At 35.4% G+C, this 144,179-nt stretch overlaps 3 protein-coding genes and 1 long non-coding RNA gene across 11 annotated transcripts; 3 read left to right on the top strand and 1 right to left on the bottom strand.

The window, feature by feature from the left end:
• Positions 1-23,608: 23,608 nt before the first annotated feature.
• Positions 23,609-115,849, bottom strand: Trappc8 (trafficking protein particle complex subunit 8). 8 transcript variants are annotated; one of them, XM_021734656.3, is made up of 31 exons: positions 115,299-115,849; positions 108,521-108,715; positions 103,821-103,904; positions 100,746-100,835; positions 98,234-98,408; positions 95,563-95,716; positions 93,025-93,118; positions 92,095-92,354; positions 91,543-91,658; positions 90,632-90,782; positions 89,353-89,453; positions 85,833-85,938; positions 78,998-79,018; positions 77,990-78,121; positions 68,300-68,524; positions 67,254-67,362; positions 64,350-64,544; positions 63,814-63,944; positions 60,630-60,704; positions 60,008-60,134; positions 57,199-57,353; positions 51,309-51,751; positions 49,913-50,060; positions 48,370-48,466; positions 47,207-47,275; positions 47,058-47,116; positions 44,341-44,514; positions 39,960-40,061; positions 31,429-31,574; positions 25,311-25,400; positions 23,609-24,863 (listed from the first exon to the last, which is right to left on the bottom strand). In XM_021734656.3, the coding sequence occupies exons 1-31, from the start codon at positions 115,453-115,455 to the stop codon at positions 24,629-24,631; spliced, it is 4,416 nt and encodes a 1,471-aa protein (XP_021590331.1). In that variant the 5' UTR covers positions 115,456-115,849; the 3' UTR covers positions 23,609-24,628. The 8 variants fall into 8 exon arrangements, with proteins under 8 accessions (XP_021590331.1, XP_021590333.1, XP_021590332.1 ...); XM_021734658.3 differs by having other exon boundaries at positions 78,998-79,015; XM_021734657.3 differs by having other exon boundaries at positions 92,095-92,351.
• LOC101977599 (protein C1orf43 homolog) lies at positions 53,070-54,722 on the top strand. The gene has a single exon (XM_013363842.4). It carries the CDS (start codon positions 53,224-53,226, stop codon positions 53,830-53,832), a length of 609 nt encoding a protein of 202 aa, XP_013219296.2. The 5' UTR covers positions 53,070-53,223; the 3' UTR covers positions 53,833-54,722.
• On the top strand, positions 115,735-120,070 carry LOC144369827 (uncharacterized). The gene is made up of 2 exons (XR_013429614.1): positions 115,735-115,860; positions 116,092-120,070. It is a non-coding gene; the product is annotated as an uncharacterized LOC144369827 (long non-coding RNA).
• A 13,613-nt stretch (positions 120,071-133,683) lies between these two features.
• On the top strand, positions 133,684-134,613 carry LOC144369649 (CGG triplet repeat-binding protein 1-like). Its single transcript, XM_078029814.1, has 2 exons — positions 133,684-133,801; positions 134,042-134,613. The coding sequence occupies exons 1-2, from the start codon at positions 133,684-133,686 to the stop codon at positions 134,545-134,547; spliced, it is 624 nt and encodes a 207-aa protein (XP_077885940.1). The 3' UTR covers positions 134,548-134,613.
• Positions 134,614-144,179: the final 9,566 nt, after the last annotated feature.

Raw genomic sequence — 144,179 nt, 5'->3', positions numbered from 1 at the left:
TCTAAGTGGCACTAAAATAGAGTTTACCCTAAAACTTTTTTTTCAGGTTTTCTAAAAGCAACTGAGGATTGGACACAAAGGGCTATGAACATCTCTGAGAACAGAACAAGTGACCAGAAGATGCTGTCAGTGTGGAAGGTAATAAATGGGTACTGGTTAATGAGAATGGATTCACCGGGGTTCACTCAGGAAGAAGAAACATTGCCTCTGGAAAATTCAGTCACCAGAAAGTACTTTTTTGGGGGGCAGGGGATCATTTTAGGAGAAATAAGGCTGCATGTTTGAAAAGCAAGAAGAGAGCAGTGTTGGGCTAGGATGGGTCTAGGTAGATATAGTTCAGTGGTAGAACACGGGTTTAACACACACAAGGCCCTGGGTTCAATCTCTAGCACAAACACACACACACACACACACACACACACACACACACACACACACACAGAGAGAGAGAGAGAGAGAGAGAGAGAGAGAGAGAGAGAGAGAGAGAGAGAAAAGCTGCTTCCTACTGATACAGTGTGCCCACACCTGGATCCCCTCTAGTAAAGACTCTTGAAACTTAATATTACTAGACTTAATATACTACAGACTTGAAGAGAACAAATATGGTGTTATCTCACACTCCTGAAAGGAAACTGAGGCAAGTTCACATTGCAAATAAGTGGCAAGACTAACATCCCAAACCCTGATCCTGTATAAACAAGATTTGCACTTTCTTGCTCGGCTTCCTCTTGACATTCCTCTTTCCTCTTTCCTTCCAAAGCCTTCCCCTCCATATGCCTCCCAACTTGGTGCAGTTCTTCATGGATTTTATGGGGAATTATTTAGAAACATCACAACAGCATTTTTCTACCCTGAACCTTCTGGAAAACAAGCACTACTTATTTCCCTGGGGATTTTTCATTTAGGTAATTGCTGGACTGAAGAGTTACCATTCCTGTTTCTTTCCCCATCTGGCAAGGCAGTTCTCTGGCAAGGTAACACTCTGTATCCAAGGGTTCCGGGGAGAAAAGACTGAGAAGAAGGAGGAATAAGCAGCATTTATCACAACCTGAATTGTGAGGTGACGAGCCGACACCCTTTGTCTCTACAAACAGGTGTCACACCTGACGAGAAGGGAACCGTGTGGGAAAAGGTCCAAACTTTTGAAACATTATTTTCCTTGCTTATTTTCTTGAGTCTTCTTAACCCTGAAAACTTACTGGGGGGAAAACTGCCATGTTGAGAAAGGAGACTCTGAAAGGAAGCCAGACCAGAATACAAGATGAACATCCTTCACATCAGAAATCACAGGCAGGTCTTCGTTGTTAAGCAAAAGCTGGCTGATTTAATGGGGGACAGCTGGGTCAAAATGGGGTAAACTGTGCTGAAAGAAAACGTTTTGCATCTATCCTCCTTTCCTTTGGGTCTAAAACAGGACCTGACATTACCCATGCAAGCAAGACAAGCATTTAATGTCCTATATTTGCATAATGACTTTCCATTCATAGCTCTGGCTGTCCCCGCTAATTGCGTTAGAATACTTGTGCTACATCTGTTGGGTTTTACCACTTTCTAATCAAATCAAAATCTTCAATTCCATCCATGTCCCAGGTCACCTCTATGAAATTTTGAAACATGGGTGGTAAAAACCAGAATTCACAGGATTTGCCTGGTGAACTAGAGGATGTGCTATCAGGAAGAAGGTGGTAACCTAGAAAGGACAAATCTTTGTCAAAAAACTCCTGGTTTCGGGGGTCCTCTGTACTCGCTGGAATGAACTTTGAACAAAGCGTTATTACTCCTCATTGTGCTCCCTGGGTCTTCCTCTGGGTAGAATCTGCAATTCTGTAAGTCACCCCTCCAAGTAACCCTGAGAGCTGTCCCAGACTACTGGGAGAAAGGGTTCTGATACACACAAGCAATACGATTCAAATTCGGGACTAATTCTGGTCTTTTCCACTTGTGGCTTTCCTCTGTCCCTGTGGCAGGGCAAGCCGGAAGCCCTCTGCTCTGCTTAGACAGGATTAGTGCTCCTGTTCCATGATTTATAATCTGCACTATTAGGTGGAGCTGGGACTTGTCCCAGAAGCTGATATAAATGATTGTGATAAGGTGGAAAGCATGAGAACAGTCATCAGTTGGTCTGAACTCCAAACCTAGCTGGCTATGACAACGTGTGTGCACTTGGACATTTGGCTCTTGGGGTCATTTCATAATAATGACAGAACAGTAAGAAATAGCTACTGGAAGAGCTTAATATGTGCCAGGGCCTATATTAAACACCTTGCACATTTTAATCTAACTATGTGTACGATAATAAAGTAAGTGTAATATAATAAAAATTTAAAAATTCTTATAACAACTCCAATGAAGTTTAAAACATCAATTCTTATTCTCTCTCTTTTTCTTTCTTTCTTTTCTTTTTTCTTTCTTTCTTTTTTTGTAGAACAAATGAATGCTTTTAGCTATAAAAATGCCTAGAAAAACTTAAAATCTTCAATGGTTTCATTTTAGGCAATAGAATATAAAACATAGTTACTGTAATAACTGGAAACTTCTCAGAATTGCAAAGATTTCCTTACATAAATCAATGCCTTACTTATTGTTACAGATGAACTCCAGTAAGTACAATAGGAAAATAGCATCTTACAAAGCAGAATAGTGGGGCTGGGGTTGTGGCTCAGTGGTAGAGCACTCGCCTAGTGTAGGTGAGGACCTGGGTTCGATCCTCAGCACCATATAAAAATTAATTAATTAATTAATTAACGATATTATATCCAACTACAACTAAAAAAAAAAAGCTGAATAGGGTTTTACCTAGGACAGAATACAGTTCAGATTTATTTCGCTAGAAAAAAAAAAGACATCAATTTGAAAATTTAGTAGAACAATCAGAAGTATGTCATGCTCAGACCAAAGAATAACAGAACATTGTCTCTAAAATAAAGTGTGTGTGTGTGTGTGTGTGTGCATTTTTCCAGCAATCAATGTTGTCTGGCTCCCTGGGATAGAGAAATAATTTTAACTTTTAAAAATTAAAGTCTTGAAATTCAACACAATATACAAGTCCGGACTGCTGAAAAGAAAATGGCTAACCTACGAAAAGCTTTTCTAAAACTGAGTGGTTGGGGACATAGGAACAGAGAGGTGTTTCCTTTTCTCGCTCAACCTAAGGGTCCCAGCTCATACTCCTATAACAAAGGACAGGTTAGCAAGAGAAAAGCATAACACATTTATTCATCAAAGTTTGATGTGACATGGGAGCCTTAAAAAGATGCAGACCTAAAGATCCAGGGAAAATCTTTTTTATGCTTAGTTTTGATGAAGGATGGAACCCATGTTAGAGATGTGATTGAATAAAAGGGCATGATCTAACAGTGATGGGTGGACAGGGAAATCTAGCCAGGTCTGTTCGTTCACATTCTTCTTGGCATTTTTGTATAGTATTCCTTCCTCATGGCAATGAAACAAGACACAGGAGGGTTTTAAAGGGAGTTGGAGAGGGTCCAAGAGGGACCTTTCTCGATTTTATGGCTTACTTCAAGGAAGAGGAGTTCAAGTTTCTATGATCTGCTTTAGAAGAGAGGGGTTTTGTTTTCCAATGAATCAATTTCGGGGAGAAAGAACTGGAGACAGGAGGCCAGAAGTTTGGGAAGACCTTGCTTCTGTGGCCCTTCCAATCTCCCTCAGTCCAAAGAACTTAGCACTCCAGGGTACCATACTTCTGTACATTGTAATCTAAGCCCCAACAAGGATATGCAGCAAATTAATGTCCTTCAAGAGGACCAGGGTACATTTTCTGGAAAATATTATTTTACCAATATATTTGGGAATTTGATGTAGATATTTTGCTAAATAATTAGCTATAATAAATGAATTCAGCTAACTTAATGATAAAATTGTAATAAACTAACATGGGAGATAGTTCAATAATATATATCAAGATACTTTATAAAGCAAGCTAAGGAAGCTCATGTGGATGGATCCAGAAGAGTGGAACAGACAGGATCTGGGTTCATGAAGTACTGTCTTCTTAAGCTGGGAAATTCATGTGATTTAGAATCAAGCCTAACAAAATTAATCCTCCTTAACAGGAAAAGCAGACAGTTTCTTTTTTCTTTTCTTCCTCCTCTTCTCCTCCTCCTCCTCCTCCTCCTCCTCCTCCTCCTCCTCCTCCTCCTCCTCCTCCTCCTCCTCCTCCTCCTCCTCCTCCTCCTCCTCCTCCTCCTCCTCCTCCTCCTCCTCCTCCTCCTCCTCCTTCTTTGAAATGGTGGTGACTGATTCCACAGCCTCATGCAAGTGCTATACCACAGGAAAAGCAGACAGTTTCTTTTTTCTTTTCTTCCTCCTCTTCTTCTCCTCCTCCTCCTCCTCCTCCTCCTCCTCCTCCTCCTCCTCCTTCTTCTTCTTTGAAATGGTGGTGACTGATTCCACAGCCTCATGCAAGTGCTATACCACAGGAAAAGCAGACAGTTTCTTTTTTCTTTTCTTCCTCCTCCTCCTCCTCCTCCTCCTCCTCCTCCTCCTCCTCCTCCTCCTCCTTCTTCTTCTTTGAAATGGTGGTGACTGATTCCACAGCCTCATGCAAGTGCTATACCACTGATGAGCTATCCCCAGCCCAATAAGTTTCACGTTGTATGCTAAACCCTGATCATTGATTAACAGTTACCCAAAACTCAACTTTGAAAAAACTGAGGTTATGACTGAATTTTATGACATGCACTATATCCAACATGGAGAGGAGGTGTTGATTTGGCACCTAGGTCCTGTACACAACAGGCCCTCTGTATCTGTGGGTTTGACATCCATGGATTCAACCCACTGTGGATCAAAAATACTCAGGAAAAATAATTTGTGTCTGTACTAAGTGCATACAGAGTTTTTTTGGGGGGTCTTTATGTCCTAAAAAATAGTACAACTACTATTTATTTACATAGCACTTACCCTATATTAGGTGTTATAGGTTATGTGGAGATAATTTAAACTATTTTTAAGGATGTGTGTAGGTTGGCATAAAGGCTTTAATATAAAGGTTCAAGTCCTTTAAATTAAATGATATATGCACATACTATACCATCATGAATCTTTGTGTAGGTCGGTATTCACAAGAGGTCCTGGAATCAATCCCCTGAGGATGCCAAGGGATGATTGTATTTCTCTTCCAGATGACAAATTATGGACCTACTTTATCTGTGAAAGCTATAAAAAAAAATCGACTTTATTTGTTGAGACATAAAAATTAAATGATCTGATAAATAATTCAGTTGCCCAGAGTGGTAGTTTTAAAATGATATGATGATGATGTGAAGAAGCCCACACACATCAAAAGGTCATTTATCAATATTCCAACCAATGGCCCATCTAAGGTCTCAGACAATGCATAGCATCAACTACCAGATATAAGAGAGAATGAACTTTCAGCAATTCTAGCCCTCACCCTTCAAATCCCCCAGGTGAGACACCAGCCACTGGGAAGCAGAGACAAGGCATCTCCTCCACTCTACCTGAATCCCTGACCCACAGAAACTATGAACAACAGTATCTCATTATTATCCCCCAAATTGGGATAACTTCTTACTGCATATTAGTCTTGAACATTATTAACACTGGAAAAGAAGTTCCTGCCCTAAAAATGAATAAATTATAACACTAATTGAATTTGAACAACAAGAGTCTTTTCTACTGGAGACTAAATATCTCTGGAGCATTTATAATCAAGTTGCTGGTTCTATAAAGCTGAAAAATGATACTGGATTGTGATGATCACATGGAGGTTGTAGCACCTTGAAAACCCAGTGTCATCTATTATCACACTAAAACTACAAAAGTTTCCTCAAAAATAGCCAGATGGAGGCTGGTGCTGAGGTGTACACCTGGAAGCCCAGCAACTCAGGAGGCTGAGGCAGGAGGATCGCAAGTTCACAGCCAGCCTCAGCAAATTTAGCAAGGCTCTGGGCAACTTAGTGAGATACTGTCTCAAAAAATTTAAATGGTTGGGGATGTGACTCAGTTAAGTGTTCCTGGGTTCAATTCTCAGTACAAAAGAAAAAAAAACTGGGGCCACAAGTTAAATTTATAGTTTGGTCTATTTTTTTTAAAGTCCTCTTGTTTAAATAGTTTTTGTATGGTTTTATAATCCTCTATATGAAATCCCATCCCCAAATGGGTATGTGTTATGGCTAACTATTGCTTGAAAACAAAAACTGAGACAGAAAAATGTGGAAAGCTGCCAATCACTCCCAAATAAAAACTAATCATCTTTGAAATATTTGCCCAATAAATTAACAAAAATTTAATTTAAATGGAACTACCCATTTATTGTCAGCAGCAAAATGAGACTATAACACCAAATCTTACTCTATTCTTTATGTCCATTTTGAAAAGATTTTTGTTCAGTATTTTTATGTTCTTGAAATTGTGGGGGAGTGGGGAGGTCAAGAAAGGCCTCAGCGTTTCTCAGAACTACCCCAGGCTTTGGACCTCCACTGTACACTTCTGAAACTCCAATTTTCTGTTCAGCCAGAGGTGGTTAGACCCAGAAGGGAATAGTATGTCACAACATTCTGGCTCAAACAAGACTAATTTGATACAGAAAGCTGATTTTAACTTTTATAATTAGAAATATCTGTTTGAGAGTAAAGGTGTACAGCTCAGTAGTAGAGCACATGCTTCATATGTATAGGACCTACATTCAATTCCCAGCACCCCTGCCCCCCCACCACCCCAAAATTTCTTTTAGTGGAAAATCTACTTGGAAAATTGAACTGAAGATTTTAAAAAAATGGAATCAGAACTCAGAAATGTGTGTCGAAATCATATTCTAACCCCTGCTCATCTGAATACCCTCCTGTCCCTATCACTTACACTCATGCCAACTAATGTCTGAAAATATACCCAATTTCTATCAACCTCTTTCAGTATTTTAACTTGCTGTTTCTATTTCTTTGGTCACAGATTCCTAGTTGTTTTACAATAGAACTTCAAAGCATACCAATTGTCTTCTCATCTCCACGCATGAGCATAGGACTGTTGTTCCTACACAGGGAACAGATAGATTATTATGAACAGAAACTTCCAGACTCTTTCTGTTTCTCTTCAAGCCCAGATCCTGATACCAGTGTTGTGGAATGATCTGCATTTTCTTCTTTTGGTCCCTTTTGAGGCATCTTCTCACAAAAGGCTTACAATCTAGGTGATTGGCTATTTTAAAATTGGGGCAGGGAAAGGGAAGGGCTATAGTTATGATTGGCTTGTTGAGGACACTATCCACATTGTGACTGGAAGATTTAGGACAAAGGAAGAGTCTAATTGGGGGTTGTGGCATAGATATCAAAGTCTGCATTCCTGCCCCCAAAATGGACATATGGTATACGTGTAGAGGAGCTCAAAATGGCTATATTTTAGTCATATGATTTTGTAACTGAAAATGGCAATTTCATTTCACTCCAGTCATGATGGCAATTATCAAGAATACAAGCAACAATAAGTGTTGGTGAGAATGTGGGGGAAAAGGCACACTGATTCTTTGCTGGTGGGACTGCAAACTGGTACAACCACTCTGGAAAGCAGTATGGAGATTCCTTAGAAAACTTGGAATGGAACCACCCAGTTATTCCACTCCTCTGTTTATGCCCAAAGGACTTAAAATCAAAATACTACAGCGATGCAGCTACATCAATGTTCATAGAAGCTCAATTCACTATAGCGAAACTAGATGCTCTTCGATAGACGAATGGATAAAGACACTGTAGTATATATACACAATGGAATATTACTCAGCATTAAAAGAGAGTAAAATTATGGTATTTGCAAGTAAATGGATGGAGTTGGAGAATATCATGCTAAGTGAAGTAAGTGAATCCCCAAAAATGTTCTCTCTGATAAGTGGATACTGATCCATAATGGGGAGGGGGTATGGGGGTAGGTAAGATGGTGAAATGAGACAGACATCATTACTCTAGGTACATGTATGATTGCACAAATGGTGCAACTCTGCATCGTGTACAACCAGAGAAGTGAAAAGTTGTGCTCCATTTGTATACAATGAGTTGAAATTCATTCTGCTGTCATGTATAACTAATTAGAACAAATAATCTTTAAAAAAAATGATAGCAAGGAAAAAAATGGCTACATCTGATCACACATTGTGAAATTTAAGTTTTAGTTTATAGTAAACAGGTTTTTGTTACATATTGGGAAACTGGAGACTACAGGTTTAACTTTAATAGAAAAGAGAACAATTCATCTCATAAGAAGCACAAAAAGCACAAGAAAAGCAAAATGTCATGTTCAACTAAAATTCCACTCCTGCAGGGTGCTCTTATACATGGCACTAATACAAAGCTAGGTCTGCCAGTTACACCCGCCTCTTCTTGAAACAGTAGCCAAATGAGTTTCCCTCATATAGAAGCAGAGGGGACTCATTTATGAGGTGTCTTGGACTAAGACTCCTTTCCAGCAGCGCTGTGAAGAAATAGATCCACGTAGAGAAAAGGCAGTCGACAACAGCAAGACTCAGGGAGATGCCTGTAAATCCATAAGCAGAAGCCACGGAAGGATAGAGAGAAGTTTAGGCAAGGGTAGAAGCAGCTGGAGTTGCCGCAGGTGCTGGAAGCAGTAACTGAGTATATACCTGAGAACAGGAGGGGTGGGTGGGGCTACTAAGGGATGAGCTGCTTCCTTGGACCCCAAATGCAAGGACATTCTAGGTCCATGGGGCTACAGGGTTAGTAAGTGGCATGGTGTTGTCTGCTTCTTGACATTCTTGAGTTTCCTGGGATAAACCCTCATCACCTGAGATGCCCTGAGACGCTTGATTCAATCCCTCATTTCATTTCTTTAAAGACCGAAAAGATAAAAGGACAAAAGAGAAACATATCCTTTCAAGGACCAAAGCTTAGGCTTCTGTGGCAGGATTTCGGTCACCATCCTCCTCTAACATCCTGGGAAGTTGAATGTCCTTTATGTTTTTTATGTAATAAACTTTTTACCCTTTTTCAAAAGAGATTTCAAAATGTATAGTATCTTTTTGTAAATGTATTTAGATATGATAATGCAGTCTTAATCATAACCAGTTTTAATGGTGCAGTTAAATTTCTTATTTAATTTTCTTTCTCTCTCTTCCTTTCTTTTTTTCTTCATTCATTCATTTATTTTTGAACCCAGGACCTTGTGCATGCTAGGCAAGTGCTCTGCACTGAGTTGCATACCCAGGCCTTTTTAGTTTGAGACAGGATCTTGCTAAATTGCCCAGGCTGACCTTGAACTCAAGATTCTTCTGGCTCAGCTACCCAAGTAGCTAGGATTATAGGCCCACACCTGGCCCAATCAATTTTGCTTTTTTCCTAAAAATGTGATTTACATTAATTTTTATACATGTTTCTGATTAAGGAAAACTTAGGGATTGTTATTTTCTATCCAGCCAGAAAAATGACTTGGTTTTAGTTGTCCAGAGTATTGATCAAAATAGTTTTATACAGAAATTCCTGAGCTGAACCTTATTAAGATATGTTTCAGTCATGTTTATTTAAATCATTGTAAATTAGAGGAATAAAGCTGTCCTCAAGATCTGTACCAAGGGGCTGGGGATGTGGCTCAAGCGGTAGCGCGCTCGCCTGGCATGCGTGCGGCCCGGGTTCGATCCTCAGCACCACATACCAACAAAGATGTTGTGTTCGCCGAGAACTAAAAAATAAATATTAAAAATTCTCTCTCTCACTCTCTCTCTCTTCACTCTCTCTTTAAAAAAAAAAAAAAAAGATCTGTACCAAGAGATCCCTTTTTAGGAAAGAATACTCTTTAATATAAAAGGGATATTTTGTTGAGGGGGTGGGTAACTTAGAGAAATATTTATGATTTTGACATCTGGCACCAGAATCTCAAATCATGAAATTGTCAAAAATGCTAGGTATGGTTATTTTTTATTTATTTATTATTTTTTTAGTGAGGAAGCTTCAGAGAGGTCTGAATTTCATATCAAGGTTGATATCAATGGGATGGTATCAGGACACAAGGGTGCAGACTCCACGTGCCCATTTGGCCTCAGTCTGGATTTAGGAACTCCTCTTCTTAAACAGTGCTACCAAGCTCCAGTTCCTTGGAAACAAGTTGTACAGGTTTAAAATTAAGTCTCCTTGTGTTTAATCAGGTTCTCTCAAAAACCAGGCTTCACATATTTTGATTTTTCCTTTCTAAATTAAGATCACTTTCCAGTTTCTTGTTCAGACAACTCTAGATTGTAGGATTAGATATCTGTAAACTTTTCAGACACATTTTCAATCGTTAGTTTACCCACAAATTGCTTATTCTCTCTGTGTCTTCTTCCATGAACTGAGATAGGTCAGTACCATTAAAGATTCAAGTCAGAAATCCTCCTTTACGTTTTTTAAACATTTGGATTAGCATTTGGCTTCCTTTGTAGTTTGCCTGCAAGAAAGCAAAGGACTGATCTGCTGACCCCAGCATTCTGATCTACATAGGGGTATTGCTTTCTGTAAATTAATAAAGAGGTAAATATTACACATTCATCGAAATGCATATGCACATGCATACACACCTCAGTCTATACGGGTGATAGAGCTCAGTGTTTGGTCAAAGAGCTTTCTGAGAATTCAAGGAATTAAAACAGTGAACTTAAAAGAAAGGTGGTGGTGGGGATCTCATGAAAATTAAAGGGATGTCAGTAGAGCAAAGGAGAGGGATCAAGGAGTGGGTGGAGGGGAGGGAGCGGGGAGTGCTGAGAAGTGATATTGGCCAAATTATATTGTTATAGTATGCATGTACAGATATGTAACAACAAATCCTATCATAACGTACAACTATAATGCACCAATAAAAAATGTAGGAAAAAAAAAAAAGAAACAAGACAGTGAACATGACCAAGGGAAAGGCTACTTTATGAACGCTCTTGGCAGTGGCAGCCGGTCTTGCTCTGGCACCAGACAGCAATCCCTGAAACACCTGGCTTCATATTCAAAATGGCCATAGAAGAAGATTCCATGTTCTAAGAAAATTTAACACATGAAAACTTAAATTTAATTTAAGTCAATAAATTAGAGAACTTCATTTGTATAAAACTGCATAATCAGTTGCAACTAAATAGGGACCTTGTTTTGATCACTGAAATGAATTTTCATTTTCAAAATAGCTACTGTGGATCATGTATTTTAATATTACAAAATAGTAAATGCATATTACACACATATACATACCTGTATATGACATTTTCTAATTGGCAAATGGAAGAACATATCATTTTAATTCCCATCACCTAAAAATTGACTAAAATTCAGAACTTAATTTCTTCAATTCAGATCAGCTTTTCTCTTTCTTTTAAAATATGTGTCCTTCTATGTTATATCATTCCATCCCCCCCAAAAATGAAAAATACTGTAAAATGGTCTAGGGGTGTAGCTCAGCGGCAGAGTGTGTGCTTGGCATGTACAAAACACTGGGTTCAATCCTCAGCATACATTTAAAAACAACAGAAAAACCACCACCACCAAAAAAAAAAAAAAAAAGCCAATAAACAACTACAAAATATGAGTGTTTTGATATTCCTGTCCTAAATAAGGTACTGAAGGTAAAGCTACTTTACTTGGCAAGAGTTAAAAATCCTCAATAATATAATCCAGTCTCAAATGGGGAAATTTACACTAAATATAGAACATTTTGAATGCATGCAAAGCCAAAATGGTAAGTAAGAAAAAGGAAATAACAAGCTGTGAAACAGGTGTCAGCTTCTCCAAATAGAAAAGTTTCTGTGAATATTTGGAACCCCAGAATTGCTTTCTCGGTCATTTGAGGACACAGATTACAGAATGATTTTCTTTATCTGCAAAGAATTTCTGGTTATCATCAATTGTGGTTGTGGTCCCAACAAATAAATGCCCAGTGCAGACTTTCAGTTTATGATATTACACTACAGGGCATAAATGTGGTTCCCAAAGCTACTCATAGTCCTTGGTCCTTGGCTAGCAATCTTAACAATTTCCTGATGAAACACTTCCTTCTTCCTTAAAGATTATACTTTTATGGTAGTTTTCCAGGAGTACATTCTAAAAGTGTTCTTGCTACTCTGTTACTATTTGAAACAGGCTTTCACTACATTGCCCAGATTGATCTTGAATTCCTGGATTCAACGGATTCTTCTGCCTTAGCTTCCCAAGTGCTACTAGGTCTAAAGGAATAGTGCACACCACCAAACCCCACTATTTGCTACGCCTAACACTCATTAGTCAAGACAGCTGCTTCGTTTTCTCTTTCTTCTCTTTTTTTTTCTCCCTCCCTCCTTCCCTCCCTCAGTACTGGGGATTGAACTCACAGGCATTCTACCACTGATCTCCATCCAAAATCCTTTCTATTTTTTGTTTTGATAGAAGTCTGAGTTGCCCAAGTGGCCTTGATCTGTCTCAGCCTCTGGAGTCGCAGGTTTTACAGGAATGGAACACTGACACCACACTGGGCTCAAGACAGCTTCTTGAATGTTCAAGGGTGTTGTTCTTAAGGGACACCATAGCTGCGGCCTTGGGCCTTCCATAGGGAAGCAGTTCTCCACAGTCTCTTGTAATTCTGCAGGCCATGCAAGCAGGACGCTTACTCATCTTTTTGTTTCAGACTACCTTTTCCTGGATGTTCATATAGTGAGTAAACAACCTTGTAAAATAAGATATCTGTCTTCTGGAACTAAGAGCTGGTTGCTTCCTATCCAGAATAACAAAACTCACATCTCCCTCTGCAGTGAAATTTAGGCAGATTTGCTTATGGTCCATTATAGAAACTATTTTATAAATATATTATAAACTACAGTTGGACTCTATGTTGCCCCACAATCAACCCATAAGACTATTGAGACAAATGAATGGATAAAAATTAGACTTTAAACTTTTGTTTAAATTTGAAAATTTCATCATTCTGAATGATTTCATTTTATTATTAAAAACAGACTGGTTTGGGGTTTTGTCAACATCAGCAAGACTCTACTTAGTTCTTGTTTATTAATAAGGCTGACTGTGCTTTAGGCCTTATGAAAGGGGCTGGGTTGGTCCATCATGGGAAAAGCAACATGGGAAAAACTGCAGCAGAAAACTTACCTGCCCAATGGTTAGAGGTGGCCTTGAAGGCCAGAGCAGCAGCTGTCAGGACAAGCACAGCCAGGGTGAGCTTATGGTGGGGTATTCTTGGACGTGGTGAGGGGAACCCCATCAAAGATAAGATTTTAAAAAGCTGACTCTGGGAGATGGAGAATTCAGAGGTTAATTGTCTACAATTACAGCACTCTCCCCTCAACAAAATTAACTGCTGTATTAAAAACTGAAGACTATATATATGAAAAAATATTCAACATCTCTGACAATCAGGGAAATACAAATCAAAACTACACTGAGATCCCATCTCACTCCAGTTAGAATGACAATCATCAAGAATACAAGTAATAATAAATGCTGGCTAGAATGTTGGGGAAAAGGTATAAAATACATTGTCAGTGGGACTGCAAATTAGTAAAACCATTTTGGAAAGCAGTGTGGAGATTTCTCAATCATCAAATGATCCAGCTATCTTACTCCTTGGTATTTATCCTTGGTATTGATCTAAAATGAGTGATACATGCATACCAATGTTTTAGCAGCACAATTCACAATAGCTAAGTTATGCAACCAGCCTAGATGACCATCAATGAATGAATGGATAAATTGTTGTATATATACACAGTGGGATTCTACCCAGTTATGAAGAATAAAATGATGTTATTTGCTGTTAAATAGATGGAAATAGAGAACATCATTCTAACTGAAATAAGCCAAACTCAGAAAGACAAGGGTGGGATGTTTTCTCTCATATGTGGAAGCCCGAGCAAAGTGGGTGGGCAGGGAGAGCAGGAGGGCATAGGCTGGGGATAGGAGGGGTGCAGGGTTGATCCCAGAAAAATAGAGGGAAGATCAGTGGAGTAGTGGAATATTGAGAGGGAGGAAAGAGGGACAGGGAAAAGGAGAACATGCAGAATGAATTTGACAAAATTACACTATGTACCGATAAGATACCAAAGTGAATTCCACCTTAATGTATATCTATAAAGCACCAATTAAACAATGAATAAATAGAAGGAAGACAAGTAGAAGAAGAAGAATTGGGGTGGAGGTAGGTGTGAATAAAGGGAAAAGAAAAAGGAAACACTGGAGAATGAAAGGGAGCAAATTATATTTCATGCATGTAGGACTTTGTCAAAATGAACCCTATTAGAAAACTGGAAATCCATATGCAACAAAATGAAACTGAATCCCTTTCTCTTGCCATGCACAAAAGTTAACTCGAAATGGATCAAAGAGCTTGATATCAAATTAGAGACTCTGTGCCTGATAGAAGAAAAAGTTGGCTCCGATCTACATATTGTGGGGTCGGGCTCCAAATTCCTTAATAGGACACCCATAGCACAAGAGTTAATAACTAGAATCAACAAATGGGACTTACTCAAACTAAAAAGTTTTTTTCTCAGCAAGAGAAACAATAAGAGAGGTAAATAGGGAGCCTACACCCTGGGAACAAATTTTTACTCCTCACACTTCAGATAGAGCCCTAATATCCAGAGTATACAAAGAACTCAAAAAATTAAACAATAAGATAACAAAAAACCCAATCAACAAATGGGCCAAAGACCTGAACAGACACTTCTCAGAGGAGGACATACAATCAATCAAAAAATACATGAAAAAATGCTCACCATCTCTAGCAGTCAAAATGCAAATCAAAATCACCCTAAGATACCATCTCACTCCAGTAAGATTAGCAGCCATTATGAAAGCAAACAACAACAAGTGCTGGAGAGGATGTGGGGAAAAGGGTACTCTTGTACATTGCTGGTGGGAATGCAAATTGGTGCGGCCAATTTGGAAAGCAGAATGGAGATTCCTGGGAAAGCTGGGAATGAAACCACCATTTGACCCAGCTATTGCCCTTCTCAGACTATTCCCTGAAGACCTTAAAAGAGCGCACTACAGGGATACTGCCACATCAATGTTCATAGCAGCACAATTCACAATAGCTAGACTGTGGAACCAACCCAGATGCCCTTCAATAGATGAATGGATAAAAAAAAATGTGGCATTTATACACAATGGAGTATTACATAGCACTAAAAAATTACAAAATCATGGAATTTGCAGGGAAATGGATGGCATTAGAGCAGATTATGCTAAGTGAAGCTAGCCAATTCCTAAAAAACAAATGCCAAATGTCTTCTTTGATATAATGAGAGCAACTAAGAGCAGAGCAGGGAGGAAGAGCAGGAGGAAAAGATCAACTTTAAACAGAGACATGAGGTGGGAGGGAAAGGGAGAGAAAAGGGAAATTGCATGGAAATGCAAGGAGACCCTCATTGATATACAAAATTACATATAAGAGGCTGTGAGGGGGAAGGGAAAAAAAACAAGGGAAAGAATTAAATTACAACAGATGGGGTAGAAAGAGAAGATGGGAGGGGAGGGGAGGGGGGATAGTAGAGGATAGGAAAGGTAGCAGAATACAACAATTACTAATATGGCATTATGTAAAAAAGTGAATTTGTAATAGATGTGATTCTGCAATCTGTATTTGGGGTAAAAAATGGGAGTTCATAACCCACTTGAATCGAATGTATAAAATATGTCAAGAGTTTTGTAATGTTTTGAATAACCAATAAAAATAAAAAAGAACCCTATTATTATGTATAACTATAATGCACTAATAAAAGCATTTAAAAAAGGAATGACAAACTTTTGAGGTGATGAAAATGTAGAAATGTTGATTAGCCTAATTTGATCATTCCACATTGTATTCATATATTGGAATATCACATTATACCCAAAAAATATATACAATAACAATTTTAAGAGAGAAAAAAATGGAGGTTAAACTGGGGATTTAACTCAGTGATACCACATTCACCTATGTGTAAGACCTGGGTTCCAGCTCCAACACTGCAAAAAGAAGGGAGTGGGGGGCTGCTAAAGAATAAAACATGGCACACCAAATCAGTCTGTCTCCATATATGTATCAGGTTGATCTATTCATTGAACAAATATTTTTGAACATAAAATCTTTGGCCAGAATGTCTTATCCTTGAATAAGACACCTGCCTTCAAGGATCTTAACACAGGGAAGAACATACACAACTGATAATGGCAACAGAGTTTCATTAGTCAGGTTATGTTCATCAAAAGTACTCTGTGGCTTTAATAAGATTAAAGTCTAATAAGATTAAAGTTTCTTTCTTTTACACAAGAGAACAGGTAGATAGCCCCAGGCTACTATGTAGACTTTATAATCATCAAGACTATGGGTTTCACTACCTTGTTGCTCCATTCTCAACACTACTACTTCTTTGTGCCTAGAGATGGCTCTCAGCCATCTCAGACTGTGCTTTCTGGCCAATAGCAAAAGTTAAAAAAGAAAGCATACTCTTTCCCTTTTAAGACACTTTTCAGAAGTCACATGTTATACTTCCAATTATATGCCATAGGCTAGAATCTAGATACATGGCCACATATCAATAGAGTACTTCACTGTAACAAACCATGTGCCAACTAAATATATGGGGTTCTTCTACCAAGGTAAAGAAGCAAATGGGAATTGTAAGAGGACCAGCAAATCTCAGCCAGGCATGATGTTTCAGGCAACATCCTGGGCTAGAGAAGCTACTTCTGAGGATTTTGGAGGCTTCAGGAAGAGGCAGAGCTGGAATCCTGAAAGGCAACTAGGATTGGCTTGAGCTGTGTGTGTAGGAAAGGTACATTCCAGGGAGGGGGAGAGTTTATACAATGACCCAAAAGTAAGAGAAAGCATGATGCTTTGAAGAAGCTGACATTTTTAAAAGCCCAAGCACTGAACACCTGGTTGAGTTGTGATAAAAGATGAATCTAAACTAAATCCATCTGGCAAGAGTTTGGGACTCTGCTTTTAAGAAAAAGAGGGTTCAAACAAGGGAATTAACTTGATCAGATTTGCCCTTTGGAAGGATAATTTGAAAACTAGATTGGAGATGAAGTATCCTGAAAGTGTGTTCCTATTAAGTAATGTTCATAGTAAGCCTGATTGGTTGTCACAGAAACCTGCACTCTTATAGTGGCAATGGAAAAGAAGAAAAGTTGATGAATTCATGTGACAGGAGGTAGTATCAACTGGACATGGTAGTTAATTAGATTAGATGTAGAAAATGAGGGAGAGGGAGAAGTTAAGACCACTCTCAGTATCCTGGCTTTGGTGAAAGCTGAATGGTAGCACCAGGTACTGATAGAGAAGCCTGTAGGAGTAATAGGGCTTGGGGAGGAAAGGTAGCTCAGAATATTAAAAATACAAATGTCTATAGGACCTTTAAGTGGTGATGCCTAGGGCTAAAGATGAGAGGAGGGAGGGAGGGAGGGAGGGAGGGGGAGAGAGAGAGAGAGAGAGAGAGAGAGAGAGAGAGAGAGAGAGAGAGAGAGAGATGAATCGATCAATCTTGGTTGGGTATCTGTGATTGATAATCTTGTTCAATATGGTGGATCTAAGCTTATATATTAAAAATAATTATAAGTGGCAAATGTGTGGTATGCATGATATCCAATTCTAACTACCTATATTGTAGATCTAAACTTACATTTTAAAATAATTATAATAGGTAAATGAATGTATAAAGCATCTACTTCCAAATTCCTATGTATGTTACTTATATTACATTATTACATTGGCAATAATTATTTTGCAGAGTTTTAGTTGTCCATTTCAATTGACTTGATATATTCATGTGACATATGCAGCATAAAAATTTAGCTGCTAGGCAGTCTCAATTTTTCAAACATTAAACTTAAGAGTTTTAAATCTTCCCAAACTGTAATTTAGTTTAGACTAAGAGAGATTTCCTAGATGTTAATTAATCTCCTATGATTCTGTTTTTCATAATAAGAATAGCTTTCTAAAGAATAACATTAGGGTTAGCTTTCATTTATTACACATGATTATTTTAAAAATTCACTTTATCTTGTTACTCTGGAACTTTCTATTATATTGCCATTTCTTTGTTGTTTTTCAACCAGTCCTAAAGCTCCATTCTTTTGTTGTTGTTGTTTTGATTCTTAAATGTTTAATTATATATCCTAAAAATTCAGGAGAAAAAGCACTTTTCCTATGATTTTCTATGATCATTAATCCAAGAGTCCATGAAAGAACAGAAATAAAAAAGGAATAAAAGAACAGGAGCAGGCTTTTGGTGTACAACTGTATCCCAGCTACTTGGAAGGCTGAAGCAGGAGGATTACAAATGTAAGGCCAGCCTTGGCTACTATAGCAAAACCCTGTCTCAAGATAAAACAAAAAGGGTTGTGGATGTATCTTAGTGGTAGAGATTTAGCCTAGTAGAGCAAGGCCCTGAGTTCAATCCTCAGTATCAAGGTAGTATAATTAAAAACTACAACAACTAGTCTTCCTTTTTTTCCCCCCATTTGGGAACCTCATGTTGTGCCCAAATAATCAGACCTATTCATGGGTCATTAAAGAAAACTGAGTTTAAAAAGGAAACTGAGAGCACCAAAGATGTTGAAGGGAGCTCAGTGATAAAGTGCTTGCCTGGGCAAACATAAAGGCCCTGGGTTCAAAGCCCAGCACTGCAGTAAATGAATACGTTTTAAAAAGAAGTTTTGGAGAAAAATCAAAAAGCCACTTTCCTCCCTTTTCATTTCTATCATGAAAACCAAGATGAAAGTGTCCTTTATTGGAGTTTGAATCAGAAGAAAAACAGAGAAAGTAGGCTGGACAAGATATTGTACTGACCAGCCATTTTTCTAAGAAAAAAAATCTCAGTGAGTTTGGGTGAAGGCAAATATTCAGCAGCAACCTCTACAGCTGTTAACCTTGGTTTAAAAACAGCAAAGGTTAAAATTACTCGAGGGTTCTTGTATAAAACCCTTGGCCATGTTGTTTTCTTTTTCTAAGTATCCATTTCCATTCCATTTTTCTCTGATATTCTGCAGGGAAATTATATAAATGGTGTGGTCACAGAGCAGAGAGAATATAACAAAAGATACATTCATAAAAACTTCAAAAAACTTAGAGAAGCATTCCCATCTATGTAACAAGAGCACAAGACGGACATCACAGGGGCAAGATGATGAGACGGACCTGAAAAAAAGTGGAAAATAAAAATATAATCAGTGTATTAACGAAATTTATATTGCAAGCAACCCAACAAAGTCCTCGATGGGTCAATTGGTTTTATTACTTTTTTTTTTTTTTGGCCAAAATGCAGTAATAATGACACAAATAAACCTTACCTGTTTTGTAAAATAAATGGATAGTTAAAATTGGACTAAAAGAAAATTGGACTCCATCGTAATTTTCACTAATGTCCTAAAGTCCAAGACGGAAAATACTCCCACATTCCAAAAATGATGTACTATACAGCTGATGAAGGAATTGCAGAGTTAGCATCCAGCATCCAGGTGACTCAACATTCATCCCAAGGGTATAAAAAGGATGAAGGCTTAGAGGGCTTCAAAGGGACTTCACCAACAGTTTGACCTGGAGCCCATGGAGACTATAGAGAACAGTGTTAACACCTGGCATTCGGTTGGAAAGCCTCAAGAAACCAGCTAGTTCCTCTGAACAAGAGAAGTGGGTACATTTGGAATAGTCCGCATTTGTAGTTGCTGGGACTTTGTACTGATGTGGGTGGGCTACAAGAGAAAGCCACCCTGCAGTTGGATTTAAAAGGAAACTGGAACTCTAAGAGACAGAGACAGAGAGCCATAAACAGCCAATCTAGCAAGGAGGTACTGCCCACACTTGGTGAACTTCAGATGAGAGATCTCCAGTGACAGAGGTCTCCCAAGAACACAAAAAACATCCCCTGATAGTCAGCATTAAACAATTGTCAAGATCAGAGCGCTCAAGGTTGGTGGGTAAATTAGTACAACCACTATGGAAATCAGTATGGATGTTCCTCAAAAGACTGAGCATGGGACCAGGCGTGGTAGTGCACACCTGTAATCCCAGCAGTTTAGGAGGCAGAAGTAGGAGGATTGCAAATTCAAAGCCAGCCTTAACAATTTAGCGAGGCACTAAACAATTTAGTGAGACCCTGTCTCTAAATAAAATACAAAATAGGGCTGGGGATGTGACTCAGTGAGTTCAATTCCTGGAAACCCCCCCTCCCCAAAAAAAGACCAGGCATGGAACCAGCATAGGACCCAGTTATACTGATCCTCGGTATTTCTCACAATTAAGTCATATTACAGTGATACATGTATACCCATGTTTATAGCAGCACAATTCACACAACAGCCAAACTATGGAACCAGCTTAAGTGTTCATCAACAGATGAATGAATAAATAAAATGTGGTATGTATACACAATGAAGTTTTCTTCAGTAATAAAGAAAAATGAAATTATAACATTTGCAGGAAAATGGATGGAACTTGAGAGCATTGTTAAGCAACACAAGCCAAACCGAGAAGATCAAGTGTTGTATGTTTTCTCTCATGTGTGAGAACTAAAGTTTCTCTCATGTATGGGTACTAAAAAGGAAAAAGGAAAAGACAGGTGGGGGAGCAGGGGAGCTCATTAAAATCAAAGGGAGGGGCTGAGGTTGTGGCTCAGTGGTAGAGTGCTTGCTTCACATGTGTGAGGCACTGGGTTCAATTCTCAGCACCGCATATAAATAAATGAATAAAATAAAGGTCCATCAACACTAAAAAATATTTTTAAAAAACTAAAATAAAATCAAAGGGATACCAGGCTGAGGTTGTGGCTCAGCAGTAGAGCACTTGCCTTGCAGGTGCGAGACCCTGGATTTGATCCTCAGCACCACATAAAAATAAATAAATAAAAGTATTGTGTCCAACTACAACTAAAAATAAATATAAAAAAAAAAATCAAAGGGACACCAGTAGAGGAAAGGGACCAGGAAGTGGGAAGAGGGAAAGGAGGAAGTGCTGGAGAATGATATTAGCCATTATAGTTATTTTGTAATATATAACAAAAAAACCATCATTATATACAATTATAATACACCAATAAAAAAATGTGTGTGGGGGGGGAGTGCTCAGAGGCCATCTGTTATGGATCATCATAGTTCCAGTGAGGTAAGACCCTCCTTCACCTTTGCTTCTCCTACTTACTCTTTTTCCCTTAGTTCTGAAAAATTCAGAAGTAGCCAGATGTATTGAGACAGGAAGGAGAAGCACAATAGAAAAAGGGAGAAGCTGGCCACCTTCCTCCCCAGTTGAAGCTTTTCAATAGAGATAAAAACTTAACAAAATTCAGAATGCTATTTAACTGCTTGAAAAGATTAATCATTAAAATTAAAGCTTTTCTTAAATTGACTGGAAGACACTAGCCAAAAGAGTTATGGTACTCAATATTTCATAACAAGGCCTGGAGAATTTGGATGAGTATACTGGGGAGGGAAGATGCAAAATGATAGAAATTTTTTTCCTGCTGTATGTATTCTGTGGAGACCTGTGTCACATTACATTAAGATATGAATTTTCTGTTTCACAAAGCATATCAAGAGAGAGAGAGAGTGAGGTGTAGGAATCAAATGATGAGACAGAGACTGTGAGAAAGTAGGTCAGGAAATGATGACTAATGATAAAGGTCACCCAAGGACTTTTGGAAAACCTGGATGTCTGGTATTAGTTTCAGAAGCTTTGTGCGGTGCTTTGAGGCAGCAAACTTCCATCACCACAGATATTAAAGATTTTGTTAAATACAGAGTGGATCACTGGTACTTAACTTAACAGAGTAAAAGGAGGAATGGAAAATGCTTGGTCCAGGAGTCCAATAGGAATGATGTAAAATAACTACAAGATTCTCTGTGAGAATATTCCAATTACTTGTAATTAGGGGAAACTGACCCCCCAAAATGTCATTCCAAAACAAAAACTAGTCACATTTTTCTTGAATTACTAACTACAAAGTGTCACGTACTGCTAATTTTGAAGGCAAATGGTAATTACAGCATGGATGCCAAATTGCATTTCAAGTGCCCTCTAGTGGACATAGTTGGTTTCAGGAATCACTTGTCAGGTTTCAGAGTAACCTTCCAAAATTCAGAAAGGAATGTTCTGTCACTGTACTCTCTCCTCCCTTATTCTCACATTGTCCAAACCCCAAAAATACAACAGTAGGCTTTCTCTAGAGTGATTTTAGCTTACCCTCTTCCCTTTGCTCGTCTCTCTTTTCTGCATCATCTTTCTGGATTCCTGCCTTTCTGGCCTCCATTCTCTACAAAGGCTTGCAGTAGAAACTTGAGATAGCTTCTTGCAATTTAGCAATAAAATTCTCACGGAAAACTTGAAGTTTGTAGTATTCTTTCTCTAGTTATGCTGAAAGGATGAATTATGTCTGGTTTCATTTGCACTTATGATTTGTATAATCATTTTGAGAATGAATAGAAAGATTTAGATTTGGACAGCTATCCTAGGGCCACCTGGAAGTGAATGCTGGTTTTTATTCTTTGTCTGAAAATGTTACACTCCCATTCTTTTTTATTTTCCACGCCCATTCTTGAAGGATAATTTCTCTGTGTAGAACTGTGTCTTAGTAATTATTACCTTTCAACCCTTTGAAGATTTTCCACTGTCTTTTGGCTTCCATCATTTTTGTTAAGTCATCTATCAATTTTATTATTGCTACTGTTAAAGGAAGTTTTGGGGCTGGGGCTGGGGGTGTAGCCCAGTGGTAGGATACTTGCCAAATGTGAGTCAGGGGGTCATATCTATCTCCCCCTCAAAACAAACAACCAGGCACAGTGGCAACACAAACATGTCCCAACTACATGGAAGGCTGAAGCAGGATTACAAACTTGAGGCCAGCCTATATAATTTAGCAAGACCCTGTTGCAAAATAAAATTTAGAAATGTAGCTCAGTGGTAGAGTGTTTACCTGGCATGTGCAAGGCTCTGGGTTCAATCTCCAGTTTGCGGGCAGGAGAGGAAAAAGTAATAGACTTTATCTTCTGGATTTAAGATTATTTCTATCTTTGTCTTTCATTTCCAGAAGTTTCACTTGGATGCATCTGAATATAGGTTTCTTTTAAATTTATATTTTTGGGGATTTACTGAACATCTTGAACGTGCAAAATTTTGGACAATTATCAGAGATTCTCTCAATGCTGCTGCTACCCTATCCCTCTCTCTCCTTTCTTCCTAGATACTCAAACATTACAAGACATTTTTACTGAGTTCAGTATTCTCTTAACTTTTTCCCTATTTTCCATTTTTTTCTCTCCTTACGTCAATTTATATTATTTTTCCTGATATATACAGTTCTTACCTTCAAAATACGTGAAATATATGACTGCATCTCTAGGCCACTGCTTCCTGAATGATAAAAACTCCCAAAGCAAACAGTCCTAAATATGCTGGCTTCACCTCTCTGGCATTTCCTCCTCTGGATTTTGATCCACCAATGACTGATTATAATGGCAACATTCAGGAAGAGGTTTTCTTTTGTTAACTTTTTACTTCTCCTCAGCAGGAAGACAAAACTATCTAGTCTGTCACAACCAGCATCAGAGTCAGCAAGGTAGTTATTTACAATACGTTCAATAAACTTTGATCTTCCTTTCCACTAGAAAAAGTGAATTATTCAGATTTGTAAATAGGCATCAAACACAAAACATTTAAAGACAACATTCATTTGTTCATATATAATAAGGCCACCAAGGACTTTAAGAAATTTAAGAACAAAGACCATATTTCACTTTCAGAAACAATGACGATAAAGCTTTCACAGGAAATTGTGCTGGTACCTGCTGCATATGGTTGGCATTTATTTTAAATAAAGAATATATTAGGTCTTCAGAAAACCAGATTTTAAAAAAGGCATCTAATAAATCTATACAGTGAATAGCATGTCTTTATTCTATTTACAGTACATTTGTTATAAATATAATACATTTTTGAAAAGCTTATTTTAATTAACTTGAGTAGATTTATATTTAAACAGATCAACTCAATTTTTAAAGTAATATAATAAAATGATTTTAATGACAAAAATCTCAAATTGCGAAATAGTGCACTCTATACTGAGATGAATGAGGAAAAAAAGTCAAACTCCTTTCAAAACTATTTTTCAAATCATCAGGAAAAAAAATGTTTTTTTCTTTACAAAGTTATATATAACCCATAGGGACCACCAGATACTGAAATATGAAGACTCTATAACCAAAGTTCAAAACTGATTTTGGAGAGTTGTGTGAAGCAAGACAAGGAAAAACTGTACTTAACACTCTATAGAACTTCACAGTAAAGCTGGAATTTATAGACTAATGGCTTAACAGGAGTATTGCCAATAAGGCCTTTCCTTCCTCAAAATCATCTCTTAATATTCATACCACTGACAAGTTGTAACAGCAGACTTAGACATTGTTTTTTAAGACGGGGCATAATAAGGTGCATGGATATGTTGAAATCTGTATTATGAGCATGTAAATTATTACCAGGTTTAAAGAAAAAAAAAAAAGAATTTAAGTATTCTCAGTCCAACGTGCTTTACATCATCAACAAGGTGACAGGTTGAAGTATTTTGCAGCAATCAGACACCAACCTCCAAAAAGTTAGGTATTTCAAATACTGCTGTAAAAACCATTCAGCAAAATTAAACTGATTCTTGTGGATTTCAGTATAAATTTGCAAGTTGTCACATATTATTGATGATGATCAGGGCAGGCATGGAGTTCTGCTGACTGGTTTCAAACACTGTAACTTGGTCCGATAACTTGGCAAACACCCTAGGAGTTCCAAGGTTATAAACACCTGTATGAACAAAGCAAGCTTTCAGCTGCAAACTGTGAATTTCCTGGCTTTTAAGCTGAAGTTTATATTGTGTCTGTCCAAGCCATGTGAATGATCCATGGATTTCCAATGCTTCTGGACTAAAGGAGAAGGAAAATGGTAAGTTGCAGGGGTTTTTCTCCCCCCACAGTCCCATTACCATGATGTCTTTCATCTAATACTTTTATTTCTAGAAATTATTTCATGAAGACAACTGTTTATTAATAATACCAACACATTACTATAATGTTTACCATGTTTTAACAGTTACTACTTTCTAAGCACAATACTTTGAGAAGATTATCTCATTTAATGCCCACAAAAAGCATCTAGTAAATGATGGAATTTGATTTGAAAATTAGCGGGGGGAAACTTTAATGCCTCTGAAACTCTTCTGTAATACTAAACCACAAATTAGGGCATGATTGAGTAACTTTCTCTATCAATGTTAAGGCAATTATCTGAATAATTTAAAAGAAAAGTAAAATGCTCTAAAATTACATTAAATCTTAAGCTACAAAATAAACTTTCACTAAATAAATCTTTACCTTGTTGTTTTATGCCGGAGATCAACAATCACGTCTACATCAGCCTTAGAGCAGTTAGAAAGTAAAAGGGTGACTGGTACTAAACAAAGACTATAGAAGAAAAATAAACACAAAAAATTAGCTGTGTATTTTTTCTTAAAAGCAGCTTTCTTAAAAATAACACTTACGAATATCTAACAGGGCTGGGGATATAGCTCAGACTACAGAACTGGCCTAGACTTGGGTTCCATTCCTAGCACCACAAAACAAAACCAACACACACATTTGAATATCTTAACAGAACACATGCACTTTAAAAATTTATTCAAGAGCTGGGTGCGAAGGCACACGCCTATAATCCCAGTGGTTCAGGAGGCTGAGACAGGAGGATCTCGAGTTCAAAGCCAGCCTCAGCAACGGTGAGGTGCTAAGCAACTTGATGAGACACTGTCTCTAAATAAAATAAAAAATCAGGCTGGGGATGTGACTTAGGAGTTGAGTGTTCCTGAGTTCAATTCCTGGTACCAAATATATACATGTTCAAGTAAGGGAAAAATCAAGTTCCAAAATGATTTAAGATAATTTACTTTGTAAATAATAATATATTAATATAATGCCTCAATACTAAGTATCAGTATCCCTAAACAAAAAACTACCCTAGGTTGTGTTGGTGCTGTGCCCTAAGCTCCCCCACAAATTTCTCACATGGTGGGGAGGGTAACAAAGACTGATGTGTAGGTTTCCAGTCTATAGCATCTCATTAAGTTAAACCTCAACTGCATAATGTAGACCAAAGCAAAAACCCAGGAATTTATGCTATTCTGTTCCCATTTGATCCTCAAATGTCAAATTCTTTATGCCTTATTTAAATGCTACTAGAAGAAGAAATGTGAACAAATATCCAAATAGATATTTCCTGGTCTCTCCATTCCTTATTCTCTTCCTCCATTAACTACCTCTGTAAAGAGCACCCACGTTTATCCTAGCAAAATTTAGGCATCAGACTGACTCCTCCTATTGCCTCAATAGTCCCCCTTTGCAATCTTCTTCACTAATTCCTGTCAAGTCTGTCTCTCAGGCATTTCTGGAAAATTAATTAATTCACTCTATCTCATTTGCCTTACAAGTTCAAGTTACCATGTGTCTTGACGTATGCAGGAGCCTTTTGTTTGCAGTTCTGGGAATCAAACCCAGCACCTTGCAAATGATAGAAAAGTCCTCTACCACTGAGCTACATCTCTACCCCTATTTATTTTATGTTGAGACAGGGTCTTACTACATTGCCCAGGTTGGTCTCAAACTTGTAATCTTCTTGCCTTAGCCTCCCAAGTAGCTGGGATTCCATGCTGATGCAATTCAATCTTTCCGAATGAGTGTTTTTTACACTTGAGCATGCACAAATATCATCTGGTGGGGCACATTAAAAAAAGTTCCACTCCTAGAATTATCTGATTCGGTATGTCTAATTCCCAGATGCTACTGTTGCTGGTCTGGAACAACATTTTGAAAACCACTGCTTTATAAAGTAGTCTTTCTGAACTACTAAACTGACAAGTCACAAATACTGCCCAGAAATCAAACTGCTGACAATGATTCCATAAATTCTGCATTTAATTATCTGATTATTATTAAAAGCCTGGGCTTTAGAGTCAGTTTATTAGAGTTCAAATATTAGCTCAACAGCAACCCTGTATCTTACTTTGCTCAACTGTAAACTGGGAATAATAATAATAATGCCTAACTCTTCTGGGTTTTTTGTGGTGACTGGGTAAAATAAAACACATTAAGTACTGAGAATGACCAGTAAATACACTTTCTAAACCTTCATACACACCATCCAATATAAGTTTTGATTTTTGAAAAGCTTAACCTAGTATAATTCATTTCTTTGTTATCTCACTTATTCTTTCTTATATTCTCATTTCTTTACTGTTTCAATGTTCTACTGCCATGACCAAGCCTCCTACTGCCTCATTCCCTCCCACATTTCTACTTTTCTTTTCTGGAATACCAAATCCCTATATCCTCAATCTCTTCTATGTTTCTACATCTAACTTCATCTAAAAGTTAGCTAGGTATACAACTTTCTGGATAGCCCTTCCTTATAGTAATATGTCCTGCATTTCTTTTCTTTTGTGGTATAGAGATTGAGCCCAGGTTTGCTCTACCACTGAGCTACATCCCCAGCTCTTTTTATTTTGTATTTTGAGACAAGGTCTTGGCTAAGTATCCCAGGCTGACCTTTAACCTGCAGTTTGAATAGAAATCTGCCTCAGTTTTCTAAATAACTGGTCTTATAGGTATTTGGTATTTGGTATGCCATCACACCTTGATATATGCTATATTTTCCCAACATCTTCCACATCTTGGGATTATTGATGTAGTTCTCAATACCAATCCTTGACGATTTTCTCCTCCTACTTCTCCTGTAAGGAAACCTTCATTCTTTTGTCATAATGCTATGCCAGAGCTTTCATATTTTCTTCTGTCCTTATGCTAACAAACTCACAGCAGTGATAGTAATATAGTAGCAGGGATTCTTTGGGAGGAGAGAAAGGAATGGGTATTTTGAAATATTTTAGGTACAGATGAGACATGTGTAGGGTGAAACATACAAATGCACCTGTTCTAGCCATCAAGCAGATACATAGCACCTAAGTAAGGACACTGCTGTAGTTTCCCCTTCCACATTATCTACTGGCTTCATTTTAAAACCTTTGCCATGTGTTTGCTTTCTCCCTTTCAATCTCAAGTCTTCTCGTTAATTTGGATAACTTCACTGTCTAGATACATGACTCACATTCAACAACTTCTCAAATCCCTGACTTGCCATCTCCATAATCTGTAGTACTATTCAAAACTCAGCCACCCAATTTTCATGACCATATCACAAACTTTTTTTAGTCACCCAAAAAAGCTATCTCTGAAATAATTTTCAGTCACCCATTCTCTGACCACTATTTCCCAGCTATTTCTCTTGCTCTCTCAATTACCCTCTCTAGTTTCACAAGGATGAGTAATCACTCAGGTCTCTATTTCAAAATTGTTCTTAATCTTCGTTACTGTGATAATTGTTCAGCAGTTATTTATTCCCTTTACCTTCCCTGTGGGATTGTGTATCATCCATGTTGACTATGGAGGTGAGACTATTTTCCCTATGAAATTTTAATGTTTCCGATGCAATCAGAAGCGTTAAATGTATACCTGTAATTTGATTCACTTTTTGTACCCTAGAAATATGCAATGACAAGAGGGTGGCTGCTGCTCCTCTGGATTAAGCCCCAAATGTATGTGGCACAGAGGCCTGAAACTTGGGTTCAATTCCCAGTAGCACTCAAAACAAAACAAAAAATACAGATGCCTGATTCCTACTCTCAGAGAATCTGATTTAATTACCATGAGTTATGGGAGTTTCTAAAATTCTCAGTGATTCTAATATGCAGCCAAGGTTGGAAAAAACCGCCACACTTTATATTTATTTTATCCTTGAGCTGGCCTGCACTTTTCTCACATACTTCTAAGCACAGCTTTGATTCTGTGATGCTTCATGTAACCACTCTTCTGGTTTGATCTATCCTGCTTTACATACTTCCCTACAATGCCTAGATCGTATGGTGTCTTCTAATTCCAATAGACTAGACGTTGTGGCAAATTCCTAAATATCCTAACCTCTAAGGTAAAGCCCAATAAGGTTGAGAAAAATCATCATGGAATCTAAGATTTTTAGAAAATACATGAAGTAAGACAGGATTAATAAATATGGATAAAGTAGAACAGGATCAAATGGAGTATCATGCCAGGTGTGGTGGCACATGCATTAATCCCAGCAACGAGGGAAGATGAGACAGGAGGATCAAAAATTCAAGGCCAGCCTCAGCAACTGAGCAAGGCCCTAAGCAACTTAGTGAGACTCTGTGGATGTAGCTTAATGATAAGAGTGCCCCTGGGTTCAATCCCGAGTACTAAAAACAACAATAATCCCACCTCAAAAAAAAAAAAAAAATCAAGGAAACAAAACTGTGCATGGAGCTATGTGAAGCCAAGACAGGTTCAATAAGAATAAATATGAAAGCCCTCCCACCCCCTCAGCTTTGGCCATACATTAGAATCACCTAGAGCACTTTAAAAAATCCAGATGCCTAGCATCTAACCTAAGCCCATCAAACTGAAATCTCTGCAGTAGAACTGAAGCATTAAGCATCTGTATTTCTTAAATTTCCCTAGGTGTTCCCAGTGGTGCATCTATATCAGACAAAGGCACACAAAATGAGTTTTGCATAGTAATACCTCAATAAAGATTGAAGATCAAAATTATTTTTAAATTAACTTAAATGGCTAATTTTAAAAATCTGACAAGAGTAAGTATGGATAAAAGTATAGAACAGAAGGAGCTCCCACTATATACTCCTAGTAGGACTTGCAAATTGGTAAAATCACTTTGGGAAAGTTCCTGGGCAAATCTGAAAAGGGGGCGAGGGTGGGGGGACAAGTACATGAACCAGGACAGGTACACAAAAATATTCAGTGGCAGAAATCAAAGCACTTCAAATTTGAAAATAATCCAAAAGCCCATCAAAAGTAAGGTAAATAAATGAATTCTCCTACATTCAAACTTATAATCCCACAGTTTTGGCAGTGGTTGACTCTTACTGACATATTAAATTTAAAAAATGGATATAAAATAAATATACTCTGGGTAATACAGCTTAGATAACAAAGTTCAAAAAACATGCAAAAGAGGGTGGGGGTTGAACCATTTAAGTTAATTTATAAATATTTTTTATCTTAAACATTTGTCAAGGTCTTAATTTTGCCCAGAACTCCAGTGTGTCCTCAGGCAGCTTGTCAATCCTCTCAATAGATATAACTTCACCTTTTCCAAATTCTCTACCTTTGACTCTCTTATCTCAGATTACTCTGAGTAGTTCACCTTGCTCCTATAAACACTCCCTAAGATGGAAGTGCTCTATAATGCATAGACTTGTTAAAATTTCTTCCTGCTTTCTTCTTTCCGTTTCAACATAAATTTAGTCCAAAGCTAATCCTGTCATTTTTCAGTGTGTATATTTTTCTAGGTATTAAGAATTTCAATACTCTCCTTGTATCACATCATTTTTTTCCAAGACTATAAACATATGCATATCTTAACTAGTACACAAACAGATATTAGCAGATACTCTCCCGATCCCCATTCAAGGTCATCCCTGACCACATGAAAGAGTGGTCAATACAGTAAATTCAATTCCTTACCACCCATACTCTCCTCAACCTACTATTACCATGTTTCTACCCCACTAAATACTGACAATCTTCTCAAAAGTCATAAATGACAACTTTATTGTCAGGCCCAGTGAACAAATAGTTTGGTCCATATATTATTTGATATTTCCAGACTATTTTTAACTGTTCACTACTTCTCTATCTTGAACAGTTGCCACTTGACCTTTGAAATTTCACTTTCTTCTAGTTGGTCCTTTCTTTCTTTAATTGCTCTATTTCAGTCAGTCTTCTTTGTGGACTCCTTTTTCCTAAGCTCATCTCCCAGGTATCATTGTTCATTTTCTTTTTGTCTTTTCCCATCCCCAGCTCTATCCCCTGTGACTCCACCAAAACTCATAACTTTAATTATCACATACAGGCTTATTCTAATAAGCCTCCATCTTATATTTGTAAATTGGAAGCCTTTTGAAGTGTCACCATATTTAAGACATTTTATTTTAGAACTTCATACATTCAGTCTATATCAAAATTACAAATACATCTTGCCCAATGAAATTTAGCACTTAATAAATCTTCAGAAAAGACACCATCTAAATTTGAATTGTTAGAGGAGTTCATACTAGAGTCATGTTGTGACTGAAACAATTTAAGAATGTTATTTCTTCTCCTTGTTCCTAGAAAGGAAACTTCTAGCAACTCAGAAATGGCCAGGCAATGTCCATGCACAACTGCACATATAGTAATTGTGGTAAAGGGTAAATTACTAAAAAGTAATTTCTATGGACTTGATATTATTCTAAATTTCTTAGGTATTTGGGTTAATGCCATTGCCTGAATAAATAAGAAAATAATAATACACAAAGTGTGTAACTTTGTGTGCATATATTATAGGAACATTCTAATAAAATGAACCTCAAACCTTTTTTGATGAAATGGATGATTAAATGATTCTGGGTAGTGAAGACTCGTTTTAATGAGATTAGAAAGCTGGTCTACTGATGGTCTTGAGGAAACTGCAGTGTTTTCTGGCCTGAAAAATTTTAACAGTTCCATTTCTGGTAATTCCTGGGAAAAGACAAGAAAAGATTTATGACAATAAAAACACTGCTTTGTTAAAAAGATGGGTGGGGGGGAGTACAGTGTAAACAAACAAAAGAAGTCAAAACCAGTAAAGAGAATATAAAGGATAAACAGTTTTCTGCTATTAACTAATAGTTGTTATCATTTGCACTGTAATCCAGAATAGTTATCAGGATCTGAAATTATAAATTCACTTATTCATTTAGTGCTGGAGTTAGGGTTCAATTCCAACAATTTTACAAATTAGCTCTGTGATCTTGAATAAGTTACTTAATATTTTAAGACTTGATTTCATCATATAAAAAAGTAGGTTCAAACAGTGTTAGATTTTTATCAAAGTTTGATGTGATTCTCATTCAGTAAAATTGCTCAGAACTTTGGGTGTAAACATTCAATTGCATAGCACCTGTTTCAATAGTTGAAAATCTGGGGCTGGGGTCGTGGCTCAGTGGTAGAGTGCTTGCCTAGCATGTATGATGCACTGGGTTTAATTCTCAGCACCACATATAAATAAGTAAAGGTCCATCAACAACTAATAAAATATTTTTTAAAAAATAGTTGAAAATCTAAGGTTGACTTAAAATTCAATTTTGAAAGAATATTGCTATAGATTATAGCGCTTTAGCTATATTGGTTGAAGGTTAACAGCATGTAAAAAGTCAATACAGTCAGCATTAGACATAATACTTTTTAAATATTAATTATTATTATTCAAATGAAAACAGAAGTATCCTGTATTATTTCCTTTTTAATTATTTTCATTGTATTTACCCTCCCCACACACAAGAATTTTGATTTTTAATTTCCTGCTAGCCTAGTATGATTCTGACCTATACCCAAAGACTGGCAAACTACAGCCAATGGTCCAAATCCAGTTTGCTTCCAGTTTTTGTAAAGAAAGGTTTATCAAAATAGAGCCACATCCATTTATTGACAAGTCTTTACAGCTGCTTTTGGATTCCACTTACAGAGACTGCCTATTCAGCAAAGACCTGAATATCTATTTTCTGGCCTTTTTCAGAAAAAGTTTACTGACCTCTAAATCTATGTGGTTATAAAAAGCCAGCATTCAATTTGTTAAAAAAAATGAACACTGCAGTACTGATTCTAATAATGAGGTCCAGAGTCAACCCACTGACTATTGAAACTAAAAAATCACCATTGTGTGTGTGTGTGTGTGATAAAAATTTATAATAAAAATAAATTATATAAATAAATATATTTCACACACATATATATAGTACTTTTATATATAATAAAAATTTACAATAAAAATAAATTATATAAATAAATATGTCATTCACACACATATATATAGTGCTTATATATATATATATATTCCAATAACATGCTGATGCTATCGGTGCAGGGCCCAGGGTGCGATCCTCAGCACCACACAAAAATAAATAAACAAAATAGAGGTATTGTGTCCAACTACAACTAAAATATAAATATTTTTTTAAAAATTTAAATTAATAAATAAAAAAACCAAAGAGTATATATCCTAGTAAGTGTTAACAGATAAGTATATAACCATATGGGCCAACAATTTAATGTCTAGAAATGTATTCCATAAAAAAATGTAAAAAGCAAAACACTTGAAACTCGTGTGATACACAAATATATGGAAATTGACTAAAAAAATACCATCTAATGATCAAATAAAATCTTATGAAAATCAAAAGGAGAACAGTAGAGTAAAGGAAAGGGACTAGGGGAAAGGAGGGAAGGGAGAAAATACTGGGGAGTGATATTGGCCAAATTACATTGTTATATTGTGTTCATGTACAAATATTTAACAATGACTTCCCAACATGATGTGTAAGTAAGTATAATGCACCAATTAAAAAAAAAAACATGAAAAAAATAAGATAAAACAAACAAGAGAAGGGAATGGGATTGTGGCTCAATGGTAGAACACTTGCCTCACATGTGTGAGACACTGAGTTCGATTCTCAGCAAGGCATATAAATAAATGAATAAAATAAAGATCTCTCAACAACTAAGAAAATTTAAAAATAAATAAACAGGAGGAAAATTCTTCAGAAAGATTAAAGGTTGCACAAGATCTTAAGTAACACAGTTCTATTTGACCCCTAGAGCCCATGCATTTAATAACTGTGTTATCTTCTTTCTTCTAACCATATGATTTAAAATTAAAATTTTGTGTATCTTTTGTTGCTTAAACAAGAGGATCCAGATTATGAGGACATCCCCCTACACCTCACAGGATTGTTAAAAGAAGTACTGATTTGACTCAATGCTTGATAAATGCCAAACACACAATAAATGATATATATTATTTACCTATGTGATTACATTATTCCCTGGTACCAAATAAGAGAATTTCCTGTAACTAAATATAATACTTTTAAAAAAGCACTTGTATAAAATACACTATTTCAGACTTTAAACAAATTTAAATTTACAATGAAAGACTCAAAACACAGGAGTGATGCACTAACTATGTTAACATATGCCTACTTTGGATAGGTTAGTTGCCTACCTTTCAGGAGACTTGAAAACTGACATTAACCTTGGTGATTTCACCTTTTTCCAGAGTCTGTCATTCAGGCTTACAGACTCAAGTCCTTTATATTATCATCTTCTTGGAAGTTGCACTACAGAGAGATGCTAAATCACTAAAACTGAGTTCACATAGTTGGAATATATTCCAGTCATCCAAAAAATTGAAACTTCTAAATTATACTGAATAAAGGTAGAAGACCTAAGTGATAGTATAAGCTTAGCATGCATTAGGCCCTGTGAGTTCAATCCACAGCGCTGAATAAATAAATTATACTGAGTAAATTCTATATGTCATTTGCCAAGAAAAAAATATATGAACAACAGCCAATAAAGGATACCTATAGCCAGAAGCTCATTTCCTGAGAAAATATTTAAAAATGTTTCTCTTTTCTGGCTTAAAAGCAACAAGTATCTTCACAATCAATGCTACACAATTTGTACAATAATTTCCCAGTAAGGGTTTGATTCTATTTTATGAACACCACAAGAGGGAAAATATATAAAGTACTGTTAATCATTGTTTTATAAGTGAGTAATAAGCTAAGCTTCATGAAGTTAAGCAATTCTCAGTAGGTCATTAATATTAATCTTTAATCACAATGTGATGAAACTGCCTTGTTGGAGATTAGCAAGATGGTAGAATAAAGAAGGTCATGTTGCTGGCTGCTCCATGGAGTGAGACCAAGGAAACTGAAAGGCAGCTTCTCAGCAAGTAAGGTACTGGATACCTTCAGGAACACTAATAAGTCCACAGTGTAGAAAATCTACTGCCTTAGATCCATACTGTCAGATAGGAAGACACACAATCAACATGAAAAAGCAAGGGAACAAATCACCCCAAGCAAACCAAGATATTCCAATAATAGAATCCATCAGCACCACAGTGGAAGAAATGTCAGAGAAAGAGTTTAGAATGTACACAATTAAACTGATCTGCAGAGTAAAGGATGATAAAAGAGAGCAAACACAAGTAGCAAAAGATCATTTCAATAAAGAGAGATTTTGAAAACAAACAAACAGAAATCCTTATAAAGGAAAAAATAAGCCAATTAAAAATTCAATAGAAAGCAGTGCCAACAGATTAGACCACTTGGAAGACAGAACCTTAGGCAATGAAGACAAAATATGTAATCTTGAAAATAAAATGGCCCCCAGAGAGAAGATGCTAAGAAACCATGAACAGAATTTCCCAGAATTATGGGAATAACATGAAAAGACCAAATTAAAGATTTATGAGGATAGATGAAGGCACAGAGATACAAACCAAAGGTATGCACAATCTTTTCACTGAAATATCAGATAATTTCCAAAATCTAAAGAATTAATGGGAAAATCAAATATAAGAGGCTCACAGGATCCCCAATGTGCAAAATTACAACAGACCCACATCAAAGCACATCATGATGAAAATGCCTAACATACAGAATAAGGATAGAATTTTAAAGGCTGAGAGAGAAAAATACCAGATTACAAATAGGAGGAAACCATTAAGGATCTGAGCTGATTTCTCAACCCAGACCCTCAAAGCTAGGAGGTCCTAAAATTACATCTACTAAGCTCTGAAATAAAATGGATGCCAACCAAGAATCCTATATCCAACAAAATTAAGCTTCAGATTTGAAGATGAAATAAAAATCTTTCATATTGAACAAAAGTTTAAAAATAACTTGCAACCAGAAAGCCTGTACTTCAGAATATTCTCAACAAACTATTCCATGAAGATGAAATTTTTTTAAAAAATTGAAAACTAGTGAAGGGAGGGATTACACTAAAGGAGCAGTCAATCAAAGTAGAAACTAATTCAAATTAAAAACTAGAGATAAACGAAAATGACCAGAAACACAAATCTCATCTCAATACTGAACATTAATGGCCTAAACACATCAATCAAAAGACATAGTCTGGCAGACTGGATTAAAAAACAAGACACAATACTATGCTGTCTCCAACAGACTCACCTCATAGGCAAAGACATCCACAGACTGAAGGTGAAAGGATGGGGAAAAAAAAGCATCACTGGCATGGATCACATAAACAAACAAGGGTTTCTATCCTCGTATCAGATAAAGTGGACTTCAAGCCAAAGTTAATCAGAAGGGACAAAGAAGGACATTTCATATTGCTTAAGGGAAGTGGAATATAACAATCATAAATATTTATGTCCCGAACAATGGAGTATTTGTGTATATTAAACCAACCCTTCTCAACTTCAATAATTAAACAGACCACAACACAATAGTACTGGGTGACTTTAACACACCTCTCTCACTACAGGATAGATCTTCCAAATAAAAACTAAACCAAGAAACTCTACAACTACATAATTTAGACGTAACAGATATATATAGAATATTTCATCCATCAATGACTGAATACACTTTCTACTCAGTAGCACACGGATCCTTCTCTAATATAGACCATGTTATGTACATTATCAAATATGTTGACATACAATTGTAATATTACCATAATATATTTTTAGCATCTGAAAGGTTATTTTGATAGCTCCCTTTCCATTGATATTAATTTTTTGTCTTCTTGCTTTTTTCTTGATTAGGCTTCTTTGATTTTTTACATTATTTATTTATTCTAATTTGTTATACATAATGGCTGAATGCAATTCATTTCATATTACACATATAGAGCACAATTTTTCAAGTTACTGATTGTATAGAAAGTATTTTCACACCATTCATGTCTTCATACATGTATTTAGGGTAATGATGTCTAACTCATTCCACCATCACTTCTACCCCTTTGCCCCCACTCCCCTTTGCCCTATCCAAAGTTCCTTGATTGCTCCCATCACCATTATGAGTTAGCATTCTCATATAAAGAAAACATTTGGTCTTTGTTTTTATGGGATTGGCTTACTTCACTTAGCATTATTTTCTCCAACTCCATCCATTTACTTGCACCTAACAGAAGAAAAAGTAGGCCCAAATCTCCATCATGTCATATCAGGCCTCAACTTTCTTAATAACACTCCTATAGCGCAAGAATTAAAACCAACAATCAATCAATAAATGGGATGGATTCAAACTCAAAAGCTTCTTCTCAGCAAAAGAAACGATCTGTAATGTGAATAGACAGCCTACAAATGGGAGCAAACGTTTACCACAAGTACATCAGACAGAGCAATAATCTCTAGAATATATAAAGCACTCAAAAACCTTAATACCAAAACACCAAATTACCCAATCAATAAATGGGCTAAGGAACTGAACAGACACTTCTCAGAAGAGGATATACAATCAATCAACAAACATGAAAAAAATGTTCAACATCTCTGTCTAGCAATTCAAGAAATGCAAATCAAAACTAAGATTTCATCTCACTCTAGTCAGGATGGCAGCTATCAAGAATACAAACAATAATAAGTGTTGCCAAGGATGTGGGGAAAAAGGCAGACGCATATATTGATGATGGGACTGCAAAATGGTGCAGACAATCTGGAAAGCAGTATGGAGATTCCTTGGAAAACTTGGAATGGAATCACCATTTGAACCAGCTATCCCACTCCTTAGTTTATACCCAAAAGACTTCAAAACAGAATATTACCGGGACACAGCCATACCAATGTTTACAGCAGCACAATTCACAATAGCTAAATTGTGGAATCAACCCAGATGCCCTTCAGTAGATGAATGAATAGGGAAACTTTGGTATACACACATACAATGGAACATTACTCAGCATTAACCATAGTCTGCATGATTTCAATTTTTAAAAAAAGTAATGGAAGTACTTTTTATATTGGTTGTTTTCATACATGTCAAAACTGATCAAACTGCATACTTTAAATATGTGTATTTTATTGTACTTCAATTTTTACCTCAATAAAGCTATGAAAAAAAAAATTGCCTTGTCTTCCAAGTTTAAATTTTCTTAAATATATATATGAGATATATATATAAACATATAATATATATATGTATAAAATATATATAACATTTACTATCATTACCAAGTTTTTTTACATATATATTAGAGAAAAAGAGGAGGGGAAATATAAACTATTTTAATAATATGTGAAATAGTGATATACAGAGAAATAAAAGGGCTATGCCAATATATACTATGTAAAATGAGAATAAAACTAAAGTTTACAGAAACATACAACTTCATTTTCTAAATGCTGTCTTGTTGTCTTAGACACTCCAAAATACCAAAAGTTTATGACATTTAGAACTAAAATTTGGAATTTTTATATTAATTGAAGTAAGAAAACTAATTTCCTTAAAATAAGCAACAGATATGAGATTAAATTTAGTATCTCCATTAAAACAAATGGAGGGCTGGGGATGTGGCTCAAGCGGTAGCGCGCTCGGCTGGCATGCGTGCGGCCCAGGATTGGATCCTCAGCACCACATACAAAGATGTTGTGTTCGTCAAAAACTAAAAAATAAATATTAAAATTCTCTCTCTCTCTCTTAAAAGAAAACTAATGGAAAATTACTATTATATAATATCAACAGAGTAAAAACTGATTCAAGTTATAGACTTACCAACAGATGCTAAAATTAGTAGAGAAACCAGACATTTACATTTTCAAATGAACTCCACATACATTATTTACTATTAGGAAAAGTAAAAAAACAATTGTGGAGAAATATGGTAGACACTACCATAAGGAAATCATAAGGAAACATGAGAAGTACCCAAACAAGATACTATGCTACAAAATTACCTGTCCAGGCTCTCCAAATGTCAAAGTAAAAATCAACAACAACAAAAGGGTAAGAAACTATTCCAAATTAAAACAGACTAAAGAGACAGGACAACTAAATGCAATGTGTGATCCAGGACAGGAAAAACCAAATAGTTACAAGGATATAATAACCAAAATCTCTGGTGATACCTGAACACGGACAAGTTATGCATCAATTTTGAACTTCCTGACTATCTTGACAGTCATTTCTGATTATGTTACTGTCTTTATTCTTAGGAATATACAATGTAGCATTTAGGGACAGAGAGCTAGCTATAGGTCTGCAGTTTATAATAACTACTTGAGAAGGATTAAGAAAACAATTAATATACATGTAAATTTTAAAAAAGGATAAAGCAAGTAAGACATATGTTAACCACTGGTGATTCTGAGTGAAAAGTATGAGAGAGATCTATATATTATTCTTGCAACTTTTTCTATAAATTTGGGAACTATTTTAAAATAAAAATAATAAAAGATAATAGGGGCACACCATGCAAATTATTTATGAACACAACATTAGAACTACCATTTAAATAACTGAAGAAAATTATTTATTAGAGATTAAGTTTTTTAAAAGAAATTTTTAGCATGATTAAATATTTTAGAAAAAGTAAGAAAGCATATTAAACACTATTGCTGCACAACTCCAGAGGCCACCCTTTACATGTTATAATGTCCTCTAGAGTTCTACAATGGTGTGGTGCTGTTATAACAAATAAAATATAGAGAATACACTTCCCTTCCTCTCAAGCAAATCACTTCTTTACATAGTTATGAATTCTAGATTTAATATAGAATATATCTTAGGAAAACTCAAGTTTATAAATGCATCTTAATACTCTTATAGGTACTTATCAACTTTAAAATTAATATCTGTTCATTTTAAATTTTATTTTCTTGAGGTACTGAAGAATGAACCCAAGGCCTCAGCATTCTAGGGAAGTGCTCTACCACTGATCCACATCACCAGCCATCAATTCTAATTTTAGTAAGTTGTCTGCTACCAAACCAACCCAAACCCCAATATAAAATCCTGAACAAATCAGATCTCTTCAAAATACAAAAACCAATCAAACTAAAAACTCCCACAAGTTCACAGAAAACCCCAGAACAAACTACATTATTACCTGTTTCTGAGGATAAGAAAAGGCTTCTTTTCCTATAGTGCGAAGAATAACATGATGCTGACCTTCCAAAATAAGCTGCTTACTGTCTTCCACAACATATGCCTTAAAAACACAAAGCAAAAAATGTTACCCTCTTTGGCAATAACTGCAAAAGTAAGTAACTAAACATTTGATGGAAGGCAGAAATACTTTGGCTAATATGTATAAATTATCAATAACCTTGGATGGCTGTGTCAGCATTTCAACTTTTATCTATTCATTCAATCAATAAAGACTGTGCCCCCAAAACCTCTTTTGATTCAATATAATTTATCTGGCCTGGGTGTTTTAAAGAGATAAATCTTGAAATTTTTCCTAATTTTCTACTTAAGAAACTTCTTCAAAAGAATTATGTCATAACACATGGTTTTGCCCCTCTATCCTTACTGAAATGCCAATATATAGGGAAAAGGTTTCCTTTTACATTCTTGCTTATAAAATGCCCTAGGGTTCATCTCATAGCAGAGAAAAATTAGTAAGTGTAATCATAAAACCTATCAGTGGAAAAGTGATGTCCTTGGAACACCTTAAATATAAATACATATGCTTTAATAGGCTTTTTTTTTTTCTTCTAAAGACAGTAAGCCGATTTCATCTATATTAACTAATTGTTCCAGTTTATAAATCTCCCTCTTTAACTGCTTGTTTCAAAGAACGTATCTTTAAATGGCTCTGATATACTGTTATTGTCACATCATGTAAACATAGTTAAAAAAAATTGGCTTTAAAAAATTAAGCCTATTAGATTCAATAAACAAAAAATTACTCAGTCAAAATGCTATAAAAAGTTTCCAGCCAGGCACAGTGGTGCACGCCTGAATTCCAGTGGCTCGGGAAGTTGAGGCAGGAGGATACAGAGTTCAAAGCCAGCCTCAGCAACTGTTAAGCAACTCAGCAACTGCTAAGCAACTCAGTGAGACGCTGTCTCTAAATAAAATACAAAATAGGGCTGGGGATGTGGCTCAGTGGTCGAGTGCCCCTGAGTTCAATCCCTAGTACCCCCCCCAACATAAAAAAAAAAAGTTTCTAAATGTGTGTTTACTTCCAATTTCTAAACTTATCTTACTAGGGATCAGACCCAGGGCTTCACACATGCTAGGCTAGCACTTTACCACTGAGCTAAAACCCAATCTCCCAACGGTATATACTTTTTGAATTGTATTGCATTAAGGCATAGAATATCCCAGAACCCTTTCAGCATCCTTATGTGCAGAACCCAGAAACCCAGGAGTTACATAGGGAGGTGACCTTTAATTCAAGAGTGAATGGTTGATGAATAAGGTCTTGAAACAATGTCAGACATGTTTTCTGAATAAGGTCTTGAAACAATGTCAGACATGTTTTCTAACAGTCCCATGAAACTGAACAACAGTCACCCATCATGCATTCTCCTCTCTGCATAAAGGCTTAAATTTTTTAAACAAACTTATTTCTGGCAAAGACTGGTTAAGAGTTGTATCCTCTTTTTCCAACTTCCTTTTTCACAAAAACTTTTTAAGTTCTTAGTTTTTTCTTGAATCATATTTTTTTAAGAGTCCTATTCTTTCTGTGTATCTTATTCCACATTTAAAATGAGTTTTCAAGACTTCTTTAATTTAATGTGTCATTTCTGCATTCTCTCACTCAAAAAACAATCTACCCAGCCACTTGTCAACTGAGTATCAATACATTTATAAGTACCAGCTACTATCAAACTTCATATCCCATTCAAACTTCCACTTTCCAATAGAGGATAATCACACTTTTAGATAGCTTTCTTCCTCATGTTGTCAGTGACACTAGTAGTGGCCTTTTTTTGTTCAGAGCCATTTAAAAAAAAAAAAAAAAATCAAACTTTCCCCCCAACCAAAGTTATTGTGGATTTCAAAATGAGAACAGAATATAGCATACATTATTCAAAATCCTGTCTCAAAAATATTACAGATTGTTACATGGCATGAGCCTTTGGAGTGACAGCCATGAATGCCAAGGATACATTTACTTAGTGAACGGTGGTTTACTTTAAGGGGCAATACTGTTGAACCTAAAAACAGGATCATCTTGATTTTCAACTTTAAAAGCATTTAATTTCAAGCTAATAGGATGTAACTAATCTTTTTAACATAAAACACTTTTTATAATCAATGAGGGTTATGAGATTACTTAAGCAACAGTTCATCTGTTGTTGTTCACTCTTATGAAGCTTGGTTTCAAAAACAGTTTATTTTTAATAATAAAAAATCTCCCCCATTATAACCTTCTCTTTGCTGTTTTCAAATTTTTATTGATGCATATAATTATACATAACAATGGAATTTGTTTTTGCATATTTGTACATGCACAAATTAACAATATAATTTGGTCAAGATCACTTTGCAGTGTTTTCCCTTTCCCTGCTCTTGAATCCTTTCCCTGTCTTCCTTCCCACAACCTCCCAATCTCTTTACTGGTCTCCCTTCACCATCCCCCCATACCTTTATTTTCCATTATCCTCTCTGGCTTCCATATATGAGAGAAAAAATATGATCCTTGACTCCCTTGGACTGGCTTACTTTGCTCAACATAATCAACTATAAATGACATAGTTTCATTCTTTATGGCTGAATAAAACTCAATGGTGTATATATATCACATGTTCTTTATTCATTCATCCACTGATGGACATTTAGGCTAGTTCCATAGTTTGGCTATTGTGAACTGTGCTACATGGATATGCAAAAATTTCTTTAGAATGCTCTGATTTTTATTCTTTAGTATAAATATCTAAAGAATCTGTGCAGTGCTAGACATCAAACCCAGGGACTGGAACATGCTAGGCAAATATTCTACCACAAAGCTATACTCCCAACAACAACAACAAAATGGTCCATTTAAAAACACCTGGTTTAATAAAAATAACAGTCTACAAAATATTAATCAATTTTATGACCTACGATGGGACTATCTACGCTAGTTCTTGTAGTAGGTGACACAAAATCACAGCTTTGTCACAGAATCGAGGTAAGGATATTGTCCAAGAACATCCTTAATTTCACAATAGTATTATTTTTTTAATAAAATATATGCATATGATACAAAAGGGTGTGCTATTAAAAAATGTTTTTTTATATTACTGCTTTGTTCATTTTAAGGGAAACTACTGCCTAAATACTAATTCTGGTTGACCACATGTGGACTCTACTTGAATCTGAATTTTTAAAACACTGGTATTTTAAAATTCAATAATATTTTCAAATAACCTGGGGAAACTAAACAGAGGAACAATTAGAAAATTATTAAGGAATTATAAATGATTTGGTTGGGAGAGAGAACAATATTGTGGGATTAAACAAAAATATATCATATTAAACAAAAATTATATTAAAACAAAAATGTTGGACTTGAGGTACAGCTCAGAGGTAAAGTGTTTACCTAACAAGTACAAGACCCAAGGTTCAATCCCTAGCAATGAAAAGAAAAGTCTTCATCTGCTAAAAACATCTTAAATCTACTAGAAGTACATACAGAAATATTTACAGATGAAATACGTCATTTTAAAAAATACATAAAAAATATGCCTAGCATGTGAAAGGCTCTGGGGTCCATCCTCAGCACAAGAAAAAACCAAACTAAACCAAAAAATACAACACGGCTAGGAGTATAGCTTAGTGGTAGAACAAGTGGTGTGTGGCCTTGGGTTCGATCCCTAGTAACAAAAATAAAAAACAAAAAAATAAAGGTAAACATGAAAAAAAGGAGGGAGGGGGCAAAGGAAATGGATGACACGAATAACAAGAAATTAATAGCTCTTGAAACCGTGATAAAGGTACCCAAAGGCTCATGATGTTATGTTTTCTTTGTTACAAAAGTAAATGGAAATTTCCAAAATAAAGAATATCAAAAGTTTAATAAACCCCTACTCTTAACATGCTTACCAAATCCACAATATTCTCAGTCATAGAGATAAGAATAACACAGGAAAAAAGTCATCTAATTTGAATTAATTCTTTAGGCAAAAAGTTTTAAAAGTTGTATGGAACTGTTAAAAAAAAAAGTAAGTTATAAAACAACTGGAATATTGAATCTGAAAAATTTAAGCAGAAAATATCTGAACAGTAGTATACATTTATTTTTCAGCTTGAGAGCCAAATATCTGTGAGGCCATCATACACCATCTTTCTGTGGCAGTTTTTAAGTAGAGTTGCTGTATTAAATTACTGGACATTCTCAATACTTGAATATGGAACATGCGCATAGGGAAAGGAAATAACATGACACTTTGTAAGCTCTGTATTATAAATGGGAAATGCAATGTCTTAAATAAAACTGTACTTCACATTGGAGAAAAAACTGAGGCTTGCTGAAATAATTTAGTAGCACATACCTTCCATAATATGATAATATTCAAATCCACCTCACTGCATTTCTGAATCAATCTCACAGCATCCTCTATTGAATGTTTTTCTGTATGTAGAGACAACTGAGCTTGGGGTTTTTTCAACTCAGAAGATAAACTTCGATAAAAGAAATCTGCACATGGACTTGCTGAACTTATTATCTGTTAAAAGAAAATCATATCTGTATGTAAATTCTTTTAATTAAATGTCTTGTCAGAACTTATTCTATATCATTCATTTAAAGATACCCTGCCAAAATTTACAATTTTATAATTTACATATACCCAAAAGGCTTATTCAGTAACTTCCTGTCAATTTGGTTCAATACAGGCTGGTTACTGGATCACTTAAAAGATGGTACAAAGTACTCAACATCTTAAAAGATGTCACTCCAAAATAATCAATCTATACTCTCATGGACTTCCAAATATCTAGGGAGGATGAATAAAACAATAAAATGTTGAAAATAAATATTTTACTGTTAAAATAACAAAGTGTTTCTTATTCGAATACATAGAACACAAGACAATATCCAGTGAAACAGAATACAAACATTAACTTGGCTTTTACAGTTGACATGAAAGAACATGAGAAAAGAATTTTAAATGCACTCAGAACTATAGGACTTCCTTTAATAGAATACTATGCTTCACAGTAAAATCTCTGCACTTATTGTTTCATGATTAACAGGCTATGTATATATCATGTAGATTTAAGCTATAAGATAGAAAATAAATATTTGACTGATTAGAATAAATAAATATTAATAAATATATTTTTCCCTTATGAGTGAAACCTTCTGATAAAACACTGTCCCACAGTTTTCTCCTGAATCTGTAGTACTTGATAAGTTTTATTTATTCAACCAGATGTGTCAAAAGGAGAAATGTTATCACATAAAACTTTCCTATGTTCATATATGAATACACAACCAGTGTAACTCCACATCATGTACGACCACAAAAATGAGAAGTTATACTCCCTGTATATATGTCAAAATACATTCTACTGTCATGTATATCTAAACAAACAATTTTTTTTAAGTTGTAGATGGACCCAATACCTTTATTTCATTCATTTATTTTTATGCGGTGCTAAGGATCAAACTCATGGCCCTGAGCATGCTGTGAGCACTCTACCACTGAGCCACAATCCCAGCCCCTAAACAAACAAATGTTTTAAAAAGAAAAAAAGGGAGATGTCTTTGTTTCCACCTTCTACAGTAGTCTTATACAAAGTTATTTAACTATAAATACAATAAACAATTACAACCTTAATATAATTTAAGAACCATACAGATGTTTCTAGAGATTTTTCTTTAAATATTTTTTTTAGTTGTAGTTGGACACAATACCTTTACTTTATTTATTCATTTTTATGTAGTGCTGAGGATTGAACTGGGCACCTGGCACGCACCAGGTGTGCATTCTACTGCTGAGCCCCAGCTCCAGCCCTGGAATTTTTAGATTTTTTAAAAGAAATAAACAAAACAAACAACTGAAGACCCCAAAACTAAACTCAACCATTCAAAGCATATTATCTCCATTGGGCTTTTATAGCCATAAAATATTTCTAAATAGCTGCTTCCTTAAATTGTCAAAGATTGTCACAGAGGTGTATCAAATGAAAGTCAAGGATAAGAAGTACAAAATTATAAAGTTATTTGGAATTATCAAAGAGAACACAAAGAAAAAAATCATCCCATTAATAATATACAATTACACAAAATTGTATAATGTGTGTCCAGTGTTTTTCAAAGTAGGTCCCCAAATAACCTGTTCACATTATCTGCAGGATTGGTTAAAAATGCAAATTCCCAACCACTACTCAAGATGCAATGAACCATAGCTTTAGAGGTGAGGAGGCAAAGCCTATACTTTAACAAAATCAGCTAGAATCCTGACATTCAAAACTAGGGTCTATAAACTAATAACCTCATCATTACTTAGTATAACTATTTAGAACCTTAGGTTCTTACCCCCATTCTACTGAATTAGAATCTGTATCTAACAAGATCTACAGTGAACATTTTTTGAAAGCTTAAAAACTACTGCTCAAGATGATTCTTTTATATATATATATAATATGTATATAATATATATAAATAATAATATTTAATAATTTTTAAATATTTTTTAATATTTTTGTTTATTTCTTTTTTTATGTGGTACTGAGGATCAAACCCAGGACCTCACGCATGAGGGCAAGCACTCTACCACTGAGCTACAACTCCAGACCCTGAAGATGATTCTTATACATAATTATAATGGAGTATTATTGCCCTCAACAATAATACCTTTAAAATTACAAGATAGCCTTAATGTGTCTAGCTTATTATTTGAGTATCAGAACCATAAAATGATATGCCAATATCCTGGGGTTAATATCTATATATTGTACTGGAACCATTTTTCCTAACAAAGAAGTTCCCTTATATAATTCTGCTTTTTTTAAATTCCAAGAATTATGTTTAACTCATTAAAATTTTCAAAAGAGAAATAATTCTAAATAACTAAAATGGTATGGTTCATATTATAGTTTTAGTTTGTTTAGGAATTGAGTACAGGTTGTAAAACTCAACAGTTGAAATATTCACCTTCCACAGAGTGTGGGGACTACTAAAGCAACAGTTTTGCTAAAATAGTCAAATATCCCAGAATTTTTTTAATTTTTAAATCAAATACCATTGTGTTCATATGCATACCTGTTCATTTCCAAAGATGATATCTGCAAAGGTATACCTTTCTGAGGACTGCACAGCAGCTAAAAAAGAGGGGGAAACAAACTAATCATATCATTGCCACAAAATATAAAATGAACATTTAAGAAAGTATAAAAGTAAAATGCATTTACCTTCTTTTTCCTTACATCTTACTGCCTTGAAGCAAAACTTTCCTTTCTCCCTACTGGCAAGTTTGGCCTCTAGGAAGAAAAGGGAAAAGTTTACTATATTCCTCAGATTATGACATGGTAAAATCTAATTAATTATTCAGACTTTTTTAGTCAAACAATTTGTAATTATAATTAATACTTTAGAAACATTTTTGTTTTTGTTTCAATGAAGTCACTCTTCATTAACTTCTTAGGATAAAATTAAGTTTTCTCAAAATATATGTGAGAGATGTTCCAAATAAACAACAAGTTTAAAAAATCATACTGGGAGGCGGCAATCCCACCACTCTATTATAATTTCTTCATTTCCTTTCAGTATTTTCTCATATATATGACCCTAATCTAATGCACATACTTTGCTATGTGGGTGTGTTCTCCCACTATTGCAGACACTTTTAAAATGCCAATAAGTACATTTTAATGACCAAAATTAGAAATGTAGCATAATTTGCATTGAATCCACAAAAAAATTTTCCCCATTAAACATAATAAACTACTCTGAACACATGAATTTTCCTAGATTTTAAATTAATTCTTTCATATAAAGATTATAAGGATTATATGAGAATTAATGTGAGGCTAAGGATATAAACATTTTTATGTCTTTTGAAATACATCATTCAGTTCTTTTCCAGTAAAAGTTACTATCATTTTCAGCTTCATATCAATCTTACAATCATAAGACACTCTTATATTATTCATAAGATGAAAAGTTGATAGGAATATTCTGGGCAATGCATATGACACAGTATGCATATTCTTTTGTTTGAATTACAGATATGAAAATACACAAAAAGTAGTAGAAATATAGGTATAGCTATTCTAAACTCTTAAATTTTTCATAGTGATTACATACTCAGGTACTGATTTTACAAATGGGGGAAAAAATGGAACAGAAATAAAAATAAAAGTAGAAAAATGTAGAAAGAAATAAAAACATGGAAAAGACTGGATCAAAATGGGTAATTTGGTTTACAATCACATCAATGAAGGAAAGCACAATTTAATGCTTAAAAAAGATAATTTTAAGGATGGCACCAATAATCTTATGATATTATAGTACTACTTTGAAAAATCAAGCAATGTTGTCAGAATTTATTTTGAAGAGGAATAAAGGCACAAACCTTTATTTTCAGTGAGATTTACAGAGTTCTGTAACTTCCAGTGCTTGCTACTACTTGATACTTGTACTATGTGGAATTCCTTAACACCTGCTTCACTCTATGAAAAAGAGAAGAAGCACTAAATTAAACTATTCCAATAAGAACAAAATTCAGACGTACCAAAGTCCATACCAATTAACACCAGATGAGATATTTTTTTAATCTTAAAGTAATTGTGCACATTTCAGAAAGTTGAAGTTATTTAAATTCTTTTCTTAAACAGAAAAATAAACATTTTAGATCTGAGTATTTTTAAACTAGAATGCACACCCAGTGGTAAATTTAAAAATACTGAAAGGCACTGCATTATTAAAATCTAGCACAATAAGTGTACTGACAATATTTAATAGGTCAAAAATTATTTGTTGTCGATTTTTAATTAAAACATGGACTTTTTATTTCTTTTAATATTTCTGAGATCTCATTCAATTAAAGCAAGGAAAAAAATAAGCAATAAAAACAAAATACAGCCTTAATATGTAGCCTATGTGTAAATGAAGCAATTTAACCAGTATATAATATTTTTATTCTCCTAAATAAGAGCTATTTTAATATTTGAAATGATTAAAACTTTTTAAATTTTTTTTTGTAGTTGAATATGGACAGCATGCCTTTATTTTATTTGTTTTCATTTTTTTCATGTGCTGCTAAGGATCGAACCCAGTGCCCTTCACATGCTAGGCAAGCACTCTGTCACTGAGCTAGAGCCCCAGCCCCTAAAAACTTTCTTGTTCAACTAATAAACAAACTAATATTTTTGAAGATCAAAGTACTAGCTTACTAACATTAAATATTCTAAAAAAATCGACCTTGCAAATTTATGAATGCTAAAAGCAAGAGAATACTAACAATTCAAGTAGTATCTGTACTACCGAATTAATCTGAGTCTAAAGTTGTATGAGATCACATTTCCTTCTTCAAAAACATTCATTCTGTTATTTATAGTGCATAAAAATGGTGAAACTTGGAAATGCCTTATATTAAAGGAACAGTACTCCACAAATAGCTGGGATTACAGGGTCACAATAATGTGCCCAACGATTCTTGTGTTCTTTAAAATAAAGTATGACATTTTAAATTTAAAAAAAAAAAAAAAGGAACAGTACTATTAGAAATATATAACTAAAGGATTACTAAGTTAATACTGTGTATGAAATCTTATAGAATTTCATTAATTTAATTATGTCAATGGAATATACTCAATGATGAGACTAGAAAGCACTTTAAGAGATTTCTTTTAGATTACATCACTAGCATAAGGGTCTATATATCATGTAAATATGTATTATATTAATATCAGCAGACCCTTTCATTTGAAGAGACTCTAAGGGATAAGATTATAGAGTTAATAGATAATTAAGATGTTTTCCCAATATTCTATATGAACATTCCCAAATTCCTAGCTTATATTGTCCTGTGAAGTAAAAAAAGAACTTATACTTTAAAAAGGGCAAACAATTCAAATGTTTTGTTACAAACAAAATTCAGCTCTAAACTAACTTACAGTATTGGTATTTTCCACATCCACAAAGACTAGCATATTCCCTCCTCTGCCTTCTTCATCTTCTAGAGAATTACTTCTGCAGACAGTAGCTCGCACATTCAAAGATCGGCTGGTACAAATAACTGCAGTGTGCCTTAAGATTCTGTGTCTGAAGAAGTAAATACATGCAAATTAATTAAAAATTAAAAATCATTCTCTAATTACAAATAAAGATTTTAAAACTTGATAATTCAGGACCATTCATATTTGAGAAAAACAAAGATGATACAATAAAGTAAAATTACTAGTTAGCCCATCTTTAGTTTAATTCTACTCAATTTGAAAGGAAACTATTAACCTCCCTGACTCTAGGCTTATTAACTTGCTTCATACAGTAATATCTCAATTATAGCTCTTCTCTGATAGTGTTTCCAATGTTACTGTACAACTACTGAGCTCTTCACCATACAGTTTTACATTTCAAAGACTGTTCCCTTTATTTCTTTCACACTAAGTTCAGACTGTGGCTGAACAAACTATATTCAATTTATATTTTCTAAGTTACAAATCTTTTTTTCATAGATATGGTCACTCCCTGGAACATCCCACTACACTCTTGCTTACCCCCTTGATATGCAAATCCTGACATCTTTACTGTCCTTGGAAGCTCTTTTCACCACTACCACATTCCAGAAAGCCTTCCTTGATTGCCTTGCCCAGAATACTCCTCCCTTCTATTATCTTGTGGAAAATTACCATTTACTGAGGACTTAAAATGTACCCATACTTATAAATACCTCATTTTTACCCTCAAAGTTTTACAAGATATTTAGACATTCCATTGAATAAAATAAATGTAGCATAATTATTCCTAGTTAATTTTGTAAAAATGAGAAGGGAATTATCACATATAAAATGTTCTGCTGTGCAATATACAGGCGACAGGTTCTGGTAAGTCAGTTAGGTATGATTTCTTCAGTGATTACCCATTTTAATTCCACTCTAATCATCTGTTCTGAATACACCATAATGATATTTTGTTCATACATTGAAGGGAGGCACTAAGGAAAACAAAGTAATTTTCTTAAAAACAAATGACTGTAGTTAGGTTGCTTCATATACAAATGACATGATATTTTAATACATTGTTATTTGTTAGTTTCATAATCGTGACAACTTAGTCACACTTTGAAGAATCATGCAGTTTATAGACAAAAGATCAATGTAATTAAATAGTTTCTACTTTTGGTTATCTAGAATTAAGATATATTTGGGATGACTTCATATAAAAATATGCATTTTTGAAGAGAATAATTTCTCAATAAAAATACATATTAAACAAATATAAAACACTGATTCAAATTGTATACCTATATTAAACATAGTGGCAAAATTTTTAAAATTTTATCATACTTACCGTATTTTAGGCTGCTTTTTAACACTTTCATAGTAAAACAAAAAGTTAATTTCATGGACACCTTCTTCATCTGGCCCACGTAACCACATTGGTAGCTGGACTGAAGCTCCAGGTAGAAGAACAGTGTCAGGAAGGGGAACAGGAATCACTTCTGGCTGACTCCCTATGCCAATGCCAAAGTCTACAGAAGAAGCTGATGATATAAGTGCTGTGCACACAGAGGTAGAGTCTGTCACAACAGTCTTGTAAGCACTACAATTTTCAGAAGCTGAAGGGCTCAGTGGTGTTAAAACAGCAGTATTACCACCAAAAGTAAAGAACTCTGGACGTTTAGAAACAACCTTCAAGGCAGTAAGAGGACATTTGCTGACATTGACAAATTCTACATATGCTTTTCGAATTTCTCCACAGAGAAGTCCTGTAGGAAAATGTATAAAGAACACCTGCATTGGAGGGAAAAAACATTATTATATTGTCTGTTAAAAATTTTGAACTTCTAATGAGTAATGTTTTTAAGATGCTGTATGTCTTTACTAAAGGTTTACAACTATTTCATTAATTCTCTGATAGCTGTTTAAAAATAAATAGCTCCATTTTAGAGAACAGAGTAAGACAAAGAGACAAATATTTATTACTCAGCTATTAAAGGTAAAATACAAAACAAATCTATAAAAATTCTACAACTTTGTAGCTTATGAACAAGAAAAACTATAAATAATTTAACATGATTATAAAATAACAATCATTCTTATAATCCTTATCACTGTCAGTTTAAAAAGCTTAAATATACATCCTTAAAATAAAAACATATACCATGGATCTTAATGAAGAGCATCTGATAACATATCCATAATTATAAAACCCACAGTACTCCAAACAACCTCAGGCTTTTAATTAATAACTGACATGGGGCCAAAACCTGGCATAACTAATAACGTTTTTTTTATCTGCTGCTAAAAACTAGATATATACTGTTCTTAGATTACATGACAATTATCATTAGGTTCTCACTTGGAAGAAACCAAAACTGAAAACTTAAGGTAACAACTTCTGAATGTAGTTTAATACATGAAAGACCAAATCAAACTTAGATTGGAAAATCCATCCCAGTACTCCCAGAAAAGGTCACTCATCCTAATTCCATACCTCAAAAAATGGTATATAAATGTACATTTGTATGTTTTAAATTTAAGGAACAATGTGTAGAAAGTGGATCTACTGAAAGATCTGCATTTTTAACACCATTTTTTTGTAACAATTTTTTTAAACTATCATATGCAAGGTTAAAGAACAAACAAGTGTTGTCAAAAACAAGATGAATGTAAATTAAGAAAGTTGTGTACTGAGGACTAAACCCAGAGGTACCTATCACTGAGCTATACCTCAGCCCTCTACTTGTTTATTAAGACACGATCTTACAAAGTTGCTGAAGGTCTCACTAAATTGATTCTGGCCTTGAACTTGATGAGGATGGCCTCCTTCCTCAGCCTCTGGAGTCATGTGGGGATTACAGGCATATGCCACAGTGCCAGGCTCAACAGAGGTTAAAATCAATTTCATCTGGTTCAACTTTCATCATTTTATAATTAAAGAAACTTTCAAAGGACAGATAATTAGGGACAAAACTAAGTCTAAAAGTAAACCCAGGCATGGTGGTGTGCACCTGTAGTCTCAAGAGCTTACAGTGTGACTGCCTGTCTGAGTCACGTGGGGGGGGGGGAGCGGGAAGGCGTCGTCCTCCTTTCCTAGCCCCCCCCATCCGCCATGTTTTCAGGCTGGGTCTGGCTCGGTCTTCCCCCGTAAGGAAATGGCCGGGGAGCTCCAGGGAACCCAGGAGCCGTTGCTTCCGCAGAGCCTGGGCTAATGAGGCAGGGCAGCGGGAAAACCCGAGCACTTCTGCGCGGGGAGGGAGGCCATGGCGTCCAGCAGTAACTGGCTTTCCGGGGTGAATATCGTGCTGGTGATGGCCTACGGGAGCCTGGTATTTGTACTACTGTTTATTTTTGTGAAGAGGCAAATCATGCGCTTTGCAATGAAATCTAGAAGGGGACCCCATGTCCCTGTGGGACACAATGCCCCCAAGGACTTGGAAGAGGAAATTGATATTCGACTATCCAGGGTTCAGGATATCAAGTATGAACCTCAGCTCCTTGCAGATGATAATGCAAGACTGCTACAACTGGAAACTCAGGGAAGTCAAAGTTGCTACAACTATCTGTATAGGATGAAAGCTCTGGATGCTATCCGTGCTTCTGAGATCCCATTTCATGCTGAAGGCAGGCACCCCTGTTCCTTAATGGGCAAGAATTTCCGCTCCTACTTGCTAGATCTTCGAAACACTAGTACTCCTTTCAAGGGTATGCGGAAGGCCCTTATCCATACCCTGCTGGATGGCTACGAGACAGCCCGCTACGGGACAGGGGTGTTTGGCCAGATTGAGTACCTGCGCTATCAAGAGGCCCTGAGTGAGCTGGCCACTGTTGTCAAAGCACGAGTTGGGAGCTCTCAGCGACAGCACCAGTAAGCAGCCAAAGACCCAACTCAGTCCCCTGAAGTCTCCCCAACTACTATCCAGGTGACATACCTTCCCTCCAGTCAGAAGAGTAAACATGCCAAGCATTTCCTGGAATTGAAGAGCTTTAAGGATAACTATAACACATTGGAGAGCACTCTGTGATGGAGCTGAAGGACTCTCCCTGCAGACTGAGCCAGACATCTGTGGTGTCTACTGGGCAGTCCTCAGGAAATCTGGCTCAGCAGGCCCAGGCTGTTTTAGCCAAAGCTCCTGCTGTGTCCAGGGTTCTTAGAGCTTGTGTCTGAAAGGTCATTCCCCAACTTTTTCTTACAGGCATTTTCAGAATATCAGCTAAGATTTTATTTTCCCCTCAGTAGAATTTTTTTTTCTTCTGTGTTTGAATTCAGATGTCATTCTTATTTCTGTCACAAGTTTTCTTAAAAATCTTCACTTGTTTTTGGCCATAGTCCACCTATTTAATCCCAAAGGTGAAAAGTAAGGTATCTTCCATGTCTGTCCCATTGTTCTCAATTGAGTGGGAACTGCTTGGTTTTAGGGTGTCTTGGAGTTGTTTGGTGGAAGAGGTGGGCAAGATCAGGGGTGGGGTGAGAAAATGGGTGGTATGTGTAACAACTTACCCTGGCACTCCATTTAAACCAGGATGTGTTGAAACATTTACACAACTTTCCTCATGAGCACTGATCTGCCTTTCCACCTTCATTCAACCCTCTTTATAAATAAATGAACAAAAGGGAATGTTCTGACACCTGGAATAATCTATGCCGAGATACAAGATGGTATGGAGGAATGGTTTCCCCTAATAAGGCAGTGTACTGGTATGGTTTTATGGATTAGTTATTTAATAAAATGAACCATTAAAAAACAAACAAAAAAAAGAGCTTATGGTGAAAGGATTGCTTAAACCCAAAAATATGAAACCAGCCTGAGCGACACAATAAGGCCAAATATTAAAAAAAGTAAAGCTCTATCCATGACAATGTTATCTGAGAAGCACTGCTTTTAAAAACTACTTGTATATTAACAGTCTTAAAAACTGAAGAACATTTAAGTGATCTAGCTTAATGAAAATTACAAACTAGCAGACTCACTTAAAAAGGAATAATTTATTTTGACAACTTCAACTAAACTGATCAGAATATTCTCTTCCGAAAGTAAAGATCTCAAAAATTCTTACCTATACAATCCCAAACAAATGTTCACAACTATAATGGTGAATAGCCCTAAAGTAGCATTTAAATTCTGTCATTTAAATTATTCTTCAGTCTCTTAACTTCTAGTTATAGCCATGCAATACTAATCAAAATTATTATTGTGGAAACTTAACAAGCTTGGGCAAGATGCATGAAAAAACAAGGTAAAGATTATCAAATAAATTTGTCTTGTCAGATTAAAAAAAAAGATTAAATAAACAGCATAGTACTGACACAGAAAGAAATGAGGTAATAATTACTAAAAAGAATAGGAGGCATACAAAAACAATCCAACAGGAAAGGGTACTTTAGGGATATTGGTAAATAAAAAGATAGCACAATGGGTTGCCCATACCCTATTAATGGTATTGGGACTAGAAACAAAGTTTGATCTCTGTCCCCTTGCTATCCAGAATACATTCTTGCCAGGTATGGTGGTCCATGCCTGTAATCTCAGTGGCTCAGGAGGCTGAGACAGGAGAATCATGAATCCAAAGCCAGCCTCAACAAAAACAAGGCACTAAGCAACTCAGTGAGACCTTGTCTCTAAATAAAATACAAAGCAGGGCTGGGGATGTGGCATTGTACTTGAGTGCCCCTGAGTTCAACTCCGGTACAAAAAAAAAAAAAAAAAGAAATACACTCTCCAAATTTAAAACTCGCAGATATTAAAAATAAATAAATAAAACTGGGGATGGGGATATAACTCAATGATAGAGCACTTGCCTATCATAAAAGAGGCCCTGGGTTTGACCCCCAGCAGGGTGAAAAAAAATTAATCTGTAATTTGACTAAGGAAGCCTATTGTTAAATATAAAACTTATATCCAACAAAGTAAAAAACTATCCAATATGATTTCATGTAAGTTAAAAACCTCAACATGGTCAAAGACAGCAGATCAACGATTAAACATGTACAAAATATTTTTCAACCAGAAAATGATGCTCTAGTCCATATGCCTTTTATTTACATTTAAATGCAACATAACTGAGTAAGTGTCAAATCTGGGTAGAATACATACACTGCATATACACCCACATATACACACACAAACACACACATCACTCATCACCATTTTCATGTGTAGTATGACTGTATTTATAATTATTAAAACTATAATTAAGTGCACAAGAAAGGCATAAAAAGATAAAACACACCTCCACTAGGGAAACCTGAAGATGCAGGAAGAAGGGTCTCCTTCCAGTGTTCATATTTATACACTTCTATGACACAACTCTACTTTTGATCTGCACTCAGGTAAGAAATTTGATCCAAGATGGGCTGTTTTTCTCTTCCAGAAACTTGAAATATTAAAATGGCATAAAGACTAGAAGTTGATGAACTACAGTCATATCAAAAGCAATTCTCTGCCAGGTGTGGTAGCACACGCCTGTAATCCCAGTGACTTGGGAGGCTGAGGCAGAAGAATCTCAAGTTTAAGGTCAGCCTCAGCACTTATGAGGCCCTAAGCAACTTAGCAAGGCTTGTCTCAAAATAAAAACTTAAAAGGGGCTAGGGAATGTCCAAGTGATTAAGTGCCCCTGGGTTCAATCCCCATTACACTCCACCTCCAAAAGCAAATCCTTCTAGATGCTTAAAATGTTTGCTCCCAAATTCTCTGGAGCAGTTGAATCCCCCTTCTTTGAGACTTGCTGTCCCATAATACTTTAATTTCCCTGATATTAAAATGTCTTCCAACTAAATATGTTTTTCCTTCTCTTGTTACTCTGACATATTTTGTAACTAAAATTCCTTTGATACTATATGAAAATAGGATAGGGTGAGATAAGAGGGTGAAGGAAATACTGCTTTTTTTCCCAAAATACTGCTATTTTGCTTAAATACCTTACAAGCATTAATTCACATAATATTTTGACAAATTACAAAAAAGCCAATGAGTTTAATAACCAAAATGTTTGCTAGAAATGTATTCCCAATTTCTATTATTTCAAAGTTTATAAATTTATAACCTGGCTGTGACTTAATATGAATTTATATAATTACCTTATTTTGTAAATTAAATTTCTTTAAAATTTGCCTAACAAGACTTTAAAAGTATAGTTCAATATAATGTTAACAACTTCAAAGTCTAAAATTAATTTATTTAAAGTATCTTCCAGCTATGTCAATTACTAAGTCCATTACATTTTAAGAAGTGAAATACCTCCAATAGTGGCATTTCTTCAGTGATTATAGGGTCTAAACGTCGATCAGGACCATATTTAATAGATGTTTTTTCTTCTTTTGTGTTGTTAAGTCGAGGACCTTGAATTTCTAAATCCTGTCTCCCTCGGACTGACATACTCAAGGAATGTTTTCCTGAAATAAAAAAACAACCAAATGCCCTAAAATAATCTGATATATTAACTGACAAGAATTTAACTTGAATATATGAATACTTAAATTTCAGGTAATTCAATTACTGATTAACATGATTAATCAAAGAATTAAGTATATTTTAATTCCATGTTTAATACCACCTATATTATGCTGCTTAATTTTTCATCTCTTTTGGATTTACTTATGTTGCATAAAGACTACAAATCACTGAAGAGAAGTCCTTTAAAACCTGTATTTTCTAAACCATAATGCTTATTAATCAAAAAAATTCTGAGAATATCTTGGGTCCAATATTTAATTGGGCTATCACAAGATAGATATTCAAATGAAAAAAAATTGAAAACATAGAACAGGTCAATCTTTCACTTTCTCATATTTGAATATATAGTAACCTGAATAATTTCAGGACTATAAATAAACATATCTTCTCAAGAGACTGAACAAAGAAAATTAAATATAGCATAGACAGCTTTAACTTTCTTAATATTCATGTGATATTTTCCCCAAAGACTTCCATACAGTACATATATGTATTTAAAAAAAAGAAAAGAAAAAGGGTACACAACTCTCTTTCCTGCAGGACTACTCAAAGCCTTTAATGTGCTGAAAGTTACTCTAAAGGGTTCAAGGCCAGATATATAATGTAGCATTTCCCACACTACATTTGACTTGGTTCCCTACTAGCATTTTATATAATACTAAACTACATTAAAACATCATGAAGCTGGGCGCAGTGGCACACGTCTGAAATCCCAGCAGTTTGAGAGGATGAGACAGAAGAATCATGAGCCTCAGCAACTGCAAAGCGCTAAGCAACTCAGTGAGACCCTGTCTCTAAATAAAGTATAAAATCGGTCAGGGGATGTGGCTCAGTGGTCCAGTACCCCCGAGTTTAATCCCCAGTACCAAAAAAAAAAAAAAATCATGAAAACTCAGTTTTTAAGATAGGACTTATTTCAATAGTTAATTCATAATTTCCTCCTACTAATGCCATACAATTACATATAAATTATATTAATGCCTATGTTTGGCCTTTAAATGAAACATTTAGCTATATTTTACTGACAACCATAACTCTGTGGTACTAGGTCAAGATGTCAGATTGCACAAGTGGGAAAAGAGCTTCAAAAAATTCTTGCTGGGCAGAGTGGTGCATGCCTATCATTCCAGTAGCTTGGGAGGGTGAGGCAGGAGGATCGAGAGTTCAGAGCCAGCCTTAGCAATGGTGAGGTACTAAGCAACTCAGTGAGATCCTCTCTCTAAACAAAACATAAAAAAGGGCTGGAGATGTGGCTCAGTGGTTGAATGCCCCCGAATTCAATCCCTGGGAAGTCGCCCACCCCCGCCCCCAAAAAAGTTTTAACACCCACTTATCTAAATAAAACAGCAAAATAATTTACAAACAATTTGTCTGGTACTTGTCAAACAAGAAATATAAATATAGTATAAAAATGCAGTACACCTTGCTCAATTTTAGTGTATTTTTTTTGTTTATAGCTTTTTACTTATGAGTTCATTCCACTTATTTTCTAATTTTGTATTGAATTTATCATACATATTAAGGCAACAGAATATTCAACAGGAGGTTAAAAGGATCAAGTTTTCTGAATGTTCCAGAAGAACTTCCCAATATTTATATTTAAGTGACTTATTATGTTTTCATAATATCTTAAATAGGGCAATACTTAAATTCTGTAATGTTGCAAAAATAAAAACTTTTATAAGTGCTAAATTCACATCTATCAATAACTAGTCACTTTAATTTGTTATAAGATAGATCTACTAAAATAAAGGGCTGGGATAGAGAGTTTTATAGTGAACTCCCTTCCTAGCATCTTTTCAACCTAAACTCATGTAATCACATATCTGAATTATCAGGTAATATTAGATCCTGAAAGACTCCTGAATTTTAAAAAAATATATAATAAAGTTTGTGTATATTATAATATTCAAAAAATTGTAAAACATTCTATTATAGGGCATCAAAAATATCAATTTGGGGCTGGGAATGTGGCTCAAGCGGTAGCGCGCTCGCCTGGCATGCGTGCGGCCCGGGTTCGGTCCTCAGCACCACATACCAACAAAGATGTTGTGTCCGCCGAGAACTGGAATATAAATATTAAAAAAAAAAAATTCTCTCTCTCTCTCTCCTCTCTCACTCTCTCTTTAAAAAAAAAAATATATATATATATATCAATTTAACACTAAAACCCCAGTCTGTATCAGGACAGAAAACAGAATTTCAAGGGTTTAATATTCAATGAAGTGAAAAACAATGGTTTTTAATTTGTTCAATGCTTTTTAAAAAGGATATATTCAAAAATAGAATACAATAAAGTGGTTTTTGTATTGGCAGCAGACATCTTAATAAATGGTTAGAAATTATTTGCTAAGAATTTACTACATTTGGATAATAACAAAAAAATTATCAAAAGAAAATAGAAGGGAAAAAGTTGTTTATTTTTTAAAGCTATGGTAGAGGTTAAAATAAATTAGTCATTCTTACATCTGCCTAAATGCTTTATCTAAAGATACATTTGCCCTATTTAGAAAATACCTCATTTTCGTCCATTTTATTCTATGGAATGATTTAGGTATTAGTTTGTAACTGTTTAGCAATGCTATAACTTTACCTGTATGACATCCAGGAAGAGCGCCAATGCCATCTACTGTCATGGAGCCCTGAATAGTGCCAAGATTATAAACAACTCCCAATATATGCAGCTCCCCTATGTGATGGGGAAAGAGCTTTAGTCTTGCCTGTGGAGATATTTAAGTCACTCTTATTATGTTTTCATAATATCTTAAATAGTGCAATACCTAAATTCTGTAATGTTGCAGAAATAAAAACTCATGACCTAAACTTTTCAAATATCAATTATTTCTTATTGAGAAGCAACTTTTTCAAAACAAAATCTCTAATTCAACAATTATACAAGAGCGTCAATAATACTTTTAATAAAAATCTAAATATGCTGTTCAAATAAATATCATGTGAAATTACCACACTGAAACTAATAAGGAAGTGAAAACTTTTCACCAGGTTTCCTAGGAAATTAATCAAAGACCACTAGAAACCTACTTTCCCACCAATTTCTTCCTGAGTAATTTCAGTTTCCTGATCATCTAAATTTTAGTTCTTAAAAATACTAGGATATAAAATAATTTCATTGAGATACATTAAATTTATTTTTAAATGTTTTCAGTTTACTTATTTAGCAAAGCAAAAAACAGAAAAATGATAAAAACAATTACCACTTTAGATTCTTCACTATTAATTAAGAATTCTGAAATAACTTCAGTTCCAATCATTTCAGGTTCACCTGTAATCTAAAAAATAAGTTATTTTTAAAAATATACATTCTAATAAAATATTATTAATACTTAATATTAATGAATTATTAACATTCTTATATACCAATACTAAGAAATAATAACTAATTAAAGTCATCATTACTAGATTCTTTGTAAGTGCGTGTAGTGCTGGGGATCAAACCCAGGTCCTCACACCTTCTAGGCAAGTGCTTTACCACTGTGCCACCATTTCCAGGTTCTTACTATTTCCTAAGCTCCATGAAAAGTGTTTATTTCCACCCCTAAAGTGGGGTCATGCTGTAGTGGGTACTTGATATGTACATTTCATTTTGTTCTACCAACTCAACTGAAGAAGATACAACCACCAAGAGGATAAAACACTAAGAGAAAAAGTTGAACTGCTCATAGTTAATAATGGCCGCAATGGTATTTAATATTGTCATAAGAACAAATCTCTCCATTTTTTGTCCAACCACATCTTTTTCCAAATTGGCCAATTATATTTTAAAAAGGAAGATTATACTTAGAATAGGCATGATGCAGAAAAGATAGGTGGACAACAAGAGCAGTGGGAGAAAGGCAGACCTGCTTCCTCCAAACCACTGACATTAGTAAGAGAAAATATCTATAGTCAGATGGCAAAGCACAGCTAATTAGCTCACACTGAAGGTAAATTTGATTCTCATAAACCTTATTTTACTTTTACCATCAAACTAATTATTTGACACAAAATATAAAAATTACATTCCCTAAATTCCAGTTCAGCATCTGCGTCCATCACCAGAAGAAGCCCATTAAATAAATCTAGATTTTGGGATCTGTGGACCTTAGCTCTATGACAAAACACATACTTAGCATATGGGAAGTCCTGAATTCAATCACTAGCAAACTACCCACCACCCCCACCCCCCAAAAAGAAATCTTATTTGAAATTTATAGGAAACAGTGCAACTGTTTAAGAGTACTGTATATTTTAATATAACCTAATAAACTTCCTTTAAAATAAGAAATGCTAAACAGATTAATATATTTATAAAACTAATAGATCTTTCTTAAAACCTTTCCAAATTTCAGTAGTTCATACTCTCATAATCACAAAATAGCATCAATGAATTTAACCATTTAACCATTTTAAATAATGTAATCTTTAGGAAAAAAATCAAAATAGTTCAAGAACAAAAACAGTCTAAATAATTAAAATTCAAATTAAAAATTCAAATAGATATCTTTCTAGTTCTCTCTTCACAGATCAGAACCAAAATGCTGGGATATTTCCCAGACTCAAAATATAAAACATATAGTCTGGGTTAAAGCATTTATTTTCTGGTGCAAGATTCTAGAGTTCTAGTGTTCCTTTCCTGTCTCAATCATGAAACCACATATATAGTTAGAGGAGCCACGAGATCAAAACCATCAGTAATGCTGAGTCCCTGCATGGAGGCCAGCTCTTCTGAAGTTCCTACACCTGTAAGGTACTTTGTGGGGATAAAAAATAAATGTCTATATGTTGAAAAAATATATACACACATATATATATGGGAGTGGGGGGAAGTACAAAACAGTGAAAATTTGTATAAAAGATATTAGTGAATAACCTAATAAATTATTAGCTAAAAAAAATATATTTGGAAACAGGCCCGGGGGTGCATGCCTATAAACACAGCTTACTAGAGAGGCTAAGGCAGAGGATCCAAAGTCAGCCTCAGATGACTTAGTGAGACTCTGTCTCAAAAGAAATATAGAAACACACACACATACACATACACACACACGTCTAAGTTATTTGTTACAATCAGCTGGTAACAAAAATCATTTGTTCAAATCATTCCTGCATTAAAAAGGTTCGGAAGGCCGAAACAGGAGGATTCTGAATTCAAAGCCAGCCTCAGAAATGGTGAAACACTAAAACTCTCAGTAAGACCCTGTCTCTAAATGAAATACAAAATAGGGCTAGGGATGTGACTCAGTAGCCGAGTGTCCCTGAGTCCAAACCTTAGTACAATATATACAAAAGGTTTATCATAGACATGAATATAAAAGAAAAAGATAAATATATATATATATATATATATATATATATGAAACTTATTAAATGGACAATGCAGAAAATAGGAAATACAAATACAATAACTGACTTCACTGGAAAGCAATGAAATGGATAATAAATTAGTAAGATGATATTTTTATCAGATCAACCAAGTTTTTTTGTAAATAATAATAATCAGTGCTGCAAAAATGAGACACCCAACGCCACATGCTGCAAATGAGAAGCTTGTCGATATGACCTTTTGCAAAATCGAGAATTAAAATATGTATTTCCTAAAACTCTTATAACTTTGCACCTAGAAATCTTTTTTACAGAAATATTCTGAAGGTTAAGAAGTTATGCACAAAAATATTCATCACAGGGGGTAGGGGTGTAGTTCAGTGATAGCTTGCCTAGCATACAAGAGGTCCTGGGTTTAATCCCAGCACCCCATTAAAAAAATAAAAAATAACCACTGAACTATTTTGATAATATACAAACAGAAACCTCCAAAACAACTACAGATAACAGGAGGATACATAGATGATGGATGATTCATAGGTATAGCTCTTCCCAGAGCTATTCTGAAGTTAAAATCTATCATTCTCACATGAGACTAAATATAAACAATGAATAGAATTGGTTTGTATATTTGAAATTTATAGTAAATGAATTTTTTCATACCCATATTTAAACTTATAGTGTAAACTTTTTAATACACATATTGAATAATTATGTAAAAATAAAATATTCAGATGTTTGAAAATCAGAAAATGAATAGAATGAAAAAAGCAACACGTATAAGGAAATTCCAAATCCAAGCCAAAAAGATACAAATGGAAATGACTGAAATGACAGCAAAATGTTAAAAGTTGGTTATTTCTAAATATTAAAAATATACAGTTTTACTTTTATATCTTATGTAGTTCTGTATTCTCAGTTTTCAACACTAGCACATACAAATTTTTAAAACAAAGAAAAAATAAGCAAAAAAAGATTGTGTAAAACTCACATAACAGAAGGAGGAGAAATATTATTATGGCATCTGTCAGACTATAACTGAAATGTACTTATTACAAATACCTTTTAATAACTTACTAGTTCTTTAACTTCTTCATTATCCTTTCCACTGAAATCTTTAGGCTGAAACTTCCAAAGTAATGACAAATCAGTCAACAAAAGTGGAACCTTCAAAGGGTTTCTAAAAGCCACTTCCACTGTAATTGGTTCTATGAAAGAAAGACCTACATTAATAACTTTAATAAATCTCGCCCCTCACTCTAAGCTTTAAAGTTCTAAACAGACCTTGCTTTCATTTCTGCCTAGACTGTCCTCTAGTTTATAAAGCTCCATTTATTCAGGATTCAGTTTTTAAATTACCTCTTCTAAAAGAGTTTTCCAATTTCTCTCTACTAAAGGATGTCATTTCCTCTTCTATATCCTAGCATCACATTGCATATACCTATATTAGAGCCCTCACTGATTTTATAAATGCAACTCAGAAAACTACTGGTTTTTAATTTATCTTTGCATCCTCAGCCTCTGGAAATGTATGGCATACAGTAAATTATCTTGAATCTGCTTTAAGTAAAACAAACAAACAAAAAACCAAAAATAAAATTGAAGCATATCACCTTCCACAACTGCAAGTGGAAATCTGGAGTTATCCGAATAACTGTTCAAACAATATTGTGTGGGATAGAAACTGGACGGAATTATTCCTTTGTTAACCACAGCCACAACTTGCTCTTCAAGTTCTCGCCACTGCTGAGAGGATTCAGAGTCATATTCTTGATCAAGACTTACATGAGTAGCTGCTTGCTTTTCACCTAAAAAAAAAAAAGAAAGAAAAAAGTCACCATTAAATATGTTCATGAAATGCAAATTAATGAAGTATATGTTTGTGAATGTCCTCAAACAAAATACACTTCAAATAAAAATCAAGAGTATCCAAATAAAATATGTATGCATTCACTCTTGCCTATTTCTATTTCTCTAAGCAAATAAAATATTCTCTTATTAACTATAACTTAACTGGAACTTTGTTGACAACATTATTTTTCTCTTGACTCTGAAAGTATTTTCCTTATCTACCATGAACAATTTCTTTATGAAATATTTCAAACAATATAGAAAAGGAATGAAAAATAATGTAGCAAATACTTACATTCTGAAATGTAATAAATGTCAACTTTTGTCACATTATCCTGATTTTTTTTATAAAATGAACATTGAAGATATAGCTGATGTCCTCTCTGCAATCCCCCCAAATCCAATTACTCTTCCTCACTCCCACTGGCGTAACTTCTTCCCAGAGCTATTCTTAAGTTAAAATCTATTATTCTCACATGAGACTAAATATAAACAATGAATAGAATTGGTTTGCATATTTGAAATTTACAGTAAATATATTTTTGCATACCCAAATTTACAAATTTTTTTATACACATATTGACATTTATAAATAAATTTTTCATATCCACATTGAAACATATACAATTAGTTCACTCTTATCCTGAAGCATAAATCCATTATGTAAAAATACCAAAATATAATAATTTGTTCTCTGCTATTAGGAATTTTAGTTTCACTTTTTTGCTATTAAAAACAATAAAGCCAAGCTTCTTCTAAGCAAAAAAAAAAAAAAAAAAAACAATCTGTGAGGTGAATAGAGAGCCTACAGAATGGGACCAAATTTTTACAACTTGCACATCAGATAGAGCACTAGCCTCTAAGGTATATAAAGAACTCAAAAAGCTAAACACCAAAAAAAAAAAAAAAAAAAAAAAAAAAAAACCCAATCAATAAATGGGCCAAAGAACTGAACAGACACTTCTCAGAATATGATATACAATTAATCAATAAATATATGAAAACATGTTCAACATCTCTAGCAATTAGAGAAATCCAAATCAAAACCAAGATTTCAGCTCATTCCAGTCAGAATAGCAGCTATTATAAAGTCAAACAACAATAAGTGTTAGCAAGGATGTGGGGGGAAAGACACACACATATATTGATGGTGGGACTGCAAAATGGTGCAGACAATCTGGAAAACAGTATGGAGATTCCTTGGAAAACTTGGAATGGAATCACCATTTGAACCAGCTATCCCACTCTTTGGTCTATACCCAAAGGACTTAAAAACAGTACACTACAGGGACACAGCCACATGAATGTTTATTGCAGCACAATTCACAATAGCTAAACTGTGGAACTAACCTAGATACTCTTTAGTAGATGAATGGATTAAAAAAAGTGGTATATATACACAATGGAATATTGCTCAGCAATAAAAGAGAATAAAATCATGGCATTTGCAGTTGGAGAATATAATGCTGAGCGAAGTTAGCCAATCCCAAAAACCAAATGCTGAATGTTTTCTCTGATACAAGGAGGCTGATTCATAGTGGGGTTGGGAGGGGGAGCATGGGAGGATTAGATGAACTCTAGATAGAGCAAAGGGGAGGGGTAGAAAGATGGTGGAATGAGATGGATATCATTACCTTAAGTACACGAATGGTGTGAATATAGTTTGTATACAACCAGAGATATGAAAAATTGTGCTCTATATGTGTAATATGAATTGTAATGCATTCTGCTGACATATATAACAAATTAAAATAAAAAATAAAAACAATAAAGCCAGGCACAGTAGCACTAACCTATAATCCCAGTGACTTGGGAGGCTGAGGCAGGAGGCTTGCAAGTTCAATGCCAGTCTCAGCAACTTAGTAAGGTTCTAAGCAATTTAGCAAGACCTTGTCTCAAAATTAAAAATAAAAAGGCCTGGGGATGTAGCTCAGTAGTAAAGCACTACTAAGATCAATCCCTAGTACCAAAAAATAAAAAATAAAAAAAATTTAAAGAGTGGCTATGAACACAATAAATATTTTTTAAGAACACTAAATTAGATTTCAAGGAGAAATATTAAGCTCAATATAAGAATATTTAGGATTACAAAGTTTATGTCAATGTACATCAAGAACCTTAATAGTAACGTTTTACACTTTTGGTCCAGGAGTGCCACTCCAAGGCTCAATCCTAGGAAATAATATAATCCTATATATTTTTTGAAGTCTTAAGACAAGAACTGTTACATACTTCTGTGTACATTTGAAATTTTTCACAATGAACAGTTAAACAAGTTTTATACAAAGATGCTCATCACAACACAATTTTATATAAGCAAAAAGATGGAAATAATCTATATAACTAGACAATGTTAAAGTACTTTAAATCTTTATATACACTGAATGAAATATCTCACACCAAAAATGCTTACCAAGATTATATAACATAAGTACTTTCCATGTGAGAGAAGTTGTTGTAATTATAATTTTTTTGTTGTTTTTAGTTTTTAAAGTTAAAAAATAACAATGAAGTAGTTGTTATTGTCAGAAGACAGGACAACTGATAAAGTTGTATAAAGTTATTTATTTTAAAATATTCAACTACATAACATTTCTTTAAATGAAGAAAGGAAACTTTAGAAAAATATTCATTAGATAACTTAGACCAAATAAAATTTTACTAACCATCTGCTGGTCGTCTGTCATGGCCAAAAAAAACCCGTGTTGCTGAACTGTTAATATATGGTAAAGGAAGTTGTGGTAAAGGACCATCTGGTGATAGCTGACTTACATTCTGGGAGAAATACAAAATAAAGAAAAAAGAATAGTTTTTAAGAAAACTATACTTTCTTCACATATGTTTCATTTTTAATGTGTTAGATATTAAAAACATGTAAGCAAAATATTAAGACATATAATTACTAGTTTTAATGTCAGAGTCATACATTTTATAACTGAGAATAACTTCAAATATCACTTATTCTGCCTTCAAAGATCTTCCTAAGTTTACTTAGCTAGCTAGTTCCCTTTTGATATTACACTTTCAAATGTTATTTTGGTATGTATTTTACTTCTTATGACTCATTTTAGCATTCTATCTGCCAAAATTCCAATATAAATGATTTCAAATTAATGCAGTCTAACAGAGTAGTCATTTTATATCAGATAAATAAAATAATTATTTACAGGCCTTAGGGGGGGAAATTACAACTTCCTATTCTTCCATAAAACAATGCTTTATATTTATATGTTCTATGCTCTTGCCTCAGTGAAATATTTTTTCTTCCTATTAATTTTTCTAGGTTATGCCGTAATAGCTTGTTTACTTCTCACAGATCCATTCCTCCTCATCTTTCATAAGGAAACGAAAGAAATGTGTATTTTCAAAGGATTTTAAGAGAATCCACTATTGTAAAATTGATTGAGGTTCTATAAAAACAGGATGAAGAAACAGTCAAGAAGGCTTGTGGCATCTTTTCTTTTTAAATATTTCAATAGTTACAAATCGAAATGTTTACAGAAATATAAAATTCTCTCTTAAAAACTCTGAAAGGGACACTGAACTGATGTCTGAATAAGAAACCTAGCCTGCCATAACTATATTAAGACGGATAATTATATATACTCTAACAAGACCATTTTATTATACTTCTAGAAGACAGCTGAATGTGCTTTTTTGCTGAAAACAACTTCAATATAATTTTAATATCTATTCCTGAAACAGTATTTACCTTGTAAACATAAAGATATTCTCTAAGGAAGGCCCCTTGTTGAACAGCAGATTGTTTACTCTCATTGATTAAAATATGCCTGAAAGCAGACACAGCATTATCCAGTTGCCTAAGTGTATAGGACTGGCGCCCAATAGTGAAGTTAATGTGATCCTCTGCAAGAGACCAGCCTTTTCCTTTATAAACTTGCATGGCTTGACAATAGCAGCGTAAAGCATGCTTCTTCTGTAAGAAAACAAAGAAAACAAAGTACAATCCATATTTGTCTTGGACCAGATAAAATAAATCTCACACACATGTATACAAAATTAAGTAAGTGGTTCTTTCTCTAATAGAGAATAGGATGTGAGAGAAAATAAAACTAGTATTTATGATAACCTCTTCAAAATTATACAATCACATATGGAATATAAAGATTCCTCAGTCATCCGAAGGGTGTGTGAGTGGGTATGTTTATGGTGCAGAGGTGTAGGGATGAAGAAAGAGAAAGGAAGACCAGTCTGACCTCTACTCACTACTTCTCTGAGCGGCATCTTAAAAGGTCAACTTTAGGGTTGGGGATATAGCTCAATTGGGCCTTGCATGCACAAGGCCCTAGGTTCAATCCCCAGCACCACAAAAAAACAAAAAGGTAAACTTTAGAAGAAAATGTTCAGTTCTCAATTTTGCTTTATTTATTTCAAATTCTTTCTGGAAGGCAGGGCCTATCCAAACTAACAGTTTTCAACATCTAAGATAGGTAGATTTTGTTAGTATTATGTGAAAATCAGTTCTCATAGTGTACTATATTTTCAAAGAACTTTCTTTTCTATCAACTGAAAAAACGCTAAACTTGGCTAAACCAAAAATATGCATTTAATTTATGTGGCCACATATGCCATGTCACATAGAGATTTACATGAAATATAAGTAAACTTTACTTTTTTATATTAAAATTCACATATCAGCCCTGACATGCTGACCCTCACCAGCCTGCCAACCATAACTCACTGGCCAGTGCCCTGACAACCATGAGGTAGTGCACTATACCTTTCAAACAGTGGACTAGGTCAGCAGCACAGTGAACACTGCTTAGGCATGACATGGCGGGGTTTTCTGCCAGCATCAGATGACAGCACAGGTTCCTATTCAAGGTGGTCTCTACAAGGATTAATGTGTACACCCTGTTGTTCAGCACACCTACTGCAATACTGAGAACAGCAAGGTTTTAAAACCGACTATATGCTACACAAGAAATGTGCTCAGAACGGAAATAGTGCAGAATGCCAAAATCTGTAAGTATTACAGTAAAACTGCAACATTTATGGCAATAAATGTCACCATACACACAAGAGAGGTACATATAACCACATTCTTACAGGAGTACAACAGTATGCTTCATAGAAAAGATAATAAAAAATCAGGAGGTGAAAATTTGCATTGACCATACATACTACAGAGAACTTTCAGAAAGCACTGGACACAATGGTGTACACCTATAATCACAGACACTTGGGAGTCTGAGGCAGGATGATAGCAAATTCAAGGACACCCTCAGCAACTTATCGAGACACCGCCCCCCCCAGTAACTTAATGAGAGCTGGGGATGTGTCTCAGTAGTAAAGCACCCCTGGGTTCAATCAATACCTGGAAAAAAAAAAAAAAGCAAGCAAGCTTGAAAAGCAGGAAAGCATCAAGAAAAGATTTTAATAGAGTATAGCAGCCATTTTAACAGAAAATCAGAAAAGACTTGCCATATCTTTACATAAAAATAAAATCTCAAAGAAAAAAACCCAAGTTTCATCAGTGACAATGGAGAGCTTTTCTCCAGATCTGGCTCTGGACTCATCAGGTACCAATCACCCTGCCATCACCACCCAGTGAATGAATAAAGTGGCCACTTTGAAGATGCTTCAGCAAAAGAATCTTGTGATTTTAGAAAAAAGAAAGAGGATTACAAAGCTGAAGGCTGGTTTTCAATATCAGGAATCTCAGATGAAAATCAAAATTAAGGGGTGGGGTGGAGGTGTGAACAACTCTAAAGAACCTTTTAACCAGAACCACCATCTTTCAGTAACTCACCAAAAAGATAAACACAAAAAGAAAGAGGTACCTGAAATACATTCTCTAGGCCTTTAAGAAAACATGGATTTATTTCTTTGGCCACATACATATGAATCTACAGCAAAGGTGATATTGTTCAGTGACAAGTCCTCTGAAATGGAAATGAGGAAAACTACCCCATTCACAATATCCTCAAAAAAAATAAAATACTTGGGAATCAACTTAACAAAAGAGGTGAAAGATCTATACAATGAAAACTATAGAACCCTAAAGAGAGAAATAGAAGAAGACCTTAGAAGAGGGAAAGATATACCTTGCTCATGGATAGGCAGAATTAATATTATTTAAATGGCCATATTACCAAAAGCACTCTACAGATTTAACGTGATTACGATCAAAATCCCAACAGCATTCCTCACAGAAATAGAAAAAGCAATTATGAAATTCATCTGGAATAAGAGACCCAGATTAGCTAAAGCAATTCTAAGCAAGAAGAGTGAAACAGGTGGTATTGCTATTGCAGATCTTAAGCTATACTACAGAGCAATAGTAACAAAAACAGCAAGGTACTGGCACCTAAATAGGCTGGTAGACCAATGGTACAGAATAGAGGACACAGAGACCAATCCACAAAATTGCAACTACCTTATATTAGACAAAGGATAGCATCTTCAACAAATGGTGCTGGGAGAACTGGAAATCCATATGCAATAAAATGAAATTGAATCTCTAGCTCTCACCATGCACAAAAGTTAATTTAAAATGGATCAAGGATCTAGGAATCATATCAGTGACTCTGCGTCTTATAGAAGAAAAAGTATGCCCCAATCTCTATTACGTGGGGTTAGATCCCAAGTTCCTTAATAAGACACCTTCAGCACAAGAATTAAAACCAAGAATCAACAAATGGGATAAATTCAAACTAAAAAGTTTTTTTCTCAGCAAGAGAAATAATATGTGAAGTGAATAGGGAGCCTACATCCTGGGAACAAATTTTTACCCCTCACACATCAGATAGAGCTCTAATCTCTAGGATATACAAAGAACTCAAAAAGTTAAACAACAAAAAAACAAATAACCCAATCAACAAATGGGCCAAGGACCTGAACAGACACTTCTCAGAAGAGGATATACAATTAATCAACAAATACACACACACAAAAAAAAAAAATGCTCACCATCGCTAGCAATCAGAGAAATGCAAATTAAAACTACTCTAAGATACCATCTCACTCCAGTAAGAATGGCAGCCGTTATGAAGTCAAACAACAAGTGCTGGCAAGGATGGGGGGAAATGGTGCACTTATACATTGCTGGTGTGACTGCAAATTGGTGCAGCCAATTTGAAAAGCAGTATGGAGATTCCTTGGAAAACTGGGAATGGAACCACCATTTGACCCACCTATTCCTCTTCTCGGACTATACTCAAAAGTCCTAAAAACGGCATACTACAGGGACACAGCCACATCAATGTTTATAGCAGCACAATTCACAATAGCTAGACTGTGGAGCCAACCTAGAGGCCCTTCAATGGATGAATGGATAAAAAAAAGTGGCGTTTATACACAATGGAATTATTACTCAGCACTAAAAAGTAACAAGATCATGGCATTTGCAGGGAAATGGATGGCATTAGAGCAGATTATGCTAAGTGAAGTTAGCCAATCCCCCCCAAAAAACAAATGCCGAATGTCTTCTCTGATATAAGGGAGGTGACTCAAAATGGGGTAAGGAGGAAGAGCATGAGAAGAAAATTACCTCTAGGTAGGGAAGAGAGGTGGGAGGGAAAGGGAGGAAGAATGGGAATTGCATGGAAGAGAGAAGGAGACCCCCTTCGTTATACAGAATACAGGTATGAAGATGTGAGGGGGGGAGGAAGAAGTGGGTCACATTAGATTGGGTAGAGAGAAGTGATGGGAGGGGAGGGGAGGGGAAGTGGGGAAGGGAAGGACAGCAGAAAAAAATAGACATTATTATTGCTGTGGGTATATACGTGACTGCTTGACCAATGTAATTCTGCAACCTGTACACTCAGAAAAATGAGAAATTATACCCCATCTGATTCAAATGTATGATATGTCAAGATCATTGTACTGTCATGTGTAACTAAAACAAATTTTTTTAAAAAAGAAAAGTTTTGGGCTGGGGATGTGGCTCAAGCGGTAGCACACTCGCCTGGCATGCGTGCAGCCCAGGTTCGATCCTCAGCACCACATACAAACAAAGATGTGTGTCTGCCAAAAACTAAAAAAAAAATACATATTAAAATTCTCAAAAAAATAAAGAAAGAAAAGTTTAAAAAAAAAAAAAGGTAATATTGTAGACACCAAGGGAATGAAAGCTATTCAAAACTGAATGTCCCACAAATGATACCAAGGCAAAACTGGAAACATCTACAATGACATCCAACATGAAGCAGAAACTGTTGTAAACAAGTAAACTAAAGGCAAAATTATTGCCAAGAAAATGTATATAGAGAGCATATTAAGCACTCTTAAAAGCCAAGATAGCTTCCTGAAACACATGAAGAAAAGTGATCAGAAAAAGAAGCAACCAAAGAGAAAGGTACCTGGGTTACACTGAAGTGCCAGCCTGCTCTCCCAGAGCAGCCCACTTTGTGAGAACCAAAGGAAAAGAGAGAGAAAAGAAGGAAACAAGTGTAGCCTAAAAACACAGAAGTCCTAAAGCAAGGAAGCACCTGCTTTGTCTGACTGAAGACAAGAAATCTAAGATATCAGGCATGATACAAACTTTGTGGAAAACACCAGAAATCTCCAGAGCAGAAGCATATGGAATCATAGATTAGGGTCAGGGATGCCAGCTTGTAACTATTACCTTATGAAATCTAATTCTACTATGACTATCCCTCTTTATATCACTGCATTAGGCTTAGTGGAAATACCTAGTCTGTGCTGCAACTACAAATACACAGTGTAAATGTGTGTGTATACACAAACACACACACACTCACACACACTTTTACACTACTGTTTTAGTGTTTGTAGTGACACTTTGGTATTCTTTTCTTTTGCCTATCACTGCACCCCATAACAACCAAGAGTAAATATTTGGTATTAATTATCCATTACTGCTACCCTTTGAATTGAGAGAACCTTCGTTTAAAACAATGGAAGTCTGGCACAGTTGCATACCTATATGATCCCAGCTACTTGGAAGGCTGAGACAGAAGGATCATGAGTTTGAGGCCAGCCTAAGCAACACAACAAGACTTCATATCAAATGAGATTTGGTAACAAGAAGAGGCTTCTGTCCACTAAATCTTTGTTTCAGAGTATGTGTATGTGTATAAATTTTTTTTTTGAGAGCAAGGGAGGTGGTAGTGAGGATTTAACCCCAGTGATACTGTACCACTGAGCTACATCCCCAGTCCTTTTCATCTTTTAAAATTTTGAGACAGGGTCTACATCACCAAGGTTAGCCTCAAACTTGCCATGCTCCTGCCTCAGCCTCCCAAGTTGAGACTATAGGTGTGTGTCACTGCATCTGGCTCACAGCACACTCTTGTATTTACTGCTTTTCAAAACTGGAATTAAAAACTTTGTACTAATTATAGTCAGAGATGTCTTTGTGGGCTTTTTAAGAAATACTGATTGGATTGTTAATGAAATCAAAGCCAAATCACCTGCCACCTGATAGCATTCAAAATAGTGTCTCTTTTGTGACATTTCCATAAAGATTCCCACTTGAAATGAATCTAATGAAAAAAAAAAACCAGGAAAACCTAATTTGATGGACATGCTACAAAATTGACCTATGATCTTCAAAAATGACAAGTTCATGAAGTTAAGGAATTCTTTGAGTAAAAAAGGACAAAAGATTCTATGTCTTTTAGTAAAGGATACTTGTGGTACAATGATCAAAACATGAATGGGGGGGCTAGGGCTGTAGCTCAGTGGTAGAGCGTTTGCCTAGCATGAGTGGGGCACTGGGTTTGATCCTCAGCACCACATAAAAATAAATAAAATAAAGGTGTTGTGTTCATCTACAACTAAAAAACATATTTTTAAAAAACCATAAATGGGGTCTGAGGATTAGACAGGAGCACCATATCATTGCCAATTTCTTGATTTGGTGCAGATAAACAATTTCTGAACTGAACTTGCAATTTTTTTCTAAGTTTGAAATTGTTTCAAACTAATTTTTAAATAATATTTCTTGGGAGAAAAAAACAAGCTAATCTCTATGAGCATTTGGTAAAGCAACACAATTGTAAACACTGACATAGAAAACAACTGAAAATGCCTAAGTGTCCAGTTCAAGTGCATTTTTTAAGATTTCTTGGAAAAGTATCTAAAAAGATTTAAAATTTTTAAATAAAGGTTTAAAATCTGGAGCTGGGGTTGTGGTAGAGTGCCCACCTAGCATGCAGGAGGCACTGGGCTCAATCCTTAGCACCATATAAATGTAAAATAAAGATACTGTGTCCACCTAAAACTTAAGAATAAATATTAAAAAAAAAAAAGATTTAAAATCTGTCTTTATTTTTTGGTAGGAGGCAGGGAGTTTACTGGAGATTGAACTCTGGGGAACTCAAGCACTGAGCCATATCCCCAGCCCTATTTTGCATTTTATTTAGAGACAGGGTTTCACTGAGTTCCTTAGCACCTCACTTTTGCTGAGGCTGGCTTTGAACTCACAATCCTCCTGCCTCAGCCTTGCAAGCCACTGGAATTACAGGTGTGCGCCACAGCACTGGTCTTAAAATCTATCTTTTAAAGTAAAAACAGAAAGTAAAATAATCCAGGTTATACTTAAAATATCATATCCACCTTCCTCAGCACTTTCCTAAACATTTTTCACTGACTATAAACTTTCATAATGCCTGTTCTCTTTTTTAAAACACCCAGACTTGCTAATACTCAGAATAACCAGTCCTTGAGCAAGACAAGGAATTCAAGCAGAGATAGGACTAAGAGAAATGGCGTTACTAGGTAATCTCTTCTCTCCTCCTCACTTATGCCTACCTACACACCCTGGATTTTCAGCAGAAATATAAAAAGTTAGTGTTTCTCAGAAATAAGATGGTCTTAGTCAAAATTATGTAATCCATGTGCTCTGTCTTCTATGGAAAATAATGTTCTTGACTAACTTCAATAGGGCAGACATTGGCTAATCCAGCAGATCCTTATTCCTAGTCATACTCTCAGATTCCACAGACTGTCTTTGAAAGAGTTTTTCTGGGTTTGGAGTATACAGTGTGGCATAAAACAACAAACCCAGACAACTTGGAATCATTAACTCGACAGGGTAAGGTAACTACAGTTAGATATTATAAAGTCACATAGCAAAATATCTCAACCTACACAAATGTAGCATTTTAACTTGCTAGGCATTTCCTAGAAGCAACAAACCCTATAATTTGAGAAGATAAAAACAAGCAACTGTTTAGAGTTCCAATGACACTACGATTCTCACAAGTAAAAATATTCACAAAAGTGGACGCATACATAGAAAAAGACATATTTTTCCTAAACAAAGATTACATGCTTAATATTATTAATTCATCATTTTTAAAATACAAAAGTTTCAAAGACAAACAGTAGATTGTATTTCAGAAGCATTTTCACTTACTACGTGTTTCAGAGGCATTTTCACTTATTATGGAAGTAGGATCATGAAAAATAAGTTTGTTTGTTTTTAACGTTTTTTCCCCACTTTAGAGTCTGAGAAATTCTAATTGATGAAGTATATCAATTATTATAAAATTGATTTTTATGCAAACATTTTAAAGGTTTTTTATTTAAATACAATAAGTCCACATATTTCCTACTTTTTCACATATTCCAAAAACAGAGGAGGAGCCCAATATAAAAATGTTGTTTATTGCTGGGCATGGTAGCACATGCCTGTAATCCCAGCACCTCAGAAAGCTGAGGCAGGAGCAATGCAAGTTCAAAGACAACCTCAGCAATTCAGTGAGGGCCTAAGCAACTCAGTGAGATGTGTCTCTAAATAAATATAAAAAAGGGCTGATGGCTAGGGTGATGGCTCTAGCATAGAGCACTTGTATAGCAGGTGCAAGGACCTGGGTTTGATCCTCACTACCACATAAAAATAAATAAATAAATAAAGGTATTGTATCCAACTACAAGTAAAAAATAAATATTTTTTAAAAGGGGGGGATGAGGATGTGATTCAGTGGTTAAGTATCTCTGGTTCAATCCCTGGTACCAAAAAAAAAAAAAATGTTGCTTACTAAAAATCAGAAAAATTTGCCAAGTTTTTTGTGTACACCTGTAGTTCTAGCAACTTGGGAGGCTGAGGAGGGATGATTCCAATTTCAAGACCAGCCTCCACAACATAGTGAGAGTCTCAGCAACTTAGTAAGACCATCTTAAAATAAAAAAGACTGAGTATATAGGTCAGTGGTGAAGTGACCTGGTTCAATCCCTAGTACAAAGTAAAAAAAAAAAAAGAGAGAGAAAACTTTCACATTAAATTGAGAGGAATTTTTAAATATCTTTCTTCGCACCTTTTTTAAATATAATATATTTTAATTGTACATTGACAAAATACCTTTGTTTGTTTATTTTTATGTGATGCTGAGGATTGAACTCAGGGCCTCATATATGCTAGGCAAGTACTCTAACACTAAGCCACAATCCCAGCCCTCTTTGTACCTTTGAAATAACATTTACAGCACTGGCAAGTTTTGTTAGCAAAGACTTATAAAAATGTTAAGTATGTTCATTAAAACATATTAAGACTGAGAATGTAACTCAGTGGTAGAGCATTTACCTAACACATGTGAGTCCCTGAATGCAATCCCCAGTACCAACAAAAACTTACAGTATTAACTAAATTTTTAAAAATCCTATTCCCCTCTACTAGATGGAAAACTCCTTAAAAGGCAACACCATGTTGATTTTATGGGTATATGTTCAATTTCTAGTTCCTGTAATATAGAGATTATTATTCAGTATGCATCTCTATTTATACTTATAGTAAACCATTATCTCAATGCTGCTCACTCTCCAGCAAAGCTCTCTCTAACTAGGGATATAGAAATCTCTCAGTATAAATAAAGATCCCTCCAACTCAAATGCTTTGAGAGACAAGAAACAGAACTCTACACATTAGAAATTTAGTCAATAACCATTATAAAGCATTCTCAAATACAAGAGAAGACCAGAGGTTCAAGTAGGGAACATTCAGCCCTTCTTGAATGCACAGTGTATCTGGCCCTTAACATATACAATTTCATTTACCTCATTAAAAATTTGGGTAAAACTGCAAAATTTTATAAATAAAATAACAGGTTCAGAGAAGATAAGCAACTTGGCCAAAGTCAAACTGTGAACAGAATAAGATCTAAGCCCATATTTGTCTAAATCCAAACCCATACTTTTTTTTTTTAATTGTAGATAGACATGATATCTTTATTTATTTATTTGTTTATTTTTATGTGGTGCTGAGGATCGAACCCAGGCCTCACACCTTCAAGGTAAGTGTTCTACCACTGAACTGTAGCTCCAGCCCCAAATGCTATACTTTTACCAACAGAATAATTCAGAACAAAGTTTTATTTCAGCTTTTACGATTAATTTTAAATCATAAAAAATTGACAAATGACATGTTTTAAAATAAATAAATAGAACCTTTTCATTTTAAATAAAATACACTCACCTGTCCTGCTTTACTAAACCGATGGCCTGCCAATATCATATGAAACGCATATTTTCTAACCATGGGACTCTTCATGTTTATAAAGCAATGTGCTGCCTGTTCCAAAAGAAGTGCACTTCGAAGATCAGAATCCTATTGAATGTTTAGAAGAAACAATGGTTAGTTTCACAAAATTAAAAGATAACTGGTTAAAAAACAAGCATTTACGTTCTTAGCAAATAGCATATCCAAAATTTAACTTAAGAATATATGAGGACAGAGATAAAGGGGCAAATCAATTTTGTTTGTTTTCTTCCAAAAAGCACAAATTTCACTAAAAAGCCAAAACCCAAAACTTTCACCATAAATTATTTTGCTTTGCATAAGCAGATGCCTGATAATAATCTGTACCATGTAACAAATCTCTGAAGAACTGTAATCTCTTCCCAAATGCCCCCAAAAAGGGGGCAGAAACTGGGAATTTAATACAGCTATACTGGTTAAATACAAAGTAAAATAACAAAAGCATAGAAAAAATGGACTTAGATCACTCTAATTTCTTCCAGAAATTAGTCTGTGACTTCTAATGGCATATTTCTATCTATCCAAGATAAAAAAAGATACAAATGAATGTGCACAGATTACAAAATAATCTTATCTACTATTTTATTCTCTGTAGTTTTCTTGTATTTAAAGGAATCCTCAATTTTTGCTATAATTTGAGAGGGTTAAATGACTGCTTTTCATTAAAAAGTCATGAAGATCTTCAAATAGTCTCTCTTCACCTACCAATCATACATTAGCAAATAGTACAACTCAAATCAGTTTCTGCTTCAACTGACCCTTACAAACACAATGACTACAAAAACTGCACACTATATTAACATAATCACTATATAAAAACAACCTTTTAAATAAGTCATCACTTTATAAAGAACTGAGAAAGTGCTGAAGGTTGCTGATTCAGTATCAACAACGTTTTCACCGAAACTTTCTCTAGGTTTTCAGCTATTCTCAAGCTGAACTTACCATGCCCTTCCATGTGCTCTGCTGCCATTATTTTCCCCAGGGAAAGTTGAAAACAGAAAACATTGACTTTAAATGCAATAATTTAAACAAATTATAGTTACATCAAAAAGTGTTCACAGATCATTATTATAAACTAGCTCTGTAGCAATCCTAAAATATTAGAGTTTAATCACATTTGAGGAATCTACCTAGATTGTATTCAATAACTGGCAGCTATTATTACTTATTACCTCTCATCAAAAAAACTAAACAATCAGATGATTTCTCTAAGAAATTAATATCCATCTATTAAGTAGAAAAATAAGGAATTGATTCTTAATCAGGAATGATTCTTAACAAAAAAATTGCATCAGAATGACTTGGGGTATCTTGGGAATAAATTTTACTTTAAGGAAAATCATTACTTTAAAAGAATTAAAATATATTTTTTCAAAGATTTTTTGTGGGGGGGTGAGGGTGCTACTGGGGATTTAACCCAGTGGCACTTAACCACTGAGCCATATGCCCAGTCCTTTTATTTATTTATTTATCTATCTGTTTATTTATTTTTATTTTGAGACAGGGTCTCACTAAGTTGCTTAAGGCCTTGCTAAGTTGCTTAAGGCCTCACTAAGTTGCTGAGGCTGGCCTTGAACTTGTGATCCTCCTGCCTCAGCCTCCCAAGTAGCTGGGATTACAGGCGAGCACCACCATGCCCGGCTAAAGAATGTTTAAAGAAAACAGTGAACGTCTTTCTTTCCCATCCCATGCTTTATCTCATTTGCCAGAGATAACAACTATTCATAGCTTTAGTGTGTGTGTATCTTTCTCCATATATGTATATGTATATGTATATGCCTAATATATATATTTTTTAAAACTACACATTTTTAATACATATTTAGGTTCATTCACTTAATATCATCTTTCCAAAACATCTACATCTTTCATGTCTTTTAAATCTACACTGTATTCTATTATATAAATGTGCCAAAACTTAATATAGCCCCAATTATTATTTCATTTTGTTACTAAAAAATAATAAGTATCTTTATAAAAACATTTTGATTAATTATTCAAACATTTTTACTAGATCGATTTCTGGAAGTAGAACCACTAAGTTAATGAAAGCCATGCATATATTCCAAATTTGGACCAATGCAGCCAAACTGCTATCAAAAAAAGTGTACCATTATATACTCTCATCAACAAGAGTTCACATTTTCACTTCACTAAGTCAAAATCTCTTTCTAAAAATTTTTGTCTAATAAAAGAAAAATGACACCTCTGCTCCTTAATATATATTCCTGTAATAGTAAGGCTATTAATCATTTTATACATTTAGGGAGCCTTGGTATTTTTCCTGTGCATTGCCTGTTAATATCTTTTTGTAAATGGATTTTCATATTTGTCACAGCCCTTTGGATATTTAGTCAATTTTAGTCTTTTATCATACATTTTACAAATATTATTTTCCAGTTTTAACATGAAAGAGTTTACTCTTTTGTAGTAAAGTGCACTATTTCTGCTTTTATAGTTTCAAGATATTGCATCAAACTAAAAAAGGATATTATCACTACCAGATTTTTAAAAATGTTCTCTTAGTATTTTCTTCAAGATAAATAACATGTGTGTATGTTGTGTATCTTCTGTATTATACTGGTTTCTTTTTTATATTTTATCATATAAAAAACAAATAGGAATCCAACCAAAATAGTTTGTCTGATGTCACAATACCATTTATAAATAACCTAGCTTTCTCCACTGATTTTTAAATGATATCATATGCAGTATGAAATTCCAATCCTATACCACTAATGTGTCTTGTTCCTATCAAATAGAAACAGTTTTAACTTCTGTAGCCTCATTAATACATTCTAATATCTAGAAGATGTAATTCCCTCTAATTAACATTTTTATTTCAGAACTTTGTTTAGGTTTCAACAGTTTCACAGTTTTTCTTTAAATTCTATATGTTTATTCTTAACATATGAATATGTGCACAGAAAGTATAAATATATATACCTATTTTTAATTTCCTATAAAGCCTCATTAAACTGCAAAAGTAGGACAGACAAGAATCCTGTTCATTATAAATAAATAAGGAATATGCCCTGGGTGTCCGTGATGGTTTTTAGATGATTCTAATATATAATCCAGTTGAGAACTAGCAATAATAAACCCAAGAATTCTCAAATTTAACACTCAAAAACTAACCAATTCAAGAGAGACCTGCAAGTTCACATCAGATATTAATTTAGCTGAAACAAAATTTTGACTCTTACATACAACAGACTATTGACTGAGAAAGAATCAGTTTGCAATGCTGAATACTCTACTTTCATATCTCACTTTAGCTCTAGTCTTCATTAGCTTCTCTTATAGTGACACCCAAAATAGTAAAAACATTGTTCTGAAAAGATAAAATGGGCCTAAAAAAAGTCTGTTGTTGATATTGATGGATGAGAAATCAAAGGATATTTACAAAGGATGATTTTATCTAGAAAGTGGAGGCTTTGAATGAATTGAAAAATAAAGTTTTAAAATAGTTCATATCTGTAAGACTAGCATATGTGCAAAGTGAGGAACTAAGAAAAAGAAACCTGTGATATCATTTTGGCAAGAATTTCAGCATAGGAAAATTTTTGCCACAGTCAAGAGATAATTTTAACAAAATCTGAAAAGGCAACGGTAACTTAAAATATGAGGATATGCATTGAAAAAAAAATCTGAAGCATAGACTTTATTATAGTTGGAATGTATCCCCCATCTCCTTAAGTTCACATGTTGAAAATGTAATACTTGCTACAATAGTGATATGATGTGGAACCTAATAAATGGTCATTCAGCCACAAGAGGCCTTATAAATGAATTAATGTTATTATCACAGGTATGGGTGACTGGGAAATTAGATTTGTCATAAAAGTAAATTCAGCCCTCTCTTTTCCTCTTGCTCCCATACTCCCTTGCCTTTCTGCTTTTCACCTTGGGATGAGGCAGCAGGAAGACCCTCACCAGATACCAGTGCCATGAACTTCACTTTTTCCAGAACGATAAGCCAAATAAACTCATACTGTTTATAAATTACCTAGTCTATGGCATTATTATAGCAACTTTAAAAGAGACTAAAAAAAAAGACCTCAATAAATATTTCCATAAAACCAGTTGAGGGCTAAAGCTGTGGCTCAGTAGTAGAGCGCTCACCTAGCACGTGCAAGGGCACTGGGGTTCAATCCTCAGCACCACATAAAAATAAAAACAAATAAAAAATAAAGGTATTGTGTCCAACTACAACTAAAAAATATATTTTAAAAAAAGTTGATAAAGGCATCTGTTGCAGCTACTGCATAGAATCAAATTTCAAACAAATAATGGATCTAATATTTTAAGATTTTTTTTCTTCACATAATTGTGAAGTTACTAGGGAAGGTACTATCAGCTGATCCATTTCCAACAGGAACAGATGCTTCCAAGATGAAAAAAACTTATTTTAAAAAAACTTCTGCCAGGCATGGTAGCACATGCCTGTAATCCTATGTCTCCTGACCCTGAGATAGGAGAATCACTAGTTCAAAGCCAGCCTCAGCAATGGTGAGGTGCTAAGCAACTCAGACCCAGCTCTAAATAAAATACAAAATAGGGCTGGGAATGTGACTCAGTGGCCAAGCACCCTTGAGTTCAATCCTCGGCACCCCCCCTAAAACACTTTCATTACTATGTCTAAAACTGATTTATCATATTTAAATGTAGTTCGGAATATATAGTTCAGTAGTAAGCACTTCCCTGGCACATGTGAAGCCTTGGGTTCAATTCCCAGTGCCACACACACACAAAAAAAGTAAGATATTTAAATGTAGTGACAGATAGTAGGGATGTCTCAAAATACCAAATTTGGATATATTATGCTACATGGTGGTAAACGTGATATATTTTTCCCCATTAGACTAGGCTGTGCACTGCCATTCTGAGAATCCCAAAGCATAAAACAATAATCTGTCCATAAATTTGCAGTTCTAAAAAAATCAACTCAAAGCACAACTTTTTCACCCAGTCTTATAACTGTCATTTGGTACTGGCAAAAATTTAGGGAACGCAATTCAATTATATCGACAGTATATGATTATATTCTCTATTCTTGAGACAAGTATGTTTTTCAAGATATAATATAGCCTTTCTAGTTAATAAAATACACACAGCAAAGTGTGCCATTACATAAATTACTAGTTAAGATTTAATATTAATTTTATACACATTATGCCTAGTAATCTTTATTTTTGTCACAAGAAAATATGAGAACTATAGCAGAACAAGCCACTGTAAATCACAACTTCTGGCAAAATGCATCAAAGTACCTGCTCCTACCTACTACCCTACAGCAATAAATGACAGTGATACATTTTCTAGACTTTCATGACAAAATAAATCAAATGGACTTGAGAAAAAAAATTGAAAACAAAGAGTTGAAAAGAACAACAGAAAATAACAAGGCTAAAATGCAGGCAGAAGAATTTACTCTAAAGAAATTTTATTTAGCAGGGCACAGTGGAGCACGCCTATAATCCCAGTGGCTCAAGAGGCTGAGACAGGAGAATCAATCGTGAGTTCAAAGCCAGCTTCAGCAATGGAGAGGCACTAATAAGCAACTCAGTAAGACATGTCTCTAAATAAAATACAAAAAAGGACTGGGGGCATGGCTCAGTGGTCAAGTACCCCTGAGTTCAACCCCCGGTATCCAAAAAAGAAATTTTATTTACATATGCAGGTAGAAAGGCAATTAAAAACATTTAAGCAAGAAAAAAAAATATTCGGGCTGGGGATGTGGCTCAAGCGGTTGCACGCTCGCCTGGCATGCGTGCAGCACCACATACAAACAAGGATGTTGTGTCTGCCAATAACTAAAAAATAAATATTGAAATTCTCTCTGTCTCTCTCTCTTTAAAAAAAAAAATTCTATTCAAGCTCCTGGACCATTAATTTTTATATTCACTGATATCCCTAGTGTGAAAAACACAGCAACACATTCAAACCCCTCTTCTTAGAAAGGACTTACTAATTCAGGTCAACAAACATTTGTAGAGCACCATGTGCCAAGACAAGTGTTAGTTACCAGGGATAAAAATATACAGGGCAGACCAATTCCTTGCAGTCAAGCAGCTAACATCTTAGATATAACTTCCAATATAATACAACAGAACAAGTCAAGATTTACAGCACTATGTGAGAGAGCAGAAAGGAGACCTACGGTAGTGGGAAAGACTATCTGAAAGACATGACTAATAAAGGACTAATGAAGAACAAGTAAATTTAGTAAAGCAAAAGGAAAAAAGTCCTAGTCCAGATAAAAGATATTAAGGATGAGAACTAGGACTTGGGGGAGTAGGAGATTAGTAAACCATTTTGAGATAAAATCAAAAATATATTTAAGAAAATGAAACACCCCCCACACACACACTTCCTGTTACTAACAGGAAGCATGAATACAGGAGTACTTCAAGCAGTTTCTGCTAGAACTAACAGAGTTTGTTGGTGATAACATCAGATATGAAATTTCAAACTTAGGGCTGAGATGATAGTTCACTGGTAAAGTATTGACCTAGACTGCAAGCCTACATGAGGCCCTGGGTTCTGTTCCCAGTTCTGCATCAAAACACACACACACGGGCTGGGGATGTGGCTCAAGCGGTAGCGCGCTCGCCTGGCATGCGTGCGGCCCGGGTTCGATCCTCAGCACCACATACCAACAAAGATGTTGTGTCTGCCGAGAACTAAAAAATAAATATTAAAAATTCTCTCTCTCTCTCTCTCTCTCTCCTCTCTCACTCTCTCTTTAAAAAAAAAAAAAACACACACACAAAAAAAATTTGAATTTCTTGATATTTTAACTTAAGATGTCTTGAAAACATTTAAGTAGATATGTCATTTTTAAAGTGGCCAAACTAATCTAAAATTCAAGAAGTCAGGATTTGGAATAGGTTGAGCATGAAAATCACAACTGTGAACAAGACTGTCCTAAAACTGTATACAGTGAAAACAGAACAGTGATAATTTAAAGGGTAAAATACATATTTGATTATGTTCCTTTGTTCTTGAGTATTCTACAAAATGTCTTTAACCATACCTACGAAAGAATACTACCGTTCTTTACACATCTATGGTAAAAGCAACTCAATAATTCTATTGTATAACCTTCAATAGCAACTATAAATGGGTTACATTTCTCAGTTTTGAAATATTCATAATAAAATTTTTTAAACAATTAAGATGATTTTCTTTAAAAGTTCATACTAGCCGGGTGCGGTGGCACATGCCTATAATCCCAGCGATTCAAGAGGCTGAGGTAGGAGGATCACAAGTTCCAAGCCAGCCTCGGCAACTTAGTGAGGCCCTAAGCAACTCAGTGAGACCCTGTTTCAAAATAAAAAATAAAAAGGCCTGGGAATGTGGTTCCGTAGTGAAATGCCCCTGGGTTCAATACCCAGTACCAAAAAAAAATTCATACTAATTGTAAACAAGATTGAAAATTCTTCAGTGGCTATTGTTTTAAAGTTGAGCAATGATGCACATACATGTTGTTTTAAAAACCATTACATATAAGATAGAACCTAAGTCATAGGAGATGCCCAATACATATTTGTGGTTAATAATAATACAGTGTGGAGTTAAAATGTCTAAATAAAATAAATTCAATTTATAAAAATTATACTTAAAATTAATTCAACAAATAACTTAAAAAACTATGTTATAACTCCCAAAGATGTGCTGCTCCTAATTTTATGTTTTGTACACCTTCTCATGAAAAAAGATACATGCTTACAAAATAATGTATATTAAATCAAATGTTACACAGTTTCAGTACCTCACTAGTCAACCGTATTAGGAGAGCTGCAGCTTCTGAATATTTGCTTTGGCTTTTTAGAATTTCGGCACTAAGCAATACACATCTTTCAGCCAATACCATATTCCTAAAGAAAAATAAATGAGAAAAATAATATCAGCAATAACAATACCTTAGCACATCAAAGTTAACATATATTCAGCAAAAGATTACAATTACAGACTATGAGTAAAAACAGTCTACATCCTTATTACCCACGTATTAAAAAAGTATTAAAAAAATACAGAATTCCCATAACTCATCTAACTTTTATTAATCACAAATTTTTGTAGTAAGAATACAATGCAAAATTACCATTCCTGTATGTAAAAAAGCTAGAATTTACTTGGTAACTATGAACAAATGGCCAGTTAACAAAAACTGATTTGAACACAAAAGAATATAAACATGTCGACAATATTTTTTGTTGTTGTTGTTTTTGGTTTTTTTTTTGGTTCTCACTGCAAACTCTAGTTACTGGCTACTTATAGGACTATTTAGACATTTTCCCTATGGTAGTACCACTGAAATGTGTTTAAACTGGAGACCGCGAAGGACCAGAGTTGCCTGAGTGATCCGAGTCAAACTTTTTTTTTTCTTTTTTTTTTTTGGTAAAAATACCTAATCAGTTGGTTTTTCTTTGTGGACTTCTATATCAGAAGTCTAGAATTAGATTATTCATTTTCAAAAACAATAAACTAAATGAAAACATTTTTTCTGTGAAATGACAAGATTGAGTCCTTCTTTGGAAAATAACAGCAAAAAATTTTTCTTTTAACTTCTATTCCTTATATCAGAATTTTACTTGACTTTAAAATAACAACCAAAGCTTATTAACTCAAACCCACTATGGAATGCCACTGTGAACAATATTTTTAGAATAAAATTTACTAGTCTCAAATTATTTGTGGTGATTTGTCATAAACTTTCTACAAAACATAATTTTTTATATATAGGGTTAGAATTTATAAATACCTAAGATTATTAATGAGTAAAAAAGACTTAATTTCTATTTACCAGTATTGCTCATATATAATACTTAGTTTTCTTAAATAAATTTTATAAAATCTCTCGGGTCTTAACACTATAATTTTTATTTATGTTTTATTCCTTACCCATTTTGCCAATGGCTACAAGTCCAGGACTTTATTAAAATAATCTGTCAATTCAAGCAATTTTTTAAAATTTGCACACACAAAAAAAAAGCAAAACAAAACATTGTATCAGCAGAGTGAAGTGCTGAGAATTCAAATATTTCTAGGACACAATTCTATATTAAAAGTAGAAACTGATACAAAAGAGAATAAACAGTCAATAACTGATTTATATTGTGTTTTGAGGAGAGAGAAGGATGGCTTCATGAAAGAAAAAAAAAATTAAGGGTGGGGGGTATACCTCAGTAATACAGCACATGCCTTTTTTGGGGGAGGAAGGTACTGAGGATTGAACTAGGGGAACTCGACCACTGAGCCCATGTCCCCAGCCCTATTTTGTATTTTATTTAGAGACAGGGTTTTAGTTGCTTAGCACCTTGCTGTTGCTGAGGCTGGCTTTGAACTAGCGATCCTCCTGCCTCAACATCCCAAAACACTGGGATTATAGGTGTGCACCAACACATGCTTTTACCCTGGGTTTAATCCCCAGTAGCCAAAAGAAAAAATTCAAGAAAAATCTTATAAGAGAAATAGAATCTCATCAATTCAAAAGTGGAACACAGAATTCTAAGAGGGCATTACAATACTAAATATTGTGCTGACTGTATTTGAAGAAAATTTATTTACATTTTAATATTTCCAAGATCAGGGAGCTTCTTAAAATTGCTACATGTAATTGATACAATGTTTCTAATTTATCCCAACTACTAAACTGCTGACAAATCTTATCAATTATGACAATTTAGAATGAGGATTATAAGGTAAATAATGCATAACAATAAATAGGGATTCAGAAACACATATAGTCTGTTGTGGAAAGGACTGCCAACATTTATCTAGGTCATTACACAGTCTTTTCTTTTGCAGCATTCTACATGCATATCTCCACAAGTTCTATACTTCATAAAGACAAGGAAGATCTATTCAGAGAACAAATATTCAAACGTCTTGAAACTTTCACTATTCTGGTTTCTCTGGTAGTTCACTGTACTAGTTCTGCCTTTAGAATCTCTCCTCTCAATCCCCTTTAGTAGTTCCTTTTTCACAGGGCTACAATATCTTCTGCTAAAATCTATAAATATGTTATTGAATAGATTATAATGTATAAAAGGTAGGATTTGATAGTGGTTCTACCACTTATTAGCTTTATACCCTTGGGTAAATTAAATTTTTGAAGTTTCCATTTCCTTATTTATAAAGCAGAAATAACACCACCTACCATGTTATAGGTTTGTTTTAATGATTAAATGAAGTGTAAATTACTTGGACATAGTGAGTTGAGGTACCAAACACTCAATTAAACATTAACTTTTAAAAAATAGGAATGTTGATATATTGTACACATATTGCTATTACAATTACTACTTCTACTTGATAAACATTAATAGGACTCAAAATGGCTTTCGTATCTCTCTCTTCCCCAATGCATCCATTCTACAATAGAAAAATAAAGGAGCTGGGGTGTAGCTCAGTTGTAGAATGTTTGCCTAAAATGAGCAAGCAAGGCCCTGGGTTTGATCCCCAGCACTACAAGGAAACAAAAATCTCAGATTGATCATTCTGAAAAATAACTTTTATAATGTCAAGGCTCTACTCAATAATCTCCCATTTACTACTATATACATCTTAATTACAGCTTAAGAATAATCATAATAAATGATAAACCCTCCTCACACTAATTTATATCAAACCCTTTTTCCAAATTTATCAGTCAACACTTTCCAAATATATAATTGCTTTGACCTAGAAAGAGCTCTATATCCTTTCACTAATAATGATGCAACCACAACATTATTTCTAAAAATCACAATTCCAGACATGCCTTTATGGCTATCACATCCCAACTACCTTTCTTTCAAATTCTACTCATCAAATATCCCAAGAAACCTCCTCTCACCATTTTTGGGCTTGTTCATAATCTCCTTCTAATAATACTGTGTATTCAAAATACTTTTAATAGTACTGTGCATTCAAAATACTTTTCATCTCTACCACCCACCTCTACCCTACCCTGGACTGTTACGTAACTCTTAATTAATAAGGAAAATTCAAAATAGCTAATTCCTGGCTTAATAGTAGATATGTTCAGAAATGTTCCTACAATATAATGCACCCTCAATATAACATAAGCTAAACATTCCTAATCAAAACCAAATAGGAAAGATGTAGTAATAAAATATTAATTTTTTTCACCTCAATTTGTCTCACTATATTAACTTGAGAGTCTAAAGCATGAAAAACAAAAAGAACTATTTATAATTAAAAATATAAATGTCAAAATATAATTTTTTAAAAAACTGTTAAATGTACCTCTAAATGGGCAAAATATAAATATTATAGTCACCTACTTGCAAATATCCCTATATGTTTGAATTGCTGTATCCATGTAATGAGCAGGGTATGGCCTGGGTGCTCCTGGTTGGAGAAAAGCTGACACTGCTGCCATTTCCTAAGGGAAAAGACAAAATGTATACTATTTCAAAAGGAGAAAAAATCTTATAATTTAGCATTCAGGAAGCTCAAAAATTACAATGAAATTTGTTAGAATTTCTTATTGTACATATAAATAAATTGCATAGCTTAAAGCAGACTCAAAAAATATATTTATATGCTTTCATGTTAAAATTCTCCAAATTCAAGTCATTAATTAAATATTTAACTGAGATTTCCAAGAAGACCTAGTTAACTTTGGTTTTTGGTGTAAATAAAACATCAAGTGAATTTAGCTTAAGATTTCAGGTACACCTCCTCCCAGTTTTTCCAAGAGCACAGAACAGACCAATGATGGAATTATACAAAGACAATATAGTCATGAATCATTTAATGGCAAGGATACGTTTTGAGAAATTGCACTCACATGTTTCCTTGTAGTATGGGCAGCATAATGGGTTTACAATATTACTAGGTGGTATAATTTTTTAAAGCAATATGCTTATATGACACCAACATAGTCCACTTAAACCTTGTTGTGCAACGTATGACTGCATCTTTTTTCCAATTTTATCTATTATCTGATAAATATTACCTCTAAGCTATTTAAATAGAGATAAAAGCTATATGAAAGAAATAGATTAGTAGTAAAAAATAAAGGCATGTCTACTATAACATGATATATGCATACCTGAAAATAACTGAGGTTGTACAAGCTGCCCTAAGAGTAATAAACCTCAGAAAAATATGGTTAGGACAGTCCTTCTGAGGCCTATTCATCTGTGTAATCAAAGCACTAGCAAAATTATTTAATGGCACGTTGGACGGTGACCTACATAATCTAGAAAGGCAGCTTAGCATGACTGGAGGTTATCTTAGGGAATATAAAAAATACCAACATGTAAATCCTGGCAGAGATGGAGACAAAGAAAAGCACCTCCTAACAGGCAAAACTACTATGTAGGGTGAACATGGGAAAAAGTGTAGTCTGCACTGAGCCCAATGCTATGCAAGGCTAGAGGTGTACTTCTCTGGAGAGGAAGTCTGTATACATCAGAATATAGACATTTAGTTTTTATTTTCTTAAAATGCAAACAAGAGCTGGTGATGTAGCTCAGTGGTGAAGCACTTGTCTAACATGTATGAGGCCCTGGGTTAAATTCCCCACAAAGCAAAAATAAAAAAATAAATACCAACCAAGGCACCAGCTGCATAAAGCATTGCTTGATCATTAAGAAAATCCTTCTTTGCAGTATGATAGCAACTGTAAGCCAAATCATAATGTTGCACCAAAAAACATAAGTCAGCCATTTTCCTGATTTGAAGTTCTGGTGCTTCAGGTGGATACCTGTATATACAATAAGTTAAAAAAAAAAAAAATATATATATATATATACACACACATATATATATATATACACACACACACACACACACATATATAATTTATTACGCTCAACTCCATTAAATATAAAATGTATAACAAGCTATTCCAGTATCCAGAATATGAAGAAAACTGATTCTCTTTAACAAGAATTCTTCCCCCAAGAAGAGTGTCAAGTTTCAGAACTATTTGGAAACAAAAAGTTACTTTATTTAATTTATAACTGTGGGAACTTCTTAACAGCAAGCAAGTATTTTCTCCATGATAAAGTTATGAAGTGAATAAAATGGTTAATTCCAGGAATTACATCAGGAAAAATAATTAAAATCCAAATGGATTAATTTTATTCTCCCTTAAAACAAGATTTTTTATAAAACAAAATTTGCTAAATATGTGCCATGTGTTAGAATCATACACTATAACCTTTAAGATACAAAAGGGTTATTAACGAATATCTAATCTAATTCCATCTTCATGGAAACAGTCTCAAAACAAAGTGACTTTCCCAGTTATCTTTAGAGTTTATTTTTAGATGTCTAAATTACATATTTTTTAAAATTAAATAACTTACTTACAGTCACTGCTCTTATCTACCTGAATGTTTGACACTGTGAAACTAAGAAACTATGAAGGTAGTTATTGTTTGCATGACAACACATAATCAAACACTAGACAAAGTTAAAACAAAAAACAGGAAAGATTAAAACAGCAATTTTTTACTCACAGCAACCCAGATGTATTTTTCAGCTCATTAATGCTCTTTTCTGGAACTTTACTGCCACTAAACCATTTTTTAGTTGCAGAAAATAGAGATCGACTCAAACCTTTTCTTGATATTAGCTAAGAAAAAAGATTAAATATGTTGACAAATAAGAAGGATTTAATATTTTTTGTTTACATACAAAAAAATTTTTAAATAACCTTTAAAAAGCTTTAGTAGTAGGTAAATAATGATTATAATAACACTGATTTTTTTCTTTAAAAACTACCAAAAGAGCTAGGAATGTAGCTCAGTGGTAGAGTATTTGCCTAGCACAAATGAGGCCCTGGGTTCAGTTCTCAGACCACACACACAAACTAATATGCTGGTAAAAAACTGAGAATGAATAAGTTTCTTCTAGGACTGAATAGAGTTTCATCACTGATAGTAATTTCAGTAAGTCCTAACAATGGCCTACTGCAAAACAAAAATCTTAAAATTCTTTAAATAATTTATATTACATTCTTTAGTATTTACTTAAATTTGAAAAATAAAATCCAAAAAGGTAAGTGTTACCTGATCATTTAATTGCCGAATTGTTTTCTCTATATGTGGCAAAAGGCCCCGAAATGTAAACTCTTGTATAAATTGTCGAATTCTATCATGATCGGTAAGTGTTAAACATGCACCATGAATTATTCCAGTATTTGCTTTCTTTGTTTCATGTAATGATGAAGCAGATTTTACATGATCTGGGCCATCAATGCTGTTAGAAGGGTCACTGGATTGGTCCAATTGAAGTGGGTGAGCTCTAAAGTTATTTGGTAAGCCATCTACTGAAAAAAAAAAAATCTTTCTTTTACTCTCAGAATGCAAGAGAAAATGGGAAAACTAATACCCCACTCTGCTAAATTTAAAAAAAAAAAACAGAAAAATGGAACCCTACAATCTCTCCATACACCTTAGACGTCTAAGATTAACATTTAATCGTTAATCGTTAACATTTTCACCCCTACATTTAAAGGGTTTGAGCTTATACTTGCTACATGTAATAGAAATTTAAGAATTCAGGTAAACTGGGAAATAAAGAAAAATAGTTTTAAATTAATATAAAGAATTATTTTAAAATATCACAACTAAGCCATAAGAAAAATTACAACAAAAAATATTTAGAGCTATTATTACCAAAACTGTAATTAAAAATATAGAAATACAGCTCTCAAAATCATTTAAATTGGGGAAATAATTAATATCGTACATCACATCTTCGCTTGCTTTCCTCGAATATTTTTTTTTAAAAAACTGATATATTATTCTTATAAAACAAACTTTAAAGGTCAAAAATCAAACTCAAAGGATTCAATAAACACTTCAGAAGAAAAGCTAACCTGCTCATTATCTTTTTATTTTACAAAAATTTCCCCATCTTTTATCTATAAAGGTTAGCATGCTTTGACAACAATATGTTTTCTATCAAAAGAGAACTCAGAGAAAGTATATCAAGACCTTTGACTTCGTTATCTAATCCATCCAATGAAAGCAAGTTACTATCAGAATTCTTATTTGAAGTTATAGTACAAGGGCCATCTTCATATGATTCCTAGCAAAAAAAAATAAAACAGCATTAACAATCATTTTATCATGTTTAATATACCACCAAATCCATCAACAAGTATGATTACTCTGGTAACCACTGGCTTCATCTATTTGCTAATGATAGTCTTTTCTTCTAGTCCTCTAAATTTCTACCTTCTTCCATGTTCTTTTGTTGTTGTTGTTTGTTTGTTTTTGCAGGACTGGGAATTGATCCCAGGACCTCAATCAAGCTGGACAACTATCCTACCACTGAGCTACATTCCTCAACTCTATTTTTATTTTATTTTGAAACAGTTGCCCAGGCTGGCCTTGAACTTGTGATCCCCTCAAGTAGCTGTGATTACAGGCATGTACCACCATACCCAGCCTTATGTATTTTATTCTAACACTTCAATCCACTTAACTCCTTAATTAAGAATTAAGTAACAGTCCAGGATGGGGTGGGGGTGGATGGTGGAGATAAAAAGTATTCTGAATACACAGTACTATTAGAATTAACCCCCTATAAGGAGATTATGAACAAGCAAGTGGTGAGAGGAGGTTTCTTGGAATATCTGATGAGCAGAATTTTAAAGGTAGTTAGGATGTGATAGCCATAAAGGCATTTCTGATAAAGTTTTAAATTCTTCACAACTCAATTTACTAGTCCAATTCTTCTGAATTTAAATGACTTCTATCTCAATTTATTTACATGTGAGATATATATATATATATATATATATATATATGAATATACACAGATATTTATATAGGTATATACGAATGTCTATGAATCTAAAGGAATGATGGCAAGGAATGGACTACTAGAGTCAGGGGGCAAAAAGACAAAGGAGTATAAAATCTCCTAAGTCATGTTCACAGTGCTAGCATGTTTGAGTGGATTATGAATATATTCAAGTGTTTTGAAAAAATATCAAATGCAAAGTACACTGGTACAAAGTTCACTGGTACAAAGGCACTGCTTTCTCAGTCAACAAAGAAAAATTAAAATACAAGCTACTCCATGAGAACAGTAAATATGAAATTATTCTGAGTGCCACACTTTGAGGAAAATATGTAAACTATAATTTCTTAAGGAAACTATCGGAAACAACCTCTTGAGAAAGACCAAAAAACTGGGTATAGTTAGTCTAGAAAAATATAAAAGGGGACAGAGAGCTATCCTTCTACATTTTGAAAGCTGACAATGAAAAACTGATATGCCCCCCACAAAAGGACCAATGTGAACAAACAGTGAAAATGTTAGGTTGACCCTCAACTTCAAGCTGTTCTGAAATACAACTGGTTACTTAAGGAGATAGCAAGTGCTATCAGTACTTCATAGATTTAAAGGAAATTATAACATGGATCGGAGATTGATACCTCTGTCTTCCATTAAAAGTTCTCAAACAGGACAACTTGATTTACATTTCCCTTTACATGGCTAAACTCTAAATCAAAACTTTCAGTATTGTTTCTATTCTGAGGATGGCCCTGAAAGGCTATTTTTAAAACTCAGATCTTGTTAACATACAACTGGTTCTTTTTTGCCTAAAGAATTTTCCCCAACATATCTCAAAGAAGGTTAGCAATCATTTCAATATTTAAATGAGTAAAATATTGGAATAGCACAATGTCTAGACTAAAAATTTCATATTATATAAACAAATAAATCTTTAAACAATATTCAATTAGAAGATCAATACTTCATTTTATAATTGATGTCTTTAAAATAATGTCACATAAAGAGCACAAAATACAGCTTATTTTCCTTCTAAACAAAAATATAATTTTTGATTATCTACCTAAGCAAAGGAACTTGCATTTCTCTATTACCAAGGGCATACAACTATAAACTTAGATGTTTGAAAACACTTAAAACCTTACTCCTACCCACTTTGGTCAAAAGACAAATTAATTAAGTCCAGGACTATAGATTAAGAAAGGAGTGAGGGAAGAAAAATAACACTTCCTAAAATTTCAGAAGAAAATGAAACCAAAGGAAAGCTTAGAAGGAAAAGCTCACCCAAATAAAAGGCATGAGCTCCAAAATCCAAAAGAACATCATTTTTTAAAATGTAGACAGCAACCCCAGAGCATGTGGATAATAACTGTGAGCATTTACAATAAATTTAATGGACAAGTAAAAAATTCTATTATATTCATGTCTAGCCAAACTAATTCAGTTTTCATTGTGTAATTCATTTTTAATCTTTTAAGAAAAAAGAGCAATTAACACTATTATACACCTGAGAAGAGTAGCAGTTGGTTAAAAACAGCTTTTAAATCTGATTTAAAAGCTCACAGCAGATAGCCAGATTCCACGAAATAAATATTAGTAACTGTACCAGTTTAAAAAAAAAAAACATAAAAAATCCTACATTTATACTATTATGTCATAAAACTGAAATACAACTTTTGTGGTTTGCTTCATTATTATTGTTGTTGTTGTTGTTGTTTTACATATACCTGGTTTTGAATACTACTTTTCTGGAGATACTGACTCCAAGGATCTGGTATCTGTTCATCTGATGCTCGATTTGACGTTCGAGAATTAATTTTAAGCAAATAGCAACCCTGAGTTCCATATTTCTGTTTCATTTCTTCATAAATTGATTCAGCTCTGAAATTTTAAAAAAAAGAAAAAATTTAAGAAAAAAGAAAAAGCATCATAGTAATTGGGGAGCAGACTTTAGATAAAAGATCTTAATATAAAAATAATACTCAAAAAAAGGCAAAACAAAATTAGGATTAAATAGTAAAGTGGAGTTACCAAAGTCGGTTCCATGGAGTAAAAAAATCTGTTATTCAAAAGAAACATTCCTATTACTCAAAAGAAAATCTAGGTGATCAAACTAGTTTGGGGAAACTAAAAAAAAAAAAAAAAACAGAATTTCCTTACAGGAATTCACCTCTGAGCTTTCTATGAGATAATACACACTATTATTTACCAACCCAGCTTAAACTCATAAACCAGCAGTGCTTCCTCTCAATGAGGGGACTAGTCTTCAGGGAATAGAACCTGAAGGAATTCCTAGAGAACATTTTTCAAGAAACCAAAGTGCTAACATAGAAAATTAGCTGGGCACAGTGGCACATGCCTATAATCTCCACTACTTAAGGGAGGCTAAATGAGGAGAATCACAAATTTGAGGCCAACCTCAGCAATTTAGCAAGATCCTACCTCAAAATAAAGAATTAAAAGGATTGGGGATGGAGTTCAGAAGTGAACTGCCCGGGTTCAATCCAGCAGAGGCAGTAGCGAGGGCAGGGGATCAACCTCCAAAATCTTACAAAACAGGACACAGTTCAGAAGAAGTAGAAGAAAACAAGGCATTTATTACATAAAATCCACCTATTTTTCTTACAAAATTTATAGTAGATGAATCCATGAGCTGTTTCTCAGATGTGACAAAATAAATTCTGATTACATACCTTAAAAAAACTAAATATACTAGTGTACTAGGTTGCTCTCTCAGGTAAGATAATTTAATTCAAATTATAAAATGGCCTAAGAAGCAAATAATACAAACTATAGGAAATGAACTTTTGAGTCCACAAGGCTAAACCAGTTAAAATGGGTGTTTTTTAGTTAATCAGCTATCCTGGGAGTGGAACCAAAAAAAAAAAAAACCTGAATTATTCAACTGCAAATGCTGATATTACACAAAACAAGCCGAGCAAACAACTAAATCATATCATACTCTATAAAGTCTAAATTAATAAAATTAATTAAAAATTATATAAATATAAAAATATGTATACACATACTCAAGTTCAATAAATCAAACTCCAGTTCACTGTACCAATGATACCACTAAAAATAAAACCACTGATCTAATTACTTCAATTACTACTTAAATATCCTTATAACCACCATTTAATACATAAGATATAAACCCTACAGAACTCATAGAAACTAATTTTAATAGATAGTTCAAATTATTACTATTTAAATAGTATTCTTTATCCAATAAGGCTACAGACATTTCCAAAAATTCTAAAGACAATCCTCAAAGTAATTCTGTGGTTCTATGGAGTTTAACTTATTTTAATTTATTTTAAAAATGAGGCAAAGATGTAGCCCAGTGTAAAACATGTGCTTAGCATACCCAAGATGCTAGGTTCAATACCCAGCACCCAATGAATAATGGTTTGTGCTCAGACACAGGTAAGAAATTATTATAAAATTAGATATCCTAAATGGTACCGAGGTATCAGAATAACAGGGGCTGGGGACATGGCTTAATGGTACAGCACTTACATTGGAATAATAAAACAACAGATTAATTTGATCCACACCTTGAAAAAAGACCAAAATAAACTACAAATGAAAGAATAATAAATAAACTGCTTTTAATATTTATTTTTCAAGAATTTTTTAATACAACCGATTCATGAATCCCAGAGGTAGAAGTATTACTGCAAATCGCTAATAATGAATATTAAAGGAAACATTAAAAAAATGCTTGAATTTTTGTTGTTGTTGTTGTTTTGTTTTTTTGGTATTGAGGACTGAACCCAGAGGCACTTTATCAATGAGCTACATTCCCAGTTCTTTTAATGTTTTATTTTGAGACACAGTCTCCACAAGTTATTGAGGGTCTCACTAAATTGCTGAGGCTGGCCTCGAACTTGTGATCCTCCTATCTCAGCCTCCCAAGTCACTGGGATTACAGGTGTGTGCCACCACACCTGGCTGTTTGGATGTTTTTGAGAATGTGAAGAAAACCAAGGCTGGACAAGAGAGGAAACAGTGAAAACCGAGGTGCCTATAAGTAGCAGGCAGTGAAAAGTTAAAGGCAAACTGGGACAGGGAAAAGAAATGAGAAATAATTTTACCTAATATAAGAAATAACAATTAAGGTCTACTGGTATAGAACCTCAAGTGTTTTATACACAAAGACTATGTAAGAGATAGCTATTGAAGAGAGTTTGGGTAAATATATGAAAGCTACATTAAATGATTCAGTTGTTGGATGTAACTCCAGAAAAAAGATAAAACTAATTCTATTATTAATAAATTTATACTACAACAAATTTTTACTTTTTATGTAAAAAAAATCAAAAACTTAAACAAGCCATGTCCAAATTAATGTTAAATCATTAAGTAAGAAAAAAAGTTAAAAATAAAACTTACCTCTGTTCATCTCCTGCACTTACATCATGTAAAAGTACATAATATTTGAGTGTATTTGGTATAAACCACTTAGGGTAGGAATAATCATTGTTGTGCTGAATCCGATGCTGTTCTTGTGACAATTTTGAAAACTGTTCCATAGGTTCAACTTCATTAGATGATGCTACCAACATACCTTGTAAACCATATTATTAAGGTAATTATCACTTATTGCAGAATATGATCATCTTATTAAGATAAACTTTAAGGAGATATTTCCCAACCAGAAAAAAATATGATTTCATAGATTTTCACTGCAAGCACAAAATAATTTCTCCAAATCTTCAAAGTTCTAAATCTTAAAGATTTTTTGTTCAGAGTTTTTAGGTTATTTACATGTTCAATAGGAAATTCCTAAAATACACAATATCAAAATTATATAACTATCAACATAATGACAGATTCTTGTACATCATGCTTATCTCCATTCTGCCTCAGTGAATTTCATCCACTCAAAGTGGATCAAGGACCTAGGAATTAAACCAGAGATACTGCATCTATTAGAAGAAAAAGTAGGCCCAAATCTACATCATGTTGGATTAGGCCCCAACTTCCTTAATAAGAATCCTATAGCACAAGAATTAATATCAAGATTCCATAAATGAGATGGATTCAAACTAAAAAGCTTCTTCTCAGCAAAAGAAACAATCAGTGAGGTGAACAGAGAGCCTACTAATTGGGAACAAATTCTTACACATGCACGTCAGAGCACTAATCTCTAGAATACATAAAGAATCAAAAATCTTTTTTTTTTTTTTGATAATTTCTTTTTTTTTTTAAGAGAGTGTGAGAGAGGAGAGAGAGAGAGAGAGAGAGAATTTTTAATATTTATTTTTTAGTTCTCGGTGGACACAACGTCTTTGTTGGTATGTGGTGCTGAGGATCGAACCTGGGCCGCACGCATGCCAGGCGAGCGCGCTACCGCTTGAGCCACATCCCCAGCCCAAGAATCAAAAATCTTAACACGACAAAAACAAATATCGCGATCAATAAATGGGCCATGGAACTGAACAGACACTTCTCAGAATATGATACACAATCAATAAATAAATATATGAAAACATGTTCAACATCTCTAGCAATTAGAGAAATGCAAATCAAAAATACTCCAAGATTTCATCTCACTCCAGTCAAAATGGCAGCTATTATGAATATAAACAACAATAAGTGTTGGCGAGGACGTGGGGGAAAAGGCACACTCATACACTGATGGTGCACCAACATGGAAAGCAGTATGGAGAATCCTTGGAAAACTTGGAATGGAACCACCATTTGACCCAGCTCTCCCACTCCTAGGTCTATATCCAAAGGACTTAAAAACAGCAAACTACAGGGACACAGCCACATCAATGTTTTTAGCAGCACAATTCACAATAGCTAAACTGTGGAACCAACCTAGATGGCCTTCAGTATATGAAGATAAAGAAATTGTAGTATATATACACAGTGGAATGTTACTGAGCAATAAAAGAATGAAATCATGGCATTTGCAGGTAAATGGATGGATCTGGAGAATATAATGCTAAGTGAAATTAGCCAATCCCCAAAAAACAAGTCCTGAATGATTTCACAGATTTAAGGATGCTGATTCATAATACACTGGGGAGATAGAGGGGGTTGGGAGGATTAATGAACTCTAGACAGGGCAAAGGGGAAAATGGGCGGGAAAGGAAGGGAGGAGCCATAGGGGTAGGAAAGATGATGGAATGCGATTGTCATCATTACCTTAAGTACATGTATGAAGACATGAGGATGTGACTCTACTTTGTGTAAAACCAGAGATATAAAAAATTGTGCTCTATATGTGTAATATGAATTGTAATGCATTCTATTGTCTTATATAACAAATTAAAATTTTTAAAAAATTTAATTAAGCACGATACACTCAAGTTAGAAAAATAATAAGCAATATAAGTCTTATAATCAAAATAAATCAAAAACTAATTTATTATAGCAATTATACATCAAGTATTCCATTTAACAAAATAACAATAACAAAAACTTGATATATCATCAATAAAAAATAATTTCTCACTGGACACAGTGATACACACCTATAATCCTAGCGACTTGGAAGGTTGAGGCAGAAGGATTGCAAGTTCAAGGCCAGGCTGAACAATTTAGCAAGACCCTCAGCAACTTAGGAGACTCTGTTACAAAAAAATTTTAAAGAACTAGAGATGTAGCTCAGTGGTAAAGTATCCCTGGGTTTAAGCCACAGTACCAAAAATAATAATTATTATTTTTATAAATGTTAATACTAATTACTATTTATCAGCCTGGGAATACACCTCAGTAGTAGAATGCCTGCCTAGCATGCTCCAGGCCCTGAGTTCAGTACCCAGTATTGCCAAAAATAATAATAATTTCTGTACTCCATATAGCCTTTCAATAATTTTGCCTTCATTCAATTATTTCTGAGAGTAATAACTTCCATAATATTTGATTTTAAGAGAACTGAAGTAAAGGATACATGCTAAATAGTGGTTCAGAAATTCATGATCTGATGCTGGCATCGACTGAAGAAAGGTCTCTCTATAAGACTCAAACCATGGAGTAGTAGCTAAAATTAACAATATATGAAGTTAGAATTCCTCAGTAAAATCAGTTTACAACAAATGAAATTTCAATTCCATATTCTTAAAAGATATTTAAAAATGATAATTTTATCATTAAGCAAGCATATTCATCTGTCCCTTAAGATACATATCACACATACATATATATATATATACACACACACACACACACATATTGAGTCATTCACCCAAATATATTCATACATTAGAGTATATGTATTTGCAAAAATAAAATCGAGTTATTCTCAAATCTCCACAATGTTCCCACTACCCACTTACCTATTAATGCTCTAATATAATTTATGTGAATAAAAATATATCAGAACCAAAGTTCAGTGTTACTAATCACACTGTCATAAGCAGATCCTACTCATAAACAATACTTTAGAGCATTGGTTCTCAATTGATTTTAACCCCTGAGAAAACATCTGGCAGAGTCTGGAGGTATTTCTGGTTGTTACAACTGGAGGCAGGGGGGTGCCTACTGGCCTCTACAGAAAGAGGTAAGGAAAATGAAAACATTTTACAATGCACAGGACAAGGTTATCCCCCGACAAAGAATTATCTGGCTCAAAATGCCAATATTGGTGTGGTGGATAAACTCTAGAATTTGATTCTTTAGAGTATGACTACAATAAAGCCTCTTCAAAGGGAATTTCAAAGGATACTTACCTTATCAAATACAAAGCTGAGTATTTTCATTTTTTTTTGTATAATTATATATAACATGATTCTTGGGAGTGCCAACTCTTTCTTGCTCCATTCTAATCACTTTATATTACATCTAGTCTTTTTTCATTTGAACTTATTTGGCTTTATTAGGCTAAAGCAGATTATCTAAATCACAGTTTCACTAAAAGGAAATTCTATTTTTATTACATGTGCTGAATAACAAACCTTGCATTCTCTTTGTTTTCATCTTAACTTTTGAAACACAGCAAATATGTTTTCAGCTTATAATACCACTTAAATGACTGGAGGGTTGAAGAAAAAAGCCATACATTTTGACCAAACAGTGTATCTGGTGCCAAATATACAAAAATTTAATTCCAACAAATACAATGTGAGAACAACACATATATTGTAATCTGATTAGGAGGCATATTATTATAACAATTTCATGTTCTCTACTATAAAAGAGGAAAAATATCCCTACAAATAGTATATCTATACCCAAAAAATGACAAAAAAAAAATTGGAGAATGAGTGACAGACTAGTATCTATTCACAATAGAAAACCAATGTTCTCACTAATAACATATCCTGTCAATAAGGCAAAAATAGTTTCTGCCTCAAAATTAACATTTTCATTTAGTACCAATAGCAAGAAAAAGAGACAATAAAATTGGTTAAATAAGAAGGTTTCTCCACAAATATGGTTAAGTGACTACAGATTTGTATATATTTTAATTATCATTCTCTTTACCTTCTTGCATCATTGTTGCTTAAACTTAAATTATAGACACATTGTCATGAGAAGGAATATATTTTATAGTGGGGATTGACAGTTCTAAATAAACAAAATAGACCTTTCAAAACAGCTTTTCATCATAACATTACCTGTAATAACAAAAATACTAGAAAACCCTCATGTCATCAGGAGGAGAAAGGTTATACAAACTATGGTACGACCATTAAAAAGCACACTTTTAATGGGAAAAGTGGAAGGTCTCTATGTGCTGCAACTAAGTGCTCTCTTAAATATGTTAAGTTTTAAATTTAAAAAGTAAGAGAAAAGTATGCACTTTGTGTAAGAAAAGGAAGAAAACAAAGAGCAATACATGTATTTATTTACATTAAAAAAATAACAGAAGAATAAATCTAATACATATGTGCTGGGGTTGTAACTCGGTGGAAGAGTGCTTGCCTAGCATTCATGAAGCCCTGAGTTCAACCCTCAGTACCACCAAAGCCAACAAAACAAAACAAACAACAACAAAAAAAAACTAATACAATTAATTATCTGTACAGGACAGGAAGAAGAAAAAGAAAGGAGAAGTTGAGAAAGGGAAAAGAACATAGACAGTGACTAGACCTCCTATACACTGTTTTATAGCTTTGACTTTGAAACCATGGAAATGTATGCAGAACTTAAAGTTAAATCAAAAAGAAAAACCAAACACAGATACAAGTTCTTGAATTAATAATTTTCTATATACTGATGCAAAAAGATACTGGGTACTCAACTAAGGATGTGAGAAGCAAAGGAATAATTTAAAATTATACACGGCAGAAATGAGCTTTTATCCTTAAGATAGGCCACAGTCAGGTTAATAAGGCAAGTTTTTCTTTCAGCCATATGTTCCCCTAAAGGGCTGTAAAGATGTAAACACTGTGGTTCTTTTGTCCTCCTTTAATTTTGCTAAATGCCAATAAATCAAGGGCATCATTCTGTTTTTATAATTGTTCAAATGACGTTTTATTTTGGTTTTTTTTGTTTGTCTGTTTTACAGAAAGTGTGGGGGGAGTGATACCTTAAAAACTGTTCATGTTAACAGGAGACTGTAATACTTAGTGCCAATTTCTTCTCCTCAAAAAAAAAAATTCTCTAGTATTTATTTAGAGATAAAAATCACTATTTTGCATACCCTTTCCATCTCTGTATGTTCTTTATTAGAAACTGAAAGAGCAACCCTGTTATCCTACCAAAGTTTCTCTGTGCAGAAAGTACTTTGCCTTGGTAAAGAAGGGTAGTATATTTTTCCTTTTCAAAAATAAGACACAGTCCAAACTCATTATTCAAGGACAAAACCTGGATTTAGTAAATATGTTGTAAATCACGAGTAAACATAATAAGTAATAGGATATTTAACAAAAGATGAACAGATACCATTAGACCTCCTTCACTTTAGAAAAATTAGACCTTAACTGGGATGAACATGAAAAGTAGTAGCTGAGTGGGAAAAGAGACAATAGACAAGGAGCAAAGAGAAAACAATCTGGAAAACTGAGACCACCACAAGAAATACCTGTATATAACGAGGATTCTTTCAATTCCATCAATGTGTCTTTCCAATTACTGTACCAAGGAACACTAGCTTTAATTGACCGATCTGATGAAGAAAATATGGCACTGTTAAGCTAGGCTTGTGAGGTAAATATCTAACATCTATTTATTTCTTAAACAGAATGGATGAAGAGTATGCTGACTTACATTAAGTAAAAATCAGAAGCATACTCGGGACATACAATTAACACCTTATTAAAATAGATTAAATTCCTTTTAATAACCTCCAAAGAGCATTATTCTGTATATGGAATTTTATTCAAATGACTCAAATACTGTATCATATTTCATTCCCAGTTTTCAAAGCCACAAAAATAAATCCGTGGGCTGGGTTTGTGGCTCAGTAGTAGAGGGCATGTGCTTAGTATGCTCAGGATGCTAGGTTCAATCCCCAGTATAAAATAAATACATAAATAAAGCTGAAAGAAGGTGCCATAAAGTATCAGGGAAAAAGCAAAAAGAATAGTTTCCTTTTGCTACTTATCCTCAACACTTGGAATTCTTTTAAAAATCTTCCTAAAGAGTTCAGCTATAATAGTGCCTCCACCTGCTTTTAAAGGCAAATAATACTCAATCATCCTTTGTGTAGAGATGTTGGCAGGACCCTGAGAATGCAGATAACATAATTAGATAAAATAATTTCTCACAATCAAATAATGACTACATTCTTCCTATCAACTACTAACCTACTTTATAAACTACTAAAAGAAACAAGCCCCCTTGTACACAGATAGCCAGATGACTGGTTTGAGAATCCTTCCCTGGAGAAACTAAATGGCCCCAAGGAAAAGAGCTATAAATAATAAAAACTGGGCAATGCTCAAGCTTATTCCCAGCCTCATCACCCAATAAGAAGTCCACTAACTGACAAAGCTTTTCTTATGCCCAGTCAGGGTTTTAATGTTTCAATTTGAAATAGAAAATAACACTAAGGGGTTTTACTAAATGTTTGAGGAAAGTCTCCAAAATGAAAGAGATCAAAACAAACTTGAAAAACAAGAGTAAGAGAACGGAAAAAAATAGGAAAAAAATTAATAAAAAAAATTTATTAACATCCTCAGGGTTAAGATACCAAGAATAAGATGGCACAAAAAAAGAAAAATTCAGAAAATAGATGTTAAAAAAAAAAAAAGATAAGACCCTTAAAGAAGTTCTACAGTCAACTAACAGTGGTTCCAGAAAGAGCAGCACAAAACAACCAGGAAGCAAGCAATGAAGAATTTCTAAGAGCACAATTTCTTTAGACTAAAGAGTGTAAATAGCCAGACTGCCAAAAGGAGTGGGCTCAAAGTAAAAGTGAAGGACGAGTCATAACAGGCCCAACATGGAATTTCAAAACGGCAGGGATGATAAATTTCTAAAATCTTCTAAAAGTTGAAGGGATAGAGAGAATATGTATCATAATAGTTCTAGCTTCTTAAGAGCAAAACTAGAAACTAGAAAAAAAGAGAATGAATTCTGAGGGAAAAGATTTCTAACTACTATTGTATACATTCAAACAATAAACTATATGAAATAAAAATATTTTCTCAGATATTCAATTCTCAATTTTTTGGGGGGCGGGGGCGGGGGGCAGAGCACTGGGGATTGAACTCAGCGGCTCTCAACTACTGAGCCATATTCCCAGCCCTATTTTGTATTTTATTTAGAGACATGGTCTCACTGAGTAGCTTAGTTCCTCACTTTGCTAAGGCTAATTTTGAATTCACAATCCTCCTGTCTCAGCCTCCCAAACCACTGGGATAACAGTTGTGCATCACCATGCCTGGCTTCAAAATTTTTAACTGTCTTAAAAATTTGCCTTTCTTTTGGAGGAGTTATTGGAGACATCCCCTTCGCCAAATCAATGAAATGCACACAAAGGTATGAATGAAATACAGTGATGTAAAAAGGGAAAGAAATCCCCAGGATGACAGCTATGGAGTGAGCCTTGGAGAATAAACAGTCCCAGAGAGAGCAGAGCAGTGTTTATCAACTTTTTTTTCATTATCTTTCCCCAATGAGTGATTTTCAATGTTTTTCCTAATCACTCCCTCTCCCCAACTTTTTTTTTTTTTTTGCAGTGCTAAAGATCCAAACCAGGCTTCAATATGTTAAGCTCATGCTTTACCACTAAGCTACATCCCAGTCCCTACCTGCCAATATACTTTTTTTTTTTTTTTTAAACATTACTTGAGATTGACCTAGGGACTTACAAATTATCAGGCAGGCAAGCGCTCTACCACTGAGCTTTATCCCCAGCACTTTTTCTTCAGTTTTCAGACAGGGTCTCAATAAATTACCCAGATTGGCTTCAAACTTGCATTCCTCCTTCCTCAGTCCCCTGAGTAGCTGGCATTACATGTTGTACCACCAAACCCAGCCCCAAAAATTTTTTAAAAATACATGGAACATAAGCCTTTGAAGAACCAAAACTATTATAATATCCAAAAATTTCTGTCCCCTCCAAAAAGCAAGTTTCAGTTCACTTGTAGATAATATCATCCTTACTAAAAACATATGAAATAGGAAGACTTCTGCAAGGAAAATAAACTGATTATTTTACAAATTAATCAAATTTTAAAATTCTCCTGAGGAATTTTGAGAGACCACAGAGAATATTAAGCAGAAATCATGGAAACTGTATATGAAACATGAAGAAAAAAGGAAGAGAAGTGATAAAGCTAAGAACTCCTTAAACATAATTAGAAGTTAATAAATAAAATTTAAAATTAAGACATAGACAACACTATAAAAATATTACTTAGAACATGTAATACTAGAGCAAAACACTAAGGGAAATTGTATGGCAGACAGAGAAAACAGAGCATTGCTATTTTTTCCATATAGGTCTTTTTAGCATTATGCCTATGTGTATACATCATTTTGACAAACATGTTTTAAAAGAAAAGAGGAGAGGGGCTTTGGAGGTCAGGGAAATATTTATATTATAAAATTGATACTTTTATTTTTAATATATGATAGGTAATAACTGTGTCCCCTTAGCACTTTAGCATATCAGATATTCCATATCTGTATTTACAACATATTGTTACTATAATGTATTATCAAATAGATGTATTATGATTACTGATTGTCTCCCAACTAGATTAAGAACTGATAAAACATGTCATATCTCTCAATGTAAAAAAAAGCATCTCTATATCACAATGTAAAGCATAAAGCAGGAAATCAATAAATATTTACTGAATGAATAACAAATATGTTAAGACCCCATAAAATGGAATCACCAGATTAAAGGTCTGAGAAAGGTCTAAAGAAACAATTAGTGAAACTTTTGTTTTCAAAGATTGAAATAAAGTCTAGAAACACTAAGTGATTTATTCAAGTCATCTAACTAACTAAGGAGATTGTAGTATAAAAACTTAAAAGTCACTTTAGCATTTGTTTCATTATCATTCACACTACAAACTATGGCAGACAAAATTCAAACTTCACGACTTTCCTCTGGGAAATATTCAAGTTTCCACATCATGTTGAAAACATTGTTTAGGTGGGCCTAGTGGCCCACTTACACACTTGTAATCCCAGCTATTCCAGAGGCTGAGGAGAGGAGAATCACAAATTTAAGGCGACTTGGGCAATTTAGTGCGATCCTATCTCAAAATAAAAATTGAAAAGAGCTAGTGTGTAGCTCAGTGGTAGAGCAACACTGGGTTCAATACTCAAAAGCACAAAAAATAAAATAAATTAATTGCTGGGCATTTATCAAATATGTACCCTAAAATTCAGATTTTTTTTGACTAGTAAAGATAATCATAATATTCTAAATCAAACTGAATCTCTCTCAGTAGTACAGTGTGGCCTTTCCATGTACAAGGCGGTGAGTCTATCCCCCCACACCAAAATTAAGAAAATTAAATTACCAAATTAACCTAAGCTACTGAAATTAAAACTAATGGCAAAGAAAGAAGAAATTATAGGACATTTAAACAAATTAATTTTACAAATATTGCTAACCATGCAAACACAACTAACTTTGTGACCTAAAACATGCTACTTAAATTCTCTACAGGTGCAGAAAAATTTTTAATATGTTATTAGGAGACATTTAAGCATTAGATAAATCATATTGGCCTAAAAAGATTATTTTATAAGGTTGTTGAAAGATTGTAACTAGGTGATGTACTTCTGATCCTTTTCCTCTAAAAACCTGTCCCATCCTCTTTCAGTAAACTTAAGACTTTAATAATGGAAAAGAATCACATTAAATGCAGCTAATTTATTATACAAATCAATATATTATTTCACTTATCAGTCTTGTTATGAAAAAGTTTACCATTTAAATCAGATTAAGAAGCATTCACAAAAGATTATGCATTTGTGCATATTTTATAAACATTTCCTCCACTTATCACCAAACAAGATTAAAATAACAACATTTTTATTTAATTATAATATTACTCTGTCACCAAAAAAATGTTATCTACTGTTTTTCATTGATTAAATATTTATTAAATACATGTTCTGGGTATTAGGTACCAGAATAAAATAAAGAGCCAAAATTCCTGGGATTATTTCTAAATATTGTCCTATAGGACCAGGCTCCAGCATTTCATATACTTAAATATTTACTGAATGATCTTCAATGATTTCATAGAATTACTTTTTCTAACAAAAGTAATTTTCATTTAAAAAATAATAATAAACCTTATTACATACCGCTGATGTTAAGGTCATAATCTCCTGCTGTAATCACATTAGCTACTAATCCTTCTGCAGGCTGACTGCCAGAAACAACATCATTCAAAAGCTTCCGAATGGCTCCAGGCTGAGGTGGTTGGGTAATAATGTTGCTCACTGCTATCTTCAAATTTTTAATTATGTGAAGCTGATTATTAGGATCTCTCATATGAACTTTAAAAGAGAGGAAAAAAACGCGAAATTAATTCTATAATGCACAATAAATCAAAATTGGTTTAATGGCTTTCAATCAAAAAGCCTACTCAAATCAAAAACTAGGAATGCCAAGTGGAACACTTTCAGAAATACAAGTGGTTTACAATATTCCCTTCCATATCAAAAGAGCTAGATAGACAGTCTATTAACCACAAGATTACTTCCTCTCACATTATGCTGCTGCTCATAATTTCCCTACAGTAGGTACTTTCCTTTCTTCTATATTTAGAGTTGCTGGAAACTAACCACCATCCATTCAAATCTCTAATTTGACCTCACCCTAAGAATGGTCCAGGCAGAGTAAGGTCTATGGTGGTCTCTATGTCTCATTGCAAATTGCAGTACAGGTAAATCAATAAAAGGAAGTTAAATGCTGTAAATGAACTTCGCTATTCTTTTCCTAGTCTTCCGTCTTCATTTTAATTTACTATCATAAAAATCAGTGCCCAGCCTGATGAGGTGCTTCATGCCTATAATTCCAGTGACTCGGGAGGGAAGCTGGACAACTTAGCAAGACCCTGCCTCAAAATAAAAACAGAAAAGGTTGCAAATGTAGCTCAGTGGTAAAGTGCCTCTGGATTCAATCTCCAGTATCAAAACAAAAACAAAAAAATCAATTCTTACTGTGGCATAAAAGATTGATAGTAAGGGAGACTGGGCATGTACAGTAACAGGTATATGTGGGAACTCTACTTCCTGCACAATTGAACTGTAACCCTAAAACTGGTAGAAAAAATAAAACATCTCCTGTGGCTGAGGATACAGCTCAGTTGGTAGAATGTTCACCTTACATGACAAATGCAGCTAACTTATTATACAAATCAATATATTATTTCACTTATCAGTCTTGTTATGAAAAAGTTTACCATTTAAATCAGATTAAGAAGCACTCATAAAAGATTATGCATTTGTGCATATTTTATAACATTTTTTTTTTTGCTGGTTCAATCCCCAGCAAAAAATAAATAAATAAATAAAGCATCTTCTTTAAAATAATCAACACTGAAATTCCTTCGCTCACTCCAGTACCTCCACTCTGATACATCCTTGCTTCAGTCTCTAAGATTTATAAACAGTGGTTCAGAGTTGCAGGACAAGAAATAGATTCTGAAATGATTGTAGCAACACAGTACCCAAAGTACACAGTTGAAAAATATAAGCATATCTTTTTCACATAATCAAACAAGATGGTTATAGTTTCCAGAGTAATATTAGGAGCAGTCCATTATAAAGATTAAAGAACTAGCTTGTGGAGTCACACCTTAATTTAAATCCCAACACATCACTTATTATCTAGATTATACTGAAAACTTCCTTAACTTTTCTGTGTTTCAATTTCCTCATCTGTTACATGTGATTACTATCTACTTCAAGGGGTTATTTTAAGGATTTATTTCAGAAAGTAAGTGTAAAGCACTGAGCACCATGCCTAGTGACTAGTGACAAAAGCATATAAACAGCAGGAGGTCCATCATCATCTATTCTGACTGCATCATGGATTATCCTATACGAAGAGACAATTTAGCAAGACCTGCTTCAAAATAAAAATAAAAAGGGTTGCAGATGTAGCTCAGCAGTACAACTGGGATAACTGGTTTAGTGTACCTACCCACACAAAAATATTTTCTTTTTCTTCAGTGGAAAATGCTTTATACCAAACAAGCTTTTTAAAGGTCAGACTTACCTATACTTCAAGTCTTTATAAATATCCTATGATCTCTCCACTGATTTCTAAAAATTTTTAGTCAAAAACAAGACTAAAAATTTTAAAATACTAAATAAGTCATGAATATGCACTTATATTATAAATATATGTACACACACGTATACACACAAATCCATTCAGAGTGGTTACCTATGGTTATGGAAGGATGAAATGAGACCAATGTGATGCAGAAAGGGGACTTCACCCTCATCTGTAATGACATTTGCTTTCCTTTTAAAGGAAAAGTAAAGATAAAAAGCAAATATGACAGAGGGTTAATATTTATTAAATGGAGAGCTGGATGCTTCTTGAATTCTCTACACTCTTCTGTAATTGTTATGTTTCCTAGTTTAAATAAACACATACATGCCTCTCTCCCTAATTAAACTTCCCAGCTGGTCTAATTATGTAACAGAAACCAATCAACCCTAAGAGTACTGTGATACACTTCTGATATCTTTAGAAACATACTGAAAAAGTATTTTCCTTAAATTTGGACCATAATTATCAAACAACCTAAGTAGCCATGTATGTATTAAACCTTCCTTTGGGGGATACGGATGTAGCTCTACAGTGGAATACTTGCCTAGCACTCCACTGGTATAAAAAATGTCTTCTTTAAAATAATCAGTGCCCAAATCCCTTTTCTCACTCCAGTACCTCCACCCTGCTATAGTCCTTGCTTCAGTCTATGAGATTTATAAACATTGGTTCAGAATTGTTCAATTTAGTTGTATTCTTAAACTCAATCCCCTATACCATCAATGCACACACACGCGCACGCGCACACACACACACACACACACACACACACACATACACACACACACACACAGAAGTTGACTTGAATTTTACTGAGTTTGATACTTGAAAACCTTGGAGATTAATTACCTAGTTACAACAACATGGTAGTTAAGATGAAATGTTCCTAACAATATTTGAGAAAACAAGAGGCACAGAGTATCTTGCAAAGATTATTTCCTACTTTAATCGCCAGTTTTGCTAGTTCATACAGAAACTACTCAAGGTTTATGAAAAAAAATTCATTCCAATCTTTTTCATTCTTTAAATAAGTCTAATCAATTTTGAAATAATAACACCTATCAAAAATGAAAGCCAGGGGCTGGGGTTATAGCTCAGTGGTACATGCTCACCCACCATGCATGAGGCGCTGGGTTCAATCCTCAGCACCACATAAAAATAAAGATATTTGTCCACCTAAAACTAAAAAATAAATATTAAAAAAAAATGAAAGCCATATATTTCAAAAGCTAGAGTTTAAGTGAAGGTTTCTTAAAACTATTTATAAACTTTCTAAATGATATGTTGAACCACTGCTTAGAATTATCAAAGAACTATTGGTAAGCAAAAACAACAAGGCTTGGCTAATTAATATTAACATTACCACTCTTCAAAACAAATGGCCAGTAGAGAGTCTTCAAAAAATGTTAAGGGGATATGCAGCTCAGTGGTGGAATGCATACACAAGGCCCTGAGCTTGATCCTTAACACCACAGGTGGGGAAAAAAGGTATTACGATCACAACATGTGTGCTGATCGAGTTTATCAGTAAGTCTCCAACATTTAATATAAAAAAACAGCTGGGTACAGTGGCGCATACCTCTAGGCTGAAGTAGGAGGATCATGAGTTCAAAGCCAGTCTCAGCAACTTAGCAAGGCACTAAACAACTCAGAGACCCTATCTCTAAATACAAAAAAAGAGCTGGGGATGTGGCTCAGTGGTTGAGTGCCCCTGGGTTTAATTCCCAGTACCAAAAAACAAAAACAAAACAAAAAAAAAACTTTTTAAAAAGAACCACTTTTTTTATATTTTTATTTGTAGTTGGACATAAGACACAATACCAATACCTTTATTTATTTTTATGTGGTGTTGACAATACCTGATGTTGGCATTCAAAGCAAATTTTTACCATAAGTAACAGCATACCTGCAGGCCAGCAATGAAATCTAGTCGTCTTTTTTTTTTTAACATTCCTTTCTCTTTGTAAGAAAGTATTAACTTATTATAGATATATTCTTAAATAATATTGCTGAAGTGATATTTTCATGCCTTACTGCCTAAACAAAAGCTATCTTTGAGGAATAAAAGGTAACATAAAAGGTGCCTGTTCCAATTGTTAAAAATGCCAAAACATGCTGGGAGTGGTGGTGCATGCCTGTAATCCCAGTGGCACAGTTAGACTGGAAGATCAAAAGTTCAAAGCCAGCCTAGCAACTCAGTGAAACCCTGTCTCTAAATAAAAAATATAAAATAGGGCTGGGGATGTGGATCAGTGGTTGAGCACCCCTGAGTTCACTCCCTATTCCCCCCCCACCAAAAAAAAATCCCAAAACATATTTACCAGAAAAAAAACTAAACCACAGAAAAATTAAATCCTTTTCACCAAATTTCTAATGCCACCACCATAGTCCATATCTTAATCATGTTAAATGTTAAAATTTATATCAACTCTTATCATCCTTGTAAACCACACCACTCATTTACCTCCCAAAATTTCACTGCCTTGCCTCACATTTACCATTAGATATGAAATCTAAAAATCCTCTTCCTAGAATCAAAGGTCCTCCTTATCTTGGCATTCTGCCTTACTACCCCCAACAGAAACAGTTTCCCCACTGTTCCTCAACCACTCAATCATAATTTATACCTTTTGCCCCCCAAAATCCTCTCCCCAATAGGGAATGACTACCCTTTGCTATCCACCACCTCTCCAACTATCATTAACATATACTTCATTATGTTCACTCCCTAAATCTTTTCAGTCTGTAAAACCATAAGTGTACTGATACTGAATATCACTGCATGGTTAATACAGAAGGCACCTGTGGCTTACTGAGCCCTTGAAATATTTCTACACCAAGTAGAAATTTAAGTGTAAAACATGCCAAGTTTCAAAGATCTAGCAATAAAAATGAATGTAAAATATCCTATTAATATCTCACACTGTCTATTGAAATGGTAAAGTAAGACTTAAATAAGATATACTATTTAAACTAATCTCACCTGGCTGGGGTGTAGCTAAAGTGGCAGAGACGTTGTTCAGTATTCAAGAAACCTTGCATTCAATCACCAACACAAACATACATACATACATACACACACACACACACACACACACAAAAAAAAAAAAAAACCCTCACCATTTCTCTTTCAGTTGTTTAATTTAGTTACTAAAACATTTTAATTATATTCATGACTCATATTATCTTAGGGGAACTGGTGCTAGGGATCAAAGTCAGTGCCTCTTGCATGCCAGGTAAGTGCTCTCTACCAGTGAGCTACATCCCCAGTCCGTGGGATTATATTTCTATTGGACAGGACTGTACTTCAATATAAATAAGTAATTCTCGACATTGACAGGAGATGTGATGATTGGAAACACAATGTCTTGAGTTACGCTGCATATTTTTTAAATCTTCCCCAAATATAAGACTGTGGAGAAGACCACTGTGCCTTAATGTCCTCAAATTTTAAATGGCAATAATAATGAAGGATTCAATGAATATTAAGAGAGAAAAGCCACAAAACCAGGTATCAGGTATGAGCATTATTGTTTTTATTAACAACATAGGAGAGAGTACACACATCAAAGTCAAACTGACACTCGTGTGTTTTTTAAGAATTTGTAAAAATGTAGGGCATTTTGTTGTTCTTGTTGACCTAGTTCAACATCAGAGGAGATGAGACTAATGGCTAAGGTAGAAAAGGAAGAAAATCCAAGAGTTTCCAAACTTTGAGGCTTTTGTATTGTTTCTTTCTTTCTTTTTTGAGACAGGTCCCTCTTTAAATACAGAGCAAAATTGGAGCTATCATTATGAGGAACACCTGTACCATGTAAATACATGAAATTTATGGTGAAGCACTGTTTTGGGTGGAGAAGTCACCCTAACCAAATCAACATCAGTCATTCACTTGACAAAAGGTTTATTATAGAACCCTTCATTTATATAAACCTTAACAAAGAACTTGTACTTTTTGCAATGTTCTGTTTGCAAGACACTGGTTTAAACCACACTTATTACCCGATCAAATAAAATTATGAATGTTTTAACCAGTATCTTTCGCCTTAATGAAGAATCTAAAGCTAGAGAAAATAGATAACTCCTCAATGAAAACACATGTTTCTATGATTAAACGGCTATTGGAAAACCAAAACTTAGGACTTTTCTATTGCTACAAATCTAAATAACTTCAAATATCTAAATGAATCACGAGTGTCCCTAACTTCCTCATGTTTCAGGCAAAAAGTTGTTACAAGTTTTATTATTCATATAACACATTTGTTTTCTCGAGAGGTTATACTATATACTTAATATTTAAATGTTCAAAGAAAAAAAAATAGCTAATCAGAAGTTTAGACAGATAAGCCTCAACGTTAGATAATAATCAAAATAACTTTGAAAACTCCAGTTCAACACTCAGGGGAGGATGACAAATCTTCCTTGTTCTTTACACCTTGACGACTTAATAGGCAACATCTTGCTAAACTGCTGCCTTGCAAATGTGTCTGATTCCTTCCCTACAGCCCGGGCGAACAGTCCCAGTGCCCTTCTTGAAACTCAGGTTTTCGTTTAATATTAATTACTTAACGACGCGGCTTGTTAGAGGAAGCAAATGCCTAGAAAAGCTGGAGGTTAGGAGCACTCTGTCTTGACAATCTCATGCATGGCCCCTCCTCCTGCCGCCACCCGGGGCACCGCGGGACCACAGCCCCAGCCACCACTCTACCGGCTCCGGAACATAAACACCGCCCTTCTCTCCCCTACCCGCCCCCAACTTCCTTCTCCCAGAGAAACAGGGAGGACACCACATACCCTCGGAAGTGAGGCGAGAAAAAGGCTTAAGCAGCTCCGCGAAGCTGAGATGATTGAGACGAGTAAGCCGCTCTGCTTCGTCGCTGCACAGCGCGGCGACACAAGGAACGAAGGAGTCCGGGATTAGCTCCTGCACTGACTGTACGCACTGGGCCATAGCCGCGGCAGACGCAGCGGTGGCGCCCGCCCTCCGGCCCACCCTCAGAGCAGATCCTCTGGCTGCAGCAGCTACCGCCGCCGCCCGCCGGCCTGCCCGGCCGGGCGGGGCCCCACACTGGAGCCTGGAGACAAGTAGAAGGAACAGACGACGCCTCCTCTGCTCTCAGGGCAAACACCACAGAGCCCCTCCCAATCACTGGCGCCCCTCAGCGCTCTCCCCGGCGTCCTCACATTCCACCCTGATAGGTGGAGATTCCAACAATCGCCACTCAGTCCTCCCGACAGCAAAACCTTGGTCACTGCCCGACCGGAACCGCCATGTTGAGGCCGAACCCTGACCCGCCGGCAGTACTACTCCCGGCAGTCCCTGCGGTCGCCCCTCACGTGACTGTCAAAGAAGGAGGTAGGGGCGGGGAAAAGAGATGAGGTAAAGGAACTGAGAAGCGACGGAGGCCGGTAGGGAAGTTGAACCGGAAGTGGTGTGATGGACGAGTCTTAGTGGGCGGGGCTACGAGCGAAAAGGGCGGAGCCGGGCGGGGCAGGTACGCGGCTTTAGGAGGTGTTCTTAGCGCTAGTATTTGACAGAGCCCAGCCAGGTGTTGCAGGCAAGCTATCAAGTTCTCTCCCTAATTAGGTGCAGTCACAGTGATGAAGACCCCGGCTCACCTTCTCAGGCTTGTCCTCTTTGACTTCTCAAAGGACTGCAGTAAGCAACTGATGTGCCCTTCGCGCTGCCTCCTGCCCTCTCGCTTTGCCAGAGGGTGCGCTGCCCGCGGGGTGCTTGAGGAGTTTGCCTGGTGCTGCTCAGGACAGACTGTGTATCCTTTGAACACAACCATACTTATAGAAATGGACTGCCACGTATGTGGCCCCAGCCACGGAACAGAAAATGTGCTTGCAATTAACACAAGTGTAAGGGAAAACTCCTGAACTACTTACTGCATTTTTGTGAATCTCTGGAAAAGGGTGTGTCTGCAAGCGGCGGAGTTTTTCTTCTTCAGCCTCTTCCTTTCGCTTCTGTTAGTTTGTTTACTTCATAGTGGTGGAAGTGCAGGAAACCAGTGTTTTCTGTGTAGAATCCTGAACTGGTTTCCATTCTTAATTTTCATTTTCATAGTGTTCCCATAAATGAAGTGAGGCTTCCCGAACATTAGTATCTTAAATTGCCCTACTTTTGGACACTCAGGTTTTTACTATGGCAAAATTTTATGATACATGAAGGATTTTTTTCTATAAATTGAGAATCGGGAAGTAGGAAAGGACAATAGATTAAAATTACATGAGAACTTGGCCAGAGATCAATTTAGAATAAGAAAACCACTTGCAAGTTAAGATCTAAAAATTCATTTCCTTATAATTACCTGTACCTGTACAATTTAGAAAGTCTTATATACACATAATCCCTTTTGAATGTATCTAATTTCAATCCCTTGCATTTTATAATGTGAGAATCTTCTACAACTGAGAGACAAGTTATGATACAGTTTTATAACAGAACTCCTACATGCAAATATATTGCTTTCTGTAATACTCAATGAAAAAAAAAAAGTTAAGGGGGCTGGGGTTGGGACTCAGCAGAAGAGCTCTTGCCTAGCATGTGCAAGGGATCCGCAGCACCACATAAAAAAAAAGAAAGAAAGAAAGAAAGAAAAGTTAAAAGGATAGGGTATAACTCAGTGGTAGAGCACTCTCCTAGCATGCACAAGGCTCAGGATTCCATCCATAGCACTAAAAGAAGAAAAGCAGTTTTATTAGCTATTTTTTTTTAATTAATTAAAAAGACAATTTCCTGGCGCTGGGGATGTGGCTCAAGCGGTAGCAGGTCGCCTGGTGTGCGTGTGGCCCGGGTTGGACCCTCAGCACCACATACAAACAAAAGATGTTGTGTCCACCGAAAACTAAAAAATAAATATTAAAAGTTCTCTCTCTTTCTCTTTCTCTCTCTCTCTCTCAAAAAAAAATTGTTTTTTGTTTTTTGTTTTTTTTAAAGACAATTTCCTTTTATGCAGAAGATAGAACTAGCTGTGTTGGACTCTTTTCTTTTTTTATTTTTTATTTGTTCTTTTTTTTTTTTTAAAGAGAGAGTGAGAGAGGAGAGAGAGAGAGAGAGAGAGAGAGAATTTTTTTTTTTAATATTTATTTTTTAGTTCTCGGCGGACACAACATCTTTGTTGGTATGTGGTGCTGAGGATCGAACCCGGCCCTATTTGTTCTTTTTAGTTATACATGACACTAGAATATATTTTGACTTATAATACATACATGGAGTATAACTTCCCATTCTTGTGGTTGTACATGATATGGAGTTACACTGGCAGTGTATTCATATATGAACCTAGGAAACTTACACTGGATTCATTCTGCTGTCTTTCCCATTCCCATCCCTCTCTCCCCCCCAATCCAGTGAACCTCCACTACCCCACACACACACCTAATGTGAGTCAACATCCACATATTAGAGAGAACATTCCGCCTTTGGTGTTTTGGAATTGGCTAACTGTCACTTAGCATGACAGTTTCCAGTTTCATCCATTCACTGGCAAATGCTATAATTTCATTCTTCTTTATGGCTGAGTAACATTCCATTGTGTATATGTACCACATTTTCTTGTTGAAGGACACCTAGATCGGTTCCATAGCTTAGCTATTGAGTTGCTGTAAACATTGATGTGGCTGCATCACTGTAGTATACTGATTTTAAGTCCTTTGGGTATTTGCTGAGGAGTGGGATAACTGGATCCAGAGCCTCTCTAAAAGAAAACATTTCAAGTTTTCTGAGCCATCTCCATACTGCTTTCCAGAGTGGTTGCACCAATTTGCAGTCCCACCAGCAATGAATGAATGTACCTTCTTCCCCACATCCTCACCAACATTTATTTGTATTCTTGTTAATTGCCATTTTGACTGGAGTGAGATGAAATCTCAATGTAGTTTTAATTTGTATTTCTCTAATTACTTGTGATGTTGAACATTTTTTATATATTTATTGACTGATCATATTTCTAGCATGCTATTCATTCCCTTGCCCATTTATTGATTGGGTTATTTCCAAAACAAGGTTTCAAAAGGCATCTTTGTGTTGAAGCTTCCCTTCAACAAAGAGTTTGCTTCTTGTGTGATTGTTTAAGTGAAATCTGCTCCCTCAAAGAGAGATAGGAAGATAATTCTTTTGGGCCTTGCACTCCTGATGTTTAGCGCGGCTTAAACACCACCTTAAACCTGCAAATTTATGAGGTGGACAAGGCTCATATTCCACAGGAGTTCTCTTACTTGGGGTATCGCTCATAGACAGGTGCACACCCACAGGTACATGCACACCTGTCTCTGTAATTCCAGAGACACTGGGAGTGTTTTCCTGCCTGAATATTTTCCTCCTTTACCTGCTGACTAATGTCTGACCTTTGGCCAATACCCACCTGGCCAACACCTACCCGCCTAACTTAAGGCTTGCAGCTTTTGTTTTGGTGTGGTGCGGGGGAGAATCAGCAGGAAACAAGGCTGTTACTGTGATCCAGCTTTTGTCCCAGTGAAGATGACATCCAGAGCCTCTCTAAAAGAAAGAGTTGATAGAGGGAATGTCTATATGATTTGGGGAAGGGGGTGCCCACCAGGAGTGACAAACTGGAGGAAGCTGAAGGTGTCCCCAGAAATGTCCACGTGACCTGTATGCTCAGATGTCTGCTTGTGACAGCTCACTTCTTGGATTGCAATGGTAACTAGAGTATCATCTCTCATGCATTTTAGAAGTAAAAGAGATTTGTGCTTTTCATTCTCATTCAGGGGATATCTTTATTTTGTAAAGAATGGCAGAGTTGCTTCTAAAGTTGATCATCTTAATAGTGATAGTCATTTGTTTCTTATTTCTTTTCCAACAACAAAATTCCAGTAGATCCTTCCCTCACTTTTGATAGAAGGAACAACAACTGCCTGGAGGGCTGTTAACCATTCCAGAGTCTCTGGTGTGTAAGTGTTAGCCTCGCAGGTCCTCGCTGGCCATATGGGGCTCAAATGCAGGGGTGCTGGGCTGATGTTGTGCATGTTGTGTTGAACTCTAGGAAAAGGACTTTCAAGGATAATTTAGCCTATGTGGATTTTTGAGATACATTTCACAAACCATAAAATTCACCCTTTGAAGTGCACAATCAGTACTACTAATTCCAGAACATTTCATCATTTCCAAAAGAATCCTGGCACTACCAGTTATTCCATCCTCCCATACCTCCAATCTCTGGCAATACCAATCTATTTTCTGTCTCTATAATTTCCCTATTCTGGACATTTCATATAAATGAAAGCATACAATATGAAGCCTATTGTGTCTGACTTCTTAGGTTTCATAAAATGTTTCCAACGTGCATTCATGTAGCAGAAATCATCCCTTTTCATTGTGGAGCCTAAATAAGTTTTGTCAATAGACTGACTTTGCAATCTAATATCACATCCATACACCTGGTGTGTTTCCATTGAGTAATTTCACCGGCCCTGGGTTCAATCCCTAGCACAGGGGAAGGGGATGGGAGATGGAAGGGACATAACAACAACAACTTGCTTGGTTTCTGGTTTAAAAAAAAACTTCACTGTAAGAATCTATTAAAATCTATAATCCTAGTATATCCTGGTCTCTTTTATTGTTTTTAACTTTTGGCAGGTACTGTTTGAACTGTGTATACCCCTGAAAACAGATATTTACAGTGGTAACAGTGGCAAACCTTTTGTCAAGATGCTTTCAACATCAAAACAAATTAAACTTATACTAATTTAAGCAAAGTAGGGAATGTTATGACTCATGTAACTTTGAATAAAAGTGGACTAAAGCTCTCAGGAAAAAGAGAAAAGCTGTAAGAATATGGGCTTTAGGAAACAAAACCCAGGACTCATCATCTGTGGACGCTATCTCTCATCTCTAGTTTCCTTCTTCAGGAAGAATCTCTCCACATGGAAGGGTCTGCCTACATTACCAGATCATATCTTCTCAGCTTAACAAATTAAGCAAAAGTGGATTTTTTTTTAATTCCCAGCATCCATATATCAATCCCAGAAGAAGTTTCTGATCTGCTCCACTTGTACCATATGCTTTTCCCTGAACCTAGCAATTTTCAGGGGGGATGAGTATCACTAGCTGGGCATAGGTCATATTTCTGTTCTTTTAGGTTGGGAGATAGGATCTATGTCTAGAAAAATTGGGATGGGAAAATTTACTGCTAAACAAAAACAATACCCATTATACACCACAAAATACATATTGGCTGCTCAGCATCCATATATACCCTCTCAGCCATTTCTGAGAGAAATGAGCAAAGTAGCGGAAAAAATAATACCTTGAAATCTGTACCCACTTCTCATTTTTAAAAAGTAAGATTTGGGGATTATCTCAAGACAGTTTTCTAGGGCACGAAACCAGTAAGGGACACATGTCCTTTCCAGATTGTATACTATCATCTGAGATAACTCATTTATAGTTTCTCTCTCTCTCTCTTTCTCTCTCTCTCTGCCCCCCCCCCTTTTTTGTACTAGGGAGTGACCCCAGGGTTGCATTACCACTGAGCTACATCTCCAACCCTTTTTCTTTTTGGTACTAGGGATTGAACTCAGGGGCACTTGACCACATCCCCAGCCCTATTCTGTATTTTATTTAGAGATAGGGTCTTCACTGAGTTATTTAGTGCCTTGCCTTGCTGAGGCTGGCTCTGAACTCATGATCCTCTTAATTTTAAAACAGAGTCTCACTGATTTCCTTAATCTGGACTAGAATTTGTGATCCTCCTGCCTATGCCTCCCAAATTGCTGGGATTACTAACATATGCCATTTCACACAGCTTCATCTACAGTATTAAATCCAAGTCACTGCCACATCTACTTTCTAGTGTGGAGAAATTAGAAAAAGAGAATGGAAAAGCACATTTCCAGTGTTTTAAAGTCAAATCATAAAACTGCCATTCAGGGCTGGGGAGATGGCTCAAGCCGTAGCACGCTCCTGTGGCATGCATGCGGCCCGGGTTCGATCCTCAGCACCACATACAAATAAAGATGTTGTGTCCGCCGAAAACTAAAAAATAAATATTAAAATAAATAAATAAATAAAACTGCCATTCAACAATTTCACATCCCAGTAGCCCCAGGAAGTTTCATGGTCACACATATCTCCAAAGGAGGCCAGAAAATTTAAGTCTAGGATTCTATTGGTAAATGAAGAGAACAAATGAAAGAAGAGGATGAATATGAGATAACAATTAAAGGTCTCCACCATACTCTATTAGGAATGCAGGACTCTGCAGGACATATTTGCATGGGATCTAGCTTATCACAGCTACTTCTCTGTTTCTAGGACTCCTCTGGACTTTGACCCTACTTACATCACATATCTTCTGGACAATTCACTGTGTCCACAAAATTGAGGTGCTACTATTGCCCAAGCTTGGTCACGTGCCTGCATTCAAAGTCTAGAGAACAGGTTCTGTCACTAAATGAGAGGAAGATTGATGGACAAAACATAGTCATACTTAATAGGGACACATTTTGAGAACTGCATTATTGGGCAGCTTCATTATGTGTAAACATGATGGAATGTTTTTTTGTTTGTTTGTTTTTAAAGAGAGAGGGAGAGAGAGAGAGAATTTTAATATTTATTTTTTAGTTATCAGCGGACACAACATCTTTGTTTTGTATGTGGTGCTGGGGATCGAACCTGGGCAGCACGCATGCCAGGCAAGCATGCTACAGCTTGAGCCACATCCCCAGCCCCTGATGGAATGTTCTTAAACAAACCTCAATGCTACAGCCTGCTAGATTACTAGGATATATGATATATGAGATATATATATATGTGTGTGTGTGTGTGTGTATGTTTATCTGTGTACATATACATGAAATAAACATACACAGACACATTCAATAGCCTTCTGCTCCCAGGGACATGATGAACAAAATAACAAGATCAAATGAAGCACATCCAAAATATGATGCAATCAAGAGACAGGATAGCCAGGTGCAGTGGCTCACACCTGCAATCCCAGTGGCTCAGGAGGCTAGTGAGACCCTGTCTCTAAATAAAATACAAAATAGGGCTGGGGATATGGCTAAGAGAGAGACAGGGTAAACACAAGATACTTGAGGTGGCTATAAGCATAATATAGCATACTATGTTTAGTAGAAAACTGTGGGGGGGGCAGTGAGTATATATGTGGTACCAGTGGTTGCTCTACTGTTAAGCCAAATCCCCAGCCCTTTTAAAATTTTATGTATTTATTTATTTTTATTTTGAGACAGTATCTTACTAAGTTGGCCAAGCTGGCCTCAAAATTGTGATCCTCCTGGGGCTGGAGATGTGGCTCAAGCGGTAGTGCGCTCGCCTGGCATGCGTGCGGCCCAGGTTCGATCCTCAGCACCACATACCAACAAAGATGTTGTGTCTGCCGAGAACTAAAAATAAATATTAAAAATTCTCTCTCTCTCTCTCTCTCTCTCTCTCTCCCCTCTCTCACTCTCTCTTTAAAAAAAAAAAAAAAAAATTGTGATCCTCCTGCCGAAGACTCCCAAGTAGCTGGAATTACAGGTGTGTGCCACCAGGCCCACCTAAATTTTGTTTTTTTATAAGTAGAAAGAGTATACTCTAAAATAATGATCAGGGCTGGGACTATAGCCCAGTGGTAGACCATTGCCTAGGACGCATTGAGAAACTGATGACTCCATTTTTGAGAAATCAGTTTCTACTTCAAGGCCTATCCGAAGGGAGGGGACATGACCCTTGACCTTGGAAAAACTCTAGGCACTTAGCCACCCTGCTGAGTTGTTTGTCTGTAAATAACTGGAGAGATCTGCCTGCATCAGGTGTCCCTGGCTAGGTGAGGACCCAGAACCACCCCCTAGTAATCACCAATTAGCATGAGACAGGGAAAATTCCTGAAATGCTAGGTGACCGATTAGGCAACTTTGCAGTTTAGCATATACACTCTTGGCAACCCCTCTCAGCCTAAACCAATCAGTTCAAATGTACCCACCACTTGAACTAACGAATCACCCTTACCGACTTGTTCCTGCCAACAAATGTGCTAATCAATGTTAAGAGTTATTGTTTGATTTTCCCATGGTGTGAAATGATTTGCTGTGTGATGTTGTGACGCATAGAGTAACAAAAAAAAAAAAAACCTATAAATCCTCACGGACTAAGGGCCAGGACTCACTTCTCGGGACTGCTGCATCGAAACGGTTGTGAGTCCAAGCTCAAGCTTGCAATAAAGACTCTTGTGTGATTGCATCAGATTTGGCTCTTGGAGGTCTATTGGGGTCTCACAAATTGGGCATTACAGTGTGAGGCACTGGGTTCCATCCTCAGCACCACATAGAAAATAAATAAAATAAAAGCATTATGTCCATCTACAACTAAAAAATTTTTAAAAATAAAATAAATAAAATAATGATCAAATGTACAGTATAAGCTGGGGCTGGTATTGTGGTTCAGTGGTAGAGCACTTACCACTAGCATTTGTGAGGCACTGGGTTTGATTCTCAGCACCACTTATAAATAAATAAATAAAGTCCATTGACAACTAAGAAAATATTTTTTTAAAAAATTAGAGTATAAGCTGGATGCAGTGATGCTTGCCTGCAGCTCATTTTTTTCAGGAGGCTAAGGCAGGAGGATGGCTTGAGCCCATGAGTTTGTGGCCAGCCTGGGCAATATAGAGAGACTGTCTCAAAAAACATATGTGGTAGAGTAAATACTTCAGCCTGTAACATCTTCATTGATTATAGTTATCACATATACTGTTCTGTACACTAAAGTGTATATGTTTAAAAATAAATATAATTTATGTGTCGGGGCTGGGATCGTGGCTCAGTGGTAGAGTGCTTGCCTGGCATGTGTGAGGCCCTGGGTTCGAATGTCAGCACCGTGTATAAATAAAATAAAGGTCCATCAACAAGTTTTTAAAAATATATTAAAAAAAAATAAATATAATGTATGTGTTATGCTTTTATATGAATGACAGCACAGCAGATTTGTTTACATTAGCATCACTAAAAAATGTAAGAAATAAGATTCACTATGTCATAACAGCTCCTATGTAACTAGACGGTGGGAAATTTTAGCTCAGTTATACTCTCCTAGGACTACATCATATTTATAGTCTGTCATTGACTGAAATATCCATAGGCAGAATATGATATAGCTATAACATTAGAAACCAGGTGTGGTGGCCCACTCCTGTAATCCCAGCAGTTTGGGAGGCTGAAGCAGAAGATTACAAGTTCAAAGCCAGCCTCAGCAATTTAGTGAGGCGCTAAACAACTCAGCGAGGCACTAAGCAACTCAGTGAGACCCTGTCTCTAAATAAAATACAAAAAAGGTGTGAGGATGTGGCTTTAGTGGTTAAGTGCCCCTGAGTTAATCCCCCATACAAAAAATAAAAGTAATAACATTAACAACTAAGGACTTCTCATCTCAGTCCTGAAGATGAGATTTAGCTTCCTTCTCTCCCAAAGAATTCTATACAATTTGTATTAAATTGTATTTTCATACAACTTGTATTTTCATATATCGTGTTATCAAATGTTCACAGAGTGTTTTATTTTGTATATATCATAATGTTAGTTTCATCTCATAACTGGTATGGTCAAGTTTAAAGCATATGGAGAAGAATCGAGGCATGGTGGCGCATGCCTGTAATCTCAACTATTCAGAAGGCTAAATAGGAGAATCACAAGTCTGAGACCAGCCTCAACAATTTAGCAACACCCTCAGCAACTTAGTGAGACCCTGCCTCAAAATTAAAAATAAAAAGCACTGGGGATTTAGCTCAGTAGTAAAGCACCTCTGGATTCAATCTCAGTACCAAAAGAAAAAAAAGGAATCTGGCGAATTTGGACCCTGGGCTGGAAATGTAACTCACTGGTAGACTGCTTGCCTAGCTAGATGTTCAAGGTCCTGGATTTAATCCCTAGCACCAAAAAAAAAAAAGGACAGGAGGATTTGGACACTGAACATTGAAGTCAGGGTAGGCTGAATTCAAAATCAACTCACTGGTTGTGCATAAAACCAACGTCACCATTATTGATCCCCATGTATCAAGCACAATACTTGTCTACTACTACTTCTCTCACAAACTCTAAGAAGTATGTATGTTGCCAGTTTCAGTCAGAGAAACTGAAGCATGGAATAGTTAATTAACTTGTCCAAAAATATTAAGCACACTGAAGCCAGAAGCAGAACTCAGTTTAACCCTAGATCCTTGATCACAATGAAAAATCACTTTCCCTGGGAAATTTTCTTATTTTGAGAGCACTTATAGAAATTTTAGTTTGTAATAGTATATACTTTCTTTTTTTTTTTTAAAGAGAGAGTGAGAGAGGAGAGAGAGAGAGAATTTTTAATATTTATTTTTTAGTTCTCGGCAGACACAACATCTTTGTTGGTATGTGGTGCTGAGGATTGAACCCGGGTCGCACGCATGCCAGGCGAGCGTACTACCTCTTGAGCCACATCCCCAGCCCCAGTATATACTATTTTAGCAAAATGCCAGAAACTTTTTTTATTATGCCAGCAGACTTGTATTTTTGTATTCTTGTCATATATGCTTTTTTTCATATAATTTTTGTGTATCTTTCCTGGCTCTTGAATTCTTTATCTTTAAGCTTAGAAAGTTGGGACTAATAGATTTCTTGTATTCCTTTAAATGTGATGATCTGAATCTACCCTTCTTACCACTATTATTAAATTTTACTTATTTCAACAGCAGATGGTGCTATTGAGTATTGGCTTTAAAATCGAAAACTAGTTCCCTAGTACACAGAAGTTTTCGATTGATTTTTCTATGTGACAATTCCCTAGTACATAGTTGTCACATAGAAAATATCTAACTGTATATGAGAGCATTGGAGGTTAAGGAATACACTTAAAATATTTTTATGTTAAAAATTTATTGCTGAATGGCTCATGCCTATCTTCCCAGCAGTTATGTAGGCTGAGGCAGGAGAATCACAAGCTAGCCTCAGCAATTTAGGGAGGCCCTAAACAACTTAATGAGAACATCTCGAAATAAGAAATAACAAGGACTGGAGATGTGGCTCAGTGGTTAAGTGCCCCTGTACCAAAAATAAATAAATAAGTTTATTAAGCTGCGTATGGTAGCACATGCCTATAATTCTAGCTACTCAGGAGGCTGATTCAGGAGGTTGGCAAGTTTGATGCCAGCCTGGGGGACTTACCAAGATTTTTTCTCAAGATAAAAATTTCAAAAGGGGTGGGGATATAGCTCAGTGTTGGAGGTTATGTCTAGAATGTGCAAGGCCCTGGATCTGATGCCTAGCTCCACAAAAAGATAAACATAACAGAAACTTGGGGTGTAGCTCTGTGATAAAGCAGTTTAGCATACATGAGATTCTAGGTTCAATTCCACACACCAAAACTTGTGTGTATGTGTGTGTGTGTGTGTGTGTGTGTATAAATCTACATAATAGTCCATGTTTTTTTCCCTTCTTTGTTTTTAGTGGTGCTGGGGATCAAACCCAGGGCCTCATAAATGCTAGGCAAGCTCTCTAACCAATGAGCAACACCCCCTGCTCTGGCCCAAGTCTTTCTATTTTATATATGATATTGTATGTTTTAAGAAGCTTTTAAAATAACAAAGTGTGGGCTGGGGATGTGGCTCAAGCGGTAGCGCGCTCACCTGGCATGCGTGCGGCCCAGGTTCGATCCTCAGCACCACATACAAACAACCATGTTGTGTCTGCCGAGAAATGGAAAATCAATATTTTAAAATTCTCTCTCTCTTTAAAAAAAATAAAATAAGACAAAATAAAATAAAATAAAATAACAAAGTGTGACACTGGCATAAGATAGATATATCGAACAATGGAATGGAATTGGAAACCAAAAAATAAATCCTCCAATTTCAGGGCAATTGGTTTTTTGAATAGTGCCAAAATAACTAAATGAGAAAAAAAATATCTTTTCAGCAAATGTTATTGATACTGCCCTTTACTGTGAGGAGTCCTTGCTTCCCCGAATGCTGAAATATAACACTAGAGGATCACGGTGAGACCAGTGTGGAGTGGAGAGTAAAAGGCTTTATTAAAGGATAACAGAAAAGACTTTCTCCAAGAGGAAGAAGGGGACCTGAAAGGTGGAATCTGTGGGAAAGGGAGGTCTTCTCCCTTTTATACCTTAGATCTTCTTTTGTTCTTCTACCTTCCTGTCCTTTATTTTGCTTATCTTCCTCTATCCTCCATGTAGGAGGGGGTGCAGGTGGGAAGGACAAAAGGTGGAAGACAGGTGGTCCATTGGGGCTAGGGAGGAGTGATCTGGGCAGGAAGGGCCTAGGATGCATCTCCCTGTCTTGCTGGGAGCTGTTTCATTAACAGTTCTTTGGGATGGGCTGAGCCTTGGAAACTTTAACATTTCAATCTCCCAGGTGTTTTTCTGATTTCCTGGGCTCAGACTGCATTCCATTTTCTTTATTTTTTTTTTTTTGAATTTTAATATTTATTTATTTTTTCTTAGTTCTCGGCGGACACAACATCTTTGTTGGTATGTGGTGCTGAGAATCGAACCCGGGCCGCACACATGCCAGGCGAGCGCGCTACCGTTTGAGCCACATCCCCAGCCCCCCATTTTCTTTATTAGACTCAATATTAGACCCAATTTACCTACTACATTAACTACCAATCTTTAAATCTGGCCTCAGTATCCACATGCAAAAGAATGAAGTGGGACCCTTACTTTACACCAGTCACAAAACTAACCATGAACAGAAATTAATGCAAAATTAATCAAAAACCTAAATATAAGGCTGGAGCTGTCGTGAGAAACTGATGTAATTCCATTTTTGAAAATAAATAAATAACAGCAGCTTCTACCTCAAGGCCTGTCCTAAGGAAGGGGGCGTGACCCTTCTCCTGGGAAAAACCCACTGAGCACTCCTAGGCACATACCCACCCTGCTGAATTGTAAATAACAGGAGACATCTGCAGCGCCAAGTGTCCCTGACTCAGTTAGGCTAGGTGAGGACCCATAGCAACCTCCTAGCAACCTCCAATCAGCATGAGGCAGAGAAAATACCTGGGATGCCAGATGACCCCTCAGTAGTTTATGGCGGTTGATAACATGTTGGGAAACCATGTACTGCAGCATGTACTCCCCTCCATGGTTAAAACCAATCAGTTCAAATGAATCCCCCTCTTGTGCTAACCAATCACCCCTACCCAACATGTTCCCGCCAGTGAATGTGCTAATCAATGTTAAGAGTTGCTGTTTGATTTTCCCGCGATATGGAATGATTTGCTATGTGTTGTTGTAAGGCATAGAGTATCCCCCCAAAACTTATAAAAACTCACTGAACAAAGAACCGGGACTCACTCCCTGGACCGCTGCATTGGGAACAGTTGTGAGTCCAGGCTCGAGCTTGCAATAAAGACTCTTGTGTGATTGCACCGGATTCGGCTCCTGGAGGTCTACGAATCGGGCATTACAGTGGCTCAGTGGTAGAGCGCTTGCCTCAGATGTGTGAGGCACTGAGTTAGATTCTCAGCACCACATATAAATAAATGGATAAAATAAAGGTCCATCAACAACTAGAAAAAAAAACTAAATATAAGAGATAAAACGATAGCACTTTTAGAAAAAAAAAACATAAGTTGAAATCTTCATGACCTGGGATTAGGCAGTGGTTTCTTAGACGTGACACTGTTAACCGCTGTTTACTGTGAAGAGCCCTTGCTTCCCGGAATGCTGAAGTATAACACCAAAGAAGCACACTGAGGCAAGTGCAGAGTGGAAAGTGGAAGGCTTTATTACAGGATAGCAGAAAAGACTCCCTCCCACCCCCAGGAAAAAGGGGACCGGAAAAGGTGGAATCCCTGGAAAGGGGAGGTCTTCTCCCTTTTATAGCTAAGATCTTCTTTTGTCCTTCCACATTACCAGTGTTCATTTCCCTCTATCCTGCACTTGTTGGGGGATGCAGGTGGGAAGGCCAAAAGGTGGGGTGGACCTATGGGGTGGGGAGGAGAGATCTGGGCAGGAATGGCCTAGAGTGGTTTGATTACCATCTCCCTGTTTTGCTGAGCTACTTCATTAACAGTTCTTAAGGAGGGGGGTGGGTGGATATTAACATTTGAATTTCCCAGGTGTAGTTCTACTTTCCCAGGCTCAAATTCTTAATGGACTCCATTTTCTCTATCAGATTTGATATTAGACCCGATTTACCTAACTACACCAACTACCTATCTTTAAATCTTGCTTCAACACTATATTAAAAGCCAAAGCAACAAAAGAGAAAAAAATAAACTAGACATTATCAAATTTTAAAAATTGTGCTTCAAAGGACACTATTAAGGAAATGAGAAGACAACTGACAGAATGGAAGAAAATGGATTGCAAATCATGTGTCTGATATGATCTCATAAAAATATAATCAATATAAATACGACTGGAATTTAGTACTCAAAAAAGGATATACAAGAGAGAAAAGATCTAGAACATTTAACAATCAATGAAAATTAATAAGCTAAGAATGGTAGTCACATCAATAATCCTAGCTACAGGGCTGGGGATGTGGCTCAAGTAGTAGCGCGCTCGCCTGGCATGCATGTGGCCCGGGTTCGATCCTCAGCACTACATACCAACAAAGATGTTGTGTCTGCCGAGAACTAAAAAATAAATATTAAAAATTCTCTCTCTCTCAAAAGAAAATAAATAAATAAATAAATTCAATGTGATAAAAAAAAATAATAATCATCCTAGCTACAGAGGACACTGAGACAGGAGGATTGCAAGTTTGAAACCAGCCTCAGTCTTTTAATGAGACCCTGTCTCAAAATAAAATATAAATGGAAAAAAAATAAAAAGGACTGGGGATATACCTCAGTGATATAGTTCCACTAGGTTCAATCTCCAGTACCATAATAAATAAATAAAAATAAAATTCATCAACAAAAAAGACAACTCAATTAAAAATAACCAAAGGATATAACTATATGGTTCTTAAAGAAAGATACACAAAAATATTAATCATAATTATAATATTTTAAAATAGAATATTAATTTAAGCACATGAAAAGATATTCAACCTCATTAGCCACCAGGGAAATGAAAATAGAACCGTAATAAGATATCACTTAAGGGCTGGGGATGTGGCTCAAGCGGTAGCGCCCTTGCCTGGCATGCGTGCGGCCCGGGTTTGAACCTCAGCACCACATACAGATAAAGATGTTGTGTCCGCCGAAAACTAAAATATAAAAAAAAAAAAACACTCTCTCTCTCTCTTAAAAAAAAGATTTTAAAGATATTACTTAATACCCACTAAAAATAACTATAATCAAAAGGAAAATAACAAGTGTGGTGAAGATGTAGAGAGATGTGAGCGGTAGCGCGCTTGCCTGGCATGCGTGCGGCCCGGGTTCGATCCTCAGCAGCACCACATACCAACAAAGATGTTGTGTCTGCCGAGAACTAAGAAAAAATAAATAAATGTTAAAATTCTCTCTAAAAAAAAAAAAAAAAAAGAGAGATGTGAGCTATTATATATTGCTGTTAATGTTACCGCTGTTGATCGGTGACGAGTTCTTGCTCCCCGATGTTGAAGAATAACACCAAAGAAGCACGCCGAGGCAAGATCAGAGCAGAGATTAGAAATTTATTAAAGGACAGAAGAAAAGACTTCTCCCGGAGGAAGAAGGGGACCCAAAAGGTGGAATCCGTGGAAGTGCGGTTGTCTCCCCTTTTTATAGATTTGGTGATGGAATGTAGGTGGGAAGGGTTGGGACACAGGTGGGCCAAAGAAGTAATCTGGGCAAGTCAAGTTTGCTCTTCATTAACATTTCTTTGGGATGGGCTATCTCCAAATCTGTTGGGGGCTGTATCCTGGGCTTCATTAACATTTCTTTGGGATGGGCTGTCTTCAAATCTGTTGGGGGCTGTTCATTAACACTTCTTCCAGGTGGACTTTGGCCTAGGGCCTTTTCGGAACTTCATTAACATTCCATGAGTTGTCCTGTTTTCCCTGAGTCATTCCCAGCATGGCCTCCATTTTAGATTTCACTCGATATTAGACCCGATTTACCTAACTACACTGACTACCTAACTTTAAATCTGGCTTCATTAAGAAGGTAAAATATTGCAGCTATTTTGAAAAAAAAAAAAAAAACTTTTTTCCAAATTATTAAACATTAGGTTATATGCTCCAACAGGTCCACTCACAGAAGGAAAATATGTCCACACAAAAATTTTTGCACAAATGCTCATAACAATGTTATTAATAAAAGTCAAAAAGTAGAAATAACCCAATTGTTCATCAACTGATGAATGGATAAATAGAATGTATTATATCCACACAATAGAATATTGTTTGCCAATAATAAAAAAAAAAAAAATAAGCCATTAGGCAGGCATCGTGGCACATGCCTGTAATCCCAGTAGTTTAGGAGGTTGAGGCAAGAGGATCACAAGTTCAAGACCAGTCTCAGCAACTTAGTGGGCCCCTTAGCAACTTAGGGAGATCTTATCTCCAAATAAAAAGGGCCAGGGATGTGGCTCAGTGGTTAAGTGCCCCTTATTGTTTGGGTTCAATTCCTAGTACCCAAATATATATGTGTACTAACACAAGCTATAACAGGACTGAAACTAGAAAACATGCTAAGTGATAGACATTGAGTACAAAATATCACATATTACATGATTCTATTTGTATGAAAAATACAGAATAAGTACATCTACAGAGACAGAAAATAGATAAATGTTGGCCTAGGGATAGTAAGTAGGTAGAAAGAGGAGGTGGCAGATTTGGGAGAGTTGGGAGGTTCTACTTAGGAATACCAGATTTCTTTCTAGGGTTATGAAAATGCCCTAAAATCGATCATGATGATGAATGCATACATAACTATGTAACTGTGCTAAAAGTATAATTTGGATGAGCAAATTGTATGATTTCTGAATTATATCTCAATAAAGCCTACCAAAAATGTAATGGCAATGTTTTTCAATTAGAAAAAAAAGATAGATAAAAGATTAGCTATTTTGGGGTGTCCATCCTTGCTTCAATTAGGCATGGCCAGTGAGCATCATATATTATTGAAAGTATTATGGGTGAGAAAGGCAAAGAGTCCTACACAAAATTTCCCTTTAATCTCACCAATTTCATCATTCTTTTTATTCACCTGATTCTTTTTGTTATTGTTGGGAATTGAACCAAAGAGTGCTTAATCACTAAGCTACACCCCCCACCCTATTTATTAATTATAATATATATAATTAATTATAATTATAATATTTTTAAATATAATATTAATTTAATTATAATACTGAGTCTGGCTAAGTTGCTTAGGGCCTGACTAAATTGCTGAGGCTGACTTTGAACTTGCAATCCTCCTGCCTCAGACTCTTGAGTATCTGGGATTAGAGGCGTGCACCACTGTGCCCAGTTTCACCTGATTAATTCTTATTATTTCAACACTCAAGTGTCACCTTCTCATGAGATAGCCTTTCCTGACTGTTATATGTAAAGGTAATGTGTTCATCTGTGTCCCATGGTATACTCTTGTATAGAATTTGTCTCATCATAATATGATCATTTGTCGTATATTCTCCCATCTGAATTTTGAGTTTTTTGAGGCCAGGTGCAGAGTAGGCACTTATTTCATCACCCACATACAATAAATGAGAGAAGGATATGAAGAGAGAATTTATAGAAGTTATAGTTAGTGGTTCTTTATACTAATGCCTCATCAACACTGTTTTGTTTATAGGTCTTTTTTGTTTGTTTGTTTATTTGTTTTGGTGGATGTTATTTTATGCTAGGAATCAAACCCAGGACCTACACATGCTGAGCATATACTCCTACCACTCACCCATATCTTAAGCCCAATACTCCACTTTTGAAAAATGATTTAGTGGCATGTATCAAGAACTCTGAGAGGCTGGAGTTGTGGTGTAGTGGCAGAGCACTCACCTAGCATGTGTGAGGCCCTGGGTTCAATTCTCAGCACCACATAAAAATAAATAAATAAAACAAAGATATTGTATCCAACTACAACTAAAAAATAAATATTAAAAAAAAAAGAACTCTGAAAGTGTTCATCTGAATTGGTTCCACTATAAAGAATCCTTTGCACTTAACAAACATTTATTGGATACTTTTTATGTGTCAGGCACTGCTCTAAATCCTCGTGTTTAGAACAAGGCCCACTCAGATTTGCCATTATCTTGTAATAGACTGTTGAACTGTGTGGTCTGCTCTCCATGGTTCTGAACCATACTTGCCCTTTAGATGCAAGCCTACTTCACAAGAATCTCCTGTGTAATCTTCCCCCAGTGTTGGAAGGAAAAGATGACAATAAAAGAGAAATGGAGAGAGCGGGTCGGAAAACTTAGAAGGAAAGGCTTGACTTCCTGGCACTTCAGGGAAAATAGGGTGCAAGCCCAGAAACTATTTCCCAACCACCTCTTGTTGAAAACTGATTAGAAGGCGTTTTCGGGTGTGAACAAATGGAAAGTGCCAGGATTTGATGTGTCTGAGGTTTTGCGCTGGAGACCCTCCACTACGAAGTATCAAGGAAAAAAAAAAAAAAAAACTGAAACTAATCCGAACTTAATTCAGGATTAAAATGGAACAATTTAACAGCACCACCTGCCCGAAACCATTCTAAGACTGCTTTGTATGTGACACCCCTGGATCGTGTCACTGAGTTTGGAGGTGAGCTTCATGAAGATGGAGGAAAACTCTTCTGCACTTCTTGCAATGTGGTTCTGAATCACGTTCGCAAGTCTGCTATTAGCGACCACCTCAAGTCAAAGACCCATACCAAGAGGAAGGCAGAATTTGAAGAGCAGAATGTGAGAAAGAAGCAGAGGCCCCTAACTGCATCTCGTCAGTGCAAAAGTACTGCGCAAACAGAGAAAGTCAGTGTTATCCAGGACTTTGTGAAAATGTGCCTGGAAGTCAACATCCCCCTTAAGAAGGCTGATCACCCAACAGTTCGTGCTTTCCTGTCTGGCCATGTGAAGAACGGAGGTTCCACACCTAAGTCAGACCAGCTGAGGAGAGCGTATCTGCCTGATGGATATGAGAATGAGAATCAGCTCCTCAACTCACAAGATTGTTGACAAGGAGGTTACCACTGTTGTGATCAAGATAATAATGTGGAGTATTAAAGTTATGTGTTAAAAAAAGAGAGAGAGAGAGAAATGGAGAAAACACAAGAAATCATTAGAAAGGCACAGCCACTTAGAGATTCAGGTAGAAAAAAGGGAATTTATTTTAAGATTATTTTCAAATACTTTTAGCTAATAACAAAAATATGACAATATAGACACACATGCACACGCACACACACACACACACACACACACACACACACACACAAAGATGAGTGGAGAAAAATAATTACATACCAAGCAATGCAAAGCTTTAGGCTTATGAATTCCAGAAGATTTAGAAATGTGGTACCCGAACAGCCATCATCTGTTGAGTTTTACTAAATTACTTGCGGCTATTAATTGTCTTTATTGGCAATCTTTAAATTTTGGTGGATAATAGATGAGGATTTCTGTTTTAAAGTTATATAGTTAACATATTTCTTCTGGATAAAGAACGTCTCATGTTCCTTTGTTTGTTTGTTTGTTTTTGAAAAAATTAAAATTCCTGGGGCTGGGATTGTGGCTCAGTGGTGGAGCGCTTGCCTAGCACGGGCGGGACCCGGGTTCAATTCTCAGCACCACATAAAAATAAAAGCATGGTGTTGGGCTGGGGATGTGGCTCAAGTGGTAGCGCGTTTGCCTGGCATGCGTGTGGCCCGGGTTCGATTCTCAGCACCACATACAAAGATGCTGTGTCCGCCAAATACTGAAAAATAAATATTAAAAAAGTTCTCTCTCTCTCTCTCTCTCTCTCTCTCTCTCTTTCTCTCCCTCTTTAAAAAAAAAAAAAAAAAAAAAGCATGGTGTTGTGTCCATCTATACCTAAAAAATAAATATAAAAAAATTAAAATTCCTGGGATTACTGCCCTCAGAATTTAAGAACTGTGTTAGGCAGAAAGACCACCAGATGCAGTGGCACATAACTGAGTCCCAGCTTCTTGAGAGGCTGAAACAGGATCATTACTTGAGCCCAGGAGTTTGAGGGCAGTCAGGACAATACAGCAAAACCCCATCACAAAAATAATAGTAATAAAATAAAAACGTCCAGGCATGGTAGCACATACCTGTAATCCCATCTACTTGGGAAGCTAAAGCAGAAGGATCACAAGTTCAAAGCCAGTCTAGACCACTTATCTCAAAATAAAAAAATAAAACCAACTGTGGATGTGGCTCATTTGTGGAATACTTACCAAGTATGTATGAGGCCCTATTTTTAATTTCCAGTACCAAAAAACTTTAAAAATAAATGAATAAATAAATTAATTAATTAAAAAAATTAAAGACTAAAAATAGCAAATTAAGTTTTTTGTTTTTAACTTGGGAACACTTAACCACTGAGCCACATCCTCAACCCTTTTTTGTATTTTATTTAAAGACAGGGTCCTCACTGAGTTGCTTAGGGCCTAGCAAAATTGCTGAGGCTGGTTTAGAACTCACAGTCCTCCTGCCTCAGCCTCCTGAACTACTGAGAGTACAGGTGTGAGCCACCACACCAAGCACAAATTAAGTCTTTAGAAAGACAAAAGTTGGAAAACTTACTCTAGCAGATGGCAAAGTTATTTTTAATACAAGTATAAAAACACTGTGGTATTGATTCATATATATGCACATGGAAAAGAATAAAAAGTCCAAAATCAGATTCCAAAGATTCATGCCAGTTGCTCAAGGCTTACATGTAAAAGGAAAAAAAAAAAAAAAAAACAAGCTTCTTTAATAGAATGTAAGAAAATATGTTAAAAATGTGGACAGAAATGGGATAACTGGGTCAAATGTTTCCATTCCTAGTTTTTTAAGGAATCTGCTTTCTAGAATAATTGCACCAAACTGCAGTCCCACCAACAATGTATGAGTGTAACCTTTCCCTACATCCTCACCAACATGTATTTTTACTTGTATTCTTGATAATTCCCATTTTGACTGGAATAAGATGGAATCTCAGTGCAGTTTTATTTTATTTTATTGAGAGAGAGAATTTTAATATTTATTTATTAGTTTTTGGAGGACACAACATCTTTGTTTGTATGTGGTGCTGAGGATCGAACCCAGGTCGCATGCATGCCAGGTGAGCGCGCTACTACTTGAGCCATATCCCCAGCCCCTCAGTGCAGTTTTAATTTGAATTTCTCTAATTGCTAGAGATGTTGAACATTTTTTCATATATTTTTTAACTATTCATATTTCTTCCTTTGAGAAGTATTTGTTAGTTACTTGGCCCATTTATTGATTTGGTTATTTGGTTTTTGTCTTGTTTTTGCTGTGTTGTTTTATTTGGTGTTAAGTTTTTTGAGTTCTTTATTTATCCTGGATATTAATGCCCTACCTGAGGTGCAAGTGTCAAAGATTTTTCTCCCATTCTGTAGGTTCTCTCTTTATGTTCTTGATTGTTTCCTCTGCTGTGAAGAAGCTTTTTAATTTGATGTCATCCCATTTACTAATTTTTTATTTTATTTCTTGCACTAGGAGTCTTGTTAAGAAAGTCAGTTATCAAGCCAATATGTAGGAATGTTAGGTCTACATTTTCTTCTAGCAGGTTCAGAGATTCTGGTCTAATTTCTAGGTCTTTGCTCCACTTTGAGTTGAGTTTTGTGCAGGGTGGGTGACAGGGGTTCAGTTTTATTCTTCTACATGTGTATTTCCAGTTTTTTGCAGCACTATTTAAGGCCATCATTTCTCCATTGTAGGTTTCTAGCTCCTTTGTCAAGTATGAGATAATTGTATTTAAGTAGATTTGTCTCAGTGTCTTCTATTCCATTGGTCTTCATACCTCTTTTGGTGCCAATACCATGCCATTTTTGTTACTGTGTAAAGGTAAAATTTCTAAGCTGACTCTAAGCTGCAAGAGTCTGAGTTAAAGTGTAAAAGACTGGGGATTGTAAGGTTTCTAAATTGAAAGGCTTGGGCTAAAAATAATAATAATAGGCCAGGTATTGTTAAAATTCCTCTGCTACCCCCAGAACCTGTAATCTCTGTAGCTGTTAGAACAATACCTGAACTGCCCAGTAAATATTTCCATTGATTCCCTGGTTGTTTATTAGCTAAGGGCTCCAAATAGCTCAGACGTAAGCATCCAGGCCACAAAACCAATCAGTTTAAATGTGTACCCCACTCAGGGGTGACCAATCACCTCTGCCCAGACTGTTCCCGCCAATAGATGTACTAATCATGGCTCAGGGTTGTTGTTCAATTTTCCCGTGCCTCAAGATGATTTGTTCTGATGTATGCAAAGGCCCCACCCTCTCCAAAAAGTGTACTTAAGCTCTGCTTGACCTCTGCTCTGGGCTCTGGGCTGCTCTCCCTTCCTGAGTGAGCCTTGAGCCCCAGCATGCTGGTTCAATAAAACTTCCCCCTGCAATTGCTTGAAGCTGGTTTCTTGTGTGGTCTCTCCCTCCGACGCTCCGCCAGACCCTTACAACTATAGCTTTGTGATGTAATTTAAATGTCTGGTACTGCGATGCCTCCTGCTTTGCTTTTCTAGCTATGGACTGATTTGGTTATTCTGGGCCCCTTATTTTTCCAAATGAATTTATGACTGCTTTTTCTTTCTTTTTTTTTTTAAGATAGAGTGAGAGAGGAGAGAGAAAGAGAGAGAGAGAGAGAGAGAGAGAGAGAGAGAGAGAGAAAGAGAGAAAAATTTTTTTTTAATATTTATTTTTTAGTTTTCGGCAGACACAACATCTTTGTTGGTATGTGGTGCTGAGGATCGAACCCGGGCCGCTCGCATGCCAGGCGAGCGCGCCACCGCTTGAGCCACATCCCCAGCCCTTTCTTTCTTTTTTTTAAGTATGAGGGATTTAACCCAAGGGTGCTTAATCACTGAGTCAAATCCCTGTCTCCTTTTTGTACTTTTTTTTTTTTAATTTAATATTTATTTATTTATTTATTTTTTAATTTTTTATTTTTTTTATTGGTTGTTCACAACATTACAAAGCTCTTGACATATCATATTTCATACATTAGATTGCAGTGGGTTATGAACTCCCAATTTTACCCCAAATGCAGATTGCAGAATCACGTCGGTTATACATCCACAATTTTACATAATGCCCAATTAGTAATTGTTGTATTCTGCTACCTTTCCTATCCCCTACTATCCCCCCTCCCCTCCCCTCCCCTCCCTTCTTCTCTCTTTACCCCATCTACTGTAATTCATTACTCTCCTTGTTTATTTTCCCATTCCCCTCACAACCTCTTATATGTAATTTTGTATAGCAATGAGGGTCTCCCTTCATTTCCATGCAATTTCCCTTTTCTCTCCCTTTCTCTCCCATCTCATGACTCTGTTAAATGTTAGTCTTTTCTTCCTGCTCTTCCTCCTTGCTCTGTTCATAGTTGCTCTCATTATATCAAAGAAGACATTTGGTATTTGTTTTTTAGGGATTGACTAGCTTCACTAAGCATAATCTGCTCTAGTGCCATCCATTTCCCTGCAAATTCTATGATTTTGTCATTTTTTATTATTTATTTAATCGGCGGACACAACATCTTTGTATGTGGTGCTGAGGATCGAACCCAGGCCGCATGCAAGCCAGGCGAGCGCGCTACCACTTGAGCCACATCCCCAGCCCTCCTTTTTGTATTTTATTAGACTTAGAATCTCTTGCTGAGTTGCTTAGGGTCTCACTAAGTTGCTGTTGTTGGCTTTGAACTTGCAACCCTCCTGCTTCAGCCACCAGAGCCATTGGGATTACAGGATTGTGTCACTGCTCCCAGATCATGACTGCTTTTTCTCATTGGAATTTTCATGGGAAATGCATTGAATCTGAAACGCTTTGGGTAGTATGGCCATTTTGACAGTATCTTCGAAGGTCTTCTTCAATTTCTTTCTTTAGTGTTCTATAGTTTTCATTATAGAGATCCTTCACTTTTTTTGTTAGATTGATTCCTAGAGTTTTTGTTTGTTTGACTTTTTTTTTTCTTTTTTGTTTTTTTTTTGAGGCCATAATGAATAGGATAATTTTCCTAATTTCTTTTTTAGCTGATTCATTGTTGGTATATAAGAAAACTAACAGAGTGTAGAAGCACAGTTGATTTATGGGTGTTGATTTTATATCCTGCTGTTTTGCTGAATATGTTTATGAGTTCTAGAAGTTTTCTGGTGGAGAGTTTTTTGAGTCTTTTAAATATAGAAACATATCATTAGCAAACAGAGATAGTTTGAACTCTTCTTTTCCTACTAGTATGCTTTAATTTCCTTGTCTTACCTAATTGCTCTGGCTGGAGTTTCAAAGAGGAATAGGGCTTTTTTATATCCAGGCTGGACAAAGAAGTCACATTGCCAATTGGTTACATAGTGACCTTGAGTACACCGAATCAGGATGTTCATGACCTTACTAAAAACATAGCCCCATCAGAATCCTTGGTAAGGGAACCTAAGTACAGTTATTTTGGGCCTGTGAAGGGTGTTACACATCATTAATTACCAAAGAATGCATATTTCAGATTTAAGATATAGACCACCATAATGGCTAACATGTTGTTGCTAATACTTGATATTGACAAGGATATGGAGCAATAGGAATCTCATATTATGCTAGTGGAAGTTCTTGTTGATTCAGTCCCAATGGCTTCAGCAGCTTGTTTATGTTTGTTTTTGGTACTGGGAATTGAACCTAACCATGCAGCTACATCCCCAGCCATTTTTTATATTTTATTTAGAGACAGGGTCTCAGTAAGTTGCTTGGTGCCTCACTAAGTCACCTGGTGTCCCATCCGACAGGACACATCAACCAATGTGGGCAGCGAACCTAGATGGGGAGGAATGAAGGGACAAGAGACACGAAAGGTGACAGCAAGACAAAAGTTCTGATCAAGCAGCAAACTTTTATTGTTCACACAGGGGTATTTATATGCTGGGGATGGGGAAGGTCTCCAATCAGCAATTGCTGGATGTGGGTGGTAAAACTGCCAGCTGCAAGATGTCTGATGATCCTGATAACCGCAGGATGTTCCAGGGAGATAGGTAGCTGCAGGATGCCTTCCGGGCAGGATGTCTCCCAGGGGGCTGTCAGGCTATTCTTTGAAGAAGAATGTTCTTCTAGTCCTCGACAACCTGGTGCCTTGATAAGTTGCTGAGGCTGACTTTGAACTTGCAATCTTCCTGCCTCAACCTCCCCAGCCACTGGGATTACTGTGCCAAGCCCAATAATACATATTTAACACACATGCATATGTGCCCCCAAAGATATGTACAATGGAGTTCATAGAAGTTATTAGATCTAAAATGGAAGAATTCAAAATGTCTATTGACAGTAGAATGTATTAGTCCATTTTGTATTGCTATAATAGTATACCTGGGATTGGGTAATTTGTAAAGAACGGAGTGATTTCTGTTTGTTTGTTTTTACAACACTGGAGATTAAACAAAACAGATTTATTTGTTATAGTTCTGGAAGCTGGGAAGTCTAAGTTTGAGGGGCCTGCGTCTGGCCACATCATCTCATGGCAGAAGGCATCACCTGGGCAAGAGTGAGCCATGAGATAAAACTTCCAGCCTCAGTCCTTTTATAGTTGGCATTAATCCATTTATGAGACTGGACCCTTACAATTTAAATATCTCTCAATAGGCCCTACCTCCTGACATTGATACATTAGAGATTAAGTTTCCAACACATATCTTTTTTGGGGAAAAATTTGAATGATAACAGCATATATTTATATACTATTATAGTATGCAAGAAAACACTGAACTAGTCAGGCATAGTGACGCACATCCATAGTCTCAACTACTTGAGATGTTGAGGCTGGAGGATCACTGTGTTCAGGACTTTGAGATTAGCCTGGGAAACATAACAGGATGCTATTTAAATAAAATAAAATAACCTAAAAAATAATGATGATGATGATGAACTAAAGCTGCTTGTTTGAAGACATGTGATATCATTCCATGCATACAAAATAAATGACAGAAAAAATTAAGCTATTATGACAAATGTTAGAATTACTATTCTAACAGGTGTAGTGGCACACACCTATAATCCCAGCTACTTGGGCGGCCCAGGCAGCATTCAACATGGTGAGATACTATCTGAAACAAAACAAAACAGAAAAGTAAATAAGGTCATAGGTTTGTGGCACTGATCCAATAGAATTAATGTCCTTATAAGAGGAGACACCAGAAACGTTCTTAGTCTCCCTCTTACTGAGTATACACTCCTAGGAAAGACAATGTGAAGGCATAGCAAGAAGCTGGCCAACTACAAGCCAGAAGAAAGAAGAAAGGTCCTCACCAGAAACCAATCCTATCAACATCTTTTTTTTTTTTTTTTTTTTGCTGGGGGTTGAACCTAGGGTCTTGTGCATGGGAGGCAAGCACTCTACCAACAGAGCTATATCCCCAACCCCCTGTCAACATCTTGATCTTCCTAACCTTTAGAACTATAAGAAAATAAATGAGTTAAGTCACCCCAGTGTCATTTTGTTATAGCAACCCAAATAGATGAATACTCCAAGATATCTTATTTTTATTTTTAATTCAATCCTGTTGCAGTCAGATAACATTTTCTATAGTTACGATTTTAGTTAGATTTTTTTTAGTGAGCCAATATCTTTATGAATATGAAAATAAATTTGAAAAATTGAAAAGGTACTATCGAAGACAACAATTCTAATGTTAGTTGTGATGTTTTGTAAATACCAATTCAGTTAATTGGTAGTTTGATTCACAACAACTATAGTGAAAAATCGTTTTAAAAGAGTTTTGATATTTTTAGATAGAGGCAATTAATAATTGATTTTGCTCTAGCTATTTCATTTCTACAAGTAAGAACTCAATTTGTTACAAATTATTAATTAGTGATTCTCGGGTTTATATTTTAGAACTTTTTATATTTACATTTTCTTGCACATGGGAGAGTCAGGTCCTTTATCATATGTTATGTCTGAGCCCTTGCTTGCTTTTTTTTTTCTGGTGCTGGATTTGATACCAGGGGTGCTTTATCACTGAGCCACATGGGAGTCTCATTAAGTTACTGAGGCTGGCCTCAAACACATGGTCCTCCTACCTTAGTCTCTTGAGTTGCTGGGATTACAGGTGTGCATTACCATCCCTGGATTTTCAGTCTTCCTTTCTGCTGACAAGCAACTGACACTGTGAATTTTTGGTACTGGAGATTGAATCCAGAGGCACTTTACCTCTGAGCTATATCCCAATCCTTTTTTCTTTTTTGAGACAGGGTCCTGAAATATTGCTCTTAGGACCTTGTTCTATTACTAAGGCTGACCTCAAACATGAAATCCTCCTGCTTGTCTTCCAGAGTTTCTGGGATTACAGGCGTGTGTCATGACGTGGTGTAATAGCAACAAATTATTTGTTTGTTTGTTTGTTTGTTTGTTGTTGAGAAGCCTTTATTTTATTCATTTATTTATATGCAGTGCTGAGAATCGAACTCAGTGCCTCACACATGCTAGGCAAGTACTCTACCACTGAGCCATAACCCCAGTTCAATAGCAATACTTGTAAAAACATAAAATTTAGCCTGGGTGGTGGTACACGCAAGTAATCCTAGGGATTCAGGAGGCTGAGGTAGGAGGATAGAAAGTTCAAAGTCAGCCTCAGCAACTTAGCAAGGCCATGAGCAACTTAAAGAGATGCTGTCTCAAAAATAAAAAATATAAAGGGCTAAGGATATGGCTCAGTAGTACAAAAACAAACAAACAAAAACCAAAACATAACAACTGGAGATGCTGTCAATAATAAAGCATCCTTGGCTTCAATCCCTAGTCCACAAAAAGAGGAAAAAGTTATGCTTTAACATGAAATTAAAGAATCTTCTTTTGGACCCAAAATAAAGATTCTTATTTTGGACTCAAACACCTTCACACCACTTCCTCTTCTCTATTTTGAAGATCTATACTGACTGTTCCTGGGCGGGTGATTAAGACAGTTGCTTGGACAATTTGGTTCTTTCTTTATCCACTTATCCTGCTGATTCTAGGGCTGGGGATGTGGCTCAAGCGGTAGCACGCTCGCCTGGCATGCGTGCACCCCGGGTTTGATCCTCAGCACCACATACAAACAAAGATGTTGTGTCCGCTGAGAACTAAAATAAACATTAAAAAAAAAATTTCTCTCTATCCTGCTGATTCTTCAGTTTCCAAAATGAAGCAAAGAAACAAAACAAAACACCAATGTAGTCATAGTTATTTTGACAGTTTAAGCCAAAACGGATCATTTAACTTGAATAATACAGTTTTGCCCAGTTTCCTCATTGTACCTTGCCTATATATAGAACCTGTTTTAAAACTGCAGTCATGAGGGGCTGGTGATATCGTTTACTTGGTAGAGTACTTGCTTTGCATACACTAAACCCCTGGGTTCAATCCCTAGGAAGGGGGGCGGTAGGACATGGGATGAACACGGACTGCAGCCATGAAAAGGCAAAAAAAAAAAGTCAAATGACAACTCACCCATGTAAACTTATGTTGGATTTTAACTCACCTTGTATTTAAAGTCTTGTTTATAAAAACAACAAAGGTTAAAAAGTATTAATAACATCTATGTCCAAAGTTGATTCTGGATATTTATTTACTTTTGTTTGCAGTGTATGATTTACATGTTTAAGCAATGTTCTAGAGATTATCAGATTATTGCAGGACACTCC

Source organism: Ictidomys tridecemlineatus, chromosome 13 (genome assembly GCF_052094955.1).
Source record: "Ictidomys tridecemlineatus isolate mIctTri1 chromosome 13, mIctTri1.hap1, whole genome shotgun sequence".
In the NCBI taxonomy this organism is placed as follows: domain Eukaryota; kingdom Metazoa; phylum Chordata; class Mammalia; order Rodentia; family Sciuridae; genus Ictidomys; species Ictidomys tridecemlineatus.
This window is presented reverse-complemented; position numbering and strand designations above follow the sequence as displayed.

Coding starts and splice junctions, on each gene's coding strand:
- LOC101977599 (XM_013363842.4), top strand. CDS start 53,224: ATGGCGTCCAGCAGTAACTGGCTTTCCGGGGTGAATATCGTGCTGGTG.
- Trappc8 (XM_021734656.3), bottom strand. CDS start 115,455: ATGGCCCAGTGCGTACAGTCAGTGCAGGAGCTAATCCCGGACTCCTTC. Junction 95,717..98,233: donor AGTGCAGGAGATGAACAGAG/GTAAGTTTTATT, acceptor TTAAAATTTCAG/AGCTGAATCAATTTATGAAG. Junction 79,019..85,832: donor TAATACGGTTGACTAGTGAG/GTACTGAAACTG, acceptor AAATAATGGCAG/CAGAGCACATGGAAGGGCAT.
- LOC144369649 (XM_078029814.1), top strand. CDS start 133,684: ATGGTTCTGAACCATACTTGCCCTTTAGATGCAAGCCTACTTCACAAG. Junction 133,802..134,041: donor AAGAGAAATGGAGAGAGCGG/GTCGGAAAACTT, acceptor AACTTAATTCAG/GATTAAAATGGAACAATTTA.